The 112570-nt window shown below is 38.7% G+C and overlaps 1 protein-coding gene across 2 annotated transcripts; it reads left to right on the top strand.

Moving 5' to 3' along the window:
* The first annotated feature begins 7425 nt into the window (after positions 1-7425).
* On the top strand, positions 7426-106729 carry LOC139711520 (hormone-sensitive lipase-like). 2 transcript variants are annotated; one of them, XM_071623488.1, is made up of 8 exons: positions 7426-8167; positions 55544-55662; positions 64619-64730; positions 74757-74942; positions 88193-88351; positions 96097-96241; positions 100311-101266; positions 105538-106729. In XM_071623488.1, the coding sequence occupies exons 1-8, from the start codon at positions 7592-7594 to the stop codon at positions 105763-105765; spliced, it is 2481 nt and encodes an 826-aa protein (XP_071479589.1). In that variant the 5' UTR covers positions 7426-7591; the 3' UTR covers positions 105766-106729. The 2 variants fall into 2 exon arrangements, with proteins under 2 accessions (XP_071479589.1, XP_071479532.1); XM_071623431.1 differs by having other exon boundaries at positions 64613-64730.
* The last annotated feature ends 5841 nt before the right edge of the window (positions 106730-112570 follow it).

The following is a 112570-nucleotide window of genomic DNA, read 5'->3' as shown; positions in this document are numbered from 1 at the left end:
TATTGTACATTTTGCTACAAAATGCTTCTCCTTCGCCATTTGTAACCCGATTTCAATTCTGTTTGCTTTGTTTTAGGAGTATTATGCTTCAAAAAGTGTCTGCCACAAATTTTGTTAAAAAAAACAACAAAAACAAAAGGTCGAAAAAACAAAGAAATACATAAGAAATTCATAAAACAATAAAATAAATAAGAAATTAATTTTGATACCGAATTTTTTTTCGAGTACATTTGCTAAGAATGCCACAAAGAATAATTAGACGAAAAATGAGCACTTTTGGAGCTTTATTTACTGATTTAGATCAAAGAGTCTGATTTCTTGCATAAATTAGCATAATTAATCAAAATAAAATAAAAGAAGACTATTTTGTAAAATTTAAATATACGATCTTGTAGATTACATCGCACAAATTTCCGCGGCGATCGCGCGATCCACGGCCGAGATCTTATGGGGGGGCCCTTTAGGCCCCCCCCCCCCCCCAGTCTTTTGAGCTACCAAAATAGCCCAGTCTTTTTAGGGTTAAGTGATGGCACTAGGTGAGGGCTTCAAAACTTCTACTCAGAATTTTGACCTTTGACTTCTTTGACCTCTGACCTTGCTTTTTGACCTGTATTGTACATTTTGCTACCAAATGCTGCTCCTTCGCCATTTCTAACCCGATTTCGATTCCGTTTGCTTTATGTGATGGCACTAGGTGAGGGCTTCAAAACTTCTACACAGAATTTTGACCTTTGACTTCTTTGACCTTTGACCTTGATTTTTTACCTATATTGTACATTGGCTACAAAATGCTACTCCTTCGCCATTTCTAACCCGATTTTGATTCCGTTTGCTTTATGTGATGGCACTAGGTGAGGGCTTCAAAACTTCTACATAGAATTTTGACCTTTGACTTCTTTGACCTTTGACCTTGATCTTTTTACCTATAGATATTGTACATTTTGCTACTAAATGCTACTTCCGGCGGGGACATATATTACGCACCGCGTAATTTCTACTTTTCCTTGTTGTATTTGTTTTGGGTATATACAATTAAGAAATTGAATCGATGAAGAGTATTATGTATACACTGTATATAGCAGTAGCTCTGTGAAACATTAAAGTAATTTGTAATAAGAGCACTATGACTAGATGTAATTATTGGGTTGTATTGTATTCATTTTCCTTTTTGCTTGTTAATGAATGAAATTATTAAAATGCTGGATTCAGAGATTTTTTTTTCTGGTCGACATAATATGTAGCTATGTATTTGATCTCTTATATTATTATGGTCTTTATTCAAATCGAGTCAGCTTTTGCAACACAGAGGCGATGGAAATATAGATGGTTATAATGCCCATACATCCAGCAATGGGGGATGATTATCAAAGATGATTATCAAAGATCATTATCAAAGATGATAATAATGGTGCTGGTGAAGATGGAGTAGATGACGAAGAAACATACACCTGTATCAGGAGAACAAACAGGAAATTTTGCAGTAAGTAGTAGTGGTATAATATAGTAGTAGTAGTAGTAGTAGTAGTAGTAGTAGTAGTAGTAGTAGTAGTAGTAGTAGTAGTAATAGTAGTAGTAGTAGTAGTAGTAGTAGTAGTAATAGTAGTAGTAGTAGTAGTAGTAGTAGTAGTGGCAGTCGAATATATTAGTATATAGTATAATAGTAGTATTACAAGGAGAAGTAGCAGCAACAGCAGCAGCAATAGTAGTAGCAGTAGTGGTCGTAGTAGTAACATATATAGTTAATAGTGGTGATATCGTCGTTAATTGTTGGAAAATCTTGAAGGAGGGGGAAAGGAAAAAAGAACGAGGAGAGGACACGGGGAAATCAGAACGTAAATTTACACGAGTGATGAATTCTTTGAGTGACGTCAAATTCCCTCAAAATGGGGAGATTGAGGTTGAGGGGGAGTGAAAACAAAAAGATAAAGAGGGAAAAGAACATGTCAAGTTGAAAAGCTAATCAGACCGTGAACTGCCCAATCTTTCAGTTCAGCGGAGGCTGTTGTTACCGCAAGATTATATCGACCCACCACTATTTACTTCGTAGGATGCCCTCTCTAGCTGTCTTGCGTACTTTGTCTGAGTGTGCATGGAATGAAAAATTATAAATCCCTCTGTCCTAAAGTGCTTCAAAACATGCTTACGCGGTGAATTATTTTTAACTCGCATGCGCCACCGTGGATTTGTTCCTGTGAGAGATTCTGTGCAGATGTCGCCTGCTTGCAAGCGGGAACTATTAGTCCGCGATTGCGTGAGGGATCGAGGGACGCCCGAGCAGACGATCTCCGTAAGACTGATTGTCAACATGTCCGCGAGCATGACAACACTATCAGACGGGGGTCGAAATGAATCTGTCGGGGATTACACTTGATTCGACCGGGGCGGATAAGGGGAACGAGGGAGGCGAATGTTTGTAGAAATGTGCTGCAATTTGAGCAACATCACCCCCGCAGGTCGATCGATCCCCTACAGCTCTCCCGTCCCGATTTCGGCCTGTCCTTTTTCTTCTCTCGCATACCCCCTCCCCACCCCACTCTATCCTTCGCACTCACAATCTTATTTTGTACGAACACTCCAAAAAGATTAGCCTAGATAGGCAAAGATAGATTGATGTATAGATAGATAAATACAGCGAGCTTTCTTTTCCTTCCCTGTGTGCATGCTTATTATTGTCACTCGACTCGTATCTTGATCTGTGTTTGAAACAGTCTTTGGGAAATAGATAAAAGATTGCGTTCGTGTGTGTGTGTGTGTGTGTGTGTGTGCGCGCAGTGGAGAGAGAGAGAGAGAGAAAGACTTATATATATAATATATACTTTAAAAAAATCGAGTAAAAATTTTCACTCTTGATGGAGTGAATACAAAAAAGAGTGAATTTAGAGTGAAATTGGAGTGAATTTCGAGTGAAAATGTTAATTTTCACTCGTTTTAGAGTGACATCAGGGATCACTCCAAAATCTTCGAGTGATCCCTGACGTCACTCCAAAATGAGTGAAAATGAACATTTTCACTCAAAATTCACTCCAATTTCACTCTAAATTCACTCTTTTTTGTATTCACTCCATCAAGAGTGAAAATTTTCACTCGATTTTTTTAGAGATATATATATACATTTCGGGCAGAAACATTCCTATGACTACCACTTATTCATATAGAGTCATTCTGTTTATTTTCATAACTATCCATGTCGACCCTGAAGAAGACGTGTGTATGCGTCGAAAATTTAGTTTGAATAAATAGCACTGTTGGACTATATCGTTAATGCATTATACTACTTTGTCATCTTAATTCATATATACAAACATCTGTGTGTAGGGGGAGACATAACCCCCACCCCCGCCCCCTCCCGAAAAAGAAAAATGTGTTGCTCTACTTTTGAAAAAAACAACAAAGAAGGTGACAGGTTATTCATTCAGCTCTGAATTACAGATATTCCTAGACTGAATGCACATTGTATCATCATTGTTCTACTTGACAACAAGTCTGGAGTTGAAACGCATATCCTGACATGCTTTCAATATATAAGTCAACACAATTTCATCATAACGTCTTTCTCTTCAACGCCACCTTACATTCATAGCAGATGCGTTTTTCTCACGCATTTCAGCAAATATCTTTTCTTTTTTTTTCCGGTTGAGCTTGTTTCCTTATGACATGACGGAATGGTATAAATGGTAGAATTCCGAAAGAGGTGACCAATGCAACCAATAGTCTGAGAGTACTCTAAACTTCCTAGGAGCTGTCAGGCTGAACGAGGAGTTATCACGTGTGTGATACAAACCTCCTTGGTCCGAACAGGGAGTCGATATCTCCCCCCCCCCCCTCCTTATCTATCACCTTACATTCCCTGCAGCACTTCCAAACCCGACAGCTAGACCGCGATACATACAGGGCGATCTTCATTAGATGACAACGTATTGTGCACGGTGAAACTCAATGCTGTTTGATGCACCATTATTCTTGGATCCAGACCCAAGTCTTCATTTTATCATATGATATTGAGTCCTATCCCCAGGGCCGCGTGCAAGATGATTAGGATAACTATATAGTGTTTGCCTATTTATTGTCCATACCAATCTCGATGGAGGTAGGTAAAACTAGATCTCAGCAAGATGAGTATACACATTCTTATTCAAAACATTCACATGCCTGTGGAAGCCATTATTTCCTCTTGGGCATTTTTTTTTGGTAGTTATCCATTTGAAACGTTATCATTGTCAAATTGTTACATATTGTTATTAGTGTTACTATCTCCATTACTATCATCAGTATTATTATAGGCCTATCATTATTATCATTCTTGCTATCATTGTCTCTATAAAATTATGATACTACCCTGCATGATACAAGATGATACAAGACTATCATGATACAATTAAGAATTTCTCTTGGAAATCAATATCACGTCAAGTTTCATTCTGGAAGCTCAGACTAATTTCTCGAAGAATTACTAACACAACTCTCATTATGAGTCATGTTATTATTACACGTGTATTATGTCTATTATTACTATCATCATCATCATCATCATCAAACATCGTCATTATGATTATTTTATCACCTTCATCGTTTTCATTATGATTATCCTTTAAAAAAATGATCATCACCGTCAGCTACTCTAGTACGACAGCGCGCACATACACACGCACACACACACACCACGCACACACACACACACATACACACACACACACACACACACACACACATACACACACACACACACACATACACACACACACACACACACAAGGGAAACCCAGCACAACGAGTAGTTACGATCAAACGTCCTCCTAATAAGATAATTTTCATCCATGGATAATTTTGTAGGGCGATTTCATTTTCTGTGCATAGGCGATGTCCTTCCCAGCAAGTAGTGTCGGAGGTCATACTCGCGCTGCTTTGGGTAATTTAATTCTCTGTATTAGAGAAGAGGAAATTGGTTTTCCCTAAGAGGGTCAATACTGTTGATTGTAATGTTATCAATGGGAATTTCATGAAAAAAAAAGTCAATTTTTAATAGTGGCTAGATCTATTTTCCACTTAGCAAATAAGAGAAAATGAGAATAGAGTGACTAGCAAAGGACAGGGAGAGAGAGAGGGAGAAAGACATTAGTTGATACAATGATTTCTCCAACTACGCTACAGTCTTGTCAAAGACTCTTACACTGAAACTAGCTGAAAAGAGTCGAAAAGAACCGATTTGATGTTGTTTGCGTTCATGAGATTCTAGAAGGCCTATAACTAAATATGCCCACCGTCTTGTAGTGTGTAACTCATACAAAGTTGTATGGTTACTCAGTCTGACCAATGGCATTGCAGGATTCGCTCACTGGTATGCATTATGCATGAGCTTCGTCTTGCAGACCTCCCGTTGACTGGTTGTAAGTTTCGTTGTCACGACGGATGCAAATTCCATTTTTGTTACTTCAAAGGCTCTAACCCTTCGTATGCAAGGTACTCGGGACGGAAACCGCGCAGTCACACTGGCAAAAAATGATCGCGAATTTAAGATCGCCATCTTAAAAATCTCTATTATATCTTTTGCCAGTATATGACTACGGCATTGTGATAGGTAGGACCAACAGTGCAATGCGGTTTTAAATAATGTTGGATATTCCAATGGACTTTCAAAGCACACAACAGGGTTAATAACATTACGACATTACGGATGGGTCTCGGAGACCAAATAGAAGTCGTCTGGATGGTGGCTTGACTTTCAACTTTACTGTCTCACGTGACCATCGTCTGCATGTTTGCTTCTCTTGCATGCAATCACTCTGTTATAGGTTTCTTGACCACGCGCTACAGTGTCCGTTATTATATATATTTCAATTTATATATCTCCCCTGTGTCAAAGAATAAAGGCGTCACTCCCAATACTTGATGACATGTGGAAGTGAAGAGTTTGTTTGCAAAAACCGATAAGTCCATATTTGCCAAATGGAGATATTTGCGTTAAAGGTCAAGAAAAATAAAAAGAACAATAAGACATTTTTTGCTGCTTTTGACTATAAATTCAAAAATGTACCTTTATTGTAGTGACCAATATATCATTTAAAAGGTATTATTTTGTACTTTATGACAGAAACCGTACTTCAAAATCTTCAAAAATGGACTTATCGGTTTTTGTGAACAAACTCTTCAAGTGTACAATTTTAGATATTCTTCTCGGCCGTAGAAAAGTGGGTAGAAAATTTTAAATCTTCCACCATGCCATTTTATCTAACCGCGATTCATTCCCACGCTGTGGTAAAAAAACCAAAACAAAACAAAAACAACGAAAGAAAAAACCAGGGGGAAAGTTAATTCAGAAGCCGAGCACACTCAACAGATTAGCGCGGGAATATTTCGCTCTCTCTCTCCAATCACTACCTTCTCGGCAGACGTAGAAATATATAATTCGATTGTTTAGCAACCGTTACGGTTTACCTAAGATCAGATTTTGCTGAGAGCTCTGTGTCACTCTCAATCCCTCTCTTCCTACATTGATCATATAGCACGATGCTGTCGTCTTTTACTACCATGCATGCTGGCCAGCTGAGGAGGGCAATGCGATTTATGTACATGTCTAGAGGTATAACACGGTCAATTTGAGATACGCAGCAAGAAAGAAAGAGATAGTTCCTGACAAATAGCCAAATAGATAGATATACCCAGAGATAAAAATAGAGGGAGGAAAACGGAGAGCTTGCCAGGGCGAGGCTTGAGGGAAGATAAATGAAAAAAGAAGAAGAAAGAAAGATAATTTGATTTGACTTTGAATTGAATTTGACCGTTAAGGCAGCATTCTGTTATGCTGCAGCTGAAATAAAACAGGGACAAGTTCGATTCAAGCTCACCGAACAGGCTGATAAAACAATATGCCACTATTGTTGCAACTGGTAAGGATGTACGCTTATGTGGTGTAACTTTACTGATGCTGATGTTGTGTCTGATGTATGACGTGATACTGAGCTCTCAGCAAAACTTTATAGAGCCTCAATGCCTTTATCAATTTAGTCGCCAGGGGGGCAAAAGTCGATAGGCAAAAATAGGATTTTATGAATCTTAATGAAATTCAAAATTGCTGAGGATGCAAAATATAAGAATTATGATTCAATTTTAGTTTACAATCCATGGATAAATCACTGAAAACAGCTCATATTTTCATCGATGATCATTCTGTTATCACCCACAAGTTCTTTTATGACACATTGAAGCCATTGCTACGCATTGTTTGCGCTATGTGATACCAATTAGAGTGTATCACTCCCATGCATTCTCTATGGCGCGCGCGCACTGGGGTTTGTGCGTTCCGATGGGTTTCGCATACTAGTAGTTCTACGTGTAATGCATGTGCTCTGTTAACGCGATTGATTTGTGCACGGGCTTCTCATTGACTGGTTTACTGTGTGTATTTGCTAGCACAGCTTCCGTGTAGTACACAAATGCCATTCATCTCGTGAGCACCACCCGAATACAAATGTTACAACATAGTACGGTCGGCCACGTACCACGTCGCCCAGAGATCAGCGGATAGTTTACGGGAGATACACCCGACGGTAGGTTAGTTCGGGCGAGAGAGGTGAGCGAAGAAAAGCCGCTAATCATGGCTACTCTACAACGGCAAATGTCTGCCGTTTCCAGCTTTTCGAATTCGTCGTATTTCGACAATTCGGTTCTGCTGTCCATTTCCACTCTACGGCAACTTGTCATTAATAACATGGAATATTTTCAGAAGGTACGCGGCACGAACGGTGATAAATTCTACACCTTGTTTTGCACGCTAGAACAAGACGCCGACGCAATGAGACCGACTGTGGAAGCGCTGGAAAGAATTTCGCATACCTTTGATTTTGACAGTAAAGTACCCGGAAATGGCTACCGCAGTCTTGTCAAAGTGGTTGACGCCTGTGTGGACAAACTGATCAAAGTTGTTGGGAACATATCTCAGACCCGCGAAAGTTTGCTATTTCGGACAAGTCACCATCTAAAGGAGCTTGAATCGTACGGGAAAGTTCTCGGGCAGCTGCGGGTGATTCTCGCCTACGCCCAGAAGTTGGTCGCGTACTCCGAGCGTGGGAACCTCTTTCCCAAGAACGATGAACATTTCCCCGATAATGTGATGTTGGAAATTCAAGCTCTTGACAGGGAATGTTTTTACGGGCGATGTCTCGGTTTTCAGGTATGTTAAATGACAAATCCTCTGCTAGTCTTACAATTTACATTGACTGACAAGGCCCCAGAGCCCTCCAAACAAGGCAAGGGACCCCAACACTAACTGTTACAGAAATATGAAACAGATTCTGCTCTATTAATGTAAATTTTTTCTAAGTGACCTTCACTCTGCTCTTTCAAAAATCTCACATTTACACTCTGAAATTTGTTTATTTTGAACTCTAGAAGCCTACTGCTCGCTACCTCTTGCTGTAAAGGTGGATTCGCACTGGACCTGCAAGAGTTGCATGGTGCCAGTGTTGCGTACCGACTACATCGGTACATGTAGGCCGAAATAGGTCATGTATTCGTGGGAAAAATTTTTGACGAAAATGAGTGATCAAAAAAGTGAGAAAAAGGGGTGTAGTAACAGACAAGAGTGTTTGGGTATTAAAATCCTTGGATGCAGCCTCGGCAGAAAAGGGTCTTTCATCGGACTGGCCTACCTTGTACTACAATTGTATTTGCATATTAGATGGCGTACAGTAGTGTAGGGTAATGATTGCGTAGACTTGTAATTTGTGTGTGGAATGAGCGAGAGAGAGGGGAAAAAAATTATGATTCAGTATGTAGTCAGACAGAATTTACTGGCTGATGAACGTCGCCCACAAGCTCTGCAATCACAAAATAAAATAAATTGAGGTGCAGCTGAGATGTGCTCATCCTATCCCATGTACAACATGAAGGTACATGCCACAGTCTGCAATTTGTTTTAGAGGAATAAGAGTACAGGTAGGAGGAGGAGGAGGAAAAGAAAAAAACAAAACAAAACAGAAAGGAGCATACAGAGCAATAAATGTGCATAGATGGAATGGATGCGCTGAACTGTTCAACAGACATTGGCCAGCAGTATTGACTGATGTCCAGCCCAAACCAGAGCCCAGAGGCCCGTTATTGGGCATTTTGATGATGATTTCATTGATGTTATTAATAACTCCAAGTCTGAGTTTTTAATGTTCAAGCTCTTTACAACAGCTGTATCACAGTTTCAGTGATATCAGTTTCAGTGGCAGCATCTACTCAGCAGCCAGACATCAGTTTTTGGGTCGTTGCCATGGTAACTGCATTACAGCAACTTTCAGTCATTGGAAACTCCTTTCCTCCAACCAGAAACTGCAATTTTCTCTTTAAAATTCCTGGCCCATACACTCAGACCTCCTACCTGATTGTTTTCAAAATGTCTCTACGTGTATTTCCTCTTTCTCTTCTTTCTCTCCCCTGTCTCTCATCTTTTCTATCCTCTTCTTGCCTTTTCTTTCTTAATCTTCTTCTTCCTCCTCCTTCTTCCTCTTCCTATAGTGAACCTCTCCTCTTGTCCTCTTGTTCCTACAAAAGTTTCCCTATTTGGCACTGCCCTCCTCCTCCCCTTCCGTCATCGTTGTGCTTTTTCAATGATGTTTATAGCCTCCCACGAGTGTACTCGCACGACCTAGTATCCAAACATAGTGCTTGGGAGACAGGAATATTCAACGACCCGTACTTCAGCCTGCTGCGAGGAATTTTTGGGGAAGAAGTTGAAGCGGTGCCAAAAATGCATAAGAAGTCATTGGTCATCCTGGTTTTCCTCTAATCCTACTCTGAGTGGCTTTCTAGTCAGAGAGCTGATCAGTTACACTCTCGCATTGTTGAGTCTGTCTTTTGTATCGATTTGTGTCACTTACACCCTTTAATATGTTGGTCATGCAGCGAAAGTAGACTGTGACATCTACTGTAGTATTAAAGTGTGCCAAAGCACGAGATTGCAATGCATGCTCAATTTGCATATTGTATTTTGACATTTTTGTCGTACACAGTGTTGTAGGTCTTGCAAAAGGCTGTGTTCTATCAGTGCCGCGATACTGCTCTTCGGACATTGATACAATAATAAGCTGTTATTTTTGCATGTATACAAATATTTCCGCGAGCGAGAAGGTCACAGGCAATTGGGCGAGATGTTGTTTTCGCGTATTGACACTGACGCTTGGGTATATATACATGATACACACTATCACCCGTGTGCGTAGTGACATCTTCGCGTGTTGAATTTGTGATTCAAGTTATGTGATTCGTGAAATTCGTGAAAATTAAACCCTTTGCGAAAACGATAGCTGATACGGTAAACGAGATGTCATTGGTTTTACCAATAGTTTATCATACTGGAGACTAGTGAATGACCATGTCTTACTGATAGATGTCACATATAACGTACTGAGTGTATACCACGTCTAATGGTTGTGCCTTTTATTATTGTAGAACTCAAAAAATGGACTACAGCGTGTGTATGCTACAGCTCTTTTCGTAAAATTAAACACACTAAAAATTGAAGCCTTTTAGGATTTTAGTCAACTAATCTTGAAAGGCATGTGGTATACACAGTACACTGTACAAGATTTGTACATTGTACTTTTTAATACAAGAAATATTGCCAGTAAATACGTGTATTACCATTGAGAGAAATGTTCATATGTACAGTAGCAACTTTAATCTAGATCCGTCGTGCACTGAAAATGATTATCTGTAAAGTAGCAGCTTGGCCTGCCCTCTCTGCTGTACAAGTACAGTACCTGGTATATCTAGGCTCTATCTTTAATATGCATCAGAATGTCAAATCCCCCGAGTGGTGAGCCTCTGAAATGGAAGTCTCCTTATGCATACATTTGGAGCTGCAAAAAAAAAAAAGGAAAGAAAAAGAAAAAGAAAAAAGAAAGAATGGTTACATTGTATACATGTGTAGATACAGAGTACACATATGTGGGCAATTGTGTCACACGAATGCCACAAATGTTTTATTCATCTTACAGTAGTGATGATGGATTATAAAACAGAAAATGAAAAGAGGTGTACATTGTTGTACAGATATAGATTGTTGTTTGATTTTTCGTTTTTTATGCATGCATCTTGAATGCCGTTTGTTGTAGCGTGTTGGTACTGACTGTCATGTGTGGACGTTCAGAGAATATAAAGCAAGGATTGACGATGAATCAGGATCTTCATTTTGTTCTGCCTTTGTTTGTGTCTGCTTGTAATACTGTCTTACAAAAGATATGTAGGTGAGGGGATACAACTTCCATGTTGTGTTAACTACATTGTAGGTGAGATGTCATATCAAATGCCCCTCGTACCTGTTTTAATATCATTTTGGGTGGTAAATCTGAAGTGATGACACCTCTTGGATGTTTTAAAATCGATATTGCCAATTTATACGTCGTACATGTCTATGTCTGTGCTTTCTGATGCATTGATGTCTGTAACCTGTATTCAATGTGATGCTCATGGCCCGTCTCTTACCAGATCGATGAAAAATATAAACTGAGTATAAAAGAATTTGCAGTTGTGTTTTATAGATCCATACGGCGTATAGTTCAAAGGAATGTACTTGAAGGCACTGCCCGAAAATATTCTGAATCGATGCTGAGAGTGAACAGAGTGCCAACTATTTGAGTTGCTGGAAATAGAAATCTTGAAAAGTTCAGCAGAATGAACCAGCGAGAGACGGAGAGGGAGAGAGAGAATGGACAGGGTGGGTGTGGGATGGGGGGAAGCGGAGTGACGAGATAGGGGTGCATGGTGGGGGGGGGGGGGGGGAGGAGAGATGTACGTTGGGCCATTTACATACATTGTAGGTAAATATAAACATGAGTATGATGCTATATGGGCCATTTTCTCAAATATGCCTGAAATTTCACAGAGTTTGTATTGATCATAAGCAGTCTGAGTGTTGACAAGATCAAGAATGGCATCGATACCTTGCATTATATCTCTGATGGACAATCTCCCTGTGTACAGACGTATATCAACACCCTTTGGCATTTTACAAACTACTTTATATATCTGCTGTGTAGAGATAGTGTACCATGTACAGTGTGTGGCCGTGGAAATGTTTTCGCTGCAGTGTTCTTTGGGTTGCTTTCTGTAGCTTTGATGGCACCTGATCGGAATCAGCAAAATGAAGTGTACAAATGTATCAATAGAATTACCGGTATTCAAGATCATTTTAATATTACTTTTAAAACTTCTTTCAGTGATATGTGTATCACCCAGTCTTCTTTTGTGATGTTTTCTTTTAAAATAAAAAAACTAAAATAAAATGGGACAGTTTTGGCAAGTGCTCATACAACTTTGTATATTTTGTTGGCAGGGTTTACCAACAAGTGCATTGTAGCTGAATGCACAATTATTCATTGTACAAATAATACTTTAGTTCACGAGTTCACCTGTTTTGGACAAAGACTGCATTTTGTCGAAGTGCCAGAATTTGAGGTGGGGATTTTTGGAGTGTGTGGGTACTAGTGGAAAGCATACAGCTGTATACACACAAAATATCCTATGAGGGACAAGTTAAATGATTTGATAAACTGTTAAACCATAGGTGTTATCAAATACTGTGTAGTACATGTACATCTGTTTTTTTAGGTGATCCGAGTATCCTCTCGGATCACCTTCTGCATTTTCTTTCTGTGTTGATAATTCATCGTACATTCCTTTTGTATTCCAATCTTTTATATCTTGTAAGAGACAAAATACAGGTTTGAAATAAAGAAAATAACTTTCATATTTAAATTGTGCTATAGGCCTTCCATGGAATTCATCCTTATTTGTCATTATATTTCCTGAAAGGAAATATGTGTATTTCTGCATGCAGAATATGTTTCTTTACTGTGCCTCAGTATCTTTCTTTATAGCAGAGGTTAGCAACTCTTGTATTACTGTAAATGCAGAAATTTTCGCAGTACATTAATTTTTGCACATTTCACTCTACTTTTGGCTAGCGCGAATCATAAAAGCAGTAAAAATATCTTCACAATTGCATCTGTACATTTTGAATGGCTTGACAATTGCAGAGCACGAATTCAAGAATCTGTGAATATGTTTTTGAGCCGCTGAGCACACGCAAAATTAATCGCACGAAAATATTGACATTTACAATGTACAGTATGCATTTATAATGCCCAAAGTGTATGAACTGAAGGAATGATGCAATTGGCACACCACGTGAAAGAGAAAAGAAAAAGAAAAGGAAAAAGATCGTTTCAGTACATGTACATTACATTTCAAACAGCCTCCAGGCTTATCAGCAGAGCCTGCTGACCAAATTTGTACACACCATCTTTATTGATAGGCACCGGACACAGTCTCAAGTGAAAATGAAACTGAGGAAAATGCATTTGGGCATGTAGAATATTTTTAGGTCTGATCCTATTCTACATGTATTTGGCTGTTGCAATAAATAGTGTTTGTGTTAATTCAATAAAGGTCGTGTATCAAGTTTCCAGTTTTGTAGTGGTCTGGCGTATTCATCTGTCATAATTTATCATCCACAGACTTTTCTTTGGAAGGATAGTTCTGTGCAAGCCAATCACCAAAGCACAACCTGTTTCTCAGTAAAATCTCTAATTGATTGTAGTGAAAATCAAGCGCTGTGATATAAAAGTTTCTCAAAACCATTTCATTATAAAATAGTGTCTTAATCCACACAAAAATGTGACTATAGAGTTTTTATACAATTTGAGACAACAAAGTAGAATATCTGTGCTACAAAGAGGTTGTGTCAAAGAAATTTGTTTTTGAACTTTGTATACGTTTTCGTATTTTATTCTTTCAGACAGAATGTGATTTTGAGTCAAATCTTTCCTGTGGTATGACAACACTTTATGTGCTTTTTATTGACATCGTAAATGTTGTACATTTGTACCATTAAGATAAGAACTCCATACCATTCCTGCTCTAATACCCCTACACCCTCAACACCCCAGTGGTATTAATACCCCCCCCCCCTCCTATTGTAAAACCCTCTCCCCACTATCCATGTACCCCACCCCCTCCCTCCCCAACGTGCTGGCATCCTTGATCTATGTTTGAAATGCATGATATATTTCATGTCTGCCTACGACAATGTATATCACACAGTGTACACCCTAGGACTACAGTTTACCTGTACTGGCAGCTTTGAGTGTTTATTTGTTTGTTTGTTTGTTTTTTAAACCATCCATCTTGACCTTCAGGGACACTATTAAGTGTGATCAAAGAGTTTGGGACTTCTGTGCATGTTTTGAAATCTCGAGGAGTGCATTGCGTTTCTGCAGTCATTACACGTGAAAGCTCTTTTGCGGTGACTCATAATTAGTCAAGATACACACTTCTGTACCATAGTAATTGTGTTGTGGGCGTTCAAGAGATTAGTCATGGATGCTTTCAGTCATGGTATACATCTTGTACATGGAGGTTCAACGAACAAGATACCTAGGAAACAGAATCCCTGGACTTGAGGTTGAAACTTGGCACAGTGCCCTCCGCAAGGGCAAAACTGAACTTGAAGATTACATTAGTATGACAGGTGTTTCCAGTAATTATGCCAAGACTTTGGGTAGCACAAATTAGTTTGCATGGACTTGCAGTAGAATGAGACTTTCGAGTGGCAATTTCATAATGCATCGGACTTGAATGAGGCTATATTTAGAATCTGTTGTCTCAGTTTCATTCTCTTCACCCTATGACTTCATGTGGTGTGCTGAAGTCTACTGCCCTAGGAAATGATTGAAAATATATTTGTAGTATAATATCCATGTGATATAAATTTGTTGCTTTGCATCTGAAGTACAGTCAGTCAAGGTATTACCCTTTTAGATTATTGAATAAAGAAAATAAATTTGTTCTCTGACCGCAGAGTGACACTGAAACTGAGCCAGATTTATAATCAATATTTCAGGGAAGAAAAGACAAAAATAGAAACTATTTTGTATCATATCACATGTCAGTTTCATTTAGAGGTAAGAGAAGTGTCTTGAAGAAATAGTGTGTGAGAGATACTTACAATGTAGTAGAAGAGGGGGGGGGGGATTGATTAGTGTATGTTGCATTGTGTCTTGAACAGAGACTATCAAGTATTGGCCTGGGTGAAATGCACTTCATGTATGGGAGGCACTCACATCACATGAGCAATCTTTTCAATGAATGTGGCTTGGCTATGAACTACTACACTGTGATGGCTGTGGTCTGAAACAGAAAAGAGATTGTTTAGCCAGGGAGACTGCACTATTACAAGAGGATTAGCCAGTGAGGCTACCCCCTAGGGTAGCCATGAACCAGTCCCTGTGGTCCGCCTTAAGCCAATTTAATGCCACTAATTGTATTGTGGATACATGGCCTTCGATAGATGATAAATTATGCAAATTGCAGTGAGTCACATCAGTGCTTAACTCCTTCCGTCTCATTGTGAGCAACAGGTCTTGTACAATGTCAGTATATAGGATGGCGTTCCCAAGAATTATAAAAATTATAGCTGCCAACATCTGCAAGTATTTGTGTAGCAATGATCACTGTTATCAAAAGCCTTGTTTCGATACAAGTGTAGCAAAAAAGCTAATCCTATATGCCTGCGTGGGACAGAAACACTAAATAAATGATACTAATATAGAACCTAAAATTACCATAGGTGTGCATTGATGTACATAAAAAATTATGCATGTTAAAGGAAGAATAGTGAGTTTGGGCACAAACAGCGCGTTTGATGGCTACCATTACACTTTTCAGTAGAATCAGGGTGCTATGATCGTCTTTGCACCATTTGCTTTGGGCAACTATATTCAGCACTGCTGAGCAAAGTATGTGTATGAATGGCACTTGTCCATTAAAGGACAAGTTCACCTTCATAAACATAAGGATTGAGAAAATGCAACAATATTAGTAGAACACATCAGTGAAAGTTTGAAGAAAATTGGACAATCGATGCAAAAGTTATGAATTTTTAAAATTTTTGTGTTGGAACCGCTGGATGAGGAGACTACTACAGCTTGTGAGTCATATGCGTACAACAGTATAAAGAAAATATAAAAGAAAATTCAACATATCTTCACTTTTTTCGCATAATAAAAGAGCAATTGACTTGCCTCTTTCTAAAGGCAGGGGGAATAATATTACCCATAACATTTATCGGTAACGAGTCAGGGGAAAGTGTACTTTTTTCAAAAAATGGAATTTTGTGAAATTCTCTTTATATTTTCCTTACATTGTTGTACGCATGTGACATCTAAGTTATTCATACACTGCAGTAGTCTTCTCATCCAGCGGGTACTGCACAAAAACTTCAAAAATTCATAACTTTTGAACGGATTGTCTGATTTTCCTCAAACTTTCAATGATGTGTTCTACTAATATTGCTACATTCTCTCAATCCTTATGTTTATGAAGGTGAACTTGTCCATTAATGCTGTTAGTACTGGTGACAGCCTCCCTTCATACAGTATTAATGGCATTTTGTGATGATTTGTCTTGAATAGGGCCCATTTGAGCAGGAGGGAAAAATCTTGTATACATGTAGGAAGTTTGTATTAACACCCCACCTTTGTGGGCCCTGATTAAAATGAATTCATACAGGAACTATTCTTGCCAGCCAAACACTTTACATTCTTTTTTATTCTTTCAGGATGGTATAATATTGGTTGAGGTGAGGACTCAGCTTTTAACATTTTGCAAGATATCTGGAAACCTCTCTATGAAATGTTGAAGAGCATACAAAGGGGAATTGAAAGTTTATTTGATGAAAATTGATTTTTAAATGACTAAGATATATATCCAAAAACAAGGTAAAACAAAGTGATCCCAGGTAATAAAAGTTGTGGCCTGTCACATTTTATTAGGATCGCTTTGTTTGGATATACAATGTATCTCAGCCATTTCAAGACCAATTTTCATCAAATAAATTCTGAATTCGAATTGAACATGTTCTTTCATATTTCATACTTTGTTTCTCATTTGATTGTGTCACAAACACACACACACACGTACAAGTTGGAAACCTGCAGCCCCATCTAAAAGTAAACCAGAACTGTACCATCCTTTAAAGGACAAGTTCACCTTCATAAACATAAGGATTGAGAGAATGTAGCAATATTAGTAGAACACATCATTGAAAGTTTGAGGAGAATCAGACAATCCGTTCAAAAGTTATGAATTTTTGAAGTTTTTGTGCAGTACCCGCTGGATGAGAAGACTACTGCAGTGTATGAATAACTTAGATGTCACATGCGTACAACAATATAAGGAAAATATAAAGAGAATTTCACAAAATTCCATCTTTTGAAAAAAGTACACATTCCCCTGACTCGTTACCGATAAATGTTATGGGTAATATTATTCCCCCTGCCTTTAGAAAGAGGCAAGTCAATTGCTCTTTTATTATGCGAAAAAAGTGAAAATATGTTGAATTTTCTTTTATATTTCCTTTATACTGTTGTACGCATATGACTCACAAGCTGTAGTAGTCTCCTCATCCAGCGGTTCCAACACAAAAATTTAAAAAATTCATAACTTTTGCATCGATTGTCCAATTTTCCTCAAACTTTCACTGATGTGTTCTACTAATATTGTTGCATTTTCTCAATCCTTATGTTTATGAAGGTGAACTTGTCCTTTAATGTGTGGAAAATGGAATAGATGATGCTTCTTGTTTGACTTTCTTGTTGAAACTGTAGTGAAAGTCCGTTTAAATGTCAGATGGCAATTTACTTGGCAGCATCTGGGCTTGTACACAGTGAATGGAATACACAGAACAGGGCATGCTGGGCAGTCAGGGTATAAAAATGCAATGTTCAAGCCATGCACCTGTCACTGGAGCCAGAAAGTCTGTGTAAAGTTTGTGTCTGTGAATGTTTATCCAGTTTACCACTTCCTATTGAAGTAAAAAAACTGCAGTTTGCCTTTAATCCAAGAAGGTAAACAATGATTGCTAGATTTTGTTTGCTTGTTTGTTTGTCCCTCAAATTAAGTTTTGTTTTAGTGTTGGCAAGAGTGACTTTCCAAGTACACTTTATGCGCTTTAAGGTGTGTGATCAACTGAAAATGTACATTCACCATTAGTAGGCAAGTTTGGACAGGCTGTTTCTGTCAAATCTCCATGGCAGCCAAAAGACTCCTGCTGCGGTTAACTTCAGCATCAACTTCCAATTGTATACAGGGATGCTTTATTCTCCAAGTATGGTGCTGTCACTGTTAAATCTCCATAGCAACAAGGAAGCACAACATCTTTTTTTTTTTCTTTCTAATGATGTTCTGTCTAGAGAGTAGAGTGGCCATGAAGAACACATACAATTGGAGTTTCAGTACGATACATACAGATGTACACAAGTATGGTAAAGGTATGCATGTATACACTGTATACTGGCAATCATACAAATGTATCCCATGTGTATGATCATCCTCAGTGCACATGATTGCATAGTTGTGTACGTACAGTGTACATACGGTACTCTGTGCGACAGACGAGTAACCAACATGCTCACGCCCCGTTCTTGGAATGTTTTCATTATGTTGAATGCATGCTGTGATAGGGAGATGTAGAATGTCAATGATACACTGTACAAGCGCTGAACTATGCACTGATGACTGTTAGCACCTTAATGCACACATTTGTGAGGCTGTACATACAGTGTACCAAAAGTATTTCAGGTTCCAAAGTTTTGATTAAATGAAAGGGTCATTGCACTGTAATGTACAATCTGTACTATTGTAGCATTGAGTACCATTATTTAGACGTAGCAAAGAAATAATGTTACGTTTGAATATTTGTTAGCTACAGATGTTGTGCTGCCACTTGCCTACAATGTAGCTTTTAAAAGAAATGGGCCCCATTTCATAAAAGATGTTCAGGATAGCAATTCTTGCTAGGATAACAACTTCCTGTAGCAACAGCCAATAAGAAAGCTCTATTGATGTTGTTGCCATGACAACTGTCATTCCAGCAAGAGTTGCCATCATAACAACTTTTCATGAAATGGAGCCCAGAAGTCAACATTGATGACTTCCGATATCTAATTTTTTTTTCTTTTAAAGGGAATTTTAAAGGGAAGTGTTCAGTTGATTCTTGTTTTCGTCATAGTGCATCTGTAGACTGAAAATACTTACTTAGATTCAACATTTTGCAGGCAGTAAGGTTTCTTTTAACTCTTTATGTGCCATGTTCGCACACCTGACTCAGTAGACGGCGTGCCAACTTCGCATATTCTGCTCAAACCCACAAACCCGCCCAAAACGATCGATTAATCGACAGTTGCCGCAGTGCAATGAAAGGGTTTCTCGCGATTTCATTCCTGTCACATGTAGCTTGCATTTTATGTGGTCATTGACCAGCAAGCGGTGTTCCCTATTGAATTTGCAAGTAAATTCTAAGTTTCTGTCACTGTTTTGTGTGCAAAAGTCATGCCTTTTATGCAATAATGAAGCTACTGGTCATTGGAAAGAAAAGCAATGATAGATTTGTCGTACAATTTACATCAAAACAAAGCTACACATTTTCTCTTCTACTTTGCTCATTACATGTCCAGGGTAACAACAATCTTTAAAAGTTACATAGACTTGAAAAACAGAACGTTTTCCCAAAGCATGACTACGTTGCTGTCTCAGAATAATGTGGCACACGGGGTTCAGACCATGGCACATACAGAGTTAATGTACTTATCTTCGTTTATGTCGCATTGAAGTGTGTCTCTACTCTGCATATTACATGTATGTTTAACTTCTTATAGATTTTAAAGTGTTTTCAAATGTACTTATCATGTATTTGGTTATTAGGAATTTGGATTGATGTTGTGAAATGACAGATGTTTTTAATAATAGAAGACACAAGATACCACAGTCACTGAATGTCATCATAGCCTGCAAATTGTATGTCATAACAGCAGTGGTTGACACAATGAACCTCGATTACATAATATCACATAATTTTCATGTATTTTTTTTTTAGTGTGTATGTTACAGGGCGCTCCCATTACAATGAACACTTACTGTTATGAAAACAAGATTTAATGACAACAAAGTACAGATCCAGGTCCCCAAATTATTATCATTAAACTAAAGTCTATGATTCAAAATTCCTTTCAGTTATTTAAAAGAAATTTAGATGTAACAAAAGAAACCTGCCTGTACTGAGGACCTCATTAGAATGGGAGTTGCCTGTATCTTATATTTTTTTAAATATATTGTTTATTATATATATTACATATCATACATCAAATATCATATATTATGTACTTTAAATACCTTATGTTATACATTATGTACTATATATTATATATATATACATCATGCATTATATATTATATATTATATACAATATATAATGTATGATATATAATATATAATATGTAATATATAATATATAATATACATGTATTATATAATATATGATATATAATATGTATTATATATATTATACATTATACATTATGGATATATCATATATTTTATATTATGTATCATATATTATATATCATATATCATATATTATATAGTATAGATTATATATCATATATTGTATATCATATATTATTTATTATATATATCATATATTATATATCATATATTATATATTATATATTTATATTATATATTATATATTATATATTATATATCATATATTATATATCATCTGTTAAAATTTCCACTTTAAAGACACTGGTGTGGAAGAAACATATGCAATGAGGCAACGAATATAAATGTCTCCGATTCCTGTCATGTGATACAGTAGCTGGAGGATGCATTACAGTTGATCGGAGAACTGGGGCTGGCCGAGTGGGACAGCTGGCCGCTTTTTAATCATTAACCTCCGAAGTCAAAGCCAATGGCACATTTTTCTTCATGGACACACACATTAATTAAATGTTATCAGAGCTTCTGTAGCCTCCCTGCCAGACACTTTTGTCAATATCTTCATAAAAGCCATTGAAGAAGATTTGTAGCTTAACCACACAACCCCCAACAAAACAAACAATCAAACAAATAAACAAACAAACAAATAAACAAATGAAAAAAATCTACAAAAAGCTAGTATTACATGAAATGATTAATGATATGATTATATATCAGGTTAAAAGAGTTAATACGGCATGTGTAAGAAATAATGAATGACCATGTAATTATAGCAAGTAGTTTATAGCTGAGTGCTATTTGTGGTTAGAATTTATCTTTTATTAGAAAAAAAAACATTTCATTTTCAGTGATTTATGACTTTACAGTGACATTCAATTCTATTGTTGAGTTTCTTATGGCTTTAGAATGCTACCCCATTTATTCAAATTTGGCTTGTTTAGATATGATGTAATTTATTCTGTTCTTGGTACCGCTGAAAGAAAATTATGAGTGTGCCATAAACCAAGCAAAATTTAGATTGCAAAACTCCAGAGTTCAGAGAAACGTTGATGCAGTATTTCACTTGAATTATAATCTTAAAAGTCAATCACATACCACGTACAGGTGTAGGAATGGTATTCATGTGTGGTGAATAAAATGTGATGGCTCAATGCCATCATTGTCTCATTCACCCATGAAAGATATTTTCCTTTTCAATTCCCTGGAAGTTTTGTACCCATTTTTCTTTACACTCCATTCTCTAGATCCATTTTCTATTTTCTGTCAGGAATTTAGACTGTCGGTCTCTAATGTGAGTTGAACCCTTCCAGCAACCACTGATTTGGAGAACGAAACACTCAAGCTCCAAATTCAGACCATGTTTTCATATATTTTGTTTTTAACCCAGAGAAAAACAACTGTCACAACAAAATTAAGCTAATTATGAAGCCACCTGGAGCTGAGTTCAATACAAGATTGAAGTGGGCACAATTTACCTGCCTTACCATTTGTTGTTGATTTCAAAAGGGGGAAAAAATCTAGGTTTTGTTTTTCAGATGATTAAGAGACAGTGACAAAGTCATCGCTGCTGTCAGTTTTTGTAGTTGTGGTTGACAACAAACAAATAAACAAACAAAAGAGTAAATATTGCTCAAAGATTGACAAAAGATAAAAAGTGCTGGAACTGCCTCGATGAGGTTGATTGATCGTTCAGCATGCCGAGATGTCCCTCGAGGGAAAAACATGAACTACACATCCGACATACAGTGTCTTCACTTCATAGCTGTCCATTTTGCCACCCAACAATCTCATGACATATGTGCACACAAACATACACACACAGGCATTCACATAGGGGTACATTCGTAATAGCAGCCTCTTTTTTTTCTACATTTGAATGCCAGGGAAAGTTGCACTGTTCATTGGCAGGCAAATATTTTGAATGGTTGCAACACACAGCAGAGAGAGCCAGAGACTACCATAAAAGAGGTAGAAAAAAAAAAGCAACTGGAGAAAGGCTAAGCTAGTCAGATTTTTTTCCCTCCATACAATGTGTAGAATATATATGCTGCATCATTATGTTGCCTTGGTGAACTGAAGTGTGTGTTGCATACGAGGATGTACATTTATAGCATACAATATTCATGTTGCAACTGATGGACAAATTGCCCTTCATCGACGTAGATGAACACCGATTATCCAGTGTCGTATCAGTAGCTACTGTACGATGAAAAAATGAATAATTGGTGCTTTGATATATGTACAAACTGATGCAGGACAATTTGTCAATCAGTTGCAATAAAAACAATTTGCAACGAGAATTCATTACTTTGAATTTTCTCATGTTGCCACACATGAAATATGTACGCATTTCTGTTTTATGTATGAGATACTGGCAATTTTGTGGCAACCCTGAAATGTACATTTGTGTGTACCTACAATAGTTTGAGAAACTTGAATATTTAAAGAATACATTTTGTGTTTGAGGACAGAGTTTCATCAGAATTTTTTGAAGAGTTCTGATTGTTTGAAAGTCAATTTGTCATCTACCATGAAAATGCAACCAGTATCCAACAAACTTTGTTGTGTTTGTTGTGACAGTGTTTGCTGGATGAATAACGACCATTTTTTCTCAATTTTTGCAGAAAGATTACCTACTTTTTTGTGATCCTGTTCAAAATATCTGGAGTGTAATTAGTCCTGATACATTGCATTGATATCCTTAATAAAAAGTTAAACACTGGCTAATTCCAAAGGAATGGTAATATTTCTCTATAAAATGTAAAACTCAAGGTCATATATCTGAAATGAGTTTTCTGATGTTTTCTATAATAGGATCCATATTTGATTGATTTTGATACTCTTCTATCTGAATGTGATGATGATGATGATGATAATGATGATGAAACAGCATTTATATAGCACCATTTATCTGTTAGAAACATTCAAAGGGGCCCAGCTCCCAAAAAGTGTCACACATCATTCACAAAGTTGCTGGAAAAGATACATCTGTATGTCTTCAGTTCAGTTTGACTTGATGTCTTTCTTAGTCTTACTCCAAGTCTTTTCCTCAAGTTATTAAAAAAAAAATTGTGGGATTCCCTCACGTGTTTGTTTCCCATTGCATATTAAGTTGTGTGCTGTCCATGCCATGAATGTCAAATACTCATTCACTGCTGAGCGATGCAAAACCGTTTGAGATGCTCACTGCGATATCAAATATCGCTGATGGCGTCGCCGAATCTGTTGATGTGGGCGGTGATGCAGTACGCAAATGAAGTCCCGGTATCTCTGCGCAGACATTCCTACGGTAGGAGTGCGGATTTCACCATGGCTGCAGACGTAGGGAGTAGACGAAAACAAATTGAGAGATCTGGAATGGACTGAAACTGGATTCCGTGGCACTTTCCGCCACATCTTGTTTTCCCCCCTTTTGAATCTCAATGAACAATTTGGCATGTATGTCGGTTAGGAACCTGTTTTTTCCTTTCCTTCTTTTTGTGATAGTGGCCAACTTTCTTTGGCAGGACTGTCAAGCCCACATAAATGGCAGTAACCCCTTTGTTTGTGTGTCTGTTTGTCTGTCTTTCTTTCTTTCTTTCCTCTTCTTCATCTTCTGCTTCTTCTTCAAATTGTTTGAATATCCTGCAAAAAAATTTTCAGTGGTAGGATTCCAAGAATTTTACAGAGCTAGTACATCAACTCCAGTAGATCATGCATTGCTCTGCTCAAGGCAAAAATTGTCATATGCAGTTTCGTATCCTACCACGAATCTATGAAAGCTGGGTGTTATCATTGTGGCATTGTTATATAAAGCTCCTAGATGTTCTTTTAGTAAACAGGATGACATGCAGTATACAAATCCCACAAATGTGTGTCTCAATATCCTTTGCGGAAACATCTAAATCTCTTCAGAGCTTTAACCAGTACCACAGAGCTTTACCATTCACTCTCCGAAGTGCTGTAGATTGGATTTCATGGCATAGCTATCGTAGAGTTCAACAATAACGTAAACAGAGATCCTGTAGAGGCACATGCAATCTGATTCAAGCTTTCCAACACAAAAACAAGTATGTGGGACAATGAAAGTTTTTTTTTTTTCTTCAAACTAAACACAGTACAAGACCAATTCACATTTCATTCACATTCTGTGGGTTTAACTATAACCTTGTCTGAAGATTATTATTATTGTTTTTATTGTTGTCAAGGCTATTATTTCTATGTTGTGTTAATTGGGTTTTTTAATTATTTCATTGACCATTTTAAGCTGAAAATTTGCCATGTTTTAATAGTTCTTCTGGTTTGCTAGTGCATTAATTCTAATACAGACCTGGAAATGAAATTGCTGTTTACAAGTAGCATGAACAAGACAACACATTTTTATTGCGAAAAAAGCTTTTGCCTTTGTACACCACTGCCACTTTAAAGGGATCAGACAGATTTGGTTGAGACCTAATTTCAGGTCTGTAACATTTTTTTGGTGAAATAATGAGAAACCTCTTATGAAATATGATTTAAAGCATGTAATTCTATGAGGAATTCGACGTTTATTTGATGAAAATCGGTTTTGAAATGGCTGAGATATCCAAAAAAAGAGTGATTCTAATAAAGTGTGGGACCCACACTTTAATACGATTGCTTTGTTTTACTTTGTTTTTGGATGTTTCAGTCTTTCCAAACCCGATTTTCATCAAATAAACTTTGAATTCCTCTTAAAATGGTATGCTCTGTACTATATCATAAAGTGTTTTCTTGGTATCTCGCAAAAAGTTAAAAGCCCAATTCTCATCTCCACCAATACTGTACCATCCCTTTAATAATTTACACAACAAAATGTTTTGTATAGTGGCATGAACAATACATGACATATTTGGGGGAAAATGGTTTCCCTTTGTATACCACTGTCACTTTTAATTTATACACTTTGTACAGTTGCAGTCACTAGTTCTTTAAGATAGGGACATAAAGCCATTGGTCTGTTCTCTACAACGTAGCAGGATACCTTTAAAGATAACAACTGAAATATTCATTTTCATTTTTCAATATAACAAGTAAAAGGGCAATAGTACAACAATTACCAAATGAAAACAGAAATGGAAGTATATTACACCTATAAATATTAAACCCATCCCCAAAAACAATTTTCCCGAGCTATTTAACCTAACTACATGTACCTTTCCTAATCATATGTATGTATTACTATAAACTATCCCCACCCCCCCAAAAAAAAAACAAAACAAAAAAAAAAGACCCACACACCTTGTCTATGCATAGTTACAATACTTCCTTTCCCATCCCTACCCATTACAATTTTACTACCCATTTTACTACCTTTACAACCACTCATAAAAAATACTCAGGGCTTACCAATGTAAACTCACACAAAGAAAAAAAAACTATTCACAGTCTATATGATATACTGTACTTTAAAAAATCCATATAAAACTACTTAAGAACCTAAGTTGTTGTCACTAAACTTTGCCAGCTTCCTATTGATTTTAGACTATTTTAAAAGTTTTATTTATTTGATTATTATTATTATTATTTTTTTTTTTTTTGGGGGGGGGCAATTATTAATGTGTTGTGTAACATGTCTTCTTCAGTCATAACAACTAATAGAATGCATTAGATTTAGATTGCTATCTGATATTCCTTGTGCAAACAGCTGATATTTGAGCAAAGTGGTGTTGCTGCACGTGTATTTCTATACTATACGCCATATATTTCGCAAGTCTAAATTTTCGCGAATCGAGAATACCCGACGATTTCGCGAGTGGTTATATTCGCGATCGTTGAGTCCTGTACTGAACGGAGAAGTATACACGCGTACGTCACATTCTAATCAGGATCAGAGTCAATATTTTCGTGTGTCTTTAATTTCGCGAATAGCACCTGACTCGCGAAATTCGCGATAATAAGAACCACGCGAAATATTGGGTGTATACAGTATACGACTTGAATGAACATACTCAAATTACTGTCAGGCTGTGTTTGGTGACAGAAGTCATATCGCTCTCGGCTAAAAATAAATATGACAGCTTTTACCCCGTCCAGAGATTGAATGTCGTGCAAACATTGAGCTGTGTCATGAAGGTGTTTCTGCACAGCGCGAAAGAGCGGCGCTATTAATTCACTGGCCGTTTGCGCAGACGGCGGGGAATGTTTGCATTCCCATCGCACCCGATGGAAGTGAAAATGATAGCATCATGCAGTGCAGAGCCTGGTTGCTTTCCATTTTTGCAGAGTGTTTTTTAAACCTCTTGTCCAATAAATTATAGTTAATGGCCACCGTCTGTTCGGAATGAAGAAGGTTGAGATTTCATCTACGAAAGTTGATAACCATCATCATGTCATCTGTACATATTCTCACCCTGACCTTAAAGATGAGGATACTGTATGTGGTATTAAATGTACGAGTACGTGCCAACCTGTGGTTGAGAAAGAAATTCTGTTTGAACGTGGTTGTCTGTACCTACGTGGAAAAGCATCTGTGATTCAATTCTTTCACAGCATTGGGTGAAGTCTGAATCTGAGTTTCCTTTATTCCCCCCATCATTTTTCTGTCATCTTTGTTGTTGTTGTCGTCGTGGAGCTGAATGGTCTGCTCAAAATGTCCATGTACTGATGAGTGTCGTTCACACTCCACAGTGGTACCAATGTCTATTGAAGCACAAAGATAGGGGGACATCCCCTGCCCCCCCCCCCCCCCAAAAAAAAACAAAAAAAAAACAAAAAAAACCCCATATATAGCCTGCTACTACTTTATTCCAAACCCAATACCTTCTTTACCAGAATTGTCCCTTGGATATTAGGATATTAGATGGAGGTCCCATGTGTAAGGAAGTCACAACTCATGTAGTAAATATACCACTTCATTACCCCGTGAAGTGATCCACCTAAACATTGTACCTGCAATGTACCCACCCACATAAGAAAAATGGATAAAGGATGCTTTATATCCCTCATGGTTCGCCTCAGGTGGCCACCCACAGTCAACAAACGGTATCAACCAGGTACATTGTGCCATACGAAGAAGGTCTTACGAAAACATTGAAGGCTGCTGTGTATTTTTAAAACCCTTTTAATAACAAGTGACATGATTATCTGCTACAATTTAGCTACATTTGGCATTTTAAGACTACATGTATGGTCTTCAAAGGGTACAGTGAAAGGTTCCAAATACTAAAAATGGCACTAAACCTAGTACGGTGTATGTACAGTATGTATAAGGTCACTGAATCTACAGTACATACTGACATGTACAATGAATGTTCATATGAAGCATTTCCAACATTCACAGGTGTGTAGATTGCTACTGCTGTGGCATTATCAGGGATCGTATGCGATTATACTATTCAATAATAGGTGCTTTGATACATTGCTGGTGGGGCAACAAAGCCTCGTTTCTCAAAAAAATGTCAAATATTTAGGAGAGCAAAAAACACATAGCAGCCAAAAAGTACAGTAAGAAATAGGGTTGCTTTTCCTTTGACATGCTGTGGTGACTTCAGTTTTGATGTGAGGCAGCTGGGATTTGGATAGGACATCACGTTTCAAATGATTATCTGAGAATTAATAAAAAAAAAAAGGATTTTCACCAAAATTTGTGATGCCATGTTTTGTCATCCAAGTGACAACTTGTGCATCTGATGATTACATTTCCTGGAATGCCCACAACTGTATCAATGTTTACGTTGTGGTATAGTGGAAATGATGTGTAGCTGTACAAACAATGTGCTGTGTAGGCCTATATGAATGCATCTAGGCCTTTTTTAATCGACATTGGAGGGGCTGAGGGGGTACTAGCAATTGGCATGAAATTTCTGTGTTGATATGTTATGTATAACAAGTGTTTGTGTAGTGTAAAGAAGGGAGAGAGAAAGAAAGAGAAAAGGAAAGTACAATATTATATGTACAGTGTATAATGTAGTGAGAAATAGAGCGTACTATACGTACACTGTACATGTGTCAATGTACACACACAAAGTAGGTCTGTGTTATAGTGTGTACAATAAATGGTCCAGGATGTAGAATTATATGCTAACAATAGTGCAGTGGACTTTGTGTGGAAGAACAAATATTGAAGAATGACGCCTACATTCCTCAGCTCACATTTCAAGGAATTATTTCCTTCAGTCAAAAGAGAAAGAGAGAGAGAGAGAGGGAGAGATGGGGGGGGGGGGGGGGAAGGAGAGAGAGAAACAATACACAAAAGAATCTATAACTGGTCACATGCTGAGTGTGATTTCTACAATTCACTCGGAGGGTGGGATATATTAAAGACTCTGTTGAATAATTTGGTGGCACAGTTGAAAATATTGTCAAACTGTAGTGACTGAGGTATTCTATATTGTCAGCTGAGAAACAGAAGGGCAGTATTGCCATTCTAAAGATTTGAGTGTAAATGAAATCAAAACAATCAATTTTCATGAAATAAAAAGCTTATTTAATCAAAAGTGGGTAAACTTAAAACCTTTGTAACAAATACTGGGTAAAATAGCACCTTTGGGATTTTGATTTTTGACATTTTGCTGAAAATAAACAAAAATAATAAAAATTGACACCGTAATATAGAGGAGATTGAGCTCTCCAATGTGACACCAATAACTCATAATAACCCCCAAAATTGCTGTAACGCCCTTTTGGTTCTCAGCCGACGGTATGTTGATGTTCAAATGCACCTGCCTCTGCGGAGAGATTTCTGATCGCGTATGCTGTATCATCATGCAAGTAGACACACTTACTAGTGTATTGAAACTGATTAATTCTGACACTACAGTCTAGGGGTACCAGTATACTGTAGAGTGTAAAGCATGAAATCTTGGCTGCATGAAATTTTCGTGAATTGGAGCTGGCTGAATTTTTTGCGGCATGAAATTTTTGTGATGTGTAAAACTAGTTACGAAGTCAAGACAAGATCTTTTGCATTCATTTAATGATTCTGCGAATCTTGGCTTTTGCAAAATTTGCAAAATTTAAATACATGCAAAAATTTCTGGTTTTACAGGAAGGTACATGTATACTTGATCACTGAAGGATTTCATTTTTTGAAACATTTTTTCATTCATTTTGAACCCTTTTATAAAAGATTTCATAGCTTCATACAGCTAGTGTACGTTGTATTTTCACAATTTCAGGGAGATACACTCAAGAAAATAAACCCAAGAAAAAAATACAGTTTTGGCAAATTGCAAAACTACATGTACATGTAAATAAGCTGTGAAATGGAAACAACTTCCTTTTTTATTTCAAAGTACAGTTTGACTTTGAATAGCAGGTGTATAATTGTGAGACCAAAGTCTGTTCCTTGTGCAGAACTGAATTTAACAGAAGGGAATGAATTGAGCACCATTCAGACGGGGAGCGGAAATTCCGACCTGGTCTTACATTGTCAATCCCACAATGGGACTTTGAAAAGATCTCTGTAGACTTGTGTTGGTACACATGTAAGTCCTTAAAATAGCAATGAGGTCATTGAGGAGTTTTGTGACCTTTTGTAAATCGATTGCTGAATTAGAAAGAATGTGCATTTTGTATGTACATGTCCTTCTGGTCTGTGTGTGTATGTGTGTGTGTGGTTTATATGTTAATGGCTACAAGTGTAAGTGTGTGTGTGTAAGTGTGTGTGTGTGTTTTTTTTTTTTTTTTTGGTAGTTTATAGTAGTGTATAGTTACAGTAGGAAGGGTAGTTAGGATAGCTTTGGGGATGGGTAGTTAGGATAGCTTTGGGGATGGGTTTTATGTTAGATATAATATATACTTCCATTATTTTTTCTTTGGTAATTGCTGTGCTGTTATGATTTTCCTTGTTATTTTTAAATATGTATAGTTCAGTTTTTTAAAGGGAATTATGCTGTTACATGTACAGGTGTATGTCATACAGTAATTCCAAAGTGAATTAATGTTTCTTGTATTATTTACATAGAAGTGAATAAATTTGAAAAAAAAAAGTATATGTATGGTTTGTGTTTACCGTGTGTGTTTGTATGTGGTAATATGTGTGTGTATAAATTAATGTAATTTGTGTACAATTTGTATGTATGTGATGTACAATTTACAGATGTGTGCATGGTGTGTGTGTACGTACGTGTGTGGTGTACTAGATATGTGTGTATGGTGTGTGTACATACAGTGTACACTGTGTTTGTGGTGGTGTACGAGAGTATTTTGAAAAATATTCTTTGATGTGCTAAGGTCATTACTGTATGTACTGTATATGTGTACATGTGAGTGCAAACAAAGAATGGCATTTGGAATATCCTCAGTGTGGAAAAAAAAGTTCAATATACCCCTAACAGTTATAATTTTTAAAGCAAATCAGCATACATTCCGTAGTTTTGACTGTGAGCATAGAAGAATGCATGATAAAAGGCATGTAGGACAGAACCCGTTTCCCTTTCATGGCTATGGTCACTTAATTTACATGAACCATACTTTTCTACTCACTGTAAGCCTACACCTCTTAATCCTTAAGTGCTGTGATAACAAAGAAAAAGCAGTGAAGTTGTTATTCTATCATCTATAGCGAGTGATTGACGCATGGTGACTGCCGACTCAAACATTTAAGCTGTGAGCAGACATTGTTCAATTTCAGTTCAATTTCAGGTTCAATTCAATTCAAATTAAATTTTGTTTCCAATAACACATATTCGTTATCGCCACAGATTCAAAGAAAACAAAATGTACAACAAAAAATGTGCATATATGGATACTTATGAAACTAAATATTCATAATGGTTGTGTTTATAATGGAAAATAGGGACCTACGTTTCTTACACTTTCTTTTATATGCAGTTCCACAGAATGTACTGTGGATATTAATGTACCATTTGCTTTGTAGGTAGTGATAATGTTGTGGTCTTAGAGGATCAGTATCAAAAATTTCATTAACTGGAAATGAGCCTCTCTGCGGATTTACTGGCAAATAAATGGCCTGCCAGTCGTACAGTGTGGATGTGCAGTGTAGCAAGTGAATTGTGCATATTTTGCTCAATCCCAAGATTTGAGCCCGTTGCAAAGCACCTGCGGTGGGGGTGGATGAACGCAATGCAAGAATCTACATTATTGAAGCGACTGGGCCGTGATAGCCTGTCGCCATAGCAACTGAAGATCCGAATCCCGTGCAGTGCTTTAGCACAATCCGCTGCATTGAAGGCAATCTTGATGTGCCGCGTCTTTCACTTTGCAGTGCATTTCAAGATCCTGTGAGTATGCTTTAAGTGAAACTTTGGTTCCGATGACCTTGATGTTGGACACTTGTGGTTTGGGGAAACTGAACGCAGCATCCCTAAATGATATCTTAATGGTACTATGGCTACCAAAATCCTGCAGAATAGGCTCCAGACAGAAAGCTATCTGCGCATATCGGTTTAATAGACCAATAAACAATTAGATCGAAAATATGGATTGGGGGAAAGAACTGGTTTTTGTAGGATGTTTAAATAGATTCAGGTTTGGTTGTGTTATTTGTTTTCTATGTAAATTGATGAAAGTAAGGTGTATTTGTTTGTTTTGTTTGTTTCTTCTTGTTGTTTTTTTGAGTGCTGAAAGGTTTTTCAGGGTGTTTGTTAAAGTTTGAATGGCACTGTACTGTGAGAAAGTCTTTTTACCACAAACAGTAAATGTAAAGACCCATCTGCTTTTTTGTTTATTTGTTTGTTTTTGTGCAAAGAATGATTTGGGTCTTATTTCATATTAACCTGTTTGATTTTGCGACAACATGCATTTCCCATACTTGCCTGAGTATACTCGGGATTCGTCCTCAACGGGTTAAAGGATGTTATGATACCAATCCTTGCTAGAGTGACAACTTCTTTTAGCAACAGCCAATCAGGAAGCAGGATTCTTGTCATGTGACCATGTCACTTGCCAAACATGTTGCAGCAAGAATTGCTATCATTTGTAACAACTTGCTATGAAATGGAATCCTAGAGTCTTTTGTGGAAATGGACACAAAGATGAAAGGGTGTCAAATTTGATCAGGCGGTGATTTTTTGTTTGTTTTGATAGCTATAACAAGTGTTTCGCCTTTTCTATTAAATGATTTATTGCCTCATAAGATAATGATTAATTGCCCATATATCAAGCTATGAATACGTCTAGCTTCTACAAACATACAAATGGAAAAATTGTCCAAAGAAGCTTGATGATTAATACAAACCATTAATGTCTGAGAATGAAGAGGTTAATGATTATGCCATGATGTGTGTAAAGATCCACTCCTTTAAGTCTCCTACAGCCGTTCTGAGGTCAATATGAGTTGTTGGATCATGGGATAGGGAGACTGGAATTAAATGGATGAGTGTTGAATGCAGGAGGAAGCTAGCTGAGCTTAATCTGACAAATGGAAAATGAATTGGTCCTTTTTTTTTGTCATGGCGCCTCAGCCAAATATCTTTTACCTTGCCGAAAGATGCATCCAATTGTCGTAATTAATTCCCCAGTCGGTACTTTTGGTCATCGAGAAGTGAGTTCCTTTTTTTTTTTGGGGGGGGGGGGAGGGAGGGATAGATGGATGGTGGCATAAAGCCAGTGGTGACACATTAAGTGTACATCTCCATTTTAACTTGACAAGGCAGTGACCTTGTGGTTGACCTGCCCTGCTATTCTAGATGTGAATCATGTGCATGTGCATTAAATTGTAAACATTACGCTTGTACTTGTATATGAATCATGACATTAAGTGCATTATTCCCGATTTGATAAAAAGGGGCCGGCAGACCATTGGTTTGAATCCACCCCCTGGCTTCCCCTGCACTACTCTTTGCCTGTCTGAGTTCACGAAAACATGGTTCCTCAATGTTTCCATGCATGATACTGCTAAAATAAATAACATTGCGAACTAGGTTACCATGTCTGAGGATGTTATGTTGCAGTGTGACACTGTCAAGTTTCAGTTTTCCCCTTGGATATGAAATGAAATGAAATGAGAAATATAAAGCCGAAAACAACTTGCGACAGTACCAGGCCAGCCCAGGCCAATTTCATCCAGGAATGAGTATTGATGACAAACGACGTGGATATTATTTTCCATCGGTTCCTGTTGCCAGGGGGACAAGTTTGTCCAGCTGCCAGAAATTTTGACAGGAAATGCTGAATAATTGAAGAAAACTTTATGCAGGTTTGGTTTCTTTCAAATAATATGTACTCATTAATGAATTTCAAATTGTAATGTCCTTAGGGCCCACCTGTTTGAAAATCATAATTTGTCTTTCTGCAAGTGTATATTTCCCCTACTTTTTCATATCCTCAAGCTGTGTTTTGACTTCATTATGTTTTTTTCTCTTGCCCCCACAATAGCAATATCTAAATGATAACATCACCAGGTGTAGGGATATAGTTCTTTTAACAAGTAAAAGTTTTTCCCTTTTTTTGAGAGTTTTGTTATGAAAGAAATGACATTACAAAGTGCAAATTTTTACAGTGGCTGTTTCTATCCCTAACTCACATTTTAGAACTATTTGGAAGCACTAATGCTGGGTTTTTGTTTAATCTGCAAATGGTAGATTATGCCTTTAACATGTGCTGCCAAAACACTCTCCATATTGCTCTATGCCTACAATCTGCCCAGTTTATTGCTGCGCTCATTAATTAAAGGAGTCAATAATTTCCCACTGCGGGTTGGAGACATTGTTTTCTGGTTGCTGTGGCGATGTCTGGCCCATCCCGGCGCGATGTGCGCGGCTCGGCGTGGCCCTGGTGGGCGGCTATTGATTAGCTGCCTCTGAGCTCGCAGGTGCTCTGCCGAGGCGGGTGGTGAGAAATATTGCTCGGGGATGATTGTTGTTCTCGTAAAATGAATTAAAGTGGGAGCGAAAGTAGGCAGAAGAAGAGCAGAGATAATAAAAGAGTGAAGAGGAGCTGCTTTGCTCATACTGTGATAAAGAAAAGGGAAAAAAGATAGATAAAATATTACAGCAAGATAGATGTGATTACAATGAACAGGTGGTAGCGGAAATTTGAGGATGTCTTTTTCTTTATTTTTGTTGGGGTGGGGGTGGGGAAATGGAGGAGCATTGCTTTCTTTCAGTTGAGATATATTTGAAGTACATTTCAGCTGTAGAAAGATTGAGATATAGAATTGAATTGAATTGATTGATATTGTCCTCAAATGTGACCATAGAAATTTGCCTTCCACCAGCATTACATACAAGAAATACACCTGGTAATAATTATTTGAAGAACAGCATATGCATGCTGTATTTACCTGTTATTTTTTGCGCTGGTGTAATTTTCGTGAATTTTGCGAATCACTGTTGGACTGCAAATTTAACAACATGTGAAAATATCGCTATGAGCTACATGTAGGCTACATGTAAGCTTACGTAGAGCCCTGGTGTCAATTCGCGAAAACAACTCGCGAAAATGTCTGTGACCCGCTCATTCGTGAAAATATCAGTAATACCCTACAGAAGAGAACATTTGCAAAGGAAAATGGTTTACTCTAATTTTTACAGAAAATTACAAATAACAAATTTATTGTATTCTTCATAATGTGTCTTCGTATCTAACTTACGTAATAGGTAGAAACAGAATGTGTGTGTGTGTGTGTGTGAGAAAGAGAGAGAGAGAGGTATGAGAACAGAATGTAGTTTGCATTTAAAGTGATATTGCCTTGATCAACCTTCTCCCATTTTATGAGATTGCTTACGTGGACATTTTTCAAGACTTGCGCTTAAAAGGGTTTGCGCCTCACGTGGGAGTTTGTTTTAAACGATCTGGAAAACGAGGACGAGGGATGGTTGAAAGCTTTCAAGAGCGCCGCTGCAAGTGTGAGCTGATCGCGACAGCTCAGGTACTCGCCGTGTGGCGAGACATCTATTGTCTCATTCCTCCTTGAGCTCAAAATAGCCATCTAAAGTGGCAATCGTACTGCTATTAAATTGCATGCAAAGCCCTTTGTGCTGTACAAATGATATTAAACCCAATGTGATTTTGGTTATCAAACACATGGTAAAACATACTTTCCTTTCTGTAGAGATGTATAATATCTACAATTGTAGGGTGATTCCTTCAGACAAGGTTGTATGAATAGTGTATCTTTCAAAAAGAGTGTCAACTTACTGACTGACGTACCATGCTTGGAGGCAAGTTTTGTGCCCATTTTTTGTTAAGAGTCGCATGACCTAGCTGATTCTTGTGTCCTGCATATGAAATGCCCTTTATTGAATGAATAGTTGACTTTCATTTTGTGGTTGTAATTCCTCAGCATTTTCACCAAAAAAAAAGTTATCAACTGTCCACTTATGGGTATGATAGCTTGCATCAACCTAATTTAAGTACACATTGTATTATTACATCTATCGGGATTTTTATTGGTCTACATTCTTGCTCAAGCATTCTGCAAGGGAAATCCAAGAGATTTCTTGTGGTCAACCTGTGTCTGTGGTGTGTGGTCAAGTTGTCGGTTCTTCAAGTGAACTTCTGTGTGCACACCCGTGATCAATACAATGAACCCACACTGGGGTGCTACATACGTGCTTGACCGCTTGCCTGGAGCATCTAAGGCTGTTTTCACACGTAAAAAGAGTGCTTCTACTTTGAATCACGATTCAAATGATTCATTTTGGCCGTGGATGCGTATGCAAACTGGAATCGCAGAGGCTGGCTGATTTGAATCATGGTTCCAATCGAGATTCAAATGATGGTTCGTAGGTGTTTTCCAATCACTCTTCTCCAGAATCTATACAGAATGTCATGTGTTCGGATTGAACTTCAAATCATATTTTTGGGTTAGAGCTTAAGGAGACCTTTCAACGACTTCCGCAGAGAAACTGCGCTCCTCAAATGCCGTACTGCAGTCAAAACACGCACTAGCTACTGCTCAAGAGTTCTTGATGGGAACTTGGAAAGAAGCCACACCCTTCCTCCTCACTCTGAAATTCAAAACCGCAGAATCCGCAAAGCCTTACTCAGTCGTATGTACGGACGATAATCTTAATCGTAATTGTAATCACAACTGTAAGTCATCGTTGTAGTTACGTTTCTTGACCAGTGTGAAAATGGCCCAATATTCATGCCATGTCTGGCAAGTGGATTGTATGGGCACTTGAAGGTATGGAGTCCGCTTTGATGAATACCCAAATGTCTATTCAGCAATTAGTATTGGTCTTCCGTGAGTTTAGACATATTATTTATGTTGTGGGGATTTTATAGTTTATTTTGAGTGTCTGTACAGATCAGGTTATTGAGGCGCTGCTGGCATTGATAATTCTGTTTAAAATAACAAAGAAAACAAAAAGATTTATAGGAGCGAGAGACAGAGAGAGAGATAGATAGATATAGAAATGACAGTGGACAGAACAGAAAGTAATGTGGGAAAAACAAATCTGTCAAGTATTTAAACAGGAAATGTGTTGATGAGACAATGTTGTACGGACAGACATGAGAATTGTGAGAAGAGAAAGCAAAATGTAAACAGCGCTGACAAACGAAATTGGTAGATGAGCCAAATAGCAAGTGAGATTGAAATGGATGAGATGGAATATAAAGAGACAAAAGAAGAGATAGGGAGAGAGGACAGAAAGAAAAGGTTGTTAGGAAATGAAACTCTTGAATTAATAAAAAATGAGAGAGCATCAGAGAGAGAGAGAGAGAGAGAGGGGGGGGGGGGAAAGACAGAGAGTACATTTGGAGAGTTGATTCTTTCTGCGACCATGCATGCCGCAAAGTCGTTTCCGTCGAACATAGCGCAGTCGGTGGTGGGCCAATTAATGTCAAATGCATCAGAGCTGAAATGCGAAGGAGGAAACGCAAAGATTGGATGTAAGCTGTAAAGCGCTGTCAATTAATCAGTTGATCTAGATCTGTTTGGCAGCGGAAGTTACTGCAAAGAGAAAGTCTTGTAATACATGGAATGGAAGGTTGTAAAAACTTATAGAGGGTATCATGGATCTGGTGGTAGAATTTAAAGGACAAGTTCACCTTCATAGACATGTGGGTTGAGTGAATGCAGCAATATTAGTAGAACACATCAGTGAGAGTTTGAGCAAAATCGGACAATCCGTTAAAAAGTTATGAATTTTTGAAGTTTCTGCTCAGTCACGGCTGGATGAAAAGACTACTATAGCTTGTGATGTCACATGAGTACAACAATATAAAGAAAGAATAAAGAAAATTCAACATATTACCATTTTTCTTGCATAACAAAAGAACACTCGACTTCTCTCTTTCAGAAGGCAGGGGGAATAATATTACCCTTAACATACGTCAGTAGCGAGTCGAAGAAATGTGCACTTTATTCAAAAAGTAAAGTTTTGTGAAATTTTCTTTTTATTTTCCTAATATAGTTGTACGCATACGACATCATACACTGTAGTAGTCTTCTCTTCCAGCAGTGACTGCACAGATACTTAAAATATTCGTAACTTTTGAATGTATTGTCCAATTTTCCTCAAACTTTCACTGATGTGTTCTGCTAATATTGCTGCATTCACTCAATCCTTATGAAATGAAGGTGGACTTGTCCTTTAATGAGATTCCTGAAACGTCTTTTTGACTAGAGTGTTTAAGTGTTAGGTTATGGGGCCTGCGGTGGATATCTTCGAGTAACATCTGTGGTCATGTGACTATTTAGTTACGAAACTGATCTAGCAGAACATTAATCTTATTAATATCCACACTAAAGGCAATCATAACAGTTTCAGATCATAATGTAGTCATATTCATTGTGGATGGTGACCAGTAGAAGCCTATTAGGTTTGATTTGAGAATGAGATTTGATGGGATTGAATCAAATATCACCAATTCTAAATATTGTCCCTTTCTTTTTTATGCCTCCGCAACGAAGTGGCCGGAGGCATTATGTTTTCGGGTCGTCCGTCCGTCCGTCCGTCCGTCCGTACGTCCGTACGTCCGTCCGTACGTCCGTCCGTACGTCCGTCCGTACGTCCGTCCGTACGTCCGTCCGTCCCGTTTTGTTTTTGTCGATATCTCAAGAACCGTGTGGTGGTTTTACATCAAACTTGGTATGAGGGTATATCCTTGGGGGATAATACTTTGTGTGGATTTTAGGGTCACAGGGTCAAAGGTCAAAGGTCACAGGTTATTTTTTGAAAAAAATATTGAAATTTCATGTTTTTCTCCATATCTCGCAAATGGTTCAAGGTATCTTCATGGAACTTAGTATATATGCTTGTACTGATGGGCAGTGATTATCTAGGGAAGTTGGGGTCGTGGGTCAAAGGTCAGGGGGTCAAAGGTCAAGGTCAACTCCTCAAAATATCACTACTTTCCTTAGAATGCAATATGCCTGAAGTTTTTTTTTTTTAAACTTGATGTATGGCATGTATTACCCAATATATATTTTATGGGAAGTTTCTTGCCAAAAGGTCAAAGGTCAAAAGGTCAAAGGTCAAGTGAAAGTGCTAAATTGCACTTTTTCCTCCATATCTCGAAAGTAACTCCAGGTATCATCATGAAACTTACATATTTATGCATGTTCAACCTAACAGTGATTCTCTGTGGAACTGTGAGGTCAAAGGTCAAAGGCCAGGTTTAGATAATGCTATTTTCCCATTTGATACTGAAATTATACTTTTCCTCAATACCTTGAAAATTACTCAATGCATAAACTTATAAAAGGGTCAAAAGTCAAGTAAAAATCATCAGTTCCCCAAATACCTGCACTCTGACATTTTAATCATTCATCCAATTGAACCTAGTTCTAGGAAAGTGAACATTCAGCACATTTGTGTCAAACCTGTCCTTTTAATATTTTGCCAATTGTGTGAAACTGTCATCACACATTGTCAAGACATTGTACTATAGACCTATTAGGAGAACCATGCATTATGGCGGAGGCATATCAGTAGCCGTAGCGATATATCTAGTCTAAGAAAGAATTATTTCTTTCTCATCGCACCAGTGATACCGTACATTAATATTGCAGTACGTAAAATCAAATAATTTTTCTATTCATCATTTGCATTCCAGGAAATGAAAGCCAACACTTCTGTGCTTATATAATATTTCTTGGCATTTGGTTTAACATACAGTTGTATCATGTAGGCTTACATTACTACATCTTTTTCTTCTTATTCGTATGGCACAATGTGCCTGATTGATCACACGTACAACCAATGCCAGTCACTCGGGGCGGACCACTTCAGAGCCGTGGCAAATTGCTGAAGGCGGCTAGGTGTGACTTCTTCTGAGAGTGTTAGCACTTTTCTGTCGGCAAAATACACAGAGTGTAGGATCCAGTGATCGATTAGCTGAGGGTAGAAAGTCATCAGATCCTGAATTTTAGCCGATATTCCTTCCATTTTCATCACTTTCACAAGGTTTAAAGGGATGGTATAGTTTTGGTTGAGACCAGGGGGAGGTTTCATCAATTTAGTCAGTGCTGACAAGTTGTCGGTCTCTGACAATTTCAGCAAAATCCTTGGTTGTGATTGGCTGAGATGCTCTATGGTCACTGACTGTTACCATGGTGATTGTCAGAGACTGACAACTTGTCAGCACCGACAACCTTCATGAAACGATACCCAGGCCTCATGTTTCTAACTCTTTTTTTTTATGAGATAAGGAGAAACCACTTATGAAATACGAAAGAGCATGTAATTCCAAGAGGAATTCAATGTTTATTTGATGAAAATTAATTTGAAAATGGCTGAGATATCCAAAACAGAGCGATCCTAATTGAAGGCGGGACCCACCTTTCATTAGTATCACTTTGTTTTTAATACTTTGATGTTGGATATCTCAGCCATTTTGAAACCTATTTTCATCAAACTTTGAATCCTTCTTGAAATGGCATGATCTCTAATAATATCATAAAAGTGGTTTCTAATTATTTCACAAACAGTTAAAAGTTAACTTCCCATCTCCACCAATATACCATCCCTGTGATATTTCTATTGCTGATATTATTTTGGTTGTTTGCTTGCTTGTTTTCTGTGCTAGCATTATTTCTTGAAGGCAGAGGCATATTTTTGATTTATTCCTCCCTTTTCCATTCCAGTAAGAATCTGTGTTTTGATGTCATTGTTTTGTGTTTTATTGTGTACTCCTTGCAAAATAGTGACCAAATCGTTTGAGTTTCCCCCTTTTGAGCCTCTCATCCACTAATCCCAATCTTTAATCCTCTTGCTATATTCAGAGCTCAAAGAGTGGACACAATTGATGTATATAATGTGTGACAGTATGCACCGTTTGACAGTTTGTTTTCAAATCCTTCAAGCTATGTAGTGTGGAGAATAGAAAGAGGGTGGAGATTTGCTTTACTCTATACATTATTAAAAAGTACAGAACCACCTCAAAAGGTTCTCTTTATCGATGTGCTCGTAATGTACAAGTGGATGAAGTATTTGTATACATGCCATATATTTCAATAACGAGTCTAATTTTTAAAGAATTGGACTTCCCACCAATTTCGCGATTGGTTAAATTCACGATCGTAGTGGTAGAGTACAATACTGAATGGAGAAATGTGTACAAGCACATCACATTCGTGTCGGAATCAAGAGTTAATATTTTTGTGTGTTTTTAAATTTGAGAATGGTACCCCCTTCGCTAAATTTGCAAAAATAAAAACCTCACTTAATACTTGGTGTATCACTACATGTATGTCGCATTTAACCATATACACAGGTAACAGTAGATTTTTATGGCAAAAGGAATCACTTTGTGTGTATGTGTGTGTGTGTATGTGTGTCTACCAATTTGTCAATGAAAAATAGCTCTCTGATTGTGGTTAATTTGTGAAAGATATTGTTTGTATCCTGAAACCTGAAGGCCCTCAACATTTTCATGTCAATCATATACATTTTTAAAAAGAATTACATCTTATTTGTTGAAATTGAAGTATTTGTTCTTCTGCCCTCTCTGCTATAACAAAGACATTTTGAGTCAATCATCACGGATGCTGTAATGCATGTGTGACATTTATGTCGAATTTCTTGTAATGTTCAACACACACACACACACACACACACACACATTGACAAAATGCCATCTGAAGCTGTAACATAAAGAGCAAGTTTATGTTCATATCTATAGGCAAGAATATGTTGAATATGGCTTTAAAAGTTGCTGCTTAATACTGAGTATTTATTGTTGAAAAAAGATACCTTAGAGAGTGTTCCTGGTGGGAAATAATGATGATTACTTTCTTTCTGCCTTTAAATATTCACTGTGATGCATTTTTTTTTATGCGTGTGTGTGTGTGTGTGTGTTTGTGTGTTTATTTCAAGTTTATTTTCATTTTTTGAACTTTTAATTTCAAACAATGGTCAACAGTGATGGCATTACATATTTAATACGTTGTATGTCATTACCCTCAGTACCTTTGGGTAATGGAATTGATATCAGTGACTCTTCAGTTACCTTTTCTTCCTTCTGGTAGTTAAAAAAAAATACCTACCAATGTTGAGAAGAAACCTACAACATTTTACATCAGCTTTCAGAGATAATACATATTGTGTGTGGGTGTGGTAGGCTGCAATCTGCAGACAGGGGTGAACTTGATATGATGCAGAATTTACTCCGGAGTGCCAATGACGGATCATGATCGGTGTTTAGTCGTGAGGAAAGATTCTATTTGTGTGCTTTTTTCCCCCTTTCTCCTCCTCCTCTTCTTCCTCCCCATCCTCCATCTCCCCAACCTCACGTTGCCCCTAGCAACAGGAAGCCGCTCTCGGGTTGCTCTCAGGCAACAGCCGGGCACCGCATCCTGTGCGTGTCTGCTACTATTAATGAGGCAGGAGCATTCAGCAGGTGTATTCGGTGAAGCAAACGTGTTTGTTCGACGGCTGCAGCACTATCCGCCTACTTTCCTTTCATTCTCTCTCTCTCTTCTCTTCCTTTTTTTCTTCCTCTCTCTCTCTCTCTCCCTATCTATCTGTCACCATTTCCGTTGCATTTATTGTGGTCTTGGCTGCACCCACTAAGTGCAATTTATATACACAGTACGAGCAGACAACGTAACTACATCTTCATTTTCGTCACATTAAAGGGGATTGACGTTTGCCCGCTACGTGCTAGGCGGACTGTTTAGAAAATCTGGTTAATAATCCACGTGCAGGGCCGATGTTTATTCATCGGGCAAGACTGTTTATAGAAGAATGTGGCCGATGCACCTGGCATTTTCAAGTTGTATGGGGGAAGCCTAAACCGATATTGTATACTGTAATGTATCATCTAAAGATGCTGTTTGACGTTATAGTGGCTTGACAAAAAAGATGTGGTGGTGTGGAGAAAAAAAAAATTGTGCCGTTTTAGAGACTGAGCTGTAGTGATGCTCAAATGAGTTGAGAAATAATGTACTGTTGCTATCAAGTGATCGTTGAACAGAAATGACATGCTTTTAAAGCCATAATGAACTTTTCTGACACTTTTGGTTATGGGGCAAAAAAGCAGATTGTAAAAAAAAAAACTCAAACAAACTTAAAATAGAATTTGCTAGCAGCTTGTATGTTCAGTATGTATGCAAAATGTTGAATCCAATAGCAAGTTTGATTATTCTGTGTCCTCTTCTTTTTTGTTTAAATCCTCAAAAGTCGTTATGATACACTTTGCCTGTCAACCCGAAGGCATTTAAAGGAAACCCAAACCCAAAGAGCAATGTGGATTTAGTGAAAGCAGCAACATTAGTAGAACACATCAGTGAAAGTTTGAGGAAAATCGGACAATCTATGCAAAAGTCATTAATTTTTAAAGTTTTGGTGTTGTAATGACTGAATAAGGAGAATACTAGAGTTCATGATGTCATGTGTTGACAACAATATAAAGAGAATTCCACAAAAATTCATTTTTCATGAAAATTACGCATTCCATCAACTGAATACTATCATATGTAATAATAAGGGTAGTAATTATTCCCCCCTGCTTCCTGAAAGCAGTTAGTGAAGTGCTCTTTCGCTACGCTAGAAAAGTGAAAGCATGTTGAATTTTCTTTATAACTTTTCTTTATATCGTTGTCCACACATGATGTCATAAACTCAAGTAGGTCCTTATCCAGTGGTTCCAACACCAAAACTGTTAAAATTCATAACTTTTGCATCCATTGTCTGATTTTCCTCAAACTGGCACTGATGTGCTCTACTAATGTTGCTGCTTTAACTCAATCCACATTTCTCTTTGGGTAGTGGTTTCGTGTATTAAAGTGGGAGCCTAGTTCACAACACCCATTGCTGCGTGCTTTCACCATCATGTCTATACCATTCATCACGTCATATTAGCAATGTATTTATGACGTAAATTTCACGTCAGGTTTTTGATGTGTTCATCACGTCATGTTAGCGACGTATTTATGATGTAATATTCACGTCAGTTTTGTGCTGGAAGCAACCACCTGAGGACTTGAACTTTGTGGTATTCGTCGCAAGACGATGCGGTTAAAAGAGATGGAGTCTGAATGATGCAGGCTACATTTCAGTGACTCTACCCCCCCCCCCCCCCCCCCCCCCCGCTTTTCTCCCCTCGAGGATCGTGCACGTGCATTTTCTCGGCCAGATAGCAAGGAGCCGAAAATCAATTGAGTAAACGGGAGAGTTCGTAAATACGTTGTCTTGTCCTCCTCCTACTCCTCCCCCGTCTTCACCCCTTTCTCTTGGGCAACGAGGTCACTCACTCGTGCCCTCAATCTCTGCGGAAGGGCCTAAAATGTTGTCCTCATCCACGCCTACCAAAACATCACAGTTATGAGTCTTAAAATAACCCCCCAGAAAGCAAACAAGCCTCCGCAACATCATTAATTCGAGAACTGTCTGTGAAGAGTTTTGTGCAAGGAGGCTTTATACCTGAGGGAGACGATTTGCGCTGCATTTACTGTGCACACATTGGAACAGACGCGGCAAGTCGGTGTGAGCACAACCAGCAGTTCTGAGAGTTTATGAAGCTTTTTGACAATTCGATCAGCACTCTCACTGTGACACCCATTTGACATTTAGAAATGCAGTGTGATTGTGCATTGTATGGCCAAGGCCTTTCTTTTGGTTGCCAAGAAGCTTTATGCAGTAAATGTCAATAATTTCACAATTTTCTTATAAAAGAATTGTTGCTTTCATAATTTTGATTAATAAAAAGCTTTATGCAGTAATTGTCAATTCCACAGTTTTCATTAAAAAAAGGTGTTGCTTTATTAATTCTAATGATAAAAAGCTTTATGCATTAAATGTCAATAATTTCACAATTTTCATTATAAGGCCAAGTAAAAAAAGAAACCAGTTTCTCGTCCTCGCGCGCATCGATTTTGGCCGCCGCATCGATTTTTTTACTATTTACTATTTTCAAAATGGCGCTGAAAATACCAAGAAATTCATAATTCTCGTCCCAGCCCGCTCCCCGCCCGCATCGATTTTCAGTTGCCGCATCGACTTTTTTGATATTTACTATTTTTTCGGCCGCCGAAAAAAAATCGACAATTCACCTACCAATCGTGATGTCTCATTTCTAATTACGCCTTGCGTCCTCTACTTAGCTGTAGTACAGCTGTAGCTTCTGTAGTGCGTATGATAACGCATGCATTTCACACTGCGAGCTCGGCAAGAAGGAATGACCCACAAAGCAGTTGAACTGTAGTTGGATGGGCGGGCCTGGGCTATGATGTACAGCGCACTCGGTACGTCGTGATGTAGACAGGACGTTGAGCACCTTCTGTACATTTCTCTCGTGCTGTTGCCCGCTTCATGTGCTGCTAGATTGATTGCGCAATGTAACCACAAACCCCGTTACAACGAGGTCCGTGCACATGGGACCGGCGATTATTACCTCGTTATAACCGGTACCTCGTTATAACCGTACTCATCAAACACAAAGAAAAACATAAGCATGACGTCATATACCCATCAATGAAACTTAAACATATCCTTTGCGTTGTTATTACACAATTATTGAGCGTTATCATTGGAGAATAAAGGGAGATTATTTGTGAATTAGACGAAGAAATAGAGGCTGAACTATGATAATAAGTTAATTCTTTATTGTAATTCTTGTTTGTTAAGCTTTTTCTAAACACCAGCGCAAACATGGGGGCAAATTATAGAGTAACATAAAGCCTTGTTTACCGTAACTTGCTAGGTATTTTTACGCTGTTGGAGCCCAGCGGGAATGCGATGATTTCATAATGGGCTGTAATCTTGTACACATGTACAATGTATGATTATTGCTCCCAAATGGATTAATAATGCGTTCTTTATTTTCTTCCGAAAATCTCTTCGCGTTTTGTACGACCATTCTTGAAAATATGCGACAGGATTGAATGTGGGAGGTTGTCATCCTGTTTACGCAAATCTGTACCAGATCTATTCAAACTAATAAATTCGTTTGTTTCTTTTTCTGATTCAACTTTTTTTACGCTACTGTCACCTGGCGAGATCGCGATGATTTCAGAGTAACATAGATTACGTGCGTTGTTTACCGCTAACTTGCGAGGTATTTTACGCTGTTGGTGCCCAGCGGGAATTCGATAATTTCATGAATCATTTGGCTGTAATTTTATACAATGTATGATCGTTGCGCTCGAAGGGATTAAAAATGCGTTCTTTATTTTCTTCCGAAAATCTCTTCGCGTTTTGTACATCCGTTCTTGAACTGTTGAATGCGTTTGTTTCTATTTCCGAGCACCGATTAAGTAGGTTAACATGCGTTATTCAACAATTTTTACGCTACTGTCACCCGGCGAGATCACGATGATTTCATTAATTATTTCGGCTTTAATCATACACACTCATATTTTAATTATCATTCGTTAAATGATAATGAAAAAATCCAGATCTATTCAAATTAATACATGCGTTTGTTTCTTTTTCCGAGCACCGATTAAGTAGCTTAACATGCGTTATTCAACTATTTTTACTCTACTGTCACCCGGCAGGATCGCTATGATTTTACTAATTATTTCTGCTTTGATCATACATACTCATATTTAAATTGTCATTTGTTAAATGATAATGAACAAATCCAGATCTATTAAAACTAATAAATGCGTTTGCTTCTTTTTCTGAACACCGATTATTAGAAAGTATAGGTTAACATGCGTTACTCAACTATTTTAACGCTATACTGTCACCCGGCGGGATCGGGGCGATGATTTTATTATTTCGGCTTTAATCATCCAAACTCATATTTGCTCAAAACCAGCAAAAGAACTGGAAGTCGGAACTAAAACTGGAAAGGATATAATGATGAGTTGCACACGCATTCCACTTGTCCATTTTTGGTCACAATCATATTGTCGCTACATGAAAAGTTTTTGAATGCGTTATCTATTTTTTTTCTCGTTGCGCTGTGGTCTGACCTCACATCCCGCACGCGTTTCTCGCGAAAAAGAAAATCGAATGATTTTATGTTTAATAAATTAATAGGAACATCGGAAGGTGTTCCTGTGTCTTATCGCGTGAAAAACATGGAAGGAACGGTTCTCTGCAAAACGGGAAAAGACGTGGATAGCGAGATTTCGGTTTCCAATGTTTCATTTGTCGCGTGTTTGAAAGCGGTAATTTGGTCAAGAAATGGAACCTCGTTATATCCAAGCAAATTGCTTATGTTTTTCTTTATCATGATTTACCGAAATTGTCCTCGTTACAACCGGAATCTCGTTATAACCGACCTCGTTATAACCGATTCGTTCGGCCATAGGTTTACACGCAAAGGAAAACGGGACCCACGCGATCACCTCGTTATAAGCGGTTCCTCGTTATAACCGAACGCGTTATAACGGGGTTTCACTGTAGTAGAGGAGACCAGCCAGCCAGCATGCATTGTAGCATGCGTTCTAGAGCTGGAAAAAAAAATCGTGAAGTGATGGAGAGAACCGATATCTAGCGCACGTGTGCACAGCGAACGGCTTTAGATAGTGAATACCAGTGGTATAGTATAACTGGTTCCTATTCTGTCTTTCAGTAAAAAGGAAATCAGGTGGTTTCACAGGGTTGACAATTGGCAGTATACTGTCTGCGGCATTTTAAATCCTTGAGCGAATAAGTTTTCATATGAGAAAAGATCTAACTCAGTAAGTTTGTGTTGCGTGGAAAGGCAAAAATAATGCTATGCATTTCCAGAGATAGTGGTTGGATTCATAGGTTCAACAAGTGATGCATAAGTGTCACTATCTTATGTTAATTTTTTTTTTGTCATACCCTTGATATGACTGAATGAATACAGTCACATTGGTATACTTGTCATGCATAAACAGCAATATATGCAGATTTGGTATAAAATTGTGCATCACTCAAATGATAAGTGGTTTATATCACTGCTGCTTCTTGGTAGCACTGTAATGATGGCCATGGAAGAAATGAAGGGAGAATGTGACTTACCTTCACAGGTACATGTTTTACTACATAATGTAGTTTGGGTATACAATCATTCATCATCCAAATGATGAGTGATTATCAAAATGTCTTTTTAGAACATGAAGAAACATCTTTAAATGTTTAATGCTATAATGCCATAAACAGTATCATTTTGATATCCATCTGCAATTGAAGTTTGCATGAAGTTTCATTTCAATTATGGTACATTATATCTAAATGTTATATGTTTGAAAATGCACAGAGTGCAGGCAAGACATACACTTGGGACCTGGTCTCTCATAACACAGCTACCAGAGTGATATTTCATTTCATAAATTGGATATAGAAAATAGTAAAGCCCTCTCTCGTTACCTTTCTCAGAATTACCGGACGAGAAACACATGTTACTTTCATTTTGACAATCCTCGAAAAAATAGTAAGATATCAAATAGTAAGGACCTCCCTCATCGCCTTGCTCAAAAAACCCGGACGAGAAACTACTTTCTTTTTTTACTTGGCCTAAAACAAGAATAATGCTTAATGACATCAAGAAATACGACAAGAAGGCACTGTCTTTTTATACACAAATATCTTCCCGGATAGAGGAAGTTGATCGGAAATGAGAAGGAAAAAAATTCAAGAAGATTTGCCATTTTGATCTTTCCTGTTCAACATGCGTGTTACGATGTTGCCATGCAACCGTTGTCATGGTCACGTGACCAAGATGGGGGACAGCCAAAGGTACCATGCTGTATGGAATGATGGCCCTGAAAATTGCTGCTATACTCTTTCAATGTTTGATGTCCTGGCAGACTCTCCCTGATGTGACGCTGCTTCTAAATTTTACTGATTTTCCAGCTTAGATAAACTGTTGGTGTATAATACAAAATTTACTGTACACTAGAGACATAAAAACCTGTTGCCATGATACCTCACAGGCACAACTTGTAATCCTCCGCCGCCCCCCCCCCCTCCCCCCCCCCCCCCCCAGCCTGACAAAATACATTGTTTCTTTAGTGATTCGAAAGTAGGATAAAAGTTTGGAGTATGATTATTCAGTTATGTACTTTTTGCATGAAAATGTTTTAGAGAATAAATCAAAACAAAGTAAGACAGATAGCAACCTCCAGATTTCAAACTACAAGTATTTTGGCCATTTTTGAAAAGAATGCCAATCTTTGTGTCTATTTATTTCCTTTGACTGCTTAGATCTTGCAGGTCTCAGTGTATTACATCTGGGTGCTTTCAAGGACAAGTTCACCTTCGTGTGGATTGAGTGAATGCAGCAATACTAGGAGAACACATCAGTAAAAGTTTAAGGAAAATTGGACAATCTGTTCTAAATTTGTGAATTCTTGAAGTTTCTGCACAGTCACTGCTGGATGAGAAGACTACTACATTTTATGATGTCACATTCATGAGTAGAATGATATGAGGAAATTGTTAAGAGAATTTGACAAGATTTCATTTTTTGAAAAAAAGTACACATTCCCTTGAATTGTCAATGATGCATGTTGAATAAGGGTAGTGTTATTCCCCCTGCCTTGTGAAAGAGGCAAGTCAAGTGGTCTTTTGTTATGAGAGAAAAGTAAAAATATGTTGAAGTTTCTTCATATTTTCCTTATATTGTTCTACACATGTGACATCATAAAATGTAGTAGTCTTGTCATCTTTGTCTTCTCATGCAGCAGTGATTGTGCAGAAACTTTAAAAATTCAGAACTTTTCAACAGATTGTCAGATTTCCCTCAAACTTTCACTGATGTGTTCCATTGATATTGCTGCATTCACTGAATTCACATGGATGAAATGAAGGTGAACTTGTCCTTTAGATGCGCGTGCTTCATGATGTACATTTTAATTAATCAAATGTTGCCTTGATTTGCAAGCTAGCGTCCAAGGCTGCCAAGGTACAGTAGATAGCAACACTACCGGTAATTACTCCAAACTTTTTGGCTCACAGTGTGAGGGGACACTCTTGGAGTAGGACTCCTTTTCATGCGACACAGGATCTACCTACACTTAGTTCCTTTTTAAGAAAATTCACAAATATTGACTTTACCAATAGTCGTCTGAGCGAAAGAGAGAAGGAGAGATGGAAGGAAAGAGGGAGAAGGAGAGACAGAGGTTCTTGTCGGCCCATTCCCGAATCTTGCAGCAGAGGCAGTCTGCAGGCTTGTTCACTGCCCACGCAAGGTGGCCGCAACCCCTCAACCCCACTCCCACTATCCACTTAAAGGACAAGTTCACCTTCATAAACATAAGGATTGAGAAAATGCAACAATATTAGTAGAACACATCAGTGAAAGTTTGAGGAAAATTGGACAATCGATGCAAAAGTTATGAATTTTTTAAATTTTTGTGTTGGAACCGCTGGATGAGGAGACTACTACAGCTTGTGAGTCATACTGCGTACAACAGTATAAAGAAAATGTAAAAGAAAATTCAACATATTTTCACTTTTTTCGCATAATAAAAGAGCACTTGACTTGCCTCTTTCTAAAGGCAGGGGGAATGATATTACCCATAACATTTGTCGGTAACGAGTCATGGGAGTGTGTACTTTTTTCAAAAGATGGAATTTTGTGAAATTCTCTTTATATTTTCCTTATATTATTGTACGCATGTGACATCTAAGTTATTCATACACTGCAGTAGTCTTCTCATCCAGTGGGTACTGCACAAAAACTTCAAAAATTCATAACTTTTGAACGGATTGTCTGATTTTCCTCAAACTTTCAATGATGTGTTCTACTATTAAATATTGCTACATTCTCTCAATCCTTATGTTTATGAAGGTGAACTTGTCCTTTAAGTAGCGATGTTGTCAAAGATGTGTCCACGTGCTATAATCAGAAGATTCAATATATTTTGCAAACCCACATTTCTGTTAACTGCCAGTGCACTTAACCGTATTTTGTGATTGAATGATGCTTGATTACCTCAGCCAAGGGAAGAGGTTATGTTTTCATCAGCGTTAAATAGTTTGTTGGTTTGTTTGTTTGTCCGTGTGCAAAATAACTCAAAAAGTTGCAAACGGATTTGGATGAAACTTGCAGGAAAGGTTAAGAATGACACATGGAACAGATGATTAAACTTTGGTAGTTATCTGGGAATTTTTATGGATTTTTTTGAAGGATTTTTGATATTTTGGTAGGTAGGGTCAATGAACTTGAGAGTTTGAGCTGCATATTTTTTGGGGTGCTCTAGTTTCTACTTGGGCGAGGCGCACCACACAGCTGGAAGTTGATGAAGTAACAAAAGGGTTTTATATTTTTTGGGGAAATTGAGCAATTTCTGATCTCTGTGGAAGAACAAGATCAGTGGTGGAAATGAGCTGCTTGGCGGAGGTCTGCGCTCTCAGAGTGCTTCTCTTGTTGAGATTTGATATCTTCTTGAAGAGCCACTGGAGGGATATTTCTGTAAACCAGTGTCTATCGATTTGTGACGTCAACATTATGCTTGAGCGGATGAACTTGGAGACTATCATCGTTTCTGCCTTGACCTAACACAATGCATCTTGATTTGATTCGATTTATCATTTTTGTAGGCCTACATAGTAACCACTTGAATCATTAAAAAAATGCAAACTAACATTCTAAGAGTAATAGAAATAGAACCGATAAACAAAATTAAATTTATGAGGATTGCCAGTAGTAGTAAAAGGTTAAAAATAAAAGATAGAATTGAAATATTTGGCAATAGTTGCTTCTGCTGCAATTTACAACATATCACCCTTTCAGAGCTGTCAGAGTGCAGAAACAAATATTGTGTCTGTGTAGACAAGCCTACGTATCAAAAAAGAAGAAGAAAATATTGGATTTTGAGGAGAATTAAAAATCTGTTTCATTTTCAAAAAGTTTTCACATATGACATTAATGCTGACGTCAAATAGTGCAGAAACATTATTTTGGATTATATTGTTGATAATTGTAACGATTTAAAACTCATTTGGTAATTTTGATTTGCATTCAAAATTGAGTTCAGAAGTTCGGTTTTTCTTAAGTATGCCTTGTCTTGTTACTCCAGGGACGATATGCAGATACGTTTACAGTGCACTTCCGTTATAACGAACATGGTTATAATGAAATTCCGGTTACAACGAAGTAAAAATTCAGGCCGCTACATTATCCACTCTATGTATTTCTATTGTTTACTTGTTCGGTTTTAACAAAATGTCTATAAAACGGAAGAAAATTGCAGGTCCCGAGGACTTCCTTATAACGGGAGTCCACTGTGGTTATAGTACTACAGTCTTGAGTTCTATTGTATATCGTTTTGTGCATCTCACCTTCAACGTTGAGAAGATGACAAACTTTGCCCCATCTCACAGCAACACAGCTCCCCAAGGTGATGCTGGGACAGACATCGGCCTCAAATCACTTTATTTTGACATTGGAGAAATGTCATCCCCATTAGCAAAGGGCCTGCGGCGGTGCTATAAGTAACGCAATTGTGCAAGCACGTCAAGTCGGAGGCACAATACTCGTGAATCTCCTCGAGCTTCATAGCGCGTAACTTGCACTTGCAGATTGTTCAAGGAATTCACCATATCTTGTGCAGCCACTTGAAAGAGATGCGTGTAATTGCAACACAATACCAGTTGATGAAATAAATATTCATTAAAGATGCCAAGCTGCGCCATTATCAGTTGAATTTGTCCTTTGCCTTCAGCGTAATGGGATAGTATAAATCCAGCTGACATTTTGCCGAAGGTAGCCAATAATGATTTCATTGCCAGTTGAACTTGAGGGCTCTTGTCATGCAGGGCAACAATGACTGTTATTATTTATTACCAGCATTGTTTATATTATTAATATAATATGTAATATTAACATCTATATAATAATAATAATAATAATAATAATAATAATAATAATAATAATAATAATAATGATAATGATAATGATAATGATAATGATAATGATAATGATAATGATAATGATAATAATGATAATAATAATGATAATAATAATAGTAATAACAATAACAACAACAACAATGTTATTACTATTATTTTCATTACTATCATCATCATCATCCTAATCATTATCATTAGTATTGTCATTGTCATCAACGTTAATTTTGTTATTAGTGTTACAATAGTTTTTGTCATTATTATGATGATGAGAGTGAATATTATTATTATGAGTAGTAGTTGTAGTTGCAACGATGATATAATAATCGCTAATGTTCGCCTTCACCCACCTGAAAAACTTCTAAGGTCGTATATGTGCCTTTCGCAAACCTCACAAATTGTGCATGGTTGAAGGATAATGTCAACCAATACCATGTGTCAAATCTGAAAGTAATGTACCTCAGTGTTTATAAAAAGGAAATGAAGGACAACCCTCTCCCTCCCCCCCCCCCCCCCCCCCATGGTCAAGGAGACAAGGAGAATGATTGCATATTTTTCTGGGTCTGAATAATTCACTGGAAATCTGTAGTATTGTTTCCCCCTCTATCATAAAGAAGTTTCTGGTTTTGTCATTCTGAGGAAAGGTGTAAATTACCTACGAGTTTGTATACCTCTAAAATGAATACACCAGCTTATGAATGGAATCTGATTTTCAGGATTGCGAAAGGACATACAAGCTCTATTGCAAGGAACATTAGAAGCAATCACGTACTACTGCAGTAGTGTGACCATGCGAGCAACAAAGATTTTTATAAGCGTATCAAGCAAAGAGTCGATGTCATCAATGGTTACTTCTTCTGTTTCTATTTTGTATTTTTTGTTTTCTGATACAGAATTTTTTTTTTGCATTTATTTGCCTGTAACCATATTTTCCTGGAAGGGGGGGGGGGGCAGAACATGTTTGAATTGTTGTGTTTAAAGAATTTATCCTTTCACAGTTCTTTCTGATGCCTGTGTGTAGATGGATTGTGTTAAAGGGTGATGAATCCAATACTCGGCAAATGAACACACGTAGAATGAGGTAATGTTGACTGAGCAAACATCGCCATCCTTAAACCGGAGTCGTAAACGAGAAACTGTTCCCGGTGTCAGCGTGCAAGCAAGCGTAGTAAGCTTGCGTACGAACCGGAGGGACAGTTATATTTGTAAAACATACTCCCTCTCAGGGACTACATGTTTGGACAGTGCACAGAACAGCGTTTATAGGTTAATTGGAAAAGCGTACATGCTACATCCCCCCTACCCTGTGAGAAATGTAATCAGTTAAAAATTAGCCCCGTATCCATACGACATCCTGCCGATAATAGCACTTTTTCATTAATAAGAAGGGGAATGGATGTGTGTCCATGGATCAATGGCAGGGGAAAAAAATAAACCAACAAAATATTCATACTGGACTTCAACCCTGTTGCAGTCTGAGGTATACATAGCTCTAGTGACGTGGATGAAGGAATATTTTTGGATGCTTGTGATTGAGCGTAGACAGGATTGCGTGTCTCCTTATCATTAACTGAACCAAATTTTCAAATCCCAGGCTTTTGTTCCTTCTGTTTTTGCTTTGTCCATAACAATAACACTTAGATCCAACATGCAATCTTCTCCAAGGAAGAGAGTAACTGCAGAAAGACAAAAGCAAAACAAAACAAAACCAAATACAGTGTGAAAGAAAAAAGACTTCCATCTCCTATAATTGCATTCTGCAGTTCAGACACAGTCACCTCCAACAGCATTATAATTGTATTGCATTTCTGATCATTTTCCGGTTTAATAATTTGCAACTCTTGCGGTATGTTTCAAATGCGGAGCAAAGGGGTGTTAGAAAGGATATTTAAGCACTTGCAGGAAAAGCCCCATCATTTTTAGGTGGGATGCAAAAGGGTACTAAATTCCATGAACACTGCATGGCGTCACTTATGCCCTTCTGCCGTTCTTGGCTGAAGCCATAAAGACGTCTGTCCTTTCTTTGGGGATTAGACGCTGGTTTATGAGATACATGTGATTTACTATAAAAAGTTGTTTGTTTCATCTCGATGTAGCGTGTCTTTGGAGTTGGAATGGGGTGGTGGGGGGGGGGGGGGAGATGAAAGGGGGGGGGGGAGATGAAAGGGGGAGGGGGATGGGGAGGGACACATTAAGGATGGATACATCAAAACTCCAGCAATCAGCACAAATGTAGGTGTGAGCAGAGCAGTGAAATTGTCGAAAAAAAATTTGCTGTGTCGCACCGAGCCATTTATGGACATGAACGGCTGCGGAAGCATAATTAACTGTACACATGCTTATCTGTCATTTTGGCAGATATTCCGATGAAGGGGGGCTCCCAATTTGCTGATTAACGACCGTTGCGCCTTACGTCAAAGACAGTCTGTTGAGGTTTTGCACACCTCAGGAGGGGGATTTGGTCGAAGGAATTCCGCATGTCGAATTTGGCACGAAGCCAGCGGCGTAGGCTGTGCTTCCGGAAATTTTACCAAATGTTTCCACTATCTTTTTTTTGTTGAAATGCTATTTTAGGATCCTTATATCCTTTCCTCTTCTGCTATGTTAGCAAGTCTGCTAGTTTAATTACATTTTTGAGAATTTGCTTGCCCCGCCAGATAGAATTTACATCTTAATGTCGTTAGGCACCTGCTGGCGGGGCATTGCCCATATGTGCACGTTGACTGGAAGCAAAACTCCTATTCTTGCATCCAAAATTCTTGCATTCTTGCATCTTTTCATTTGTAATGAAATCTTCAAATGGATTCAAGAGAAAAAGAAACATGAAAAAGAAAAAAAAAACCCTGAGAGTGTCTGCAATATACACACTTTTATTATTTTCCCTCCTGGGAAACACAAAGTTGATTCTGATGTGGGCAATACAAAAAAGAAGATAGAGAAAAGAGAGAGAGAGAGAGAGAGAGAGAGAGAGAGAGAGAGAGAGGGAGATAATGAGAATACCAGTGAACATATTGGTTTGCTTATCATTGGGACTTGAACATATTAATACGCATGCCATGCATTATGTAATATAGCATGCATGAGGCCGTCTACATCAGTAATCTCATTTGTTAATTACTGCTGCCTTGTTCCTTATCTCCCTTTACCCGCAGTTCTGTGAGTCGCTATGGCAACCCCTCCAAACGGTGGCTGTGGCGCTGGCATCCTACGCGGAGGGCTACCAGAAGTACGAGGGGCCCTTCTCACGGGTGGCGTCGTCTTTCTTTCACAGGTAAAGGCTGGGGCAGATCTCGATCCATAAAAATAGAGGCTTAACTTTTAGGGTATTAATGGTTGTCATGGCAACTATGTCAGAGGTTATGTCTGGTTTAATCCAACTCTCTGAAGTATAAAAAAAAGATGGTTGTCTTGAAAAAACAAGGGCAAATAGGAATGAAGTACCCGGTACATGTACATTCAATGCATGCATTGTCTTCATGTACTTTTTTGTGCTGGCCATGATTATGTAACAACCAAGTTTAGAATTAAATAAGGGATGTTTACAACCTCTCACTCATTTAAGAAGTCGGAGGGGCTTAACTGATCCTATTAAGATCTATGATTTTTGGTTATGTAGAAGTGAGCACTATGTATTTGTGTAATTTGATGCATATGAGGCAGATTTCTGTCCATTTCCATATTCAAGATTGTCTCATTGATGTATTGAGTGCTGACAACTGTATCATGTTTTCCAGTTTTCTCCTTGATTTTTCTGACCCTGTCAAAAATTTAATGTAAAGATCTCACATTGTGATTTCATGCGTGGCAGTCCTAATTTGCTTTTGTGAATCATCTTTGAATGTGTTATGATTTTAGTATTTTCTTTATTTTTGCACAATGTTTGCATACTAAGTATCATTCGCTGCTTTTGAAGTTCAACTTTTTAAACCTAACTAGAAATGAGTTGATCCTTTCTTTGTTGAAAGACCTATTGATCTGTGTAACTGAAATGAATTAAGTATTAAAGTGATAGCAAAAATATAAAAACATTTTTAAGAGATGCTTTAATATGTTATGATAGGAGAAAGTCACTGAATATGATATTTTCAGTATTTTTGTTGTGAATTGCACTCATAGAGATCTAGATATGACGTGAAAATATACCCTTAATATATAAAAAAAGACATTTACAGAACACACTGCAATCATATTTTCCAAAATAAAGTCATGGTTTTAGTGAATATTTATAGCAGTTGCATAAAGTATTGTAGGATTTAATTGTTAAATGTTTGCACACCATTGAAATCATACCTACACCACACAGTTAGCACATACTCAGTTATTTACACATATCATTGCTGGGGCGACAAGACCTTGTATCTCAACTTTTTGGTGAAAATCCTTTTCTTCGATAGGTTGTCAGATAATCAATGAAGTGATCCTGTCCATATCCTAGCTGTCTTACCCCAAAAATGAAGCCAACACTGCATGTCAAAGGAAAGGCTATCCCATTTGTCATAGTGCTTTGGCTGCCATGTTTTTTTGCTCCCCTGAACGTTTGACATTTTTGAGATATGAAGCATTGTCACCCCAACAGGGATATATTTTATCTACAATAAATGCACTCATCTAAGATTGCCAAATTACTCTCTGCACATGGCAAGAATTTTTACCTTCTCAATTTGGATTTATTCAATCTTTTTTCACCTCTGACAAAAGCCCACAAGGTGTATTGTAAGCTCCTATCAGCATGCTATCACAAAATCAAGATTTAAAGTCAACAGATCACTTTTTGTGTTTTATCACAGAGTAAGTTTTAAAAAAAGATGATACATTTTGTAAGGTGCACAACAGATAGTGAATGAAAACACTTCTTTGTTCTCATTGTGGAAACTGAGTTGTTTGTGTGGGGAGAATCTTTAGAGAAAGACTGCAATTTAATATCAAATATCGAGGAATACCAATTGAAACAAAATGCGACAGGCCGGGGTATTTTGGTTGGATTGGACCGCAACTGTCACGAGGACACGGCTTAATCTCTCTGGACCGAAATAGATGACTTTAGCTCAATCATCGATTTACGAAAACCAATACTGTTGTTTGCTCCTAACCTAGAACTCGCAGAATATGTCGTGCTCAAAATAGTGCTCGATATTGCAGAATGATAGTTTTGTTGTGACCGCAAGCGAATATCTTGACATTAACTTGAGCTGCTGAAAACTTGGTATCACTTTGAAAGTTCAATATCCATTTGAGGGGGCAGCCATGTATTGTAATTTCTATATGATATTACAGAATATCATTTTATACCGTCCATCCTATTTTGCAAGACTTGAAAATGTTCCACTGATATCAATTCCATATAATCTGTTTTACTTGCATAAAAGTATCTGTAACACTTTCTGTGAAAAATGGAATGTTTAAAGATTGTTGTAGCTGTCTCTTCAAGACTGCGAATTTGTTCAGTCTGTGTGGAAGAGGTCGAGTTTGGAAATCAAGGAAGCAGCAGCAGCAACAACAACAACAACAACAACAACAACAACAACAACAACAACAACAACAACAACAACAACAACAACAACAACAACGGCAGCAGCATCAGCAGCAAAATGATGAATCTAAAGATTACACTCCTTGGCAATATAAAAACCCCACAACAACAGCAAAAAAAAAAAAGTGTTGCCATAGTAGCAGAGCATGACACTGACAATGTAATGCTCCCTTACAGAAAAGTGCACCACAATGTCTTACTGTACATTTCATCATTGTAAGATACAACTGTCTGTGAGAGATCAAAAGCCACACTCGTCTCTTTCTCTCATATTTAATACTGCAAGGTGTATCCAAGTAGCAATTCAAACACCATACCTTGTGAGAAACCAGAGGAATTATGGGTATCACATTATGTATCTCCCGTACGTAATTGGTTCTTCAGATTGTGTGAATTTGCCGATCTGCCAGTTACATGCGAAATGCCTGTCAAAATGGCCAAATTTATTTGTTTTTGTAATGGAAGGGGTAGGGGAATTGTAAAGCCCCACATTTGTTTTCAGTATTTCTACATCTTCTGCTGAAGTGTGTCAGGTCAAAGTACATTTTTGGGAAGCCACCTGAAAAAAACAGACAAACAACAACAACAAAACAGAACACACACACACAGAAGCAAAACCAACAACAAAAGCGGGAACAAAACAATCCAACAAATATGACTCGCCAACAAGATATGACAAACCATAGCTCTTCTTTTATGATCATTTTTTATGTATAATCAACTTGAATGTATGAGCAAATAATGCATGATCTTGATTGCTGTATAATATACTAGATTATGTGCTCTGTGGCAATAGTGTAGTGTGGTACAATGCAACCAGTGCAAATTCTTGTCACATATATGAGGTTTGTGGGTGTACCAGAAGAAGTGACACAACACAAACACTGTGTGATTGAAAAAGTAGACAAGAAATCAAGACCAATGTCTTGATGTCAAAATGAATGACAAACTATTTTTGTTATCAGAGATTAACATTTAGTGAACTCCATAACTGCCAAAATATATTTGAAGAAGGAAAATTATTTCATCACTCCCACTTACCCTGTTTATTGTATACTGTGTAAATGGTTGTCAATGCATCTAGAATGTAAATGATACTTGTTGAATGTCCTGCTAGGCGTGTGGTCAAGTGTAATCTTTGTGCGCTGAAAAGCCGGTCAGTTTTGTGTCCAGTGAGTGACCTTAACACCCACGCTTCTCGTCCTCAGGCGATCGCAGTCAAAGCTACCTAGCAGGCGTAGGTGAGCCAAATTGAGAATTGCTGGAACGGATAATGCACTATCTAAAAGCCTCGTTTTAACCCCCTACCACTAAATATATGCACTCTGAAGAAGGATACATACAGCTATTAACAAAACTCTCTGCTGTTATGCCATATGTTTTGTGAGGTGGACCTTACACAACAAGTTTTGTGAGTTGTTGAATTTGCATATCGGGATCTGCAATGATGGACAGATTTTGGGTATCATCAGTGTGCAAGAGAAGCTCGAGGCTAACATTTCCAACCTTTGGGGCAAATCATTGCACTTGTGTGAAAAGGTAATACTCGTGAACGTGTTTACTTTTGAGAATGCAAGGCCACTCGCAAATGTCTTGAGAAAAGAACCACTGCAAAATATATGGCATAGACAGCACTGCTTCACCCTAAGTACCCACTATGGTATACTACACTGTACTTACAATTATGTACAATATGTGTGTTTACTATATCTCTCCCAAGCTCTTGAAAGATAAAATTAAAACCCATATCTATATTTTCGTAGCTGTCATTCATTTCTTTCTGCGGGAACATTCCCTGATTATATACATTTCTGTACTAATACCTCAGAAATGCGTAATGCAAACCTATGGAGTATTCATGTGCCATCCATTGTAATGCAGCGATATGGGTAAGAGTCTACCCCGAAAGGGAAAGTTGTTTTAAACGTAGCAAAATTACGGAAAGCAACAGATTGAAGAGAATTTATGAAAGTGAAAGTGGCCAAGTGCTATTAAAAGGGAATTTGCTTATTTGTAATACATAAATATCAGTGACTAATACTAGTATCTGATTCGATATCTGGCAACTCATCAAGAATCAAAAACTACATTTTTGCTGTCGGGTGCTATATCCTTATATCAAAATATTTTGTATGCATTAGAAGTGATTCAAAAGGTATAGTGCAATAATGCATACAGTAATAAGACAAGCGATTTCAGGCATTTCATTGAATAATGGTTTAAAAGCTGTTTGGTCAGGAGTGACTCTGGACTGATGTTTAATTATACTGTGTCCCATTTTGATCAAGAGGGAGGGGTGGGTAGAAGGCTATGTAATGCCATACAAGCTTCAGCAAAAATACTATAATCCAGTCTGAGGTAAATGTCTGAGGGAAAGGGTATAATAATGTGAAATTATTTTCAGAGACCAAAAGCCTACGTCGTATCATTCTAACCATCAACAAGCAAACAATCCTTCTCAGGGTGTCTTTGAGCTTTCTATTTGTCAAGATATTGTGGTGACTTTTAGGATTGAAATAGGCGAATTGAAAGTATTAGTGGGATGGAACGTCCTTCTAAGATAACAACCTTGTATATAGAGAGCATCTCAGAGGGAATCTACATGGTGGGTAGAATTACCGGAAACTTTATAACTTGTACAAGGCCAGGAAATCTACTCTCACTGTTATAGCTTTTAAAGACTGGAAATGAAGATAGTATGTTTCTTCACCTTTTCCCTCTTGTTTTCCTCTCTCTGTTGGCCAGTGATCCTTTTTTGTGTCTGTTTGTTTTCATTCGGCATGTATATTATGAAGAGCTTATTTGCAAAAGGGGCTAGGTCCATTTTTGATGAAAATTTAGTTATTAGCATCACCGCACAGAATTAAAAAAAAATAGATTTAGATTTTCCATATACTTGTGTGCAAATTCTCACAAACAAACCAGTTTTTCTCCAAAGTACTAAAAGTGGATCTAGCCCCTTTTGCAAATAAACTCTTCATATGTGTAAATTGTACTCTTATTTGCTTCTGTATCCTGTTAATGGATTTGACTGAGGGAATGTATCATCATTAATCCAGACATTACCAAAAACAAACTGTCTGTATATAGCGACAGTTGCAATGTAGAGTGCTGATATTGTGAGGGTTTATTACCATACATCATGACTGATTGATATCTTTCAATAAAAAAATTATATATAATCATGTATATTAAAATATCATATAAAACCATTTTGTGTCTTGAATAGGAATGCTCTATCTGGTATGCTTTCTGATTATTGTTTTGGCATTATTGGTATCTCTCTCCATCCTGTTTATTATATAGCATACAATAAGGCCAAAAAAAAAAAGGTTGTATTGGCGTAACATGAGATTTTCAAATAGGGTCGGTCGGGCGGATTTTTTTTTTTTTTTTTTTTTTTTTTGTTGTTACCTGCATTGTACGTGTATAACTCATGCTCAGTAAACAGTTACAACTGCTGCACCGTATGTGCTGTGTTCATCTATTCTACAAATCATTTATGAGGCCGATATTACTCGAATTATACCCCTTCACAAAATTAAAAGATGTTGAAATCCCTATCCTGAATGTTTTCACTTCATATTTTACTATTTTGACTTAGATAAGATAGATGCAAATTGACCCATATGTACGATCTTTTCATCGCACACGGCGATCTCTATTACAGTCCCACATATACAGATTCGTGTAAGTTCTCCACACAAGAAACCTATGGCAAAACTGTGCACAATACATTGCAGTCTGAATGCTAAGTATACACTGTATAAATCTTGATAGAGTACGCGTCCGTGTTGGAAACAGATGACATACTGATCAAGCGAGGCTATGCGAGGCGCTAGCGAGATCTCTCCCTCGTACATCCGATATCCCCAGAGCCGTTTTCACTTCCGGGTTTTTTGCGATCGCGATCGCAGTCAAGAAGATACTTGATATCGATAGCAAAAAAAATAATAAAAAAACATAGGGTCGGCGGAATTTTTTGGGTCGGGCGGGTTACGCCAATACAACATTTTTTTTTTGTTGTATATATCAATCTTACAAATTATATACCACAGTTAAGTGTGTGTTTAATACGATACAGTCAGAATTATCTTTCTGTTTTTTTTTTTTTGTTTTTTCTGTGTATGTTACTCATCACAATTTGTTAGCCTATTCTATAGGCAAAGAATTTTGTGTCAAGAAACAGGACTTGCTAGTATTACAAAGCAAGCAAAACACAAAGCCATACTAAGACAGTGTTGCACTGTATACGCTATATATTTGCAAGTATGACACTTTGCAAAGTGTAACTTGCATGACAATTTCATGAGTGGTCAACTTTGCAATCAATAACCGCAGTGACAGAAATGGAAACAGTTTTACCTTTCCACAGGAGAGGAGTTGGGAATATTCCATTCTGGAGGCAATATAAAGAGTATAATTCTGTTATGGGAAAGGGTTGGGACAATATTTGCTGTGAGTCTTCAATTTCATGAATGTCGGACAACTCCCGAAGTTCTCTTCAAAAAAAAAAAGAAAGAAAGAGAAAAGACATTTCAAAATATACTGTGTTAACAGCATTCTACATGCATACTACTTGATGACATTTGAAATATATTGATGGATATTGATGCCATGGTACATTTGATGTTGATAAACTTGAAATCCAGCTGGATTTTGTTATGAATGGTGATTAGAATGGCAGCACACTCACATGACCACAAATTTGAACACAGCAAAAATTAAAAGGAAGAAAGAAAACTCATCAAGACCATATACTGTAGAAAGCAATACAGTGACATTTTACAAGAACATGGGGATTTCATGAGCTTATTTTGATTGAATGGAAACTTATGAATACATGAAGAGAGAGATTTGTCATAAAAATTTTGCCTCAGAGCAATTTCCTCATCCCAATTTTATCTCTTGTGGAATGATTTAGTTCCCCCCCCCCCCCTAGTTGATCATACAATGAGTTCAGGGAAGTTTTACAGAGGGGTCATTATTCTTTATGATGAGTGAGGGATGATCAGGTCAGGTGGTTTCCCCAAAAGTGTACTTTGGCTGCAAATTGGCGAGCTATCCATGATATCTGTTTTTAAAAGATATATAAGAAACAGTTATTATTTTCTACATCCACCAAAAAAAAAAAAAGAAAAAAAGAAAAAGAAATGAAAAGAAACTAGTGGTAGAGTTCTCTTATTTCTTTTGTATTGTCATGCTGAGAGACGTACTGCTGACGATAGTCATATAGCACCAAATATCTTACACATACATGGATACACAAATTTTATTTTACAGACATCCACATAGATAGTATGCCATTGAGTTTTGGTCCTATACATGTCAGGTGCCTGTTGTGAAAAACTTTTTACCTGAGAAAACTTTGGTTACTTTTTATCTGAGGTTTGAGTTCTTGCCATATTTTTTTCCGCGATAAAAGGTTTCATGCAACTGGTACCATATATAGTCAAAATGTAGCTGTAAGACTGTTTAAGTAATACAGACCTTCTGCTTGTGAAATTACTCAATCCTTTGCTGGCATCTGTGTGTGCTGTTACTACTATACCATATACCTTCAGTTTAGATGCAGAAAGCATTAACTCTGTAGACCCTGCATAGAATCAGTACCCTTCTGCCTCTCAAACAGAAAATCAATTAGTAAAATATTTTCCTTAAATTTGTTGTAGTGTGTAGTCATACCTCATTTTCCTTGATTAAAAAAAGTGAAGATCTCATATCATTAGACATAATACTTCTAGTATGCAATTAAATGTAAACTAACACATTGTTGTATGTTTTGCTTCTTTACTTACATTCCTATCAATGCTTCTGCAATTTTGTGAACAGTGTCTTGAGAAAACTGAAACACTCAACACCATTGATCACATCAGAATACAGAAAAGATGAAAGTTTTATAGTGATTGATAAAACGTTTTCGGTGATTTAAAAAAAAAAAAAACGAAAGTCAGATACAAAGTACAATCCTGAGGATGATAATCATATTCACACCGTACACTTGATTGATTGACGTGTTCAAACACTAATTCTTGCAGTTAGTCACTAACTGCACTATCACATCTTTGCCTCATACCCACTTGGTCTGCGCCACAAACACAAATGTAGCACTTAACTCAGGGCTTTACAATAACTTTTTTTTTTCTGTTGAGGTCCCCTCAGGCTGCTAAAATCTTTGAATCTGAAATTGTGGTGGCCCAAAATAGAAATGTAGTGACCAGAAATAAGGGGAAATATAAAGATTCATTTTTAATTTTTAGCTGCCTGATCGGGCCACCAAAAATAGCTTTTAGGAAATTTAGTGGCCCAACATCAATATTTAGTGGCCCGGGACTACTGCTAATGTCGAGCCCTGTGTAACACAAACGGCTTGACACCCAAACACCAAACACTATCACACTGTGTCAAGTACACCACAACACCAAACACTATCACACTGTGTCAAGTACACCACTTTTTGGTGCAAATAAATGCTAACACCTAACACCTAACCCCCAAACAGCTAGCACTAACATGCCACCATCCCCACCATGCACACATTTTTGTCAAGTCCACCACTTTCTGGTGCTAAATGCTAACACCTAACCCCCAGACACCTAACACCCAACACTAACACTAACACGCCAACATCCACACACACACACTGTGTCAAGTGCACCACTTTCTGGTGCTTAATGTTTCCCTTTCCTAGCGGCAGGTACCTAACGAACCCAGAGGCCCGGGGGAAACAGATCCTGGACATCACCAACAAGTCGGACATCCGCTTCTGCAAGGCATTCTGGTCTATCACGGAGGGCGATGTCATCGCAGTAAGTCAGACTTGCATTCTTTCTTTTGCCAAGTGTTGTCTGCCAGTTTTAACCCTTTATGCCATCTGGCAGGGCCCTCTGGTATAACATTGTCAACACTGAAGAGGCTACCATAGATAGGAAGACCATAATATTATTACCTTAAAACGGAGAAGATAATGTAATGGTGCAATGTGATTTTGAAATTCAGTGGGTGGATCTGAGAAGGCTGGTATGCTGCAAAAAACATACTGTAAAGTGAGTAATGTTTGCATGCATTTTAATTTCGCAAATTTTGTGAGAGCCAAGATTCCCGAAATTAAAATGCATGCGAAAGTTCTTGTCTACACTATATGCATTGAATGTTAGAGGCAACTCGCGAAAATTTCATGCCACAAAAATATTGTGTTTTACAATAATGCCTGTCTGTATTCCCTTTCCCAGAATGTTTGTGAGAGAGAGTACAGTATGTGAGTGTGTGTGTGTGTGTTTGTGTCTGTGTCTGTGTGTGTGTGTATGGGGGGGGGGGGGGGGGGGGGGTAGAGGATGGGAAGGGAGGGGGGTATAGATGTAGTTTGAAGTTCCCACGTGCCCAGACAGCAGCCCTAACCTGCCACATTTGTTTGTTTACTTTGATTCATCTTGTCAAAACTCATCCATAACGAGAGATAACTAGAGAGAAAATCGCTCAGTTGAAACAATAGCAACAGTCCGTCATGCACGCTGCCATAATAGGTACGGTCACACTGGCAAAAAATTGAGAAGTTTACGATCGCGATCTGGATAAGATCTCGAAGTTTTGCCAGTGTGACTGCAAACTTCCCGCAAAACTTCTCGATCTGTTTGCGGGCAGTGCCTCCGAAGCGCGAGGCCATTGTCATGTACAGATGTGCATTGTTACATCACAATCACTAGCCATCGGACGGCGCACTCCTTCTTATGCACGTGCCAATGGCCCAAACTTCGCGATCTTAAAGGGAAGGTAAACCCAACAAGCAATGTGGATTGAGTGAAAGCAGCAACATTAGTAGAACACATCAGTAAAAGTTTGAGGAAAATCGGACAATCGATGTAAAAGTTATGAATTTTTAAAGTTTTGGTGTTGGAACCGCTGGATGAGGAGACTACCAGAGGATATGACGTATGAGTGGACAACAATACAAAGAAAATATAAAGGAAATTCAACAAAAATTCACTTTTCTAGAATTATGACAGAGAAATGGACCAACCTCTTTCAGAAAGCAGGGGGAATAATTGCTACCCTTAACATATGTCAATATCAAGTTGATGGAATTTGTAATTTTCATGAAAAATGGATTTTTGTACAATTTTCTTTATATTTTCTTGGTATTGTTGTCCACTCACACGTCATAACCTCTAGTAGTCTCCTCATCCAGTGGTTCCAACACCAAAACTTTAAAAATTCATAACTTGTGCATCGATTGTCCGATTTTCTTCAAACTTTCACTGATGTGTTCTACTAATGTTGCTGCTTTCACTCAATCCACATTGCTCTTGGGGTTTATCTTCCCTTTAAACTTCTCGATCTTTTGCCAGTCTGATCGCGCCTAATACGATAAAGAATGATGAGAAGACAAGCCCCCCATTCACCGATAATCAGGGCCGTCAAACTATCTTCTCCTATCAGCAAAGAAAACCTGTCAGCAGAAGTGCCAAGCGGAGAATGAAACGAACCAAAAGCATAGAAAAGTTGAAAGCTGCCCAGGCAGTGAAGAGCTGAGGCTATCAGTGGACTGGCCTACAGTACCAAAAGGAAGCAATTATCTTTTGTTTCTATTTAATTTCAGGTTATCTCTACATATGTATCTATCAAGACCCAAAATTACCAAATGTAGGATCAATACAGGAAGCATATCGTCGCTGGGGCGACAAGACCTTGTATCTACAAAATGTCAAATGTTCAGGAGAGCCAAAAAACATGGCGGCCAAAGCACTGTGGCGAATGGGATAGCCTTTCCTTTGACATGGTGTGGTGGCTTCATTTTTGGAGTAAGACAGTTGGGATTTGGACAGGACATCACTTAACCTATTATTTGACCATTAATCCAAAAAAGTCATTTTCACCAAAATTGCAGATACAAGGTCTTGTCACCCTAGCGACGATATACTCAATGAGGGAAAAACATGAAGACATTTTGATATTTGACAAAAATGCAATAACACCACACCATATAAACAATTATATGCAGTATGTGTGTGGGTGTGTGTATGTGTATGTGTGTGTGTGTGTGTGTGTGTGTGTGTGTGTGTGTGTGTCTGTGTGTGTGTGTGTGTGTGTGTGTCTGTGTGTGTGTGTGTGTAGGGGGGGGGGGGGGGGCTGGTCAACCTATACTGCTGGGCTTGCTTAACCTGTTGAGGACGAGTCCCGAGTATACTCGAGCAAGCGTCTATGGGAAATGCGTGTTGTAGCAAAATCAAACCGTCCTCAACGGGTTAACCCACTGAAGTGTAGCCCCAGGTACGTGTGGGCAGTTGTCAATATGGGATATGTGTGTTATAGCAAAATCAGCTCCTCTTCAATGGGTCAAGGTTGATTCCATGATTTAAAGTGGAAGATAACTCCCTTACTTTAACACTAGAACTAGGTGACTACTGAGGATTAAAAGACATGTACAAAAGTAACACTGAGTGAGAGTGGTGAAGCTTACATACTCACTTCCTATACACAGAAGTGTCATGACTGTGATTTAGTTTCCTTTTTCTTTCATATCAATACATCCTTAAAAACAAGCAGCCTTTCCAGCATTGTGACTGCCAGCATGGAAGGCCCTGTCATCACCATTGCCCCAGCAATTCTGGGTACTTAATCTGTTTATCATGGGTCAAGAGGGTTGTCATGTAGAAGACATCTTTTCTATAAAGTCCATATGTGAGCTCCTGATTGGCTTTGAACTGTGACTCTTCTGTGTGAGAGTGTGTGAGAATCCACTATACCACTGGGCTTCCAATTAAGTTTCATTTACCATCATACCATTCCTCATTTCCAATCCACATCTTTGATTTGTTTCTCATTAAAATCACTTCACATGTTTGTTGTAGGGTGATATGAACAATGCCTGGATATATTCACATTAATAATTCCAAATTTGTTCCTGGAAAATTCTGTAAAATGTTTCTTTTCTCCCAACAACTGGAATGTAACATTTTTCCCCCAGTCCTTCACTTATCGTCAAGAGATGGAAGATTACAAAATTTCTTCCGTGTTGGCAAAATCCTCAGAATCTCTCTGAAAGGTGACTACCGTGTAATTACATTATGTATTTCATCTCGACCAGACTCAAAATGATGCAATGAAACCCTGAAGGCTTTACGACGAGGGAAGCAACGGTGAGGCTAACAAAAAAAAAAAAAAAACCCCTGTAAATCTCTCTCCCGCATGTCTGAAATATGATATGATCTGGAGTGTTTATGAAATATTGAAATGCCTTTCCCCCAAAGAAAAAGCCATTTTTGTCATTTTGTTGCACATCGATGACGCCCTGAACGTGAGCGATGGCAAACATCACGCTTGGCTAAACAGAGCCTCGGGAAGGGCGGGAAGGGCAGAGTGTTGCCAAAATGCCATGGCAAGAGTAGGGCTGTCCGAGGGAGGTTTGCAAACGGGGGGGGGGGGGGGGGGGGGGGGGGAGGGGGGGAGGGGGGGGGATTTTTGCGTGATTTACACACTGATTTCTTCCAGCGTCTCGTGGGCGAGATTTCGCCGCCCCATCTGAGAGATTACAGCCTCACATCGCGGGGGAGGAAGGGGAGAATCTTAGAGTAGCAGCCAGGAGCTGCCTAGACTTATAATTCTTTAACCTGTAGAGGACGGGCTGATTTTGCTATAACATGCATTTCCCATAGACACCTGCTCGAGTATACTCGGGACTAGTCTTCAGCGGGTTAAGAAGCAGAGCTTAGTGAAGTCCTTTTTTTGGTTTTTGTTTGTGTTTCATTTTTTCTTCATACCCTTTTGCCTTTCAAAGTCAGCTCTCCGCATTAAATGCCATATTTTACTGATGTTTGCCGGCACCAGAAGATATCAGGGTTGGGGTCATTATCTTTTAAGGCCACAAATGATCAGTTTCCAGAAGGGGTTTTCAATAGAAATACAGTAAAAGTGCATTTCTGTCTTTTTTTTTTTCAAGGATTTCATGCACTATTATCAGAATTTTTATTTCATTTTTTTCTTTTGTGAGCAAAATGGACTCAGAATATTTCCTTTAATTTTTTTCTGTTGTCACCTCTGAACAGAAGAATACAGTTTTGTGATTTGACAGATGAAATTGACTTTCAGATGATTGTAAAATTTCTTCTTCATCTGTGAGGTCTTAGATGTAAGATTTACTGCAGATTTTTAGTCTGCTGTTCTTTTGTAAACAGTTAGCGAAAACCTCTTCTTTTCGATTTTTTGAAATAACTATCACAATCTGTGTCACTAATGAAATTATTGAAGTCACTGTGGTGATAGAATCAGATCTCCAGGTCAGTCATATTGATTGCAATGACTGTAGAAAAGTTTTGGGCGGCTCAAAATTTTTTTTATGATCAACGCGATTGCCACGACTAACCTCAAGATCTGATAAGATCTGATATGATCACAGTGGTTACTCTGTGATTTGATTCTCTGTGATTTACTCTGCGACCACGATTTCAATCATAACTCAAATTGTCCTAGACAATGGCAAAACTTCACAATCAACTACCAATGGCCAATTGTGCCATAAGTAGTGGATCGCAAGACAGTGGGAACCCATCAAATTAGACAAGACTTGGTTTACTAGGGCAAGACTTTTTGTTGTGTGTTTTATTATCCTGGCTTTAGTATTTGAGATTCCACCTTTCATATACAATACATGATCGAAACGAAAAACCCCTCGCTAAATCCAAGTGACAGTTCTCTCACAAATTCTGTTTTGATTTAGTCACAAACTCATTTAATAGGAAGACAATGGATTAAACAAGATTTTACAATAATGTGATAATATTTGATGCATTGAAAAGCGTTGAGAAAGATATCACGGAGTAGTATTTCTTTGAGGTTATTGGAAGAATCCCTGTTTTTCTGTGTTATTTTGTTTTTTTCCTCAACTCTTCTCCTTAATTCGAAATGTGATACCACAGCAGTTGATCAAAAGCGATAGTATTTATCAAGCTCCCAGACGAGCTTGTTACACCGAGCGAGCGATGAACCGAGCGGACGGTGGTGTGCTTGTCCAGATTCATTCAAATGTGAAGAATCTCAGTTTTCCTCACTGTGATAAAAACAAAAATGAAAATCTCCAGAAGATAAGGAAATGAAGGGGGGGGGGTGGGAGGCGACGAGAAAGGAAAAGAGAAAAAGATTATAGTGAAAGAGACAGAATGAGAGATGGAAGAGGCCAGTGGAGACACATAGAAAGAGAGGGAGAGAGAGAGAGATGGAGGAAAGATATGAACAGATGGACAGATAGATGAACAGGAGAGAGGGAGAGAAATATAAGGGAGTGGGAGATATTAAAGTGATGGTATAGTATTGGTGGAGATGAGGATTGGGCTTTTAAGTTTTTGCAAGATGCAAAAGATATGAAAAAGGAAAGATATGAACAGATGGACAGATAGATAAACAGGAGAGAAGGAGAGAAATATAAGGGAGAGGGAGATATTAAAGTGATGGTATAGTATTGGTAGAGATGAGGATTGGGCTTTTAACTTTTTGCAAGATGCCAAGAAACCACTTATGAAATAGTACAGAGCATACCATTCTAAGAGGAATTCAAAGTTTATTTGGGAAAATCGGTTTTGGTATGGCTGAGACATCCAAAACCACAGTAAAACAAAGCGATGCTAATAAAAGGTGGGTCCCACCTTTTATTAGGATTGCTCTGTTTTGGATATCTCAGCCATTTCAAGACCAATTTTCATAAAATAAATATTGAATTCCTCAGAGGTTTCTCATTATCTCACCAAAAAATGTTATAAACCTGAAGTTAGATCTCAACCAAAACTATATGATCCCTTTAGAAAAGAAGGATATATATATATATATATATATATATATATATATATATATATATATATATATATATATATATATATATGAATATATCACAGATAGAGAAAAGTGGAGGGGATAGAAAGAAAAGAAAGAGATGGAAAAATTAATCCACAGATTTGCACAAAGAGAGAAATGGGAAGAGATAGTAACAGAGAATAGAAAAAGAGAAGAGATACAGGATATACAAAGAAATCAAGACATAAGGGGATATATAAAGGAGAGAAAGAATGATATATGCAGAGAATAAGAAAAAGAAAGAAAAATGATACATAAAAAGATACATTAAAAAAAGATGAGTACGGGGTAGATTGCAAGAAAGAAAGATATAAAAAAAAAGAACAAAGGTGACATATGTAAAATATGATATACCTACAAAGAAAGAAAGATAGATAGATAGCTAAAAAGATACATAGGTAATAGATGAATAGAGATATAGATTTGAATAAAGTAAGAAAGAAAACTTTGAAACAGGGAAGAAAGATAGAGATAAACTTTTAAAAGAAAGAGAGAAAGAGAGAGAGAGAGAGAGATAGAGAGAGAGGTGATATAGAGAGAGAATTTGTGTTGTGGTTGCCCTGCTGAAATAATCACTGGATTTAAAGTGCGTAGCGTCCAGGATGATGCAGCGAGGCGCAGAATTGATCGGCCCATTTCATACGCCTGTCTGGATGAATTTGATGTGGGTCTAGCGAATGTCACGGCTTGATTGCTTTGCTTTTTACTTCAAATTGAAGTACTCGCCATAAGCAGAACCGATGAGCCAACAAAGTCTTGCTGTTTTAGTGTTTGAGTGTGTATGTGTGGGGGGGGGGGGGGGGGTAGTGAGGGAGATTGTGTGTGTGAATGTAGGGGTCTTATATGGGTCTGGACAAGTTTGGGGAGACAACTGGTAAAGGGGAAGGTATTTAAATATTGATTCCAGTATGTCAAGAGCCAAGTTAAGCTTCACATAAATGCAAAACAAAAAACAACAAAGAACATAAAACAATTATTAATGACAGCTACACAAAAACGATTCTTAAGATGTAAATAGCAATTATTGATTATTTGAAGCAAAGTATGGCTTGTGCCTTATCAAATGGCAATGTAACTATTTCTGTGATACAAGCTATGCTTTTCAAGATTCATACAAAGTTGATAAATGAATAATGTCAGTGCTTGTTCATTACAAATACCAGGAAGGATGAATAAATGGCTAAGAAACAATTGAATGCATTTGGATAATACATGTTTGTATATCTGTAGTATAATGGACAGCTATGTGTGTTTGTGTGTGTACTTACATGTGTGTCTGTAGTGTTTATTAATGGAAGAACAGATATTGTGGCTTGGTAGATTGCACAAATTAGATGTGGAGGAATTGCATTATTATCAAACGAAATTTTCGCGCACATTAAATTGTCCCAAAGTTTGCGGGGAACCAAAATTCGCAGAAGTAAAATGCACATGATAGGTTTTGTCTACACAATGCCGTTAATGCCAGTGGTGTTTCGTGCTGTGAGAAAGTCCATCAGCTTCAATTTGTGAAGGTTTCATGCCACCAATTTTTCTGGTTTAAAGGGACATTCCAGACGATTTTCATAATTTCACATCATGTAGTACATAAATCAACAACTCTGTGTATAGATTTGTGGAATTTATTGTGGTTCTTGAGCAGAGAAACAATAATTTGAAAAACCTTAAACAAATTATACTGAACAAGGATGATGACATAGGAGGTTCACATATTTCAGAAATGCAGCAGTGTAATTCCATTACAATACTGCTTGCTTGCAAGTTCACCTGTATATTAATCTATGCATGCCTTCTTCTTTTGTTCTGCTTCCTTGAGCCCCAACTCATGCATTCTTATGGTGACTCTGCCATGTCACCATCCTTGTTCATTGCAATTTGTTCTAAATTTTGAAAATATTCTTATTCTTCATCCCAATTATCACAAATTCTGAAACTCTGTCCTCAGTATTACTAATTTATAGTTGTTCACATGTAGAAATCTGAAAATCATCCGGAGGTCTCCTTTAACAGTACTCAATCTGTTGAAGACAATTCTTGAGTATACTCAGGCAAGTGTCTATGGGAAATGCGTGTTGTAGCAAAATCAGTCTGTTCTCAATGGGTTAAGATAGATCACACAGTGTGTTGATGCTTGAAAGATAAGACTCAGCAAAGAATGAGAAAAATTAACCAGACAAACAAAATGGGTAGTATGATAGTTCATGTTGGAAGGAGATATCAAGAAGAGAAGGAATACTATTAAAAGTGAAAGTGATAAACTGATCTTCTTTATCCAGGCCCTGAAAAGTCATGCTTGAATTCGGCAATAAGTAGTCATGCCAGTACTGTATACGCTATATATTTCGCGGGGGTTTTATTTTCGCGAATTTCGCGAGTCGGGAGCTATTCGCGAAATTAACAACACGCGAAAATATTACCTTCCAAAATGAATCCCTTGCCTTGATGATACGAACATTTCAGTACTAGAATACCATGTCACGGCTTACCGAACAGACCATACTGGCTAAGCTTGTTTACGCACGCCCACGTCTACTTGCGAATACTGTAGAGAGCCAATCCATTATCGCAAGGGGACCACTCGTCAGAAATCTAGCGCGACATGGACTTAACCACTTCAAAAATGTTGAATTCTAACTTACTAGTTCGCAGAGTTTGGCAAGTCTTTTTCATGCAGTGCATAACTAGTATCATTCTTATTTGCTAGTGAGTTGAAAATTCACACTTTCTTTGCCACTTCATATTTTCTCTGGTCCCCCCAATCGCGAATTTAACCACTCGCGAAAATGTGTAACATCGGCAATTCGCGAAAATTTATGTACGCGAAAATTATAGCGTATACAGTAACTGTAAAGTTGATGCAGTGCTGCACAGCAGGTTTAAAGTTTTCCCCGTGATCTGCAGCTGATGCTGCTCAGCTTCTTGAGGTGGAGGTCTTGATGTTGCGAGGGGGTTGTTGATGACGTCTCTAGATCCCAGAGAAGACGGTTTTCGGGATGACTCTGATGCAGTGATGCGAGAGGGGGTGCGATTCGAGTGATGTGAAGTGGGTCCCTCTGGTGGGAGAAGGGGGGGGGATGAGTTTCTCACTGGCAGCCACCCTGTAGCTCCCTGGAGATGTTATGATGCTTGTAGAACTCAAGTTTCTAGCTCGACCTTGATCTTTAGCTGATAGCTAAAGTCTCTTTTGTTGATGTTTTTCACTGGTTTTGCGCTGTTGGCCCTAAGTGCCCAAGTATGTTTCTTTTTCTGTGTGAGCCAAGGAGTTTGTGTATGAAGTTATTTTTTCTTTATTTGCTCTATTATGCTGTATTTTTTGAGTGAGTAGAAGAAAGGGGCTGGTGTATTAAGTTTTGAAAATGATGGTCATGTATACGTGTAAATGTGTGTGTGTGTGTGTGTGTGTGTGTGTGTGTGTGTGTGTGTGTGTGTGTGTGTTTGTGTGTATGTTTGTGTGTATGTGCATGATTTATGACAGATTTATTTATGACAGATTTATTTATGACAGATATGACAGATTTATTTATGACAGATTTATGACAGATTTATGACAGACAAATATCTACATGATTTATGACATGTTATGTAGAATGTGTGTAATTTTTTTTTGAATTGTTATATTCTCAAAGGAAATGGAATTAATAAAAAGATCACTGAAAACAAAAAAAGTATGTGCTCATGATCTGTATTTACCTATAGTATAAATGTAGGTCAATGTATTAACCTATCTACGTGTATCAACCCAGCTATTTTCCATTCTAACTATATCTTTCTTTCTCCATGTATGAGTCAACCTGTGCACACAATATCTGTATCTATGTGCTTTTCTTCCTTTTCAGTTTGTAGATAGCATTACCACCCTGAAAATGTCTCTATAGAGCTCATTGTCCTCTCTGTGTTGTAGTCTTATAATCTATTTGAGTGTCTGGTCGTTGTTTTTGTTTTAAGTTCATCCTTCATCTCATCGTCCTCTTTTTTCCTGCTCTCTCTCGTCACAGGAGATGTGCAACCTGATGGCGGGCTCCGTGGCCGTCAACAAACTCATCCAGATCCAGCCGCACAACTTTGAGATGGAGCGCAGCGAGGGGGAGGGGGAGACGGCCACCATCACCCCGCCCTGCGCCCACACCGGCCCCGCCCCCGTCCAGATCCGGCTCCTGTGCTTCGTGGAGCGGGAGGGACAGGTGAGTGTGGGAAGCTAGCGATTTCTTTCCGATCCATTTGTTTGTTTGCCTCGTTAAGTTTGGTTATTTTGTCTGCATTGTGGCTGGATGTGCTCAAGAAGTAGAACAGTCCAAGTCAGAGAGTGCTTTTCTTAATTTTTGTCTATCTCATGAAAATTTTAAATGCAAACTCTTGAACAGGAAGTCGTATTAGTTTATCTGTGTGCAACTCTTGAATTGATTTAATTTATTCTTAATGATGCACAGCTCTTGAATCAAACTTTATTCATTCACAAAATCTTGCCACTCCTTCATAAACTGGTAGACCTTCAAGGGAACAAAAACAACAAAAAACTGAAGATGCTAATCGGAAGTGAAAGTGGGGTCAACAATGATTCTAGCAATCGGATGATTCGGGAGCAGTGCAAAGGCATTGTTTAGTGCCCTATCAAGCTGTCCCTTTTGATGAATTATGATGACTTGGTATTTACTGTGAAAACATGATACACCAAGAGAAGAGAGAAGAAGGTGGGTTGTAGGAGTGTGGTTGATTTGTGTGACGACAATCCTTGCCGACTCTGCAATAATTGCTGCAGAGTTTTTGCTCAGAATTAATTGCACTGTGTCCTTGCCGTTCATTGTGGAACTTCTGATGACGTACACGCTCGTTTGTTGTACCCCTTTTGTCATCAAATACCGAAAGGTGACGGCAGAAATGAGGGATTTGGTGTCACGCGAGCAATCATCATCAAATTTGTGATTCTTCCTGCGAATGATACCACTTTTTTTTTGCCGAAGAACATACGGTGATAGTGTCGTCTCATCAGTGAGCATGGTTTCCATGGTTACCGTATCCAGCCAGGCTGACTCCTGATGATGAGGTCTGGAATGATGCGACTGATAACTCAATGCAGGCCATCAGCTGATGGCCTGAGAAAAATTAGTGTGGTTGCCTGTTGCAGATATGGTCATGCAACTATTGCCACAAACACAGTAGATTGAATTCAATACTGCTATATCATGAAAAGGATTTTTGTGGAGGGATTTGTTCCATGTGTCAGATAGATCCCTTTGTGGTAGACCGTGTGGATCAAAAAAGAAAGAGGATCCCACTATTTTATCCTCTGCAACAACCACAAAGATCAGATGAAATGGTGTATTTGCATTGTTTGATAATTCTGAAGAGTGCAATCCATCCCCTGTACATTTGTATAAGGTTGGTGTTCTGTTTTTAACCGACAAGTGATTCGGGCATTGTTCAGATTTCTCGATGATAAACGTCGACATCACGTTACCACAGAAATTGATTGTGGACTGCATGAGAGTTTCTTTAGCCCTTTTTACATTTGTGTTTCTTAACCCTGGACTTTCTCTGACCCAGGACTATCGTTAGTCCTGTACCAATTTTTTCAGCTTTTTACACTGGCCAATTAGTCCTGTACTATCTCTTGTCCGGGGCTAAGGAGAAAACTGACCTTTTTACACTCGTATTTCTTAGCTCCGGACTTTCCAAACCACATGAATATTCATGATTACGCTGTGCACTGTACACGTACATGCACGCACCGGCAGCGCTTGATTACCTCGTTTCTGATTGGTCAGTGGGGGTCGGACTTCGTCTCCGTCACTTAGCCCCGGATTATTTTTTCGTTCTGTTTACACTCACTTGCTTGGCACCACAATTGCGGTGCTAACCCTGCTATTTTGCAGGGCCAGATAGTACCGGACTATCGGTGGGGCTAGCCCACTTTGGCAAAAACGAGTGTAAACAGAAAGTGGGCTAAGGATAGTCCTGTACCAACGGTGGGGCTAAGGCCCTCCCTTAGCCCCACCGTTGGTACGGGACTAAGCAAATATTTACAAGTGTAAAAAGCCCTTTTTTGTGTGGTGAGGTGACTAGAGTCAGAAACCTGTCTGTCTTGAGCTTGCGAGGCTCTAGTCAGACCACAGCCGAGTAAAATTTTGGGTCATCGTACCGCTCTTGATATACAAATTTTGTGTATTCATTTTTGTGAGAGGCAAACAGGTCTGCTGTGTCTTTGAAAGGACATAATAATGGAGGTCTAGTATGAGAAAGGGTCACAACTCAGGCACATTGAAGATAGGGTCCTTGCAAACAGTCAGGCACACACCTGAATTAATGGTTTGGTCATTTTTAATTTATTTTTTTTAGATAAGGCTAATATAGCACCAATTACAACCGTAGAGCATGCATAGCCCTTGATATACGTTGTGAGCAGGCCCCAGATCATGGCCACAACCTCGCGCTTCTTAGTCATGATGTGCGCTATGCCCACATAGTATTGTGCGCATGTTCGCATAATCAGAGATTCCAGTTTGCTATGTGTAAGGTATCCAGGCGGAAGAATCTCCCGTTTAAGACCCTGTTTACAGTGCGAGGCTCGGCCGCGGCTTGGCCCAGCCCCGCTTCAGTGTAAATGGGCAAAAGGCCTAATGCGGAGCCAAAATTGGCCTCGCATTTGGCCTCGCTCTGGAGGTGGTCTCGGCCGTGGCCGAGCCGCGACCGAGCCCGGCTTTTTCTCAGTGTCAACGCAAACTGGGCCAGATGCGCGGCCAATTTTAATCTGGCTTCCAAACCCTTTGCCCGTACTATTTCGTTATTCAGGGTATTACCCCCTCAACGTTGAAAACTAGTATAGTTTAAGGTGATTTTGTCCTGCAAAGGATTTTTCCTTCGGCAAAGGCCTTTGCCCGAATGGCGACTTCGTTGCCACGGAATCCAGTTGGCAAAGGGTCTGAAAACCAGACAATACCAAATTGCGTTTGTTTACAAGTAGAGCGCCACTACGACAAAAGATTGAAAGGTTTGAATCAAAAGCGCGGCCGAGCCCCGCGGTGTAAGCGGACAAAATTGCGGGGCCCAGCCTCGCAATTGAGGCTCAGCCGCGGCTCGGCCCAGCCCTGCACTGTAAACGGGGTCTAGGAGATGCGTGGGGTTGAAGTCTCCACTTGTGCCATTGATCAGCACTTTCTCTGTTCTCCCATGATGCAGTGCGCTCGGCTTGCTGTTGGCAATGTGCCAGGTAATAAAAAGTCCATTAGATTGCGGTCAATCAAACTAATCTTGAGGAAATCATGGGATAAATTGAGTCTTTTCTCACCTGCTGGAAGAGTGGATGACATTCAAACCTTTGGTGTCGGACTAATTTTCTCTCTTTTTTTTTTTTTCCATACCAGCCATTTGAAATCACAAACCTTTCATTACTAGACTTCTGCGATTCAAATCAGGCCTGTCAATCAGAACGTGTGGAAAATCGAAAGAACGGCGGCACTGAGCAGCAGCCCTATGTGATGCTCACAGTGATATGTGTGTGTGCTGGAATAAACACATGAGGAGAAATCTGATTACGATCTACTGCATGCAACATACATGTTTGTGGGTGCCCAAAAAGCTATACATCTAGACACACGCATTCAGTGATTTCCGTAAGTAATTTGGTAATTACAAAGGTTGAAAGCACTCAAGGTGATTGGTATAGGATGAAGGAGAAATTGTTTAAAGGTATAATTTACCATTTGCAGATGGAACAAAAACGCAGGATTACTGCTTCAAAATAGTTCTAAAATGTGAGTTAGGAATAGAAATAACCAATGTAAAAATTTGAACCAGTATAATTGATGTTAAGTATTGTTAAATATACAAAATTTGAACAATAGTTATAATAAGAATGTTTCCAGACTGAACCGTCTACAGTTACGGTTTAATGAGAAAAATAGTGATATCTCCTTATATTTTAGGCTTTATTGTGAAAATTTTATATTGTATGATGTTTTGTGATATAACTGATCTACACATATGCATCAAAAGTGATATCTTGAACATTTTTAAAATCTCTGCTCCCAAAGGTTCAACAGGACCTTTAAGAATTTGATGCTGTATTTGCCATTGTATAATGCACATGGAAAGAGAGAGAAAAAAAGCATACTCCTGTCACTTAAAAGCCTGTGCATACACTGTATCTGCAATTCCTTTCTTCATTATAGTCAAGAATTGGTCAAATGTTTGCTGATGACATAATAGAAGGGGCTTCTGCATTGGTAAATCGGGTGATTTTCAGCATGCATACGTATGAGTGGAAATCACTGATCTCATTTGGAGAACAAGATCAGTGGTGGAAATGAGCTGCTTAGTGGAGCTCTCTAGAGTGCTTCTCCAATTTTCTATGAAACTGTACAGCGTGAATTTGCTCAAATGGGACAGTGATTGGTAGCTGATATCGTCGATTAACCGCACCTTCTGGGATATCACTTCCTTCAAATTCCCAGGGTGGCGCCAATGATGACATCCTTGTATGGCGCCCTCGCTGGGTACTGTCAGTCTCGTATTGATGAATGTTGTCAGCTCCATGTTTGATGATTGATATGCGCGCATTACTTAGGCGTTAAGTGGTCTTGTTATTATGTTCCGCACATGGCCATAAAATTATAACAGATTACATGCGCTGTCTAATCAGGATGAGTAGGTGCTGCCGTGAATGCATCATTCCATCTGAGTTAATTGTGTTCAAGGTAGAAAGAAAATAGCTAGCCACTCATATATGATACTGTGTGCAGAAGGCTGAATGTGTGGGCAGGCTACACACACACACACACACACACCCACCCACCCACAGATATGCACACATGGGACTACATACAGAAAACATTAGTTCTGTTACACTCGTGTAGTGATTTTTTTTTACTTGCAATCGCTGATGCATAAATGATTCAAATCGATCAGAATAGACTGAATTGAATCCAAAGTGCGGAAGAAACATGGATATTGAATAAGAAAAATTAGATTGAAATTCTGTGCCATTCCCTGTACATTAGTGTGCTTCAATGCACCTGTGCGTGCTATTTGCAGCTCATGTGTTCCATTAGTATTTTATAGTATCGTTGAAGGATTACGTGCAGTTGCGTGATTAAATCCCTTGCAAGTGAGACTGAAAAATTCTCCGATGAAATTACGGCTGGAGACTATTACTGGTTGAAACCCATTTCCTCGTCCACTTCAGTGAATACAGATCATACTCTTGAGGATATCATGATTATCTGATTATTTTCCAGAGCTGTAGTGTCTCAAATTGATGGACGTTGCTTAGTCCCATCAATGCGCTTTTATGTGGTCGTTCTCTCGGGGGAATGTTCAGACCTGCATGGTCGTACATATGTGTACTTCAATAACTTTTGTAGAGTGCCTCCTAGAGGGTGTGTGTGTGTGTGTGTGTGTGTGTGTGTGTGTTTAGCTTTTTCTTTCGAGTGATTTGAAAGTAAAGAATGTGATCAGGATGGCCTGATAGAACTGATAGAGATAAATAAGGGAAAGTCAAAGTACATATCAAAGTTGTACACTTTTTCATGAAACATTGATTTAAGAAAATAAAAATGGTGTTACAGAGAGTTCAGCAGGTTAAGTGACCATTATTTCAACATGGCTGTTGTACCTTACAGATGTATCAGTGTTGTAAAAGCCATATGGTGTATTGTGGTCTGTTTCGTAATGGCCTCGCAGAGATTTATTTGAATGTTTGAAATGATGTACATGTATTCCATGGCACACATTTCTGTTTGCTTAATTTCATTTATAAAGCGGGGTTCCCACTATCGTGCGATCCATTGCGAACGCCATGATTGGACATTCGTAACTGATCGTGGAAAATTTGTTGAACTCGTCTGAAATTTCACGTTTGGATACGAGGTTATGCGAGTCAATACGTGTTGGTACGCTTGGATGCGATATGGTCACGATTGGTCTATTTCAAGCGATACGATCTGTCACGATCTGGTCTGCCGTTCAAATACGATCCGACAGGATTGTCCTGATTGAGTTCACGATTGGTACCGATTTAACATGACCATTACGATCAGGATCCCCGATCTGGTACGTGCAGCAACGTACTGATACGTTCCAATACGAATACCGCGAACCAATGCGGGCTGCTGAGATAAGATACGATATCTTTTACGATCGGGATCAGAAGCGACCCCCATTTAAGGCGCGATTGGACCCGAATGGGAATATTATAGTCCGGCTGACGATGGATTTCATTGTTTCCCTTAAATATGCAGAGTGATTAGGCCTATTAATTTTATCCACAACCATTGATGATGGCAAGGCTTGACAGGTTGACGATGATGACAACGTAACCTTTGCAGTATTGCTAATGACGATTATGTTATCAGAAAGAAAGCAGCACCCAGGCCAGCCATAACCTCAGATATTCCCTTTTCTAATATTAAACGTAAAGAAATTAATAGATTATTAAAACGATATGCTCACCCTTCCCCCTCACAAAAAAAAAATGAAATAACGAACCCAAATACATAAGATCAGATGATTGCCCCTCTTCCCCAGAAAAAAAAAAAACCCAGCAAGACAAAATGACCTTTCTCTCCAATACATGAAGAAAATAATTATATGATGAAATGGAAGCTAAGAAAGAGGATGGGATCATTTTGAATGTTATGTAACATAGTATTATGTGTTTTATACGCTCGATATAACAAAGTTGGCCGAATGGATAGTGTTGCTTATGTGTTCGATTTCATATTCGCAAAGTGTATGTATCATATGCCTTTTTATTTCAAAATGTCCTTATCTCATGGGTTATTAAAAGTTTGGTTTATCCGGCTTGAGTTAGTGTTTTACTTAACAATGTTTAACATAACTGATACACACACATAACAGAAAAGTGACTCCCTAATCAAAATGATGTCACTTTTTAACAAAAAAGGAGGTTTTGATGCAAAATTATTTCACAGGGGTATATTGCTATGCTTATTGAATAACTAACTGTGAAAATAATAAGAGTGATCTTCATTGTCATAATCATACGAGTGATCTCACATCCACGACAATGGTCACTTTTACATTTGCATTAATAATGAGGGTTGAAAATAATCATTTTCCTCTAAAACTGTGCTCTACCAAACATACAAAAAAAGACATTGAAAAGTGTCAAAATAGATGTAAAGGGGTCAAACGATGGCTGATGAAACAACAACTCTTAATTACTATGAACAATACACAAATATCAGGATACTGCACCCCCCCCCAAAAAAAAAATATTCTGTAATATACTTTTAAAAATTAACCATTCGCCTTTGATATGTACCCATTCAAGCACGATTCATTAAATTATTTTCATCTTTGTACTGACGTTAGTCAATACGTGCAGACATACAACTGCCATTTTATTTTTGCTCATTTTTTGTTTTCGTTACAAAAGTTATCCCATATCCTGTTTTGTGTGTCTGTATAATGGTAATAGCAACTCATTAATGAAAACATAATGAACATAACGTATGAAAACATCTAAAAATCTGTAATACAGCTTTCATTTTATGAAATCATTAAAGAAATGATTTTGATAATGTACCTTAAAAATTACGACAATTAAACCCCACACCGTCATACAATTTACCGTTTTTAAATAATAATCTAAAGATGCAGGCTACCACCTATCAGAATACAAAATAAATCAATTTATGAGTAAAATAAGGGCAAATGGGCAAAAAATAATTAAGCGGAAGTGAAGTGAAAAAGTCGATCCCGATCAACACGATTAAGAAGCACGATTAGAAGAGATTTGCTGCGTTTGGATACGATCCTAGACGATCTGATGCGATGATCACAATCAAAAACTAATCGTGTTAATCGTAGAAAATTTTTGAACCGTCCAAAATTTTCCTACGATTAACGCGATTGCCACGATTGACCTTAAGATCTGATACAATCTGATAAGACCATCACGCTTGCTGCACGATTAAGACCACGATTTCAATCGTGGCGCCAATCGTGATAGTGGGAACCCCGCTTAAATATCAGAGGTTACGTCTGTATCAGAAATATTTGGTGGAAATCCTGATCATCTTTGTGGGTGTTAACAATGAGAGCAAAGGAGTTTTTCCTTCCACCTGTCACCTTGTTCACCAATATCAGTATCAGAAATGATATTGCAGTCTCAAATGGAAAAACAAACAAACAGACAACCAAACCCACAGCATGTGTTTGCACAATGTTTGCTGTGAATAATCTCACATGAGATTGTTCTCCATTTTGTGACAGGGGCTCATGGGTAAGACTTCATAATGATATGGCAGGTTTGTTTGCTTGTTTGTTTGTTTTCTACTAACTCTTTGGAGTTCTATCATCAAAGTTTATAGAATGGGTAGCGAGAATCCTGCGATCTCATTGGTCGAGAGCTATGTGTTGATTTTTACTGGCCGCACGCTGAGTCACAGTGGTAAACATGTTATCGCGCACGTGTAACAAAGATTCGCGCACTAGGCAAGCGTTTGCGCACCCAGTACGAGACGCCTATATGGCTATTAACTGCAAACAACCATGCATCAGTATTTACTGATGCATGGCTGGCCGTGCGTCCAGTAAAAACTGATGCATGGTTTTCGAGGTCTCGTCTATGCCAAGCCAAAAGGAAATGCATCCAGTAATTTTGTCATCGGGTAACACGATAGAAAAGTGGGTTTTTGGCAAGAAAATTACCCATTCTATAAATCAGATGACGCACATGTCTTTTCGTGCGTCAGTCGGAATATAGTGTGCATGCGGTAACTATGGAATTTAGCCTAAACCCACTCGGTTTCGCCTCGTGGGTTAAGCATTCCATAGTTACCTTATGCACACAATTCCGACTGACGCACTCAGACCTGTGTGTCATTTGTATAATATACATACTGATACACCTAGAAGTATGTGGTATGGAGAGAGTGTTTGATATGTGTTGTTAATAAAAGGACTATGATGATGCTTCATATTTTGGTTCTCTCAAGGTCAGGTCATGACCAGCTTCATCAAAACAGAAGGATGGGACCATTTTCAATCACATAGAAAATGGCGTGCAGTTAACTGTGAGCTCCTCTTAGAAACAAAGGTCATGCAAAAGTCAATCCTAAAGTCCTCCATGCATCACAAGAATCGGTGGGAACACGGTTTACTCAGCAGATAGCCAGTGGAATTGGCGGCATTTTAGTAGACAGTGATGGAAAGGAAAATTGTTTATAGGCTGATGCTGCCTCCGAGTTCATTAAAGAAAAGGGGGGGGGGGAGGGGAGGATGGGGACATGGGGGGGGGGTATGGGGGAGGGGCATGGAGTTCCATATGAGGTAGGTGAGAGCATAATTACAGAGATGAGAGAATTTTAGCCAGACAGACAAATCAAAAGTTAGCACATGCTTGTGACGGCTCTTTTCAAATTAGCCAGGAATCCTCCTCCTGCCTGATGTGTGTTTGGCTGCTGCCGTGATTTGGCAAATGATGCGGTTGCCATGGCAGCGTGTATACAGCGCCGGCTGGGTTGTCTTCCCCTCAAAAAGCCACCAGCTGTCTGGGTGAGTGGTGGGGGTGTGTTGTGTGTTTGCACATCCAGCGGCATTTGGGGAGTGAGCAATGGGGGAAGTGAGGGAAGAAGATGTTTTGATGGTGGATGGAGACATTGAGGGATGGGACTGCATCTTAATGTGTGGTTAGCACTTCATCAATATCGTGGATACACGCTATTTGTAGGAGAGGGCAAGAGAGGGAGAAAAATAGAGAGAAAGTCGGGGCAAGTTATAGAAAGGCTGAGAAAAAAAAAGAAAGGGAAAGAAAGAGAGAGAGATATCCTTTTATAGGATGAGGAAGAGTGAGAACATGAGATAGAAATGGTGAGAGAAAAGAAGAGAGAGAGAGACAGACAGAGAGAGGGAGGGAGGGATATATAATATGTCTATATATATGCACATAGAAAGAAAGAGAGAGGGAATCTATGAATAGATGTATCAAATATATGTATATGAATATAGAGAAAGAGAAAGAGAAAGAGAATGTATGAATGTATAATATGTGTGTATATATATATATATATATATAAGAATATATATATATATATATATATATATATATATATATATATATAGACAGATAATATATGGATGCACATATTCAGAGAGGAAGAGTGTGAGAGCAAGAGATAGAATTGGTATAAAAATGGAAAAAATGATGAGAAAAAGAGAGGGAGAGTGATAGAGAAGAGAAAGAGAGAGTGAGAAAGAAAGAGGAGAGAAAGTGAGAGAGAGAGAGAAAGACAGTTCAGAAATGCATTGAGAATATCTCCCACAGGTCTGTGGTCATAACACAAGATGGAAGCAAAACGCAGAGTGTCTGAGACGGAAACACCTGCACTCTCTCGTCAAACATCAGACAGACTGACAAACAGACAGGAATGAAAGCAGACAGTGGTCAAACAGATTGACTGACAGACAGACAGAGAGCCGGGCAGACGGTAGTCAAACAGCTCGACTAGCCTGAAGAGAGATTTCCAGACGATATCGCCGTACATGGATGCGTGGATATGATTTCAGACGCGATAATAATCAAGAGGAGATAAACATTATACACAGACTGACTGGTAGTTTGATATCTACTGTGGATATGTGACTTCACATACTGTACACACATGTACACACCTTCATTTCGCTTTCAAGTCTAGTATAACCTTTGAAGGGATAAAGCTACCGATTTGAAAGTTGACGTTAATCATGGACAGAATGTGTTGATGGAACATGGTTAATTTCAGCCTAATCTGATAATCTCTTCATTGTTGTTGCTCCGGTGGTTTACACCCAGTTTTTTGTCCCATTCATCGCACAGCTTGCACGGTTTGGTGAAGATTGATAGCTGAATAGACCCTGTACTCCAGAGCCTCTTTTCTCGGTTCACACTTTTCCAGAGTGTGTGCTTTCTTTCCAATATTTAGATAGGTTAGGAGAGTCCATCTGATTTGAGTTATACATCATTTTAAAGCTAAAAGTCTGCTCTTTCAGAATATGCTCTTAACTAAAATTTCATGTCTGGTGACTTTTTGTTTGTTTTGTGGTGCAGGGTCACATATGTTTTCTGCATTCATAGTCCTGAAACACACGTTCATGCATTCATACACACACCGTATACATTCTTACAATCAGATATGCATACACACACACATTATGTGCATACACACAGGCACGCACACATGCCCATGCATAAGTGCACACATATATACACATATTCATTCATTTATTCATCCATGCACATGCACATGTAACTACAGAGCAGAGATTCGTGTTCTGTTGTCTAGAGTTGAGTTGCTGTAATAGATATTTGATTAGAAATAAACTGCTGTTAAGTATATTTTTTTGTTCATATTATTTGGGGACCCAAAATAGATTTCTGAATATTGAATGAAAATTGCCAACACCAGAAAACATGATTCAGAAGAGATTAGAAGATAATTAGAGGTATGGCTGTCTCATTTTCCAAAGAGACTTACGTCATAGGATGTATAGCCCTTGCAAAACTGATGAGATATCATTTGTAAATTGAACGAGGGTTCATTGCCGAGAATTCAAGATTGATACTTTCATCCAAAGCAATTAAAAAAAGGAACGAAAGACGTAACAGACCCGTGTAAAATGTCTTCAACCAAGATGTCATTACACTCAGGCGAAACTTGCCGGCAGCATCCTAAAATTGCATTTATTCTTTTCACATGTGCAACCGAGATGCTGTCATGCCCAAGCAAAACTTGCCGTCAGCAAACCCGAAATTACATTTCCTTCTTCGTGGGTGCGTTTCCTGTAAGACTATCCCGTGCAGGAATTTTCGGACATGTATCACGTCCGGATATGTTTTACGAGCAATTGATGACATGGTGATCGTTGAATGTCCACTTCCCAGACACTCGAGCTTCCTGGAGGTTTCTTGTATTTCAGTATTACCTGTAACTCACTAGGTTTGGGGGAAATTTTGCAGGTAGAATCATCATTTTGACATTATCAAATTGATTGATATTCTTGACATCATTAAATTGGGAAACTCAGTGGCCCAAATTCACGAAGCTGGTTTTAATTTAGACCATGGTTTATGCAAATTTCTTCTGCATTAATAATACTGACCAATTGCATATGCCAACAGATGTCCAGTAACAAAGGAGCGTTGACATGCACATATCAAAGGTATGCGTTTTTCATGCTTTGATATTATTCAGTAGCTTCCCTCATGGTCTGATTAATGAAAGGGATTTGTATTTTGCAGCTGCACCAAAAGCTTGTGGGGATTTCTTTATACGTATAGCTGAAAGTTCTAATTCTTCTATGATGAAAGAGAAATCAAGTGTATCATTTTAGCATGCGATGAACAGTCCCTGAAGTATTTTTGTGCTATTTTTTGTTTTGCTTTCAAAATGACCCCTTCCTTTGAGATTATTCTTAAATAGAAATGTAAAGAATAGTTCTTGACATTATATCCCAGGATTGTTTTCTGCGCTATTGAAAAGTTCTTAATTACATCCCATTATTGTTTTCTGCACAGCGTGTCTTGACATGAAAACATTACTTTGCCTTCTCAGGATAATGTGGAATATTAACACTCCTAGGGCCGAGATCTTAGAATGCTATCAACATCGTACACAGACATGTCACAGACGAGACTAAATGAATTCAGTGGGAGATTAGATTGCTCGCTCAGTTGAGGATTAGGCACATGCCAGGATCACCGGCAAAGAGCACCGGGGGACGTCAGCAAATCCGAACAGCTTCTCAAAAAGTTTAGAATTCTATCCACAGCCATCCCCAGGGAGGGGCCTTGATGTCTTCCAATATGCTCCTATTTACAGTCGAGCGAGCCTGATGCCTGCGTTTGCCTGTTCGCAGGTGCGGCGTGTGCCGTTACCATGGTGATATTGAGGAGTTGCCCCGATTCTTTCATCGCTGCGAAGTGATTGTCTTTTTGCAGACACTGTTCAGCGTGGTGGTTGGCTCAATTACGGGAATGGTTAATCTTTGGCGACTGAGCTGTGGAATGGCGGTCTAATGGATTAAAATGATGACATTCGAGCATGATGCAGAAGTTTAGACAAGAAATCCTTTCATTGCTGTTACGATCTCTGTGAATCATGCAATAGAGAATGATGTTGTAAAAGATTCCAATTATGGCATTCAAATTTAGAAAGAGTACTCTATCACTATCAAAATATTTTTTTTTTGTGATTCATACAATCGCCATGCTAGTAAACTGTTTTCAAACTGGTTGGTTCTTTTCGCAACCATACTCTATGAGTAAAATTGAGGTTTTGTCATTCTGTTGCTCACAGATTTTAACTTTCTTGAAACATTTGCCTTTGTTGAGGAAGAAAAAGCAGAAGAAGAGATGTACTTGATGTTGTTCCTAACAATTAATTCAGTTCTTTTTTCTTTTCTTTTTCATCCCATTTGCGTCTTCTCATCTCAGGGCTGGCTGAATGAGGCTGAGGAGACTGCTCAACAGAACGGAAAGAACTCGCGGGGTACCAAGAAACCGGCCAAGAAGCCGCCCAGTCCCATGTCCAAGGGTTTGCTCATACACATACATGGAGGTGGCTTCGTGGCGCACACATCAAAATCACACGAGGTACGTTTCGAAACCCACGGCAACTTGCCGGATGGCCATCTTTTTTTTTTATGTCCCTGTCACAAAGTGTTGCTGGAGGCATTATGTTTGAAGATTTTGGAGTATCATGCTTTGGTCAGGGGCTCGGAAGAAAGTAGAATGTGACTTGGCCAGTCTAAGTCTGGAATGATCAGGGTTATGACTTCGATATCCCACCTTCCATGTTCCTCAATACTACCTGTGGAACCTCTGCTACCTACTTGATTTAACAGAACGATCCTTTTCAGACACAGACTGTTTTCGTGGGCACAAAATTTTGCTGTCATCGTACCCCTCCCCCAACACCCTCCTATTGTGGCAATCTTCATGTTGGCGAGAGAGTGCAGTTAATGCGCTGGTAAACAAGACGTCAGATTTCTTTATATAGACTGGTCATTGCATCAAAACATGACGTTTGAATTCTAGTGTCGCAGATTATCTGGCACTTGTCCAATTCCCCCCTCCCTCCACCCCCGCCCATCCCTCCCCTCCCACATTCCACATACAGAGGCCAAACGAAGGCAATGACCTCTATTAATGGAAATCGTCTTGAACAAGAGTCGCACGGTTTTTCCCCGAAACGCGATACGCGTTGTTGCTGGCACTCTATTATTTACAATTTGCCGCAAAGCTTTCCAGCAAGTGGGGATGTCCCGCCAATTTGTCATCTGCTGTTAAGTCTCTGCAGTAGCTGCGGGGCCACTGTCCTAAACTTGTTTGCACATGCGCTTACATACACTGTGTATTTAATTCTTTCTCCTTCTTCTTTTTTTTTTCTCCTCATTTTCCCCGTACTCGTATTTCCATTCCCGGTTTTGATTTCTTGATGAATCTGTTTGGAGGATTCCCAGCGCTGATACTCGCTTTAATAGTATCAGAGCGGCCAGAGCCTCAGACGTTGATGCGGTTTCCATTCTCATTTCCAGACGTTGATGCGGTTTCCATTCTCATTTCCTGTCGTAGAGATATCGCACTCCAGGAAAAACACAAAAGCAGACCCTGAACGGACCATCTGTTTGATATCCCTGTGTAATATCTGTTTAATAATCTGTTGCACTTCTTAGGCTTAAACCGTGGTTTTGAAGCCATGAAACCTACTACCATTTTATTCCTTATGGATCTATTTGACTCATCTATTCCATCCTTCACCCCCCCCCCCCCCCACCCCCACCCCCTTCAGGTATCTTTGAAAAACAACTAATCTCTAACTCTTTTGTGTGTGTTCCTTATTTCATCTGTAGATGATTGAAGCAACAATCCAGACCAGATGACATGTGTTAATAGTGTGTATCAAAATACTAGGTAGATTTCCTTTACAAGTTTCTGTCCCCCTTTTTAATCTTGTAAAAATTCTCTGCGATTTGACAATGGATGAAATTCTAAAAGAAAGAAACAACTTCATGAAATGTTACAATGCTGAAAATCTTGTAATTCCAAGTGATCAGACAAGATGAAATTCGACAAGAGGGAATTAGCTTCATGAAATGTGTGACAGTGCTAACAACCTTTTATCACATCATGTTGAGTGCTTTTAAAAATCTGTGAGGCCTTGATGCATGCACAATCTAAGTTTCCACAAACACTTTTTTTTTTCTCTCCTTGCTCTGGCTTCAGTTTCATAATAGTGATTAAAATTAAAGGTACAGTTTACCTTTGGGAGCAGTGATTTAAAAAATGTTTGAGATACCACATTTGATGCATATGTGTAGGTCAGTTGTATCACAAAACATCCTACCATGTAAGGATTTTGCAATTAAGCATGAAATATAAGGAGGTATCACTGTTTTTCTCAATAAACCATAACTGTAGACGGTTTAGCCTAGAAACATTTTTATTAGATCTATTATTCACATTTTGGGTATTTAACAATGCTTAACATCAATTATACTGATTGAAATTTTTACATTGGTTGTTTCTATCCCTAACTTGCATTTTAGAACTATTTTGACACACTAAAGATGGGTTTTTGTTTCATCTGCAAATGGTAAATTATGCCTTTAATGCCCTGTGTTTCCCTTTCTGTTTGCAAATGAAGCAGGTTGTAATTGTTGTTGATTGTGGTGTATGCATTCTTCATCCGATATGTCTTTCCTTTCCGCCATCGTGTGTTGCAATCAGACAATTTTCACATGAGTGATTTTCCTCGGATTTTCGTATGGCTGCTAAAGCCGCAACGCCAGGAACTTCCCCCCATCTCGGTGCCTTTTGCCTCATCGCTGGGATTTGCGGTCTCTGGGAAGAAAGATTACCGCTTTCTGCTTCTGTTCTTGCACATGTATCTTCTGTTCTTTTTTCACCTTTCTGCGGCCAGTAGAGTCGTTAAATTGTTTCTGCTTGCATGATGTTTTTGTTTGTGGCAGCCGCGTCTGAATTTTTAAAAAACTCGGTGAGGGATTATTGCGCCATTAAGTCGGGTTTCATATTTCTTGTCCTGAGATTTCCACTATCTGGCATGATCAATAGTGAGTCTCGGAGCAGCTGGCATGGTAACTGTTTAAAAAAAATATTGTGTGACATTGTGGAGTATAAACGTTAGTCTCAGCTACACTGTAGCTGTATAATGATATTCAAAGGGATATAGAAGCACATACAAAGTAGACAAGACTCTAGGGAATTATGTTATCACTGTCAAGATATCAAATATCACCCTGCTAATAAAGCTTCTTTTTTTAAATTCCTGGTGAGATTGTTTTAGGGGAAACTTGCGTATGGCAGACTGATAATGCTGATTTTTATTTTTTTCTCTCCAACATTTTTGCAGCATTTGATAATCACATCCAGTTGCATTCTATATAATTTGTCAAGCTTTATTTGTACACAATATTCTAAACATTAGTAACATATTTGCTCATGCACTTCAGATTCATTATTATGTAAACATTGCTAAAGGGTGCCTCTAAGTGCTACTTACCACTTCTCATTTTCTTTTTTCTGGATAGAAGACAGGTACCATCGTTATCTGTAAGCTCTTGCAGTTTTGATTATCATCCTGAGTAAACTGCTGTTGCGGAGATGTGCTTGTTTGGAGAATCACAAATTATAGAGTTGTTATTTGTTCTTGTTTTTTGGTTTTTTTTTTTGGGGGGGGGGGGGGGGAGCAGACTTGCTCAATATAATAGAGTCATACCCACTGGTTACTTTATCATGATCACTGTATTCGGTTGTTCCAGAGCTGTTTTGCGTGCGATGGGTCTTGACACAAAGTCGGACGACAGGTTGAGGGATTTTGTGATGAGACAAATCGTGAGGCTTGATCCCGTACTGGCAGAGAGGAAAGTTCACATTTTTTCAGGTACACTCTGTTGTCATGGTGATTTAGGGGTGTAGATTGAGTCTCTTCGATTGTTGGCAAATAATCTGAGCTTTCTTCTCCTCCTACAGATTTCTTTTTTTTTTCTTTTTGTCTGAGCAGGTAGATTCTTTTTCTCATCAATTCCTCCGACCATCTCCGAAGAATGTAACGTTGTTTGATCAGCCCCCTTTGCTTGTTTTGCTGTGTAGTCAGGTGCCTATGAAATGCGAGCCGATTTCATCATGCAGCCCCGTGCCGAGAGAGAGAGATAAAGTTAGCAGGAACGTTGTTGGCGTCCCACTTCTCACGAGACTCAAGCGTCCTTCGTCGTACAAAAGGTGCATCCTCTTCGTTTGAGCTATGGAGGGTCGAGGGGGTGTCACCTTTCGTGATGCCCCACCCCCGTCTCCGTGGAGATGAACGATTGATCTCTCTAGCCGCCACCTCTTCTGTGCAAGAGCCGTCGAGAAGGAGCAAATCCCCGCAAACGTTGCGATGAGCACGTCTGGTTCTGCGCCTCAATGTTTGCGGCCTGCAGGTGTATTCAGAATAACATGATGACTCCGTCTTCAAAAAAAAAGAAAAAAAGAAGAGGTTCTTGAAATCTCCTCAGCAATGCTTTGGGGCAAAAAGAAGACCCCTTCTTTTATTGCGTCACTTGGTAATCGTGCCAGACTGTTTTTCTTCATTTTCTTTCTCTTCTCGTTTTTTCATTCTCGTGTCACTGTAGTTGAATATGTATTTGGATTGTCCGCCAATGTCTTGTTGTTGCCATGGCATCTTTATATAGGCATTGTTTAACAATGTTTCGAGTTTGATGTATTTGAGCTGCATAGTCCAGGATCAAACCCGTACCTATGATATCTCTGATATTGTATAGAAAAGGAAGCTGTGGTAGAAAATGATAATTATGTAATGCTTCAAAAAAGTAAAAAGCTGTGAATAATCAGAATTTTTTAGTTTTTAATTTGTGTTGGCCATCTCAAAAACTGATTTAAGACATTGGTGGCATTTGTTCATGGATATGGTAGTAGTTTCAGCATGATTTTCGAGACCTTTGCTAGCCCAAGTGTTTGCTTGTCCTTCTCATCATCATCATCCTATGTGTCAGTCAGAAGAATGCAGCCTTTGTTTGATATGTTGCCACCACCGCAATAATGAATGGTGTGTCTATCAGAGACAGGTTGTCTTATGTTGGTCAAAGTTTGGTTCTTTGGGGATGGTGAGGTAGTGGTTTGGAGCTGTTTTCTCTCTTTCCATACAAAACCATTGCATGCATGATATTTTTGATGAGGACTATCCATGCTCTTTCGGGATTAGGTTTGCAAAAGAACTGAGCGGATACATCAGGAACGGTAAGGACAGGTTCAAGTTCAAGTTCATTTAACCAATTCATTAAACATTTGACATTTTACAAAAGGATACAGCATTAAGAATAATGAATGGTTTGGGACCCCAAAAGAAGCAGAGCTTGTAAAAAAGGGGTCCCGGATAAACATATAAAACAAAACATACTAAAGTTTTAAACATATTAACAAGAAGTATAATAGTAACATATTTACATAGGACAGATGCAACACATGCACACACACACACACACACATTCAATCACACAAACACGTGTCACAAAAATGCTCATGCACATACATGTAGTTCACATGAAATTGCAGAAAGATACTTTATATTTTATTATACTTTTAAATTCAGCTTCCCTGATCACTTGACTTGCCATTGTCTGGAGTCAGAAACTTGTGTATGAATTTTTTTTTTTTTTTTTTTTTTGGAAAAAGGAAGTATGTCTTTTCTCTCTTTTTTTCCCCCCGCACAACTCAAGACTTGGACAGAGAAGTGTTTACTTTATTAGCTCTCAGTAGAAGCTTTGCAGTAGGTATGATGCGAAAATTCCTATCTGGGCTTTGCTCACCTATACAGCGGCCAGTGCGAACAACCTCCCCTGGGTATTAAGATCGCCGTGTGAAACGGGGAAACCATGGGAGGTGATGCATCAGCACACATAGAGACGACGCCTTGAGCAGCTCCCTTTCGCGGCGAATACTTGACCCTGATTTTCCGCATCCCGCCAGACTCCGGGCTTGTGCCTGAGCCCGCAAGAGAGAAAGAGAAATAGATAGAGCTGTCGTTCGTCTCTGTCACCTGTGGCAAAGCCAACATGACACTTTCTTATCTTTGCCCATCGTATTGTCTCTGGTCTTCTCCCTGCCCCCCTCCCCGCCCCTCTTCCTCTCCATCTTACCCCCCCCCCCTCCGTTTTATCTATCGTTACTTTTCCTTGCATTTTGCAGAGAGAGAGCCATAAAAGATTTACATGATTTGTAGCAAAGTCTGAGGAGTCATTGTACTTCTGCTTTTCATTGTGTGAAATGCGATTATAGCGATTCAATGCCCTATTGAATTACTTTCTCATGTACTCGGATTATCAAGGGAGATTGAATCCATTGAGCAAGGGCATTAAACTTGCAGAATGTCAAAAGATTTTGTAGTAGATTGATGAAACTATGGTGAAATTAAAAGATTTAAGGAGAAAACTTATAAGTGCTGAAAGTTGGTTCATTGTCTGGTATTGCATAAATATGGGTCAGTTAACAATGATGCATTGTGAACACAAATAGAAGTCTTTGTGCAAGCTTGTCAGTTCAATACATATATCAGTTTTTTTTTTCTTTTTCATTCCTGCAAATGTCAAATATATGTGTCTGTGGTTAGAGAACATAGTTAGGAAAGGGAGTGGGAGTTGGGGGATTGATTCTACAGCACAAATTGACGAATTCCTACTTAAAGTGACTACGGATCAGGCTCAATGATAGTACACTCCACTCCCCACTTCCCACCCACAGCTGAATTTCTGTCAAGGGGTAAAAGGACCCCCAGTTATATCATAGTAACAGAAAGAGGAGCATGCTAATGGCTCTCGAGTGGTAAAATGCCCACTTCTAACCGACCGTCGAGTGGGACCTTGGGTGTCCCGGAGAACATTTTCAGAGAACATGGTCACCGGTCCTCGGGGGATGGTTGACCTAAATGGGGAACATTCTTTGAAACTTTGCATGCTTTGAGTTTTCATGTTGTATCTTTACTCCTCTATTCCTGTTCTCTCCCTTCTTCTATTTTTCCTCTCTCCTCTTTTGCTATCTGTCTTTCTGTTTCACCAATACTCCTTCCATCTCTCAATCTCCTTATCATTCTCCCCTCTTCTCTCTCTTCCTCCTCCTCCCACGCTCTCTTTCATCCACCCCCATTCTCAATAATTTTTCTCACCCCTCTTTTTCCTCTTTTGCCACACCCCACTTTCTTTCTGCATCTCTGCGATCTCTCCTCTATTTCTCTCTCTCTCTTTCTCTCTCTCTTGTTTTTTCCTCTCCCATCTACTTTTCTTTTCCTTCTTTGATCTGTCTATCCCTCTCTTCTACTCTTTTTTTTCTTTCAATGTCTCTGAATTTCTTCGTGCCTCCTTCTTCCCTATCTTCCCTCTATCCCTTTTCTCACCCTTTTTCTTTCTTTCATGTATCTGTCTTTCCTATCTCTTTCTCACATATACTTTCATCTGTTTCTCTTCTGTCTCTCTTTTCTCCCTCTTTCCTTCCCTTTCTCCCTTCTTCCCTCTCTTGTATGTTTGTCTGTCTGTGTCTGCCCTTCTCTATCTTCCCTCTCCCTTCACATTCTCTTTTATGTTTGTGTGTGTCTGCCATCTATCTCCCTTCCTCTCTCCTCTTTTCATTATTTTCCCTTGTCCCTCCTCTTCTCCCTATCTTTTTCTCCCCTCTGTCTTTCTATATATATATCTCTCTCTATCTATATATCTATCTATTTATCTACCCACCTATCTACCTATATCTATCTACCTATATCTATTTATTTATCTATCTACATGTGTATCTATCTATCTATCTATCTATCTATCTATCTATCAATCTATCTATCTATCAATCTCTCTATCTATCAATCTATCTATCTATCTATCTATCTATCTATCTATCAATCTATCAATCTCTATCTAATCTATCAATCTATCTATCTTATCTAATCTATCTATCTATCTATCTATCTATCTATCTATCTATCTACCTATCTATCTATCTCTTATCTATTTCTTTATTATCTATCTGCTTACCTATCTATTTATTAATGCATCTGTCTATCCATCTATCTATACCTATTTATCTGTCAATCTTTCTTTTTATTTACCTGTCTACAGATATCTCTCTCTATCTATCTATATATCTATCTATCTTCGATCTACCTATCTATCTATTTATCTACCTACCAATTCATTTATCTATCTGTTTATTTATTCATGTACCTACCTATCTATTTATCTATCCATTTATGTACAGCATGTATGCATATATCTCCATCTGTTGCTCAACCTCTCTTATGTTGTCTTTCTCTCTTTCTCTCTCTCACTCTGTTCTTCCAGATCTACCTAAGATCGTGGGCCAAAGACCTAGGAGTGCCTATCGTCTCCATTGACTACTCACTGGCTCCTGAGCAACCGTTTCCCCGCGCCTTCGAGGAGTGCTTCTTCGCTTACGCCTGGGCAGTCAAGAATGCACCATATTTAGGTAAGAGTTCGCCCCCTCTTAATACTTCTTTGTGACCCCTCTCTTCCTCCTCCATTCCCTTGCTTATAAAGACATAATCTTCTTGTTTTTGTTTTTTTTAATGTGACTGACCCTTGGTCTAAACTCTTGCAACTGACCCCGGAATGGAGAGTGGCAGCTAAATAGAATAGAACTGAAAGCAGATGTGGTTGCAAAGTGACTGTCTGCATTATGGCGGGGGGATAAAAGCTTCGTATTCATGTTTAATTCTTCTCTCTTGCTTGGGGGAAGGGGTGGGAATCAGAATCTTCAGTGTTACTTGGAAATAAACAACAAAAACAATTCCCTGTTGACTCAGTTAGACCAGACTTGAACTTCTGTGATATTTGGCACATACATACATGGAAGTAAGTGATAGCTGCAGGGCCCATGTGAGACATTAATAGAACGTGGCGGTGGTAGATAATTCATCTGGAAGTGAGATGGGCTGCATCTGATCTGTGGAGACCGTGGGCGACTGACTTTTTCTCCAAAATACCCTGGGCAAGACTCTATGATAAATGTGTGTCTTTTACATCGGTGACATTTGTCGCTAGTTAAACTGTCCTTTGTAGTCCGGGCAGTCATTTACCTCTCTCGGTGCGTAGACACTCGGCTAAACTTGCAAAATTTTGTCATCAGTATTCAGCTGGCTATCCAAACTCGTGTGTAGCAATGTGCTTCTCTTCAACAAAAAGGCTGTGGTGAAACAATTGATTGTGGGCATTAGGTAAATCTCTATTTATCGACTGTTAGTTTCCAGACGTTGTTGGTGAAAAATGCACGCCAGTGTGCATGCTAATCAGCGAACAGAGTACAGTAAGGGTGCAAAAACTTGATAAGGGTTCGAGGATAATTATTTTTTTTTCAAATGTGATCAATAACATATTGGTAAAGACAAGCTCCCTTCAACAACTGGAGCAGATAAATGGTGTCACATCAATACTGAGTGCCATCATCATCATCATCATCTCCAGCATCATCATCACTATCATCATTATCATCATCATCATCATCATTGTCATCATCACCATCATCATCTTCATTATTATTATCATCATCATCGTCATCATCATCCCCATCACCATCATCATCATCATCACCGTCACCGTCACCGTCACCGTCACCGTCACCGTCACCGTCACCGTCACCGTCACCGTCACCGTCACCGTCACCGTCACCGTCACCGTCCCGTCATCATCACTACCACCATCATCATCACTACCACTACCATTATCACTTTATCCTCATCATCATCATCAATATCATCATCATCATCATCGTCATCACCACCACCACCAATGTATAGAAGTCTTGTTCAGTGCTCTAAACACAGCCTATTCCACCTTCAAGTAATTAAAAGTGAAAGAATTTTATTGTAGTAGGCAGATCCCAGTTTCGATTTCATCTTTTTTTTCCTTAATCCAATTGGAGGGAGGTGCAGGCAAAGGGGAGTTGGATTCAACAAATTTTCTTGTTGCCCAAAATTACTGTGGCATGGAGGGGTAAGGGGTTCATATTCTGCTGTACAAGGGCTTGAACATAATTGGTTGTATCCAATGTTTACAACTTAAAAAACAAACAAACAAACAAACATACCGCAGGAAATAGTTTTCCTGATAATGCATCACAATTTGCTATGAATTTTTACACCACTGCTAGACAAACTGACATTTGTGTAGCAGTTTTCTTTCCATAGAAGTGTCCAGTATACTGTGTGAAATATGGTTCATCAGCTGAACTTGCTAATCAATTTCGAGTTGGAAAATTATTCCCTCGTACTGAGTTATTGCAAGTTTAGAGAAAAAAAGATACAAAATGAAAAAGAGAAGAACGGGGGGGGGGGGGGGGGGGGGGGAATCCCTTTTTAGCCGTTAAAGATAATTATACTGTTTGAGATTGCAGGTTCAGGTTTCATTTTCTATTTCTTTTTCCACCTATTCTGATGGATCACTGTACACTCAAAAAGCTACCCTAATATGTGCCAGATTGTTTGCTCATGTTGCGTGTGAGGAACTCAAGAATGATGAGAGTGGAGATGGGCGGTCAGAACAAGGGGACATCTTCGGAGTCGGCAAAGACAAATGCCATGCTCCGTCAACTCTAGTGTGATCGACTCGCCTAACCCAGGCATATCAATGTCCATCGCTCTCTCTCTGTCTCTGTTAATCTAATGTCTAGTTTGTATCTTTGAGAGCGGAAGGGGAGGAGAAGGGGGTAGAAACCCATCCTGAAGAAGAGGTAAAGAAAGAAAAACAGAAAAGAGAAGATGAATAAGTAAAGCAGTCGAGGACAGATATGTATCACATGTTGTAAACATCTTGTTCTCCTTTCAACTGCAGCCCTACATTTTTATTTATGTGTGCGTTAGCCCTTTATGAGTGAGATTGTAGGCAGCGAGGCCTCCGTCGGGGAGTCTGGAATTGAATGTTGCCGCATTTTCTCTCGTGGAAGGATGATCTTTCAAAGATATACAGAGTGTTACCTTTCTTGCAAGCGACAAAATCACATCGTCGTTCACACATCAGTCATGGACCATATACGGACCTCCCAACCATTCTGAATTTGGAGGAAAAAATCTGATTTTTTTGTCATTTGCATTATTTTCATATTTTCCTGGATTATTTTACTGTAGTCAATTTTGATCATCAGAGGTATAGCCGTAATATTTGCTTTAATTCATGGTTTGAAATGAATACATAGTTCATGTAAAAATTGAATACACGTATAGCACATTGGCAGCATCCCTCCTCCTCCCCTCCCCTCCCCCTCCCACACCCCTGTCAACCCTGTCAAACCAGCACCATTAACCCAAACTGTACTTTGTGTGCCAATGGGCAGGCATGCTGGACACAAATATTTGGAAACTAAGAGCCAATGACTTAAGGTTACCTACAGATAATCTTTTAATCCCCCATGTACATCATCTAAATAGCCTTCCCTGTTAGACGGGGGGCACATCGCGACACTTGAGTGGGCTTTCCAACTTTTCATCTATGTCAAGTGTGGGAGGGTTTTTTTTGAAAATTCCGACATAAAAAACACTTGGCAAGATAAAGCTAAATGCCTCACAACATGAAGGGTCAAACAGCTTAAGAGGAACATGGAAGCAAAGATATGGATTTACTCTGTAGTGACTATAATTCACATTGACCGCATTACCAATTCTAGCCAGCGGCGCAGGTACATTAGCGCATGTTGACAATATCCATCCTCCCTCTAAAAACGGGAAAAAAATAAAGAAAACAAAGAAAAGAAAATTGAAGCACATTACTGCATACTTAACGTCACCCTTGTGGATCGTAAGTGGAAAGTATGGAAATTGGACTGTCTCAGCTTTTGGAAAGGGACACTGCTAAAAAAAATCAACAACAACAACAACCTGCAAAATAGAACTTGACGTGGAAGGTGAGAAATGGCTGACATGGAAGTCATACAAGAGGACATTAGCCATGTCACTGGAGGATACAAAGTGTTTTATGTGTCTGCCGCTATCGCCGCCAGGCTTCTACGGCGTAGACTTTTCTGTGAGGCAGAAGATTTGACTCGCTCGGATTTACTTCTGTGACCTCCAAAGTTTCATTACAAAACACAAGAATGCTATTTCCCATTTTTTTCTCTTTCAGTTCTTTATATTTTGTGGCTTTCCATATTTTCACAAAGAATTAAAAAATGTGATATTAATTACAGAATTGTTTATGAGTTTGCACACTTTCAGTCATTCGTTCAGTCACTGAGTCTGTGGCTTTTCCAGATCTTTTTTTTTTTCCTTGTATGTTATCTTAAGTTTTGAATGTGTGTATGTGTACCAGTATCTACCGTATGGTGGCAGTTTTTCAGGTAAACTTTATGTGGATACATGTTCACATAAACTTTAATATGTTGTGCAGAGCAATATGGCATGTCTTCCTGAAACCTTGAAATGTTTTTGTAGGTGTCTGGCTTTCTTCTCTGTGTTGATATTTTTACATTGGTTAAATATAAATGTGGTGTGGTGTATTGAAGAGGTTGCTCTTACATGTGTGAAAATTTGATGTTATTTTATCTGCAGGCTCAACAGGCGAGCACATATGTCTAGCGGGAGACAGCTCTGGGGGCAACCTGTGCACCGCGGTGGCCATGAGGGCGGCCTCCTACGGCATCCAGGTGCCCGACGGCATCGTCACCATGTACACGCCCTTCGTGGTCCACCACTCGCCCTCCCCCTCCCGCCTCCTGTGCCTTTTTGACCCCCTCTTGCCCTTTGGCGTCCTCATGCGCTGCATGTCGGCCTACGTGGGCCTCAAGGAAGAGTTCATGTCGGAGGAGGGGGTAACGTCGGTGGTGGACAACCTCAACGACAGGGTGCTGGGCTCCCCCAAGCGGGCTTCCATCAAAACCAACGAGGGGACGTCGGTGGACGGGGACCGGGAGGGGAAATCCCCGAAGGAGGAGAATGCAAACAGTACTAAAGTGACCACGCCCACCTCGCTAGGGGGCGTGTCCAACGGGGACGCCGTGCCGGTATCGGACAGCATCGGCTCGTCTTTCATGGAGGAGGTCCCTCCCACGGACATTGAGAAGTTGGAGCAGGTCAGCGACGCCATCGACAATGCCACCACCGGACACGGCGAGATGCAGTCGGGCATCAACGGTGACCAGTCCCAGACTGGGGAGGAGTCCGTGGCGATCTTTGACCCCTCACACCCTCCGACCTCGGCGGAGCACCCCCACAGTCTTCCGGGCGGCGACGAGGACTCGCAGGACTCCAAACCGGAGGCAGACCGCATCCCGCCGCCCTACCCTGCCGACGCCCTTCCGAAGTCCATCAAAAACAGGGATGACCTCCATCTGGACTTTTCCAAGAGTACAGAGCAAGGGGGTGCGGACGGGGTTCGCACCCCTACCTCCTTTGTTAACTCGCCAATCAGATTGTTCCGCGATGCACCCATCATGTGGAACCCGTACGTGTCGCCGCTGTTATCGGATGAGGAGCTCCTTAAAGGCCTACCACCAGTTCACATAATTGTAAGTGACTTGGATTGGTGCCAACAAGAATTTTGAGAAATCAATCAAGTAGCAGCAGAAATATACTTTCTGAAATCCAGCAAGTTGGATAGTTTGAGTAGTGTGAATGACAATGAAATAAAAGGGGAATTTTCCCCATATGAACATAGTCGTATGGATTGAGTGAATGCAGCAATATTACTACAACACATCAATGAAGCTATTAAAGAGGAAAATCAGACAGTCTGTTCAAATGTTATGAATGTTCAAACGTTTGGTGTCGCCATGGCTGGATGAGAAGACTACAACCGTTTGTGACACTATTGCAGAACAACAATAAGGAAAATATAAAGAGAATTCCACAAAATTTCATTTTTAATGAAAAGTACACATTCCTTTGACTTGTCATTGATATGTATTAAGGGTAATATTCCACCTGCTTTCTGAAAGAGGTAAGTCAATTGCTTTTTCAGTGTGCTAGGAAAGTAAAGTTTTGCAGAATTCTTTGTACATTTTTTTAATATCACTTTTCTTCTGTGACATCACACACTATTCAAATCTTCTCATCCAGCAATGGCTGCACAGAAACTGTCTCACGGATACTTATTAGATAAATCATAACTTTTGAAGGGATAGTCCAATTTTTGTCAAACTTTCATTGCTGCATTCCACTAATATTACTGCATTCGCTCAGTCCACATGTACATTTGAGGAAACTTCCCCTTTAATGCAGCATTTCTGTTTTATATCTGTCTAGCTTCCTTTTGGGGGGCTTTTTTTTAAATCCCACTTATCTTCTTGATGCTTCAACGAATGCATTTTTTGCACTTGTCTTTCGTCTTATATTGACATCTATCTTTTCCCTTTCTCTGTATAGTCACATCCCTGTTGTGGGTAGTTGTTTCTTTGTCGCGTAACCCAATTTGATCACATTTTGTCGGGACAGGTGTTGTGTCATTGTCATATTCCAACCAAACACTCACAAATCTTCCCCAATCCATATTACAACCCATTAGATGCTGGCTGCACACATGTATCTATATTTTAAAAAACCAGTGCATTACTCCGATATCAGCCAGATTCTCATTCTGCGTACATATTATATTGAAATTGTCAAGCAGCTGAGCTAGGCTTTGTGCAAAGGGGCCTCGTAAATAATTCAGTCATGAGAATGCATTTAGCGATGTGCTTTGACAGTGTCGTATGCATGTTTCATGCACTGTAGAGGAAGTCGGGTGACGAGACATGTTGGATTTTTGTTTCCATCTATTCATCTGCTTGTCTGCTTTTCCCTTGTCTTTAACAACTTTTTTTTCCCTTTAAAATCTTTTCTGTAACAACTTTTTTTTGCTTTAAAATCTTTTCTTTGACAACTTTTTTTCCTTTGAAATCTTTTCTTTAACAACTTTTTTTTCCTTTAAAATCTTTTCTTTAACAACTTTTTTTCCCTTTAAAATCTTTTCTTTAACAACTTTTTTTCCCTTTAAAATCTTTTCTTTAACAACTTTTTTTCCTTTAAAATCTTTTATTCAACAACTTTTTTTTCCTTTAAAATCTTTTCTTCAACAACTTTTTTTTCCTTTAAAATCTTTTCTTTAACAACTTTATTTTCCTTTAAAATCTTTGTCTTTTTGGCACTCTTCCATCTTCAGATTTCTCTTCCTCTCTTGGCTCTATTTTTCACATTTTTCCTCCATTTCTTCGTCTTCTCTTTGTCTCTGTTTTTCCCCATCAACCCCAAAATGTTGCCTCCTCTCTGTCTCCAGTTCAAAGGCATAATTTACCATTTGCAGATGGAACAAAAACCCGGCTATAGTGCTTCAAAATAGGTCTAAAATGTGAGTTAGGGATAGAAGCAACCATTGTAGAAATTTCAATCAGTATAATCGATGTTAAATATTGTAATAAACATACAAAATGTGAACGATAGTTACAATAAAAAAGTTTCTAGACTAAACCGTCTACAGTTACGGTTTATTGAGAAAAATAGTGATATCTCCTTATATTGTAGGCGCTATTGATAAATTTTTGTATGGTAAGATGTTTTCTGATGCAACAGACCTACACATATGCATCACAAGTTATATCTCGAGCATTTTTTTAAAATCACTGTTCCCTAAGGTAAACAGTACCTTTAACCAAGCGCACCCCGATGTTTCTCCTTCTTCCTTGTCTGCTTGCACAACACTTATCACTGGCACTGGTCCGACGATCCCAGACCAGTAAAAATCAGTGTCGGGCCAGTAACTTTTCAACAATTGTCAAATTTAATGGTCCAGCATGACCAGTAAAAGAATTAGATAACATTGTCAGGGCCAGTCCTAAAAACGATGAGGACCAGGATATTTTTTAAATTTATTTTTTATTGCAACTGATTGACAAATTGCCAAACATTGAAGTACATCGGTAATCAAAGCAATGCAAGAATTTTATGACTTTGAAGGACCAATGAATTTTAGGTTTAGACCAGTAAAAATGGAAAAATGGGTACTTACTGATCTGGACAGGGGACAGGTTTGCCCAATAGAAGAAAAAAAAAATGCTTAGTGTGCAGTCCTGGCTTGTATTTAAGATATCTTGTAGTCTTTCTTCTTCCCTGCTGAATGTGGTTTTTAATGGTCATTTCCTCCCTTCCCCCTTACATTAAAAAACAAAAACAAACAAACAAACAAACACCCTCGGGCCAGTAACTTGTAACCCTCGGGCCAGTAAATTGTCAAATTTACTGGTCCAATATGACCTGTAAAGAAAATAGATAACATTGTCAGGGCCAGTCAAAAGAATGATCAGGAACAGGGAATTTTTTTTATTGTAGAGATATTGTGCTTCAGGAAAAGAAAAAGCACACCCTGAGCAGACCATCTGTTTGGTATTCCTGTGTGCTATCTGTTAATCTATTGCACTTCCTAGGCCTAAACCTTGGTATTGAAGCCATGAAATCTACCACCAATTTATTGTCCCCGCCGAACGAGTTCGAGCAGGGGACTATGAAACGGGCTCCGTACGTGTGTGTGTCCGTGCGTCCGTTCGTCCGTGCGTGCGTGCGTCCGTGCGTGCGTGCGTGCGTCCGTCCGTACGTACGTCCGTGCGTCCGTCCGTGTGTGCGTCCGTGTGTGATCAAAATGTTCAATTTGCTACTTCTCTGTCATTTATGAGCCAATTTTGATTCTGTTTGCTTTATATGATAGCACTACATGGGAGCTTTAAAACTTCTACACAGAATTTCAGTTGTGACCTTTGACCTTGACCTTTGACCTATATTGTACATTTTGCTACAAAATGCTACTCCTTCGCCATTTCTAACCCGATTTCGATTCCGTTTGCTTTATGTGATGGCGCTAGGTGAGGGCTTCAAAACTTCTACACAGAATTTTGACCTTTGACTTCTTTGACCTTTGACCTTGATTTTTTACCTATATTGTACATTTTGCTACAAAATGCTACTCCTTCGCCATTTCTAACCTGATTTCGATTCCGTTTGCTTTATATGATGGCACTAGTTGAGGGCTTCAAAACTTCTACACAGAATTTTGACCTTTGACTTCTTTGACCTTTGACCTTGATTTTTGACCTATATTGTGCATTTTGCTACAAAATGCTACTCCTTCGCCATTTCTAACCCGATTTCGATTCCGTTTGTTTTATGTGATAGCACTAGGTGAGGGCTTCAAAACTTCTACACAGAATTTTGACCTTTGTCTTCTTTGACCTTTGACCTTGATTTTTGACCTATATTGTACATTGGCTACAAAATGCTACTCCTTCGCCATTTCTAACCCAATTTTGATTCCATTTGCTTTATGTGATGGCACTAGGTGAGGGCTTCAAAACTTCTACACAGAATTTTGACCTTTGACTTGTTTGACCTTTGACCTTGATTTTTTACCTATATTGCACATTTTGCTACAAAATGCTACTTCCGGCTGGGACATATATTATGCACCGCGTAATTTCTACTTTTCCTTGTTCCTCATGAATCTATTTGACTCCTGTATTCCATTAATTGTAATCACTATTATAAAACTGAAGCCAGAGCAAGGAGAGAGAGAAAAAAAAGTGTTTGTGGAAACTTTAGTAGAGTATGTGTGTATCAAGGCCTCATAGATTTTTATTAGCACTCAACATGATGTGATAAAAGCTTTTTAGCACTGTTACATTTCATGAAGCTAATTCCCTCTTGTAGAATTTCATCTTCTTTTTCTGTGTAAGATATCTTCTAGTCTTTCTTCTTCTCTGCTGATTGTGGTTTTTAATGGTCATTCCTTTCCCATCCCTCCTTCCCGCCTTCCCAGGCCTGCGCATTGGACCCGCTGTTGGACGACTCGGTCAGCTTCGCCAAGAAGCTGCGCTCGATAGGCCGGCCTGTCTTCCTGGAGGTCATCGACCACCTCCCCCACGGGTTCCTCAACTTCTCCACGGTCGGCAAGGAATGCAAGGAGGCCTCCATGGTCTGCGTACGCCACATCATGCACGTGCTCTACGGTTTCCACGACGACGAGTTTGAGACGTTGGGAGAATGACGCAGTTTGTCTCTTCGTCTTTTTTGTTTTTGTGCACAGAGCTGGTTGCCACAAATACTAAACACTCATCGCTGTTTGCCGGTTTCATCCTATAATCCATTGGACAAAAAGAGTGTGCGCGTGAAGAGTTCTTCTTCTTCTTAGCTCCCTTTTGATACTCCTGTCATAGATATGCCACCCCATGAGAGCAAGAAAGGCAATAAATCCTTCCCTGGGAAAAAGAGAAAGATGAAAAGACAAAAATATGATATTAAAAAAGAATGCTCCTCTTCTTGACGATGAAAGTGTGTCCCCACTCAGCTGCCTAATAGTACAGATTAAGCTTCATTCCGACATGAGAAAAATATCTGTACATCACGGCTGCTCTCCCTTTGAATGTACTTCCGTCGAGTGCGGAGTGATCATCAAAATGCAAATTAACGACCCACGGGATGTACCAAGGGGCCACTTTAACCCCCGCATCTTGCAAATCGGGGCATTTGCCTCCACCGCCATATTTATGCATATTTTATCTCCCGCAGCCACTGTAGGTGTCGTGTGTGGGTGGATGACAGAGCCCCACACTCAGCTTAGGAATGGCCGGCAATTTACTTGCACTCTTTCTTAAAGTAGTCTTTAGGGGGAGAAGAAAACAATAAATTCAAAAACAAAAATGCCCAAAGCAACTGCCCAGGGGCTGCTGAGGAATAGACGATGTCGGCCAATTTGCAGAATAAAACTTTGAATCTGGCTGTAAGAGAGCGTTAGAGATGGACAAATTTTTTGGCTGTCACAGTCTTTTATAGTGCCCTGAAGTTTTAGGTCCAGTACTCGGATTCACTTTGGTTTGTAATGGACTGAATCTGTGCATACATCAATGTCTATGCATGGGACACTGGTTTACAGGTTGGAAGCTGATTTTGAATAATGTTGTAGAGCCCGCGGTATTTCCCAGGGCCAAGATATTTGGCAATGCCTGACCAGGCAACCCCATTCATCATCTTAGAGGATTGCCAGGCAGTTCATGTAGTGCCGGACGAGTTTGAATGGGATTGCCTTGATAGGTGTATTTTTGTTTTGTCATTGGATAACACTGCATCTGAAATCCTCATGGAAGAATTCTTAACTGGATTGACTTCAAATAGAACCACATACTGTCATCAAATAATTGTTTTAGATTGCACAGGAAAATTGTGCATATTTGCTGCTTATCTGGAATGAATACATTCTTCTTCTTTTTTTTAATGAATTATTTTTAATAGCAAAATGCCTGTATGGTCTAGAGAAATAGCAGCATTTTGGTTAAAGAAGAAAAAAAAAGTTTATTTATTTCTGGTTGAATGACAGGACTGTTTCTGGAGTACAGCATGAAGTAGTGCTTACTAAAAGATGTGATTTTTCCCTGCTCAATGCTTGTGGAATGGGGGACAAAACAAAGAACTTAGTTGCCAAAGGAATTTTCCACAAAGTGTTCGACTTCTTTATCTTCCACACGGAATTTTGATTTTTAAGGACTGTTAATCTACCATGGTGACAGTTCGTCATTTGACAGGAATATCTATATTTTCTTCATTTTTTTAATTTTCTTTTTTTAATCTATTTATTTTTTATTATTCTTTCCAGTAAAGAGGAAATATATCAAAGATTTGTGCCTAAATACTTCTGGTATTAAAAGGGGTTTAGTTGTACTTCAAAATATTTTATCCATTGGGAACTGAATGGATGCTGAGTGATGTGATTAAGCCTATGTCATGCTTTCATCTTTGAAAATATTCTCAAATGCCTTACTATGATTGTCATTGTGTATGCAGAAATTTTTGTTTGTCGTTTTTGAAGCATAGATGAATGTAGATATGATTTCATTTTTTTAAATTCATTTGAGATATATAGATATATATAATATATGAATTCTGATGTTCTTGTTTGTATAATTTGCTTTTCTTTACATAAGAATAATATGTGGTTACTGCTACTGCCTGTATGTGTACATTTTGGTCCAATCATTTGCCTATTTTGCTATAATATATTTCTGACAGATTGTGAACCCACTCATGGATCATCCCTGTATATTTGCACTCGTGAAATGCAGAGAATTAGCCTAGCAGATGATGTATTCGATGTATAGCAATCTATCGACAAAATATCGTAATGAATTGAAATGTCTTTATGTATCAGAATCCGAGAGAGAGACAGAGAGAAATGAAAAAAACCTGTGGTATTTTTGCTCGTATTCTAAATATGAGGAAAGAAATATGATATTTTGGTGTATGATTTATGCAAATTTGAAAGCAGGTTTCTGCAGTCATTTTGCAGCTAGGGTGCTAGAGTTATGTCCTAAGGTTATTAGTCTCTGTTGTTGTTTTTTCCTTGTGCTTATCCATATGATTTTTTGTTGTTGTGTACAATGGATCAGACAAATTAAAAACAAAATTTTTATTATTAGCATTTTTTTTTTGGGGGGGGGGTGGAGATGGAACGTTTGTTTGTTTTTTTTTCATTTTATATCACACTTTTTCAATCTGACATAGTAAGGGTTTTCTCTCTCCCTGTAAATCTAAGATCCATTCTTGTCATACCGTATCAATACCTTTGAAGTTTCCCGTGTAGACAGAACCGCAGAGTAACGGTAATTACATTAATACAGAAAACATCAATTAAGACCCTGAACCAATGATGTGTAGAAATTTTTACAGTGACCTCAGGCAATAACCCTTTTGGTGCCAGGGACTTTAGACAGTGTGTACAATGCTATGGGGTTTTCTGTGTCAATCACCACTCAAAGCACCCAAAGGCTTAATGCACGTCAGGTGCCGCACACGCCTCCGCACGCTGTAAGTGATCAAAAAGTGGATGACAAATATTTGCTCTCCAGCTATCCCCCATATTGAAATGGGTAATTAGTCTGAACAAAAGAAGGGAGCTAGCTGTGAACGACGTTTTCTCTTTAGTGCACGGCATACTGAAACTGCCAGTTTTTAATGAGTGAATACAGTTATGTTTCAATTACACACCAAGCTTAACATGCAAGCTGACATACCTGTGCAACTCTGGGGTTTGAGAAAATTTTTCGTGTACAAAATCTATACATGATCTCATACGAGAGTTAATTCGGGCAGCATGGTGAGTTAGGGTCTCAAGTCCTTGTAATCCTCAGCTTAGAAGCAGAAGGGAATTACATGTACTCCAGTGTCTGTGTACAGCATTAATGCCTTTCTTGTTCTCAGTCAACAGCTGAGCAGTCGCGGGCCTTAATGGTGTTGGAGTGATGCTGAATGTTGTGGGTACAAAATGTATACACAATCTCATTGAGAGTTAAGTTTGATAGCGGGACAGTGTGGGTCACAAGTCCTTTTAAATCCTTGGCTTAGAAGCAGAAGGGTGTTAGTGTACTGATTCCATGTTCTCAGTCAACAACTATGCCATCAGAGAATACAGTGATATTGACCACACACACATGTGTGTCCGTGTGTGTGTGGAGTCTGTGTATTCTTTGTTTGCAATATCCACAATGTGTGTATCGTATATGCTAATATATAGCTCATATCTAGCTCATCGACAGGTCGCACAGCTAATTATCTATTTATCACTCGATTATTTATTTATGACTCCCACTGAATGCAAGCTTGTATCCTCTCTCTCACATTCGTGTACTGTGAAATTGGAAATTTGTGCGGTATCGAAATTTTTTGCACATTTCGCGTGACGTGCAACTAGCATGAAAATGAAAGCACATGAATATCTTTGCTTACTTTGTGTAATACCTGTTCAGATTTTTGATTTTGCAGAATTAAAAGCGTACAAAATTCACTATTCCTGGCCAGGGATGAAAAATTACTGATGCGAAAGTTCCACTTATACAGTACAGACGTACACTGATTGTATGCATTATTGATTTTGCAATATTCAATTACTCTGTGGAACTTGTTATCATAATGATGGTTTTACTTATTGATTCTGTTTAATAATTATCATATATATATATTTTTTCTTTTTATTTGGAAGGCACGTGTGCACTAGTAACACTACATGCCAATAACTCTATTTATATACAACACTTACACCATATTGTATGTTCCCATTGGTCTTTCGTTGTGTAAATCGCTGTCAGATCTCTCTCTTGATAGCAATCAAGAGGTATTTCTGCCGTTTCCATGGAGACAAAAGTTTCACCGAGTTGTATTTTCATCTTTGTCGTTGCTCAGAACCTCTGTACGCCAAGATTCTGAGTGCTGTTATGATCTTTGTATTTAGTAAGAGTTGATTTCAAGATTTAAGCTTATAATAATTTTGCACAGCTCTAGCTATTTCTGAGGTTTGTTTTCAGGGGGCTATGCTGCCATACTCTTTATTATTATGATGTCTTGCTTTGCATTGTTTTGTCATTGATGTGGAAAAACTGATGCTTGTACTCTCATTCTGGGGTTGAATTATTCTCTGGATTATTACCGTCAAAAGAAACTCTAGAACCTATAGCGTTGTAGCCACGATACCACAGCATTGCAAGTTAGCTCATGGAGAAAATCGAAAAAGAAAAAGCAGTCAACAAATGGAGAAAATTCATCGGCAAGAACGTCATGAGAAGACAAACTTGAAGTATATGGAATGTTAGTAAGCAAGCTGTGCAAGTCACTCCATGGAAATTCTCAACATGCAACATGAGCATTTTTAATTAGAACAAAAAAATAGAAAGAAGAAGAAAGACAAAAGAGAAGAAGAAGAAAATAAAGAGAGAAAGAAAAGGAAAAAAAGAAATGAAGAGTTTGTTAACTGGAGGCTGAGAAAGAAAAGCTGTGCCAGTAAAGTACTCACCAGACAATGAGAATGAAATGCCTTGCCCAGAAGGGCACAGCTGTTGTTGTTGCTGCTACTGCTGCTGCCAAGGGATTTGAACCAGGGACCTTGGGAATGAGATACCAGAGAGAGTCTTAACCACTGAACTCCAATGGCTGCAACTACAGAGCCAACATGCTAGGTACATGCATCTTGCAGTCATCCTTCAATTCTAGTCGCTTTTTTTTTCTTTTCTAACGAATGGCGACACATTGCACACTGAAGATTCACTTAGAAATTTGTACAATCAAGATATTTGTGAAGGCGGAAGTAGCCCCCTCCCCACCCCTGTGCCCTCCTCCCCCCCCCAAAAAAAAAAAAATCCATAATAGTGTAATCATACTACCACATTCTTTCCTTCTCTATAACAACCTTCAGCCTGTGACCCCCAAAAATGCAACATTTTGGATCCAGCATGCACTGTGCAGACACACAGCAAAATTGGTGACTGACTCCATAGATAAAACAAAACACGCAAAACAAAAATGGGTATGAACACACAAATTGCACGCAAATTCACATGTTCCTTATGTCTGACGGCCAATCAAAAGCACTTAGGCAAAAAAAAAAGCACACACACAAAAAAACACAGATTATGATAACCCCGTAATAATTTGTAATAACAGTGGCTACCATGGCAACCAAGAGTACAGGATTGCAGGTATCTTAAATTGTTAATGAAGTCTTTTATTGCAGATAATTGGTGATATTTATGTAGAGCAAGGAAGTAAAGCACTTAGACAGAAATTTTATTGGGGAGAGGATAATTATTTCATCTTAGAATGTGTGTGCAGTGCTCACAGAGATGTCTTCTGTTTTCCCATAAATCAATGTTTATATTTCAATGTGTCCGCACAGCCCCTGCCCTCGACTCCGCCCTGCCATAATTAGTGGTATAGTCTTTGATTTGATAAATTGATGCTCAAAGCCCGGTAGCACAAACCTTTGCCATCAATTTATAATTATGGCAATCAAACCGCAATCGTTGAACCTGTCGTAGCTGTTTATTCTAGAGGGTTTTGTTTCGAGGGCATGATGGATTTGTGTGGCTGTTTCAAAAGCTTAATAAGGGGAATTGATCTTCCATGTATCAAGTCACTTGACATATGAAATAAACTAAGAAAACAGTCTAAATGAATTATTTTATTGCCTGTAAAATGTGAATAATATAATGATAATTATCAAAATAATGATGACAATAATTAATTACTACTACTACTATCTGTTCTTCTAGTGATAATAATAATGATAATAGAAATAATGATAATAGTAATACTAGTAGTAATAATGATAATAATGATGATAATTATGATTTATCATAATCATAATTTCATTGTTATGATTATATGAATACACACACATAGGTAGGCTATATTGTGCAAAGCACTCTCCTCGTCTATAACTAAAATAATGATAACAATCATAAGCCTAGGATAATTTTAATAAATCGCTGGAAATATCACTGTGCATTACATGCAGCATGACACCGTCAAAACAAATAGTTCGTCTGTTTTGCAAAATAGTGCAGTACTACTGAGTAGACATGTGAGAATCGTCTGTTAACCAACATGAAAGATTGAATATTTGCAGCATTGCTAGAAAGGAAGTGGAATAAGTCATATCCAGTCTGAAATGTTACCAGTTTTGTGTGACGGAAGAATGGATGAAAGTCACTTGAATCCTCTTCGTACGTTTGAAATTTTATGCGGGCTTCTTCTGAGCTTGACAAACAGACAACATAATGAACTGCAGAAGTCAATTTGCATGGATTTACTGAGTCTTTGTCTTAATCTGTTGCGAGGAAAGTAAACCCATTTCGGCACTGCCGCCGAGTCGGGAGTGATTATCCTAGAATTTGACAACCGCTTCATGAGCAGCCCACAGAAATCTTCACTCTCAACAACCACAGGCACAGAGGGACAGATTAGCAAGTATGTAACCGAGCTTGTCATACCTAATTGACGTCTCTCGGTTATCGCCGTAGCAAAGATGATAT

The sequence above is a fragment of the Diadema antillarum genome, unplaced genomic scaffold, assembly GCF_040938485.1.
Source record: "Diadema antillarum isolate AM-2024a unplaced genomic scaffold, OU_Dant_1.0 scf00000004, whole genome shotgun sequence".
Taxonomy (NCBI): Eukaryota; Metazoa; Echinodermata; class Echinoidea; order Diadematoida; family Diadematidae; genus Diadema; species Diadema antillarum.
Note: the sequence above shows the minus strand (reverse complement) of the source record. Positions and strands in the feature narration are given on the sequence as shown.

Excerpts from the sequence above, each read along its gene's own strand:
- LOC139711520 (XM_071623431.1), top strand. The coding sequence starts at position 7,592 with ATGGCTACTCTACAACGGCAAATGTCTGCCGTTTCCAGCTTTTCGAAT. Across the intron at positions 8,168-55,543 it reads GGCGATGTCTCGGTTTTCAG|TTCTGTGAGTCGCTATGGCA; the intron begins GTATGTTAAATG and ends CTTTACCCGCAG. Across the intron at positions 101,267-105,537 it reads TACCACCAGTTCACATAATT|GCCTGCGCATTGGACCCGCT; the intron begins GTAAGTGACTTG and ends CCGCCTTCCCAG.